Source organism: Gymnoscopelus microlampas (genome assembly GCF_963454915.1).
Source record: "Gymnoscopelus microlampas genome assembly, chromosome: 9".
NCBI lineage: Eukaryota > Metazoa > Chordata > Actinopteri > Myctophiformes > Myctophidae > Gymnoscopelus > Gymnoscopelus microlampas.
Window position 1 is genome coordinate 38362354 of NC_139946.1, and position 144179 is coordinate 38506532.

General features: G+C 41.2%; 7 protein-coding genes across 7 annotated transcripts in view; 3 read left to right on the forward strand and 4 right to left on the reverse strand.

Moving 5' to 3' along the window:
- agbl4 (AGBL carboxypeptidase 4) overlaps positions 1 to 6506 on the forward strand; it is a gene marked incomplete at both ends in the record, with an annotated part of 599805 nt that extends 593299 nt beyond the window's left edge. Inside the window, 2 exons of the mRNA XM_084066101.1 lie at positions 5888 to 5981; positions 6398 to 6506. Of these exons, the coding sequence (XP_083922227.1) occupies positions 5888 to 5981; positions 6398 to 6506 (203 nt within the window). The remainder of the gene's footprint in view (positions 1 to 5887; positions 5982 to 6397) is intronic.
- Positions 6507 to 8460: 1954 nt separating this feature from the next.
- spata6 (spermatogenesis associated 6) lies at positions 8461 to 46833 on the forward strand (the record flags this gene model as incomplete). Its single annotated transcript, XM_084067017.1, has 14 exons — positions 8461 to 8553; positions 9292 to 9429; positions 11213 to 11261; positions 11779 to 11820; positions 12176 to 12300; positions 14162 to 14242; positions 22100 to 22293; positions 22633 to 22822; positions 27161 to 27275; positions 27573 to 27613; positions 28496 to 28671; positions 31551 to 31641; positions 44519 to 44583; positions 46668 to 46833. The coding sequence occupies exons 1-14, from the start codon at positions 8491 to 8493 to the stop codon at positions 46831 to 46833; spliced, it is 1536 nt and encodes a 511-aa protein (XP_083923143.1). The 5' UTR covers positions 8461 to 8490.
- A 10173-nt stretch (positions 46834 to 57006) lies between these two features.
- Positions 57007 to 66605, reverse strand: dnttip2 (deoxynucleotidyltransferase, terminal, interacting protein 2). The gene is made up of 7 exons (XM_084067016.1): positions 66512 to 66605; positions 62306 to 64785; positions 61757 to 61895; positions 61427 to 61522; positions 60152 to 60316; positions 58953 to 59062; positions 57007 to 57224 (listed from the first exon to the last, which is right to left on the reverse strand). The coding sequence occupies exons 1-7, from the start codon at positions 66578 to 66580 to the stop codon at positions 57128 to 57130; spliced, it is 3156 nt and encodes a 1051-aa protein (XP_083923142.1). The 5' UTR covers positions 66581 to 66605; the 3' UTR covers positions 57007 to 57127.
- A 549-nt stretch (positions 66606 to 67154) lies between these two features.
- gclm (glutamate-cysteine ligase, modifier subunit) lies at positions 67155 to 75842 on the reverse strand. Its single transcript, XM_084067540.1, has 7 exons — positions 75491 to 75842; positions 73685 to 73747; positions 71438 to 71522; positions 71231 to 71287; positions 70004 to 70206; positions 69090 to 69204; positions 67155 to 68394 (listed from the first exon to the last, which is right to left on the reverse strand). Exons 1-7 carry the CDS (start codon positions 75812 to 75814, stop codon positions 68225 to 68227), a joined length of 1017 nt encoding a protein of 338 aa, XP_083923666.1. The 5' UTR covers positions 75815 to 75842; the 3' UTR covers positions 67155 to 68224.
- A 7955-nt stretch (positions 75843 to 83797) lies between these two features.
- Positions 83798 to 87338, reverse strand: ccl25b (chemokine (C-C motif) ligand 25b). Its single transcript, XM_084066732.1, has 5 exons — positions 87268 to 87338; positions 86713 to 86802; positions 85288 to 85405; positions 84673 to 84784; positions 83798 to 84485 (listed from the first exon to the last, which is right to left on the reverse strand). Exons 2-4 carry the CDS (start codon positions 86774 to 86776, stop codon positions 84673 to 84675), a joined length of 294 nt encoding a protein of 97 aa, XP_083922858.1. The 5' UTR covers positions 86777 to 86802; positions 87268 to 87338; the 3' UTR covers positions 83798 to 84485.
- Positions 87339 to 93139: 5801 nt separating this feature from the next.
- LOC311052194 (thyroglobulin-like) lies at positions 93140 to 127532 on the forward strand. The gene is made up of 14 exons (XM_084067019.1): positions 93140 to 93325; positions 94667 to 94800; positions 94940 to 95045; positions 95738 to 95865; positions 96844 to 96949; positions 97837 to 97949; positions 98355 to 98457; positions 98890 to 99005; positions 99215 to 99320; positions 100410 to 100543; positions 100979 to 101081; positions 124790 to 124917; positions 125005 to 125110; positions 127353 to 127532. Exons 1-14 carry the CDS (start codon positions 93262 to 93264, stop codon positions 127358 to 127360), a joined length of 1455 nt encoding a protein of 484 aa, XP_083923145.1. The 5' UTR covers positions 93140 to 93261; the 3' UTR covers positions 127361 to 127532.
- A 10562-nt stretch (positions 127533 to 138094) lies between these two features.
- LOC311051525 (serine/threonine-protein kinase NIM1) lies at positions 138095 to 140553 on the reverse strand (the record flags this gene model as incomplete). Its single annotated transcript, XM_084066102.1, has 3 exons — positions 138095 to 138838; positions 139166 to 139434; positions 140373 to 140553. The coding sequence occupies 3 exons, from the start codon at positions 140551 to 140553 to the stop codon at positions 138095 to 138097; spliced, it is 1194 nt and encodes a 397-aa protein (XP_083922228.1).
- Positions 140554 to 144179: the final 3626 nt, after the last annotated feature.

Genomic DNA, 144179 nt, shown 5'->3' on the forward strand with positions numbered 1-144179 from the left:
AGGTCAAAAATCGTGTCAAACCAGAAACAGGATTGTGTCAAAGGTCGTGTCCAACCTAGACACAGGATCTAAATGTCTCAGTAGAAGAGCTGGGAGACCAAATTGTATAAGTTATATTGTATTACCATACAGATAAAATAACATTTTATTCACAATTTTGTTTTACCTAATAGAGCTTTAAGTAGAATGTACATGTGTAAAAGAAGACGAAAGGCTCCACCCACTGGACTGCATATTATTAACAATATGATTCCTTACAAACTTCTAGAACTTTTGCTAATATTCCATCTCGTCAATTTGAACGGGGCCTTCGTCTGCTTAAGGAGGAAGGACGTGCGTTTTCTTTTGGGGGCTAATGCATGTCCCTCTCCTCTGTATTGCTGTTGTTGACCTGTCACTTAATTAGCATTGCTAATTAGTTCTCTGCATGTCCCCTCGGTGACAGGTCCTGTCAGTGTGGCTGTATTGATGAATCCAGTGTCCCCCTCGTTTGTCTCCTCGTTAGCTCCTGTCTGATCGGGACAAGATTCCACCGTCGCCTTGTCCTCTTTGTCATTGTCTTGTTGTCCGTCTGTCCGTCCGTCAGCTCGTCCGCTCGTCTCTCAGGGCCACGGCACCAGGGAGCATTACGCCCGAAAGCCTTTAACCCTTTGAGACCGGGAACGCACCTGTGTGTCATTCTAAGATTTCTTTGGCTATTCAAAAAAATAGCATATCTACCAGCTCATATCGCGGCACCGAGTGCCGCGCTATGAGCTGGTAGATATGCAATTTTTTTGAAAATTTGTGAACGTTTGTGCAAATCTTTTGAATATATAAATGTTTTAAACATTTTAACTCAAATCTTTGCTTCTGGGGATTCTACAAATGTCTTCTAAATCCTAACAGTTTAAAAAAAAAAACGTATCCATGTTTCTATATCAGTGGTTCACGACATTTTTCATGTCAAGGAACCCCAAAATTATATGTATTTGGCCGTGGACCCCCATCTCAAAATATGTTGTTCCAGGGACCCCCAGAAGCAAAAAAAATAATAATATATATATATATATATATTCAAATATTTGCACACATTCTCACAAAAAAAAAAAAAAAAGAATAGCAGATCTACAAGCTCATAGTGCGGCACTCTGTGCCGCGCTATGAGCTTGTATATCTGCTATTTTTGAATAGCCAAAGAAATTAAAAAAATGACACAGATGCGTTCCCGGTCTTAAAGGGTTAAATGCCGCCATCGACGGTAAACAGCTGCGGTAAACAAATCATGATGTCCATTTCTCTGTTGTCTCGTTTGTCCCTTCCCTCATCAGCACCTAGGGTGTCGTGCCCTTGAGCAGTGACAAAGGCCCCGCTATCGATTGGACACGAGCCGAGTGTGTACTGAGATATTAAAGAGTCTTACACACCTCAGTGACTGGCAGACGGGGCGCTGACGGGATGCAGTTTCCTCATCTCACATAAACAACTCCCCGTGACCTCTCTCTAGATCAGATCGTGATCAGTGGTTGTTATGCTGTTTTTGACATGATGTGAAGTCAGAGGTTCAGCATAACATCTGTGAGGTCTTACACAGTGGTGGAAAGTAACGTATACATAGCCGCGGGAAGATGTTTTAGGGTACGGGTGCTGTATGCGTGCACATGCGCGCGCGGAAATTTGCGGTTATTTGCGGTTAAAAAAGGTTTTTTAAAACCTTTTTGGGGGGGTTTTGTTACTTTAATTCGGTTGCTTCGGTTCCAGAACACATATTGCACTAAATCCCCCCCCAAATAATGACCAACAACAAACAAAAATGTTTTTAATCATTTTATTTATTTATTATTTTTATTTTTTCATTATTTTCAGGGGGTGCTGCAGCCCCCCCAGCACCCCTACTTCCCGCGGGTATGAACGTATAAGCACATCACTCAAGTAGTACTTAAGTACAATTTTGAGGTACTTTTACTTTACTTGAGTATTAAAATATTTCGATCCTATATTGAAATTGGTTTAAGGGAGGACCGGCCAGCTGGAAGCCATAACGAGCGAGACCAAATCACAGGTGTTACCAATGATACTAACGAAGGCTCTATTCCATTTAGTGTAGCACAGTGGTTCTCAGATTTTTCAATTTCCACGACCCCATAACTCTGAGAGTGTACAAATTACGGGTCCATTTGGTTCCATTTGTACACTCTCAGAGTTACACACCCGTAAGGGGCCATTTGGAAGCCCATGAGGGTCCCTGGACCCACATTTGAGATCCGCTGGTGTAGCAGAGTGTTTCCAGTGAGCCAACGTGCACAACATCAGCACCCTGACTCTGTTTGACCAGAATGGAACAGAGCCTTCATTAGTATCATTGGCAACACCTGTGAATGTCTTCACAATATGGCTGCTGTGCGGATCTTCAACACCTCAGTTCTCTACATCCTTCTCTATGGAGCAGGAACTTGGCCTATCAACAAGACCCTGGCTGACAGAATTGACGGCTTTGACACCAGAGCGCTGCACACAATAGAGGGGATAAAACGGCAAGATCGAGCCTCCAACAACACCACGCTGCGGGAACGCACCCAACAGCCCCCCCGCACCCCGTCTGGCAGCACAGCTAGCGCCGGATGCGCAGGTTTCGGCCACGTCAACAGACTCCCCCCTGAACCCACCACACACGCTATCCTCCACTTCCATCCAAAAGCCGCGGGCTGGAAATACCCGGTGCCCCCCGCACTCGTTGGATTGATGCCATGCAAGGACTGACCGATACAGAGATCTCCATATATGGGCATATCAGTCAGATAGGCTGCGCGACGTAGGTGAACCTCTAGTACTTTATACTTCTTCTCGCTTCTACTCCACTGCATCTCTGAGGCAAATGTTGCACTTTTTACTCCACAATTAATTGAAAAGTTTAGTTACAAGATACTTTGTAGATTTAGATTATTATTACAAAACATACATTAACCACTTAGCCCTATACTTCGGTTATTAGAAAATAGCTGATCTACAAGCTCACAACGTGTTGCATCGCAACACGTTGTGATATCTGCTTTGCCAATTTTTTGAACTAATGAGCACTTTTACTTTTGTTACTTTAAGTATATTTTGATGCCATTACTTTTGTATTTTCACTCATTTAACATTTTCAATACAGGAATTTTACTTGTAACAGAATATTTCTTTAAATTGCAGTATTACCACTTTACGGGGGGAAAAAATGAACACTGTGGAAAAGGATTGAACAGACTTACATCAATCTTAGTTTGGTTTATTACTGAGAAATTAATGCAGAAGCAGATTTTGTTTTCCTGGATCTCTCCACCTCCTTCCCGCTATACTGTCAACCAAGCCACAGCCCTCTGACTGTTACCTGGCTCGCCTGCAACCTCACTTCCCGCTGCAGTGGCAGCAGAGGCACGTTCGAGCCCCTCTTATTGCCCCTGGACGTGGGCCAGAACCAGCTGAACAGGGCATCCTCTGTTTCCCCCTACTGTTCGTCCCACTGATGAAGTTCTCCTTCAGAAGCCGCCCGTCTATCATGAAACTCCTGTAATAGACACTGAGTCGTGACAAGCCAAGCTGAGAGGCCATCTGCGCGCGCTGGGTTCCGGGAGCTATTTCTGTCGCTGAGCGCGGCTGGTCAGAGAGTTCAGGGCTGGCACCAGCCTCTGTTGATCACACAGAAGGGAGGGAAACACAGGAAAACTTTTCTGGAGGTCACGGCAAAGATGTCAAGGGTACATGCGAACGGCGGCGCGCGTGCGTTTGTGTGTGAGTGTGTGTTAGTTTTGAAAGCAGATTATGACCAGTTAGTGTGTATGCTTTTGCCCATTTGGTTGGGAACGAGGAGTTTACATGTCAAAGTACTGTATAAACATAACATACAGAACCACTTGACTTGCAAAGAAATGTAGCAGATTGTGAGGTTAATACACTAATACACGCATGTGTACACATGCATGCTCCTCATCTCTCTCTCTCTCTGTCTCTCTCTCTCTCTCTCTCTCTCTCTCTCTCTCTCACAGACAGGCAGATAGGCAGACAGACAGATAGATAGATTGACACACACACACACACACACGCGCGCGCACGCACGTGTGTGGCGGCTCCGGTCTGATCCAGGAGTTGCAGACAGACAGCCAGATGGGGTGTAAACACAGATTCTGGAGTCACGCAGAGAGAGTTGCCATCAGCCTGCTGAGTGAAGAATGAAGACCCACAGAGACACTCCCAACACACAAACACAAGCTCGCTCTCACAGGCCAAGGTGACAGACTGGCCACGGTGCAGAGGCTCACTCACAGGGGCTGACTTTTACAGGCAACACCCATGATGTGCACGTGTGTGTGCTGCTAGGGTTCATCGGTGCATTTGTGTGTGTGCTGTGCGAGCCATAATAAGAAACATAGAGGGCAGGTCGACGCCCAGACAGCCCATTCGGGCCCAAGGATGGATGGTGTATAAGTTAACAGCATCGGACAATAGCTTTTCACCTATACAGCAACCAAGATATATGTGGCACCGGTCAATTTTCTTTTGACCATCAGAACAAATTGGAAAAATAAAAATAAAAACCTGACTGAATCACTGCCTCATTCCCCCCCCCCCCCTGTTCCTCTGTAGGCCAGTTGTTTCAATCACAGGGGTGTGACAGACAGACAGGCCGGGCAGGGCTATACAGGCTATATCTGAGCATCAACAAGGTAATGACAGGGAAAAGGTGACAGATTATGTCTCTGTGTTGTTCCATCATATGGGATACAGCCTGGTGAAGAATGGAGGGTAGCTGTTCTGAACATCAATGCACAGCGACAGGAAAATGGCTATGTCTTTTAATGATTGAATACAGATGGATGGATGGATGGATGGATGGCTTGACAGATGGGCAGGTGGATGGGATATAATACGGATGGATGGAAGCATGAATAGGTGAGTGGATGGATAGATACCAGATGATTGAATTCATAGATAGATGTATCATGAATACAATAAGGCTTTTCCAGGTTGGATGGATGGGTGGGTGGGTGGGGTGGGTGTGGATGGATAATGTGCAAATGGAGGGAAAACGATGGATTGGAGACGGATAGGCGTTTTGTCACTTGGAGTAAAAAATGAATTCCAGTGCTACCCGGTTACACGGTCCGTCTGTATTTGTATTTTGCTAAATCCTCGATAGTGATTGGGGACATTGTTGGTATTCCGGCAGTTCTCCCTTTTTCATCATTACAGGAACCAGATTGTCATCATTACTTGGCCCGCTGGCCTAATGATCACAGGCTTAGCAACAGCACTCGCCGAGGCCCACACTGTTTTATACAAGTGAAGTTATTGATATTGTCTCTAATGCGGTGAGTGGGGATTGGGGAGGGTGATGTGTGCGACCATGCATTCACCTGTGAATTTTAATAAGGTCTCAGCAGTAAGTAATTGCTACTGTGTGATTCATGCCAGCCTCATGCATTTGGCTGACTGGACTGAAATGCAGTTGATTTAGCTTCACTTAGTGCACAACACTAGAGTGTTGTCCCCACAGGATTTACACTGCACATTTCTCCACCCCGCGCTACTACACCCATGCTTATTTACTGCAACCGACTAGGTGTGCATGAGGAAAGAAACTATGGGAGCCTTTTTGAATCAGGTTGATTCATACTTTGTCCAGCATCAAAAGATTTAGTGTTGTGAAACAACAAATGTATCTGAATATGTCATGCAAATCTAAATCACACAAATTAAAAATATGTGTATATCACTGTAGCACTCCTTCTACAGTATAGGCCTCAGACTTGAATTTCTTCCCTTTTTTGGGGGGGGGGTCATGTTTTTGAATTACGGTCGTGACAGGAGACATTGTTGAGGTGTAAGGTAAGCAAACTAGATGATCAGCCTTAACTCCCTGCCTTCTCAGACATGAAACTGGGCAGGAATGTGGCCAGAACCTTCCTCGATTACTACAAACTCAACAACCTCATCAAGGACAACAGACCGGTTCATATTCAAAGGTAATCGATACAAACAAAAATCCACATAAACACACAAAACACAGTAGATAGATATAGATAATATTATACGTGTATTTTCTGTAATGGACTTGTACACACAGTGTGTGACTGTAATTGACATGTGCATGATGCAATTTGTATGCAATGTATTGTCTTGCTGTTTGCTGAATTACACTCGACGGAAGCGTACTGCTGCCATGTCAGGAAAGGTTTTAACGAGACACGTGATACCATATCACGTTATAATGTGATATTATCACGTACGTATCTCATAAAAAAAATGTTTTTTTTTTCCTGACATGGCAGCAATATGCAATCCGTAATGCTTAATGAACAATCCTTGTGTGTGTGTGTGTGTGTGTGTGTGTGTGTGTGTGTGTGTGTGTGTGCGCGTGTGTGTGTGCGTGTGTCACCAGTCCTGAAGTGTTTTCCCATGCAGGTAATGGCAGCGGGAAGGGCAACAGGGGTGACAGAGAGAAAGCCAACACTGAGAAAGAGAGGAAGAGCGCAGGTGTCAGACAGTAGACACCCACAAAGTAACAGACACAAAGCCTGGACATTTATTAAATGCAGAGCACCAGAACGGACGCATCCTTCACAAGTCATCACCTTCAGAAGCAAGCGCTACCACTTTTTGGCTTATAAAGACAGTTTTCATAACCGTTTCTTCTTCCATTTGGTATGAGGAATGTGTTGTACAGCTTAAAGTGCTCTGTCACCAGAGAACAAGTTGGTCCAGTGTTATGTGTATATCGTGGTTATACAATTTGTACAAAGTGGAATATTACGGGCAGCCAGGGCAGGCATACCATACCAAGCCATCTAAGCTTTAGAGGCCATAGCTACAGTAAATAGATAGATAGATAGATAGATAGATAGATAGATAGGTAGGTAGGTAGGTAGGTAGGTAGGTAGGTAGGTAGGTAGGTAGATAGATAGTTAGATGAGGAGGAAATTCAGGCGCTAGAGGCAACACAGCAGTTTAAGTTAGATATACAGGGCATTAGAATTACTTTAAGATACATTTATAGGAAGAGTAACATCTTCAATATAGACGCCGTGAATTATTAATGAAGAGTATACAAACGTATACCTCCCGATACAATCTTCCTGCCTGACACGGAAACAAGACTGTTCCAGCGTTCAAGGCTTTCATTTGGCAGCTCCTCTTGCTTTCTAAACTAAAAAGTGCTTTTACGTTATAGGCCACAGCCTATAAATTCTATTGCTATTTTGGCCTTTAACATAGGTGAGGATGCAGTTGTTTTTCTGTATGCATGAGTATCTATTTGACTATTTCTGACTAGTTTCATTTTTCTTTTAGTACATGTTGTTACTTTGACGTTTTGGACGTTTAAATGTTGTAGCCTGTGTAGGACCCACCTCGCCCTCTCTCAAAGCAATACGTGATTCTTGAAGAACACTTTGATAATTGTAGGCTAGCGGTTCTCTAAGTGGGGGTCCGGCGCAGGGACCGTGACGAACCAAATCCCGTACGGTTCTGCAACTCTCTCTGAGACTGTACAAATGGAACCAAATGGACCCTTACAGGTCTGTAACTCTGAGAGTGTACAAATGGAACCATTTGTACACTCTCAGAGTTAGGGGGTCCATGGCCTAATAATGGATTAAAAAGTTTGAGAACCACTGATGTAGACTACACATTCACTTGTGTCATTAGTTTACATGGCGGCAAGGTCTTTTGTTTATTGAAAATAACACGGTGGAGTGAATGTGTGAATGCTGTGATTAAGAATGTTTTTTTGTATTATCTGGAATGAAATAAACAGATGAATGTGAAAGCTTGAAACCTGTGAAAGCTTATTTGTTTAAAAAAAAAAATACTTAATGTGCGCAGTGGTGGAAAGTAAATAAATAAATTGCATTTATACAAGTTCTTTACTCCGCTACATTTCAGAGGCAAATATTGTAGCCTACTATTTACATTTATTACATTCTACAGTTATTTGACAGCTTTAGTTACAAGTTTAGATTATCATTTCAAAATATAAATTAATCAATTATGCCCTATATACTTTGTGCATTCTAAAATAGCCGATCTGCAACCTCACAACTTGGTGAGCTTGTAGATCTGCTACTTTCAAAAGATGTTTTAAACTTGAAAAAAAGAAAGAAAAGAAAAACAGTTTCTGTATATAAATTAATAGTACTTTAAATATATTTTGATGCCAATACTTTTTAACTTCTTACTCAGGTAACATTTGAATACAGGACTATTACTTGTAAGTAACTTGTAAGTTTCTACATTGTGGTGGTCTACTTTTACTTTGAAGTAAAACATCTGAGTAGCCTACTTTTGAATGATTCAACCACTGGTTGTGCGTCGGGGGCGCGCATTCAGCATCCGGTCCGAATGCACGCGCGTTCATGGGCGTTGGTGTCAAACAAGACATTTGATTGGTCAGTTCTGGTCACGTGTCACAACATCCTCTTGCCTGGAGACTTCCTGTGTTTGGCAGCCATGACAACGAACCCAGTCTAGACAACCATGGGAGGAACGACTCCTCTACAGAAAGCTCTGAAATGTACCGTTTACCTGGATATACAGGCTGTAAGTATGATGATACTTATGTTTGGTTTCCTTTTGATTGTTGACAAAATGATCCCGTCATTCCTGTGATCCTGTAGCGTGCTGTGAGTCTTGTAATCTAATTACCTTCCTATAAGTTTCCCCCAATACTTATGTTCTTATCATCCATCATCCTTTTATAATCCCAATCTGTTCTTATCGAGCAGATAAGACCCTGTTGAGCAAGATGCTGCAGTTATCCTGGCTGAACTTTGGTTGTTTAGTTGATTTAACTTTATGTAACTCTGTCTGTGCAAAGCTGTGTTAAACGTAGCATAGTTAGCCTCTGCATTTTGAGCTTTTGATCTTCCCTAGAAATAAACAATTGTCTTAGTGGGAATACAAATACAATTTAAAAGGAGCATAATCAGCAATCAATAAACATGTAAGACACAAATAATGACCATAAAAGCAGGGGTCTTCAACGTGTTTCAGCCCAAGGACCCCCTAGCTGAAAGAGAGATGAAGCAGCCCCCCCCCCCCCCACTACATAGGCTACTGTATACATTTCTATTTTTTATAGATGTCATAGACCAACGCCAAACCTCTTTGCCGAAAATAGCAGATCTACAAGCTCACAACACCTGGCGCTGCGAGGCGTTGTGAGCTTGTAGATCTGCTATTTTTGGCTTAAGTTCTCTTCAGAATAGGGATAATAGTGGTTAATGTAAAAAAAAATCACACAATCACATACAGATTTGGCGCCGTTTGTTTGTGTAGATCACCTGCCCAGGAGTGGTGCTTCACGAGCAGGAAGACCTCTACATCAGTGTCTGCATCATGGGCCAGTACAGAAAGACTGCATGTGTGCCTCCTGTGTTCCCTCTGCGCTTCCATCACAAGATGGTCTTCATCAAGGTGAGGAAGAAAGACGTGTCTGTGCAACCATGTATCGCTACAATCTAAAATGATACAGATGCTTTCCCGGTTTTAATGGGTTAGCAATTACTGTTGAGGGAGCGAATTGTTGTTCAGACACTCTGCCCCATTGCTTCTCAAAGTGGGGTCCGGGGACCCCCAGGGGTCCTTGGGGGGTTCCAGGGGGTCCCCGGCAAAATGTGTTAAAATACAGCACCACAATACTTTTAACCACTTTAACCTTTTATACTTTGGCTATTCAAAAATAGCAGATCTACAAGCTCATAGCGTGGCACCGAGTGCCGCGCTATGAGCTTGCAGATCTGCTATTTTTGAAAAGTCGTGAAAATAATATGTGCAAACCTTTGAATATGTATTTTTTAAAGCCAACATTTGTAACTCAAGTTTTTGCTTCTGGGGGTCCCTGGAACAACATATTTCGAGATGGGGGTCCGCGGCCAAATACATATCATTTTGGGGGTCCTTGACATTAAAAAGTTTGAGAACCACTGCTCTACCCCCCCCCAGACTTTCTCTTACTCTTTCTCTGACTACTTTCCATTTTCCCTCTTTTTCATCTCTTTAACTCTTTTACAAGCGAACTCTGGCCAAGAAAGTGAACACACACATATTGCAACATAAAATACAATAAGATGCACAGCAAAAACACAAAGTATACATTGATACATACTGAAGTAAAACGGCTGCAGGCATCAGTTTTTTTTTTTATACATCTGAAGTAAACTTTTAAAATCACTCAAAGGGATTAAGTGCTCCTCCAGTTTAATGTCTTTCTGGAGCTGATTCCAGCACCATGGAGCATAAAAAGTGTCTGAACGCATAAAAACTTTGGACAGACGGACAGGGGACAGTAAAAAGTGGCAGATTTCTGGGAGCGGAAAAGTAGGTAGTATAGATGCTACTGTCCCACTGCTCCGTCTCCATACCGTTTACAGTGATACCGAGATTCTCAAACATTTTCATGTCAAGGACCCCCAAATGTACTTGGCCACGGACCCCCATCTGAAAACATTTTGTGCCAGGGAATGGACCCCAATACAAGATATGTGTTTCTAAAATGTTTCAAAAAGTGTAATTTGTATTTTAAAATAGCCAATGTATAGGGTTAAAGGTAGGGTAAGTGATTTGCTTTGGTTAAAATAAGTGTTAAATAGCTCTATATTCTGATAGTACTCATTGCTATAGAGTGTTTGTTCAGTAAAAGGAGTCTCCTTGTCTCTCCAGCTCTTTATAAAACAGAAAATGCATTTTCGTTTCAGTCTCAGTTTCATTTCCAATTTTATCCAATCAGGATAGAGAACTCAATCAGGATATAGATTAAACAAGTGAAATTGGAAGTGATGACACTAAGAAATGAGCAGGCAAAATTGGAACTGGAACACTATAAAAATGAAGCTTAAAAATGGGTACTTTCTCCTGATTGGCTGAGATTTTGACACCTACCGGAAAATGTATTTTCTGTTTATTAAAGAGCTGGAGAGACGGGGAGACTCCTGTTACTGAACAAACTCTATAGCAATGATTACTATCAGAATATAGTGCTTTAACCTTTTAACAAAATACTTTTTGTTTTAACCAAAAAAATATAATTTACCCTACCTTTAACTTAACCCTATACTAATAACTATAGGAACTTTATATTAACTTTTTTTTGCTGATCACTGCAGTAATACTGTAGTGTACACAAAAAGTAAATTGCTGAAAAAAAGACACCAGAAGTGGTCCGTCCGTGATGTTCTGCTTGTCTGTTATTCTCCACCAGACTTTCCCGGGCGTGGTTGACCCCGGTGATGTGGCTGAACTCCTGGAAGGTATAAGCGGTCTCCTGAGGTTTGATTCCTCATCGCTCATCCCTGAATCATCTGCTGTTTTTAGGCTTATAGGCTATTAGCCCATTGAGACCTGAAGCCGATTGTACATGTCTCCTAAATCTCAACAGTATTCTGAAAATCGTATGTTTCTATATCAGTGGTGCTCAATATTTTTCATGTCAAGGACCCCCAAAATTATATGTATTTGGCCGCGGACCCCCATCAAAATATGTTGTTCCAGGGACCCCCCAGAAGCAAAGATTTGAGTTACAAATGTTGGCTTTAAAAATATATATATTCAAAGATTTGCACACATTTTCACGATTTTTCAAAAATAGCAGATCTACAAGCTCGTACGAGCTTGTAGATCTGCTATTTTTGAATAGCCCAAAGTGTAAAATAATGCTTTTTAGCTCAAATCTAAAAATGACACAGTTCCAGGTCTTAATGGGTTAGTTGTGATACTGATCATTAGCTTACAGGATGTTTGTGCTTTTTCTCTCTCTCCCGCTTATAGCTGACACCACATCTTTCGAGCTGATTCAGCTGGTACCTCCAGGTATGCTTTCAGGTGCCATATGGGCATGTTCTGTTCAGCGTTGCCAGATCTGCTTATTTATAAGTTCCCCGCAAGATTTTATTTGAAAATAGCTGATGTATAATATGTTAAAGTGCTCATGTGGCCCAGAGTCGCTTCTTTTGGGCTGGTTTTATCCTAGACCTGGATGCTTGTTTCTCTCACAGAATCTGGCAACACATGTTCTGTTCTGAGTTTGTCAAAACAGTGCAAAAATAGGATCTCAACTTTACTTGTGTGTGTGTGTGTGTGTGTGTGTGTGTGTGTGTGTGTGTGTGTGTGTGTGTGTGTGTGTGTGTGTGTGTGCGTGTGCGTGTGTGTGTGTGTGCGGTTTCAGTGGGCGAGATCCTGGCCACAGTGGAGGAGTGCACCAGAGACTTCCTGTACCCCGGACCCGGGCTCGACTCCAAAGCTGGGGCTCCAGAGAGAGAAATGCTGATGAAGAGGTCCCCTTCCTTCCCTGTAGGTTTTTACAATGTTCCCTTTCGTTTTCCTTCAGTCTTTTCTGTCCATATTCTTCCCCCCCAATTCCCGGCCTGGTGTTTAACTCATTCAAACCGGAAACGCACCTGTGTAACCACTTTATCCATATTTTATACTTTGGGCTATTCAAAATTAGCAGATCTACAAGCTCATAGTGCGGCCGCACTATGAGCTTGTAGATCTGCTATTTTTTAAATCTAGATTTTTTTTTGCAAATTTTTGAATGTATATATTTTTATATTTATTTATATGTAATAAACATTTGTAACTCAAATCTTTGCTGCTGGGTGGTCCTGGAACAAAATATTTTGAGAAGGGGGTCTGCGGCGAAATACATATCATTTTGGGGCTCCTTGACATGAAAAAGTTTGGGAACCACTGATATAGCAACATATATATATATATTTTTAAACGGTTAGGATTTAGAACACATTTGTAGAATATATATACAGTATTCATAGATTTGCACAGATTTTCACGATTCTTCAAAAAATAATAGATCTACAAGCTCATAGCGCGGCATCAAGTGCCGCACTATAAGCTTGTAGATCTGCTATTTTTGAATAGCCCCAAAAGAAATCTAAAAATGACAGTGATGCGTTCCCGGTCGTAATGGGTTAAGATGTCACTCATCCTCGGAATGATAGTCCTGTCCCAAGCCCACCAGACCCTTCGTCATGATAGATGACTGGTGATTGAGCCAATGTAAAAGCACACTCGTCACTTAGATAAAGACCAGTATTTCTATCAGAGGAGTGAGTTCAAACTGACTTCTTCAGTCGTTCTCTTCCTCTCCCTCCCTCTCTCGCCTTCATTCACCTCTCTCTCTATTCGTATCTCCTAACCCCTTTCCTTCATCAATCCCTCTCTCTTTCTCTCCTTCCTGATGGACTCATCTGTCCATCTGTCCCCGCAGATTTCTTCTGAGTGCTTCAGAGTTCTCTGAAGCAGCCAACAATAATCTCGTTTAGACATCTATGAACGCTTGTCGCGTTTTCTTTTTTATGCGCGTTTGTGTTCGAGGCGTGCATTGCAATTGAGATGCCTCTATTCGCACTGTCATATCATTTAACCCATTAAGACCTGGAACGCATCTGTGTCACTTTAGATTTCTTTGGCTATTCAAAAATAGCAGATATACAAGCTCATAGCGCGGCACCGAGTGCCGCGCTATGAGCTTGTAGATCTGCTATTTTTAGAAAAATCGTGACAATGTGTGCAAATCTTTTATATACATTTTTTAACTCAAATCTTTGCTTCTGGGGGGTCCCTGGAACGAAATATTTTTAGATGGGAGGGGGTCCGCAGACAAATACATATTATTTTGGGGTCCTTGACATGAAAAAAGTTTGAAAACCATTGATAATAAAGCAACATAAGTACCGGTAAAACATTTTTTTTTTAAACTTTAGGAAAAAAAAACAGATTTAGAAGACATTTGTAAAATCCCCAGAAGCAAAGATTTGAGTTAAAAACGTTCGCTTTAAAAAAGTATATATATATTCAAACTAAAGATTTGCACACATTTTCACGATTTAAAAACAAAATTGCAGCTCTACAAGCTCGTAGCGTGGCACTCGGTGCCGCGCTATGAGCTTGTATATCTGCTATTTTTATATAGCCAAAGAAATCTTAAAATGACACAGATGCATTCCCGGCCTTAAAGGGTTAAACATCACTCAAGCCTTTCTTGTTTGTGCCTATTTGTTTTTTCTTGCGCGGACGTAGATTGCCGGTTGTAAAATCTCATCTCCCTGCTGGCCATGTTGCTTATGCGTGCTTTGGTCTCTACATCCTTGTGTAAATGCATGTTTTTGTTCCTAATTCTGTCTTCCACCAGGGAATCTCCCCCAAAGTGGAGTTTTTTACCTCGTCTGTCATCGAGGAGAGTGGCGGGAAGGACAGCGAGGCCGTCTCACCTGTAAGTGTGTCTCGTATCAGAGAGTCTGCACACGCACACACACACACACACTCATGTCAAGCAGACAAACACAGGCACTCACGTTAAACATACGTTAATTCACTTAATTTTTTAGACAAGTTTATCAATATTATAAACAGGAACGAGAGTAGTGGCCTTTAAGTTATACAGGTTGTTGAGAGGGTAACCTTTCGCGGATCGCGCGCCCCGAGCGGTTCTTGGATTTGTTTTACTGTGGTTAAGGTTAGGAATAAGGTTAGGGTTAGGCATAGTTTTACTGAGGTTCAAATTAGGCATAGTTTATCGAGGTTACGTTTAGGATTAAGGTTAGGTTTAGGCATAGTTTTACCGAGGTTACGTTTAGGATTAAGGTTAGGTTTAGGCATAGTTTATCGAGGTTACGTTTAGGATTAAGTATAGGTTTAGGCATAGTTTTACCGAGGTTACGTTTTAGGCATACCTGGTGGCGACTGTTGCCAGATTTGACCCGGGGCGAGCGTGTTTTGGGGTGAGCATTCGTTGAGAGTGCCCATCACTACAACAGTAACATTATTTTCTAGATCAGCGGTTCTCAAAATGGAGTACAGGGGTTCCAGGGGTTCCGAGCTAAGTTATATTGATAGTTAGGGACCAAATGGACCCTTAAAGTTCTGTAACACAAACAGACTACGAACCAGGGAACCAAATGGATTGACCCTTAGAGTATCTGTACCTCAGACAGTGTGCAAATAGAACCAAATGGGTCCATTTGGTTCTATTTGCACACTCCCTTAGTCATGGGGGTCCATGGAAAAAATGCATATACCAAACTGGGTGTCCTTGAAGTAAAACAAAAAAAAAGTTTGTGAGAGCCACTGTTCTAGAGCATTCCGATGAGCAGCATCACTCTCAATCATTCTGAGTCTGTTTCCCACCATATAGAAGACCTACCTTCTATTGTTACCATGGCTACACTTGCCATCCATCTATCCCTGTAGTGTTTCAAGGGTATCTGTTCTCTCCTTGTGAATGTAATTACAGAGAGACAGATCTGTGGTTCCGATAGCAGGGCCCTTGCACCGCACCCGCTCCTCCTGCTACTACACAGCAAAAAATAAAAAACCTGAGTGTTCCTTATAGTTTACCTCTGAGACTGTACTCTCAGAGTTAAAGGAACATTGTTTTGCTGTGTAGCAAAGTAGGGCTGCAACTACCAATTATTTCCTTAGCGATTATTCTATCGATTTACCGTTTTGATTCATTGGATAATCGAGAAGCGTATATTCACAAATACTTGTAATCTGTTTCAGATATCAACGAATCCATTAACCACTCTAGCGTTATTTTATACTTTGTCGGTCAACAGTGTCATGCAGTGGGCTAATAGTGAAAATAGTAGATCTGTAAGCTCACAATGCTTCGTAACGGGACTATTTAAAAAAAAAAGAGAAGAAGACGCCCAAAATTGGGATCGATTTATTAATAGATTATTTCATTAAATGATCTCTGCACCCCTAGTAACAAGGTCTTCATACAGTCAAGGAGAACCAGCCCAGGCGGTTGGTCACTCAAATTCACATCTTCCTCTCACCTGCGTCTCTTCTTGTGTCCTTTTTGTATTGAAAGGGCAACCTGTGCTCAGCTGCATAAAATCACCATTTTACCCTGCAGAGGGGGTGGATTTCATTCTCTCTCTTTTCCCCTCTCTCTCTCTCTCTCTCTCTCTCTCTATCTGGCCCGCTATCTTTATTTCTCTCCTCCAGTCTCTCTCTGGAATTTATGGCGTATAAGGCACTTCCATCTATTCTCTTCAATATAATCTGCTCAGTGGTGTGTGTGTGTGTGTGTGTGTGTGTGTGTGTGTGTGTGTGTGTGTGTGTGTGTGTGTGTGTGTGTGTGTGTGTGTGTGTGTGTGTGTGTGTGTGTGTGTGTGTGCGTGTGCGTGTGTGCATGCGTGGATTCAGTAAGAGGGTGTGCTTGGCAGAGAGACAGCAAGAGAGCTCTGTCTATTGTCTTTGAGAGAATGTAAGGCACCTTTGCTGCACCTCACCGAAAAATACATTTGTGTTTTTGTTTTTGTTTTTTTGGAGGGGCGGATACGAGGAAAGACAATCCTCGTAGCAGCTTGGCAGTCCTGTTAGTAGCTTTATGATCTATGGCATATGGGTCGGTGTGTTGGTGCCAAAACGCAGAGCCATATATTTTCTGGGGTGCACTAACATAAGCAGAGGCTGTTTGGTTAACCCTTTAAGACCGGGAAAGCATCTTGTGTCATTTTTGATTTATTTGGCTATAAAAAAAAATAGCAGATATACAAGCTCATAGTGCGGCACCGAGTGCCGCGTTACGAGCTTGTAGATCTGCTATTTATGAAAAATCTTGAAAATGTGTGCAAATCTTTGAAAAAAAATATAATTTTTTTTAAAGCGATTTTTTTTTTTTAACCAAAACCTTTGCTTCTGGGGGTCCCTGGAACAACATATTTTGAGATGGCGGTCTGCGGCCATATACATATCATTTTGGGGGTCCTTGGCATGAAACAGTTTGAGAACCACTGATATTATAGCAACATGAGTTTTTTTTGTTAGTTTGAGATTTGAGTTGAAAATGTTTGCTTTAAAAAATATATAGGCTACACAGTATGCAAAGATTTTCACAATTTTCACGATTTTTCAAAATATAGCAGATCTACAAGCGCACTCGGTGCCGCGCTACGAGCTTGTATATCTGCTATTTTTCAATAGCCCAAAGAAATCTTAAAAATGACACCGATGCGTTCCCTTCCCGGCCTTAAAGGGTTAAATGGGATGTCATTGACATCAAGGCAAAAATTGTCAATGTGTTCTCCTGGCCCCCCTCAGGGAGACATGCGGATCAGGGCCCAGACGTGTGGCTGTCACACTGTCGAATTTCTCCATTCTCATGGACCTAACGGCTCTTCAACACGGGGCGTGTGCCAATTCGTCCCGAGTGTCCTGTTTTATTATGGATTACGGAATGAAAGCACCTGCTTACGGAAAATCTCTATATCTTGTAATGGTGGGAAATATACATTCCATCTCTCACACAAAGTGTCTCTCCTCTTCCTTGCTCACTTTTTCCTTTCCTATACTCTCCCTCCCTATAGGGCTTTTCTCTCACCCCTCTAAACTGTCTTTCTGTATCTTATCTGTATCCTATTCCGTAGACATCTGTCTCTTATGCTTTCGCTCGTGTCAATCTTGCTGTTTTTCCCCCCGTCCATGTGCTTCTCGTAAAAAAAAGAAGAAAACCTCTATTTTTTAACCCAATAAGACCTGAAGCCAATTCTACAAATGTCTTCTAAATCCCAACCGTTTTCTGAAAAATGTACGTTTCTATATCAGTGTTTCTCAAACTTTTTCATGTCAAGGACCCCCAAAACGATATGTATTTGGCCGCCGACCCCCATCTCAAAATATGTTGTTCCAGGGACCCCCAGAAGCAAAGATTTGAGTTAAAAATGTTCGCTTAAAAGAATATATATATTCAAAGATGTGCACATATTTTTACGATTTTTCAAAAATAGCAGATCTACAAGCTCATAGCGCGGCACTCGGTGCCGCGCTATGAGCTTGTATATCTGCTATTTTTCAATAGCCAAATAAATCTTAAAGTGACACAGATGCGTTCCCGGTCTTAATAGGTTAAAGGCCGTCCGTCACTGTTGACTCGACATGGTTCTCTCTATTAAATGGTGTTTCTTTACACCTATCAACATCTTTTGGCATGGATGTCTAAGATAAGGAATTATTACAAGATAACATTAAAATTCTATTGATCCCTGGAGGGAAATTCAAGTGTCATAGCAGCAACAGCAGTGAGAATGAAACAAAGTATACACAGGCACAGGTTAAAAGAGTAAAAGTCAAGAACCAAACCAAGATAAGTAAGAATATAAAATGAAATAGAGATCAAATGAAGTAAAGTAAAATACTGAGCTGCTGGACCTAGATGTCGGCACTGGATCGCTGAACGAGTGAACGTAATGTACATCTATCAATAGATATAAATGTACAGTGAATATTATGAATGAATATAAATCTATTGCTATACATCCATCAACAGTGAATATATGAATGAATATAAGTGCAGTCTCTCAAAGGTTATCCTTAACCCATTAAGACCGGGAACACATCTGTGTGTCATTTTCAGATTTCTTTGGGCTATTCAAAAATAGCAGATCTACAGCGCTATGAGCTTGTAGATCTGCTATTTTTGAAAAATCGTGGAAATGTGTGCAAATCTTTGAATATATATATTTTTCAAGTGAACATTTTTAACTCAAATCTTTGCTTCTGAATCCTAAGTTTAAAAAAAAAACTTATGTCGCTAATACTCGCTATAATATTCAATAATAATGGTTCTCACTAATATGATACGTATTTGTCCGCGAACCCCCTCCATCTCAAAATATGTTCTTCCAGGGACCCCCAGAAGCAAAGATTTGAGTTGAAAATGTGTATCCATATATATATATTCAAAGATTTGCACACATTTTCACGATTTCTTTTTCAAAAATAGCAGATCTACAAGCTCATAGCGCGGCACTCGGTGCCGCGCTATGAGCTTGTATATCTGCTATTTTTGAAATGCCAAAAAAAATCATAAAATGACACATACAGATGCGATCCCGGTCTTAACGGGTTAACAGGCATCTGTCAACGTTTGGCAGTGTTACATCCTAGTATAGTCCCATGTGGAAGTGTGCCAGAGTCCATGCAGCCAGGAGTCAGTAATTCAAAAGAACAGACAGTGCCAAGAGTCAAGGCAATAAGAGTCAGTAATCCCACATGAACAAGGACACACAGTGCAAGTTTGGGGAGCCTGATGGCTACTGGCACAAAGGACTGGCCATGAAGGCACTTTGTGTGGTGCTGAGGAGGGATGAGGGATGTAGCTGAACGTGCTCCACGTTCCTTGCCAGCTCATCATCATAGAGGTGGATGAGAGAGGGGTTCTCCACGATAGCGTCCTCCAGCCGCTTTCTCATCCTCCTCTTCTCCGGGCCAGGAAGACTAGTTGTGCTTCAGGGGCACAGCTAATGGGGATCCTAACAGAATTGCCTAAAAATCCTCCTTTACTGGATGAATGAATGAATTTTCGAATACAAACACACTTGTGTGGTGGTACAAAAAAATAATCATCACAAATGTACATATCCAACCAACTTTTTTTTTAATGACTTTTTAAGGCTTTCTTAAATCTCCCCTGAGATGTACATAATTTCAACCCATCACTAAGGCTATTCCATAGTTTAACTCCCAAAATTGAATCTAGCTTTTACATTAGTTCTTACTTTTTTTCACGTGTTTTAAAAATACATAACCGTCTTCAATTATACTTTCCTTTGGTATAAAAATACGTTGAGTACACACTGGAAGGCTTTTATTCACTAAAGTCTAGTTTGTTGGCAACCCTTGTGCTGATGTCAACCCCTCCCCCACCCCACCAACATACCATAGCAAAGAAGAAGACACTCTGGTTACTACAATCTGGTAGAACATCTGGTCAGCAGCCTGTTGCACACATTGAAGGACCTGCAGCCTCCTCTGGAAAAACTGCTCTCTCTGTCCCTTCCTGTAGAGGTTCTCAAACTTTTTCATGTCAAGGACCCCCGAATTGACACTTATTAGCCCGCGGACCCCTATTTGAAAAGATAAGCCAGGGACCCCCATAAGAGAAGATTTTCACGGCTCTAGCAGTGATTCTCAACCATTTTAATTTCAAGGACCCCCAGTTTGACGTGCATTAGGCTACGGACCCCCATTTAATGCCATTTCTATCTCTGAGACCCTAATTCATATTGTAAAATAAATTAACTGTGAGAGTGTACAAATGGAACCAAATGGACCCGTTAGGGTCCATTTGGTTCCATTTGTTCCACTCTCAGAGTTCCACTCTCAGAGTTACAGACCCAAAAGGGTCCATTTGGTTCCTATCCATCATTTAGCTGGGGACCCCCTGGAACCCCCTCAAGTACCCCTGAGGGTCCCCGGACCCCACTTTGGGAACCAATGCCATAGAGGGCCTCATATTGGGTGAAGTTTGTCAGGATTTTGGACATTTTACCATTGTTCAAATCGGCACTGTCCGTGATGATTACGCTGGGGTACTTTATGTCTGTAATCCCACAAACAGGGGAGTGGATGGTGTCACCCATAGGTGCCCCGCCACAGAGAATTCGTCATGGTGTGGTCATGGTGTGGTCTCTGAGGAAAGCTTTGGGTTTCTTGTTTGATAAGCAACTTGTAGCTCACGCTTTTATTGTCTCAAGGACAGACCCTCATATTTCACAATATACCGTCAGCTGCACGGCGACTAATCACTCAGCTTTTGGACAGGAAAGAGGGGACAGACCTTCACTGGCTCTCCACCAGCAAACAAACAACAGATAGAAGACGGAACACAGAGAGGACAGAGAAGCCCTAATCTGTGCTTTGTCGTTAGCTTGTAAATCCGTTATTTTCAGTGAGCAGCACCATCATGCAATGAAGCATATGTCATGCTCGAGGCTGGTAGCGTGTGAGCAGGGAAGGAGGGAGGAGAATAAAAAAAGGGGGAAACCTGACGTTGTTTAATTCCATTAATCCATTAAGACCGGGAACATTGTTTGATTTGATCATTTCTTTGGCTATTCAAAAAATAGCAGATCTACAAGCTCATAGCACGGCACCGAGTGCCGCGCTACGAGCTTGTAGATCTGCTATTTTTGAATAATCGTGAAAACGTGTGCAAATCTTTGAATATATATATTTTTTTGTGTTTGTGTTTTTGACTCAATTCTTTGCTTCTGGGGATTCTACAAATGTCTTCTAAATCCTAACATTTTTTTGAAAAAACGTATGTTGCTATAATATCAGTGGTTGGCAAACCTTTTTCATGTCAAGGACCCCCAAAATGACATGTATTTGGTCGTGGACCCCCATCTCAAAATATGTTGTTCCAGGGACCCCCCAGAAGCAAAGATTTGAGTAAAAAATGTTCGCTTAAAAAAAACATTATATATATATATATATATATTCAAAGATTTGCACACATTTTCACGATTTTTGAATAGCCACAGAAATAAAAAAAAATGACACACAGACACGTTCCCGGTCTCAACGGGTTAAATCAATACACTCTGAAATGGCAACCTCAATCAGGATTTATTTATCATTCCCTCCCTTTAAAAAAAAATGAGTTTTAATGTCCCGTGATGTCCCTAATTAGCATTTAGATAATCTTTGTTTTACAGCCAGGTAATGCCTCTTATCTCATTAGACTGGAGACGGCCATCAAACACAATTAACATTTTTTCTTAACTTATTTATCGCGGTGCCCAGCACCGCCCGGAGGAAGCGGGATATTGCATCCGACAATGACGTTAGTGGCCATTAGGGTTATTGAAGTTATTCTGCAGAGGTGGTCTGAGCCGTGTGTGGAGCGAGGGGGACCTATTGTTGTTGTTAACACTTATGCTGCATGAATTAGCTAATGGTTTAATGGTGTCATCGAAAGAAAACAAGTCTGTGTGTAGGCTGAGAGCAATAATTGGCTTAATGGCTAAGATGGCTGACACATCTGCAGTCGACAGAAAACCGTAGACATTGTTGAGACTAAAGCTGCATATCGTTAGCCTGGAAACCAAATGAGTCTGCCAGCTCAAATTTTACTTACTCACATTTGCCTATTGGTCTGGCAATGCCAGGCTGGCATAATTGTATCCGTGCGTGCCCACAAATAACCTGAATCAAAGCATCTGTTGCCAGATCATGCTGACAAACTGGAAGAAAATAAAATGACATTATTTTGTTGTCTCGTGCCAGTATTGTTGACTCTCTATCTCTTTTTGTTCTTTTTTACTTTTCTCTTCAGTCTGACGGTCTCTCTCCAGTGAGGACATCTCCGTCCCTGCCCAGGCGGAGTTCCGAAAAATGTCCTCCATCACCCAGTCTACCATGTCAACCTCCGTTCAGCCAGCAGCATAGCAGAGAGCATGGTGGGAACTGTAGTCCCCAGGAAAGCAGGAAGGAAACCCATAATACGGAGGCTAAAAAGACGTGGTCAGGGTAGGGCTGGGAAATGTATCAATATTATATCCATATTGTGATATGAGTCTAGATGTCGTCTGGGATTTTGCATATCATAATATTGTGATATGACAAGTGTTGTTTTTTCTGCCTTATTTTCTGCTATATATTAATATGTTTTTAATATTTGTATATTATATATATATAAATCATATAAAAATGTTCAAAATGTGGGAAAGATAGCCAACCTACAAGCTACACAAACCCTAGCCGACCTACGAGCTTGTAGGTCTTATTGTCACAATATCAATATCGAGGTATTTGGTTATATATGTACTGTATATTGTGCTATTTGATTTTGTCCATATCATTGGCCAGCCCTAGGTCGGGGTCTTCTACGGACTCTGGCTACCAGCAGCCCACGGTAGCCTCCAGGACACGAGCCCTGTCACCCTACACCCACCGCAGAATGTGTGAACTGTCAGAGGACGACAGGCAGAGACTCAGACACCTCCAGCTGGGGCCTCATCGCTTCAAGAAGGAGACGGAGAGCCAGACACCATTCCTGGTTGGTATAAACGTTTAGCTCTGAATGAAAGTTTTTTTCTTTCTCCGAGCTGTACAGTGATAGCACTCTAGAACGCTTGAGTTCTTTAAAAATCCTCAAGAGAGCCTCAATATGCCAAAGGGTTTGTCACTAGAAAGGAACCCGTGGGCATTCCCCTGTATTTTCAAACGCTATAGTCCTAGTCCCTAAAGGTTCCTCGAAGCTGTGTCATTTTAAGATTTCTTTGGCTATTCAAAAAATAGCAGATACACATGCTCATTGTAGATCTGCTATTTTTTGAAAAATCGTGAAAATGTGTTGCAAATCTTTGAATATATATATTATTATTTTTAAAGCAAACATTTGTAACTCAAATCTTTGCTTCTGGGGATTCTACAAATGTTTTTTGAAAAACAAGTAACAAGTATGTTGCTATAATATCAGTGTTTCTCAAACTTTTTCATGTCAAGGTGACACGGGTGTCACACGGGTGTCACGGAAACTTGTGAACAGTTCTGGAAAATGATAGAGAATTTCAACTTTGGATCTCTTTACCCATGTATACACACTAACTGAATATCTGAAGGTTACAGATGACTCGCTAGCAACATTAGAACTCTGTCTTGACCACAGCGTCCCTGTTCTGGGGTCAACTATAAGGGTTTAATGCATGTAATCTGTGACTGCACAGATGAAATAGGTGTTCTTGTTTGGTTCACTGGCAAGCTGAGAATGTGTTGCATTTGAATGTGAATCTGACAGCAGGAGTAAGCCCTGAAATTCAATTTATATAGCAGTGGTTCTCAAACTTTATTATATTCCAAAAGACCCCATAACTCTGAGAGTGTACAAATAGATATTGTACTGTCTCAGAGTTACAGACCTGTGAGGGTCCATTTGAAACCCCCCAAAGGAACCCTCAGGGGTCCCTGAACCCTCACTTTGAGAACCACTAATCTACAGTATATGACTATGTCATAGCCATGAGATATTTTCTCTATTTTTAGCCGCATGCTGAAAGCATAGCGGCTCTATATTCAGTCTGACTCTAACCCGACACATGTCCGACATGTTTGCAACACTTTTTTTGCGTGATTGGCTGTCGTTTAAGCCAATGGGCGCCCTCGTCCTCCCAAGCTTTGGGACTAGACACGCCTCTCTCAGTGGATTCGTCTGAGCGCTAGCCGAATTTGGCTAATAGTTAGCTTGTATGCTTGTATGATGTTACTAACTGTTTTTAGCCAAACGCGGTAATGTCCACTCAGAGATGCTCGTAGGCCTGCGTCCTGCGTCGCTGACGCACCATATTGCGAAAGGATGCATTCATGACACCGTCGTTGCGTCCATGGGACGCACTAGGTAATAGCTCCGATAATATATAATATTTGTCAGCCAGCTGTGATCTGCATGGACTCTCTCGGTTAGACACCGTTGGTGGAGAAGTATAACTCGGTTAGACACCGTTGTACTGGAGAAGTATAACTCGGTTAAACAGCGTTGTGTGGCAGCAGCAGCAGCACAGCCCCTCGCTGTTAGTCTACGCTACTCACAGAGAGAGAGAGAGTCGCATGAGGAGCTGGTTGAGACCTGCTCTTAAACGTGTTAAAACGTCTTGGATAGACCACTGTCTGGAATAATAACTGATCATCATACATACAGGTCTACTACTACTAATCTTTGTTGGTGTTGTCTAAGGCTGAACGATTAATCGTTTTCAAACCAAAATCGCGATTTGAAACCACGCGATTAGCTAATCGCAAAGGCCGCGATTTTTTAATTTTTAATTTTATCATAATAAATAATTTAAATATTAATATTAATCCCAGAGCACCCGCGGGACTTGTCTCCTCCTCTCCAGAGTGGCTGCCTCTCTCTACAGGGAGCGAGAGGGCAGCGCGCCCCCCCCCCCCTCTCTCTCTCTCTGTCCCTCTCATAGAGTTAGGTCCCTCCGTCGGCTGCGAGTATTTAAAGTTTGTCGAACGGCCGTGTCGCGCGTAGCGGTAAAACATTATTTTCGGTGCAACACAAGTAGTGTAGTAGTAGTGTTGCTCCTATCTATGTTTGTTTCTGTAAGTGTAACTTATATTTTTCCCATCATTATTAAACTATTTCTGTTGGATGCTGTGATCTGATGTAAACAATACGATGCACAGGACTTCCTGCTCAGTGTTGCCAGGTTTTGTGAGAGAAATAAGCAACCCTGTCTATGAAAACAAGCCCAAAACAAAAGAAGCGACTATGAACTGTATCTTTGTCACTTATGTACAGTGGTGGAAAAAGTACTCAAATGTTGTACTTAATAAAAATATCAATACTGCAATGTAGAAGTACTCTGTTACAAGTAAAAATCCCAAATTCAAAATTGACTTGAATAAAAGTAGGCCTACAAAAGTATTGGAATCAAAATTTGTACTTCCATGTACTGTTATGTACTGTCATGTACTGTTCTCATGTCTTACTAAATAAAGTACATCAATCAATCAATCAATCAAATGTAAAGTACCAAAAGTACTTGTGTTTGAAAATAGCAGATCTACAAGCTCACAACGCGTCGCATCGCGGCGAGTTGTGAGCTTGTAGATCGGCTATTTTCAAATTACCTATGTATAAAATAGGGCTAAAGTGGTTAATGTAGGTTTTATAATATTATAATTTATATCTGCAAAGTAACTAGTCACTAAAGTTCTCAAATAATTGTAGTGGAGTAAAAGTACAATATTTGCCTCTGAGATGTAGTGGAGTTGGAGTTAAAGTATTGGAAATTAGAAATACTCAAGTGAAGTACAAATACCTCAAAATTGTACTTAAGTACAGTACTTAAGTAAATGTACTTGGTTACTTTCCACCACTGCGTTATGTATTCTGAGTTTTTCACTTCCAAGGAGTAGTAGTAATACAATGTACAGTAGGAGAGGACTTTGGCTTGTGAGACAAAAAAGTGTTACATTTTAGTTGAATGATAATCTACATAAGCTAAATACTGGATATCAGTAAATATGCTTCTGGAGCCATAAGTGAAAGACCTACTTATTTCACTGCTGTGAATTGTTTACACAAAATGGTAATGTTGTGTTGTTGACAAGATTGGAGCCAAAAAAGCCTGCCGCATGCGGCTTTATTATGACTTGTCATTCTTGTTCCCTGAACCCTCACTTTGAGAACCACTAATCTACAGTATATGACTATGTCATAGCCATGAGATATTTTCTCTATTTTTCTTCTTGTTAATTGTTCATTCAAATCTAATCAAATCTGGACTTTTGACCAATACTATCAAATATATCCACCATGATGCTCATATTAAACTAATTGTTTGAGTAAAGGTGTGAGTAGTTTGCGCTGTTATGTGATATACATGAATCCCACTTACTAGAATACAGCTGACGCTTTGATAAAGCATGTCTCTCTCTCTCTCTCTCTCTCTCTCTCTCTCTCTCTCTTTCTCTCTCTCTCTCTCGCTCTCGCTCTCGCTCTCTCTCTCTCTGGTTTTCCTCTGGGGACCCCCTAGCCACAATTAACCTTGGTAATTAAGAGTCAAGCTGCAATTAACAAATAGTTACTTAATGGAGTAATTCAGTATCTCGGCCCCGGCGTTGAAGGCATTATCAAGGTGCGTTCAAGAGCCTTGCTTGCCCCTTGTTGTGTGTGTGCCCACGGGGGAGACAATAGTACATTAACTACATTTGGAACCCAGTCTCAACATACTATTGGAAAAGTAGTTGTTTAAGCATTATTTTACACTTTGGCTATTCAAAAATAGCAGATATACAAGCTCATAGCGCGGCACTCAGTGCCGCGCTATGAGCTTGTAGATCTGCTATTTTTGAAAAATCGTGAAAATGTGTGCAAATCTTTGAATATGTATATTTTTAAAGCGAAAATGTTTAACTCAAATCGTTGCTTCTGGGGGTCCCTGGAACAAAATATTTTGAGATGGGGGTCCGCGGCCAAATACATATAATTTTGCGGGTCCTTGACATGAAAAAGATTGAACACCACTGCTATAGAAACATACGTTTTTCAGAATACTGTTGAGATTTACAGTAGGAGACATGTAGAATCGGCTTCAGGTCTCAATGGGTTAAGGGACTATTCATTATTTCAAGGGACCGTTTGACAACCGTACCACGTTATCCTGGGACTGTCCAGCTACTTCTGTCACTCTTTCTCAAACTGACTGAAGGGACTGTGTGAGATAAGTGTCGTTGCAAGCTAAATAAGATGAATGTGAATATAACGCCTTTTTTTTTTGGGGTCTCTTGTGTTAATATTTTTTTCCTGATAGATTAATCTAATTATTGGGTGTTTTGGTGTTGACTTTGAGTGATTGATTGATTACCCGCCCCCCTGCACCACCAGGTCTCTCTTTGCAGCAGTGTCTCTGCGACTCCTTCTTCCTCACAGCGTCTATCCACTCCTAAAACCAGTAGCCTGCGTCACAGTCATTCCACTGGCTTCACAGCTGAATGCACAGGTACGGCTTATCTGACACACACACACACACACACACGCACACGCACACGCACACGCACACGCACACGCACACGCACACGCACACACACACACACACACACGCACTCACACACAGCTCTCACAAGCATACACACACGGTCAGCCCATACACACTCTCTAACAAAATGCAGTTTCGTCCACAGCCCAGTTTGTACAAGAAAATGAATATTTTATAAGCAAAAAAAAAAAGAATTGTTGCACTTCACAGTTCTCCAGCGCCTCTATCTCTCTCTCTTGTCTGTCCTCTTGTCTCCCCCAGATCCCTCTCTCCTGGGGACGTACAGACCCAGAATAGCCAAAGTGAGTTACAGTATAAATATCAAGAGCCGGTCTTGTCATTTTGTTTGTCTGAAAAAATGTATTAAAACGCTATCTATAGCCTACTGTATATTTCATATGCTTTTAAAAGTAGTCTCTATGTTTTAATGCGTGGTGTTTATACGTACTATTCTAGTCGAGGAGAAAAGGGTCACATGGTACAAATAACTCTTAAATGTTAATTTTCACTGCTAGATAGTTATTTGCAGGAACATCATTATTTAAAAGAAAGTTGTTTATACTATTGTGAAAGACATTGCCTGACACTGTGTGAAATGTATTGATACTTTAAAAAATCACACCCAGTGTGAAGTGAGCTAAGTGTTATTTAAGGTCATCACAGTGATGGAAGCTCGCTTTTTAAAAAAAGTAATTTTTTTGAAGTGTGTGGTGATATTTATAGGTTATGAATTTCATCATGCGTCTCGCTAGCCAATCACAATACTGAGCAAAGGGTCTGAATACTTATCATCCAATCACAGTACAGCGAAAGACACATTTTCACGACGGATGGGTCATGGGTCCCAACCCCACTTATAGGAGCGGCTACACCGCTAAAAAAAAAACGTACCATTTGGTTCTACAATGTGGTAAAAACAGATAATATTTACTTGCAAATAACCATTTGACCTCAGACTAGGTGGCTTTATAGGGGTTCTCAAAGAGTGGTCCCCAGTTAAATGATTGATATTTAGGAACCAAAGGGACCCTTGCGGGTCTGTTACTCTCTCTTTCAAAAATAGCAGATCTACAAGCTCTTAGCGCTATGAGCTTGTAGATCTGCTATTTTTGAATAGCCAATGAAATCTCAAGATGACACAGATGCGTTCCCGGCCTTAATGGATTTTAAACCTGTTTTCCCAGCCAGGGCGAGGCTCCACGAGGACCCAGTCATCTCCGGGGACGATCATGTCATCCAAGCACAAAGCTCCTGTTAGAAGCCCAGTGAGAGACACCTCTTTGGCCCAGTCCACTCCTGGGACGTCCAGCTCCTCCAGAGGCCCTCCTCTGGTCCTCGGCAGCTCCTCTCTGAGGGAACGGTAAAGAACTCAGGGTTCTAGAACAGCGGTTCCCCAATTCCCAAACCTTTTTCTGGATCAGGACCCACTTGAAAACACTTGAGCCTCTTGTACTTTGATTTGATTGATTTAGGCCAGTGGTTTTTCAACCCTTTTCATATCAAGGGTCCATTATTTATTCTGCATTTGAGCCACGGAACCACCGTTTGATGAGATTTAGACTCTCAGACCCAAAACTATTTTGTCATCGTTGGATAAGATTTTGTCTACAATTCCATGCTGTATTGATGTTGGTACCATAGGAGAGATAACAGGCAAACGTTGAACAAAATAACAATTATTCTACATTCTCTAATTGTGTAGACTTCTTGTAAATTAAGTAATGCAGAAGTTAAACAGTAATGTAACTCTTGAGAGCGTGAAATTAACCCGTAAGGGTCCATTTGGTTTCATTTTATGCTCTCAAGGACTATCAAAATAACATTTTTCTACATTCTCTAATTGTGTAGACTTATTGTAAATTAAGCAGATGTTAACAATAATGTAACTCTTGAGAGCGTAAAATGAAACCAAATGGACCCTTACGGGTCCATTTGGTTTCATTTTACGCTCTCAAGAGTTAAACATCTAATAAGGGTCCATTGGGTTACCAACTCTCCATCATTTAGCTGGGGACCACCTGGAGCCCCCTCAAGGACCACTGGTGGTCCCCGGACCACTGGTTGAGAACCATTGATTTAGACCTCCAATCCTGCCGGGAGGGAGATTTTACTTGAGTATAAGGCTGCAACTATTGATCATTTTCTTAGCCAATACTCTATCTAATATAATAATTTATATCTGAAAAGTAACTAGTAACTAAAGTTTTCAAATAATTGTAGTGGAGTAAAAGTATCATATTTGCCTCTGAGATGTAGTGGAGTAAAAGTATTCAAGTAAAGTACAAATACCGCAACATTGTACTTAAGTACATACTGTGTATACTGTAAGTAATGAGTGTAAAGTTGGACTTCATTACACAAAACTTACTTTCATTCTCGTTTTCTTTTTAGATCAATTATTTATTTGTTTTTCTTAGCAGGAACAAAAGTTCCCGTCTTTTGTGATCTGTGCGAGGTAGTCTTCCCTCCATGCAGGTTTGATAAAAGGGAGCAACAGCAATTGCAATGCCTGTAACTGCCTGTGTTTAATCCCTGTGATCTCCTGAGAGCATCAATGGATGCGAAGATCTGAAGAAGAGCATCAGAGTTTGTTCTAGCTGTGAAATCCTCAGCTTCCATCTAAACTCAGGCCTATAAGCCAAAAAACAAACCTTTTTTTTTGTTGTTGTTGGTGGAATTCACCTGGAATTTGTCCTCATCTGGCTGGGTAAACCATTTTGTTTGCTCAAAAGATCTCCAAAGGATTGGTGTGGTTAAAAAAACATTGCCTCTCAATGATTTTCCAATTATATATTGACAAATATGGCCCTGTCATCATGAGGTGCTAGCCATGCGCTGGCGAGTGAGCGAGTGGGGTGTGCATGTGCGTACACACATACGCATACGCCTCTAATCTTTAATGTTGATCACACTCGACAGGCAGGATGAATTCCCAGCCACCTCTCAAATTATGGGAGCTGATGTCTTGTCATGTTTGTTCATTACTTAGAAAGGAGGGAAAAGAGAAGGGAAAACAAAGAGGAAAATGGTATTGATTTGTGCTGCAGTCTGAGCCCTGATGCATTTGACCCGACGCACGCTTTAATACATTCTGAGAGACCTTGTCATCGATCGCGGCAGCTGCAAGTTGAACACACCGATGGGACCGATGTTCTGTTTTGTTTGTTTGTTTGCTCTATACCCAGCCCTCCACCCCGTTCCCCCTTTTTCTCAGTCCATAAGTAAACATTAAAATCAATAGACAATTTTAAAGTGGAAAGTAAATTGTAGGAAATTAATGATACTACTTTCTCAATTGGAAACGCGACAGGAGTTGCGAGGTGGGAGATTAGAGCGACCCCCGGTAGATTCCCTCAGACGGGGAGAGGGACACGTCCCACCGTGACTCTAGGATAGGAAAAGAAAATGACAGACGCCAAACAGCAACTTTTGCCCCGTATGCCCCTCCGAAGTCTCAGTCTATTCATGTAGACCAGAATGATTTGTCTTTGATGACTATGTGAAGCAGGAAGTGAATTTATCTGATTATGGATGAAAAGCTTCCCTGTATCCCCAGACTGCAACCCCAGCTGTGGCATCAGTCAATCAATCAGTCAGCATTCCATCCACTCTGACCAAAATGGACGTGGACGAGAGGCAATCCTGGAATTTATCACTGTTTACTTCTGTCTGTCTTTCATTGCCATCTTATATTTCACGAGTGCCCGCTGGTCATCTCGCGGACAGAACACATTTATATTGTGCTGATGAAGGACGTTTCTGCCTCTAGTTCAAACACACAGCGGGGTTTTATCAATTGTGAAATTATGCTTTTGTTTCCACACTCCATTTCGCATACAAGAAGGCCAAAATTAAAAACAGATTTTAGTCGAAGTAAGCGTTCGTGTCCCAAACGGCCTACCTGTTTTCGTTTTGGGGTTTTTAATGCAGTGCATAGAAATGTGTCAAGTTGTACTTTAAGTTTGGTCGTGGCATATCCCAGCTTCCCTTAGGTCACAGCACAGACTAGTGGACATACTGTAAATAAAAGCTCTTACATCACCACCAGAGGAAGGATAGCAATGCATGAGTAGTTGTAGACTAGAGAATTCATGTAAGATTGTTCACTGGTAATTACTTTCTCCACCTTATCTTAAGCCTGCATCATTTAAGTGGCTTATAAAACAGGGGCAAAGAATGGGTCATTTGAGTTTCTTACAGGTTTTACAATGTTCTCTCTCTGTTTGTGTTGCCCTCCAGGTTCCAGACCAGTCGGTCCAGTCCCTCCCAACAGATCCACAGCCGGGTCCAGAGGATCCTTCAGACCCACAGAACCCCCCAGAAACACCAAGTAAGAAACACCTGTCCTACGGTTCCACCTGTCCTACGGTTGACACGGGCATCACGAAGGCATTTTTGCAGCCAAAACCAGTCACACTGCTACTTAATGTGCATAGTTCATTTTAGAGGGATGGACAGGAAAGGAGTAAACACTTAGTAAGTGGCATGCACTGCATTGCAGATTTTGGTACGAATGAGACACACACATGCGTGCCCGCCATATTAACCTCAAAGATGTTCTCATTCAGTGACTCAAACCGTCTCTTCAACCATGTTTATTCCTGTCATGCACTTTACATTCAAAAACCCTTCCTAAGTACCTTCTGGGGGCTCTTGTTTTGTCTTCATGTACACTTCAAAAGGCAGGGAATTGGCAGAGGTTTGTGTTCAAAAGCACAGTAGCGCCAAACCGCCGCCCACCCACCCGTCGTCGGCCTGGGCCGCTCGAAACATCCTGAATGGCGAAACGTTGTCTAATTACTCTAAAGCTGTGTGAAATCGGCTGTGGAATAAAGAGGCAGTATTGTGTGTGTCTGTGTGCGCGTGTGTGCGTGCGCGTGCGTGCGTGTGTGCGTGCACGCGTGCGGGATGGAGATGTAAGCTGCAGCTGTTGAGGACTCAGCTCTCCGACACAAAAGACAGACAACAAGGTAGCCAAGTGCCACCGTTGGGAGCCACCGGCTACAAGAGGCTGAGGCAAAAGATTCGAGAGAAAGAAAGAGAGATTAAGAAAATCTTTAATCCTGAATGAAAGAGCGGGAGAGACTGAGGGGAGTTAAGTCTGAAAGGAAATTAAGTCAATTATTGACTCCCATAGGGTTGGCCTGAAATGGCTTTAATGCAGACAATCCAAACTATTTTGTGTGTATGTGTCGGCGCACGTGAAGGACAAACGTCTTTAGGACAGAAGTGATCTATCATTCTATTGCAGAGCATACACTCTGCGAAAACAGCTCGTGGCCAGCAAGTTAAATGTGTTAAGTTATGGCTATTGGTTATTATGGCTTATTTGTACAGACAATGATGCGTAGAAAGCTCAAGGTTGAGCTGTCTTAGCATCACAAAAAAATATAAAGATATGAGACTCGGTACTGTGTTTTTCATGTGTGGAAAGAATGATCAGAAACACTCTGGATTACCTTCAACCAGTTAAACTCTATGTACTTAATTGACCTTTTCCCCTCTACACCAAAACTCTTCACAGAGAATAGCCGATCTACAAGCGCACAATGCGTTGCAACACGACATGTTGTGAGCTTGTAGATCTGCTCGCTGAATGTTCACCTATTAAGATTTAAGTGGTTGACTTGAATCCTTGAATTGATACTGGTATATACACCAGCATTACAAAGCTACTGTACTTCATCTTTTTTATAATGATAAAGTTATTTTCCTCTGTGTGGCTCAGCATAATGAGTCGTGAGACTGCTTGCTGTGGTCATTGTATCATAGCCTGAGCAAGAGGCTGCAACAGGTCAGCATATCACATGAATTTCCCACAACATACTGTAGTGTAAAATAAATGACCAAGTAGACCAACACTGCCATCTGGAGTGGACTTCCCTTTTGTCATGGAATGTTGATAAACAAGTACTATGTTTTTACCCATTCAATCTGGGGACGCATACTGTGTCATTTTAGATTTTTAGACAATATTTTATACTTTGGCTATTCAAAATGTGTGCAAATCTTTGAATATATATATATATATATATATATATATATATTTAAAGCGAAAATGTTTAACTCAAATCTTTGCTTCTGGGGATTCTACAAATGTCTTCTAAATGCTTTTTTTTTAAAACTTATGTTGCTATAATATCAGTGGTTCTCAAACTTTTTTTTCATGTCAAGGACCCCCAAAATGATATGTATTTGTCAGAGGGCCCCCTAATCTCAAAATATTTTGTTCCAGGGACCCCCAGAAATCATAATCATAATCATTGTTCCAAGGAGATGGTCCAACACCTCCTTTCCTTTGCGCTGCTGAAACATTTTCCAGGAGTTGCTCCTCTCTCCCACTGTGAGGAGGCAACGATCTCTTCCTCTATTATTATTATGCTCCCATTGTCTTCTTTAAGAATAGCATGGCAATAAGAATGAGATTTCATCTTGTTTCATTTATAAGCTTAAGTATTATATTTGTTGCAACGTCTAGGTTTTGGTTTTGCTCACAACAAATTCTCTGAATACAGATGTTTCCGAACGTGGTTTGGATAAGGACATTTTTAAAATTACATATTCTTGCTCAACATCAATTTAAACATAAGCAAAACATAGTTTTATGTAACACCAGTTAACTGATTGGGAATGTCACCAGGAATGAACCAAGCATTAAAGTACATGCTTGTTTTGGCGACTTGGAGCCGACTTGTACTTATTCCAAGGATGACGTAGACTAGAGGAAATGCCCTCACCTTGAAGGAGAGACTCCATTATTTCTTCCTCTCCTCTCTTCCACTTGATCAACCTTGATAAGTTATCTCTATCATCTCTGTAATGGCAGTTGTTTGTGGACGACATCTCTTTTATCTCGGGGAGTAACGTGATGACTTGCCTCTGTCTGTGTGATAGTGATCGCTATGGTTTTTTGGGGGGGGGGGGCGGTTCTGTACTGTCTGCAGTGGCTGTCTGACCTTAGCGCCAGCTCCTATGCTCTTTATGTCATTGGTTCTCAAAGTGGGGTCCGGGGACCCCCAGGGGTCCTTGAGGGAGTTCCAGGGGGTCACCAGCTAAATGATAGATAGTTAGGAAACCAAATTGACCCTTATGGGTCTGTAACTCAGAGAGTGTGCAAATGCAACCAAATGCCGGTCCATTTGGTTCCATTTGTGCACTCACAGAGTTAAATTAACATTGATTTTACAATACAAATTGGGGTCCGAGAGATAGAGACGCCATTAAATGGGGGTCCGTAGCCTAATGCATGTCAAACTGGGGGTCCTTGAAATTGAAATGGTTGAGAATCACTGCTAGAGCTGTAAAAATCACACCCAGTGTGAAGTGGGCGGTGTGGTCATCACAGTGGTCATCACAATGAAAAACGTTTTTTTTTTTAAGTGCATAGTCCTATTTATAGGTTATTAATTTCATCATGTGTCTCGCTAGCCAATCACAGTGCTGAATAGTCAGCCAATAGAGTCGGCCAATCACAGTACAGGTAGGGGTGTACTAATGTATGAGCCAATCACAGTACAGTGAAGGGTGTACTAATGAGGTGTCCCAACCCCACTTATAGGGGCGGCTACACCGCCCCAAAAATCTTCTCTTATGGGGTTCCTTGGCATATATTTTCAAATGGGGGGTCCCCGAGCTAATAAGTGTCAATTTGGGGGTCCTTGACATGAAAAAGTTTGAGAACCACTGCTTTATGTCCAGCAAAGTAAAGCCACATTCACATTTCAGAAACCTCTTGTTTTCTCCAGTTTTGGACAGATTAAAGTGTCATGTCCCAACAGCAGCAGCATGGTGTGTATCCAGAGTCTGTTGCCAAAGAAAAAATGTCTGACTCATAATCCTCAATTTCGTCCAGACAATATGTCTGGATCACTAGCAAAAAATGTTTGAGGCCCTGGGGGCACAAATTAACACTCTGAGTTCTAGTTGCATTGGTGTGGAGGGCAGTGGCATTTTCCATGTCCATTCTGGGGTATCTGTCCCAAACACTTCTCACTCACTATGGACAAAAACATAATGGCCGTTCCCCACCACACTTAAGCACTGTTTCCTTCCCCATCAGTGTAATCCTCAGTTATTACTGTTCAGTACATATGATCCTACCTCTCTAGTTGAGGCAGAGAGGGAAAATGTACATCCAGAAACAAAGCATAGACAGTTTATTCCAAATATGCATATGGGGAAACTGTATGCATCCTACCACTCAAACAGAGAGCGTCTCCTTCCCAAACCCCAATGGTTCTAATCAGCCCCCCGCCCACAGGAGTGGCCCAATTCACTCACAACTTGCTACAAAAATCGCACATGAAAAACTATATAATCTCCTACATTCCATTTTCCACCTTCACATCTGTCTCCTTCTCTAATAATCAAAAAGTGCTATATATTTCATCTCGCACTTTACTTCCGGATGGTTCGTTTTGCACCTTTTTTTGCCACATCGGTCACGGGAAAGAAATAAGCGCTGCCGTGGTCTATGGAAACGAGCCCAAAAGTGCACCCAAATAAGCCCACAATCGCTTATACAAACAGTCAGACCTGGCAACGCAGCCTACGCCAATCATGTGTGAGAGATCTACAAGCTATGGGGCAGTGACGCCACCGTATCTTAGCAACAACGACAGCGCTCACTCTCATTGGTCGTGTCATGCCAGGAGCAGTCTCCAGACAATGGCATCGCAGAGAGCTTGCTGTAGCCATCACATTCAGTCGCTGCAACGACGGACAGGGAGCTGTGATAGAGGCATGTAGCTAACACTAACGTCGCTGTCATGCCTGCAGCGGCTGTGCAATCACTTTGTCAACAATGCACGTTCGTGCGGCGAATGTTATTATTGCTGCTCAGTTAGTCCATCCATTGTACATGGTGTATGTATGTTGTGGGCTTGTGGAGAACTGTGTTGCTCCACACAAAAACTCCAGTAACTAACGTAATGGCAGGACCACCCCGTGCAACGCACGTTTTGGCTGCATTATGGAAATGTAGTAATTTCAAATAATTTCGGTCCAACTAGGGCAGTGGCTCTCAACCTTTTCAGGCTCCGTTCCACAAGTCAATATTACGAAAATAGCTGATCTACAAGCTCACAACGCCTCACGTTGAGAGGCGCTGTAAGCTTGTAGATCGGCTATTTTCAACATGTTTGCCTCTCTCTTATATTATTTGACAATTTGGCCAATGTTATATAGTATAGTTTGTTGACTACTTTTGATGCAGTAATGGTCTTTTCCTTTACTTTCGATTTTTTTATTGTCTCCGCCAGGCCGAAAGGCATGGCGCGAAAGTATCTTTCACCCCCTGTCCGTCCGTCCATCTGTGGATAGCTAATCTCCCGCATCGTTGGCTTGCCTTGATCGCAGCAAAACTGTGCACACACACTCCCTGGATGCCAATTCAGAACCTGCCCTATTTTTTTTCACATGGCCCTGTTATAGTGCCACCAGGAGGCCACTTTTTGCTAAACACATTTTTCCACAGTACTCCTACATATTTTGTCCAAACATCATGCACATCGGTACACAGATAGCCTAGCGCCCAAGAAGGTGGTGAGAGTCAGAGCCCGTACACAACCCTGGATGAAGGGAGACATCCTAAATGCCATCAAACTCAGAAACAAATTGTTCTCTGAGTTCAGGAAATGCAAAAATTTGCAACTACTTGAAAGATGCAGAAATCAACGAAATGTAGTAAACAAATTGGTCAAAACTGCCAAAAAGAATTTCTGAAATGAAAGCATTGAGGCAAACAAAAGCCACCCACAAAAGCTGTGGGAAGCGCTACAGAAATTGGGCTGCAACAACAAAATTCAAACCAAAACTACAAACATCTGCATTATTTCAAGTGGCGTGCTCATTACTGACAAGCAAGCGGTAGCGAACTGTTTTAACAGCTTTTTTACCACCATTGCAACCCAGTTGGTAAACAAACTTCCTCAGCATTCAGGTTTGTACGGCTCTGACCACATCCATGCTTACTATGACAAACTAGGGGCTAAAAAAGACTCATTCTCATTCAAACCAGTAAATGCTGATGATGTGCAGAAAAAACTTTTAGCCCTCCAGCCGAACAAGGCCACCGGCCTTGACAATATCCCCACCAGATTCCTCAGAGACGCAGCTACTGCTATTGCCCCCATAGTAGCCCAAATCACAAACCTATCCATCAGCCAGTGTCACGTCCCACAGGATTTCAAATTGGCAAGAGTTATCCCTCTGCATAAAAAAGGAAGCAAATTAGAACCTGGCAACTATAGGCCTGTTTCCATCCTTTGTTCCATCTCAAAGGTTGTAGAGCGAATAATTCAAGAACAAATCAACAGCTACCTCAGCGAGCATAAACTGTTGTTTGAATTCCAATCGGGCTTCAGAACCTCCCATTCCACTGACACATGCCTGCTGTATTTGACCGACTACATCAAACGTGAGGTAGATGCGGGCAAATACTGCGGCATGGTCATGTTGGACCTCCAAAAAGCGTTCGACACTGTAAACCATTCAATTTTACTTGATAAGCTGAGGGCGATTGGTTTTGACTGCACATCACTAAACTGGATAAGATCCTACCTGGAGGGAAGAGAACAAGTGGTTGACATCAACGGAACCATGTCCTCTTCCCTCCCGGTGAGCTGTGGGGTTCCTCAGGGCAGCATTCTAGGGCCGTTACTGTTCCTTTTATACATTAACGACATGAATGCTGCCTGTAACTGCAAATTGTTCCTGTTCGCTGATGACTCGGCACTCCTGATCTCGGGAGAGGACAAGCTGCAAGTTGAGGAGGCGCTCAGCTCCGAACTCTCAAAAATCCGTACTTGGCTTACTGATAACAAACTGTCACTACACCTTGGGAAAACTGAATCCATTCTCTTTGGGACCAAACATTCCCTCAGACAGATGGATGTAAATGATTTCAAGGTCAAAGTCGATGGCACAATTATCTCTAGCAAAGAAGAGATTACCTATTTGGGTTGTATTCTCGACAAATACCTGTCAGGTGAAAGCATGGGGACAAAGGTGGTCAAAATAGTAAACCAGAGAACCAAATTTATGGGCAGAGTTTCCTCTTTTGTCAACCCTCAGGCCCTCAGGACCCTCTCAGGGGCCCTGATTCAACCACATTTTGACTATGCTAGCACCTCCTGGTACTCCAACACCTCAGTGTCACTGAAGACTAAGCTTCAAACCTCCCAAAACAAACTGATTCGGCTACTCCTCGGATTGGGGCCCATGACCCACCTTTCTCCCACCCATTTTGCCAGCCTAGGCTGGCTCAGGGTGGAAGACAGGGTTAAACAACTAAAAATGGGAATGGCCTTCAAAATTGTAAATGAAAATTTGCCCGATATGCCCCCTATTCCCGCATATCTGAGTAAATACCTCCAAAAGGTTAGTGACACCCACAGTCACAATACCAGAGGGAGTGCAAACAACAATTTGGTACCACCCACCCATAAAACAAACATGGGCAAATTCTCCTTCTACAGCACTGCCACCCAGGTTTGGAATGGTCTAACCCCATCCCTCAAAAAATGCAGTTCGCTGGGCTCATTTAAAAGAGCCTTAAAAAATCACCTTTCAGGAGGCCAAAAGAGGAGGTAGTACCATTTTCCCGTTAGACAGCCGACCCCCCCCCCCCCCCCTGTTCTTGTACATATCTTTCCCCCTTTTTTTATTCCATTGGTTGTACATAGTGTTGTATATATATATATATATATATATATATATATATATATGTATATATGTGTAAATATATATATATATATATAATTTTTTGCTGTTATATTTTTTATTTCTTTGTGTAATGATATTCGAACTGTGGTGCCACTATATATGTCTATAAATTGAATACCAAGGCCCTCATTGGAAACAAGTCCGCAAGGACTTTTATGAACGGACCTGTTAGACAAAGTATTTTAAATGTAAATGTGTTGTTTTACATTCTTTTGCCTAATAAAATATTCAATCAATCAATCAAAAAAAAAAACAGTATCTCTATAGTCATTACAAAAACGGGTCCTTCATATTTTTCATATTCCATCCTGATTGGCTAAAATGGCTTACAAAGTTTGCAGGATTGCTCCGTTTTGACCAACATGTCTCAAATTATGAAGCTGGGCCCCTACTAGCCACGTTTATGTGGGACCGAGGCCGGTCCTAACTGGGTTTGCCCATGCAGGCTTTAACTGGGTTCTACCTGGGCCCTACGTGTACCCTAACCAACCAGAGTGCAGTGCCCATCGCTCCAAATGTTGTGACGTCAGGGCTCTCAATACTGCACATTGGTCGAGGAGGAGGGGCCGCAGGGCGACCGCACACATCGCTGAACCAATGGTAGCCCACGGATGTTTCCTCTGGAGATTTAAAATCTGCCCCTCTATACCACATATCATCCGCGCTACAGGGTCTTCACTGACCAAGCCACGGCCCCACTGCCCCTGATGACGCTACGCCACTTAAATGCGCTGCCGCGGGGCGCGGGCGCTATGTGGGCGTGGCCGCGGGCTAGACGCGAGGCCCCGCGTAGCGGGGCCGAGCATCTACTTTACTCAAGTACTGTAGCCTACTTATAAGCACGATTTTGAGATGTTTTTTTTTTACTTTCCTGGAGCATTTCCAGTTTTTCAGTGCTTTTACCTCTACTCCACTACATCTCAGAGGCAAATATTGCACTTTTACTCCACTGCAATTATTGGAAAACTTAGTTACTAGTTACTTTGCAGATATAAATGATTACATTATAAAACATACATTAACCACTTCAGCCGTAATTTATACCTAGGCGTGGAGAAAGTGAAAGAAGACAGAACTATCGGAATCGGAATGCTCTGTTACAAAATTAAAGTCCGGAATTAAAAATGTACAAGAGTATTGGTATCAAAGGGTACTTAAAGTACCAAAAGAAGAAAGTTCTCATTGTGCATAATGTCCCATTTAACAAGTTTTCAAATGTATAAAAATCTTTTGAAAATAGCAGATCTACAAGCTCACAATGAGTTAAACCATTATTTTATACTTTGCCTATTCACAAATAGCAAATCTACAAGCTCATAGTGCGGCACCGAGTGTTGTTCATGGATCATTGAGTAAGTGAACGGGACCTGTTGCGACCAGTGTTGCCATATTTTGTCATCTTATGTTGTTTAGGCTATGTGATAATAATATAATGCTTTTAAATGGTTAACTTATTTTGTTTAGGCTATGTGTAATCTGAGTTCCCAGAAGTTTTTCGCCTCGCATAGGCTACAAACGGGAGCAGGCTATGTGATAATAATATAGCGCTTTTGAGTTTGCGCTGCGCACCCGTACCCGTCCTTGCGTAAAGGGGATCAGATGCCGTTTAAAATCAGAATCCGGGGGGAAGGACAGCTTTCAGAATCCGAGGTCCGAATAGTTGCGCAGAGTAGGAGTTGGAGTTCCTCCTTGTGCACCGGCTGTGCACAAGGACCAGGTCCCATAGGGACTATGGTTACTTACACCACACAGCCAAACAACAACGTGCAAAATACGCACGCGGGCCACGGCGGAGCAATGTGCAGCAATGCTTGCGAATTGCGAGACACAACGTTTCATAAATAAATGACCCTGTCATGAGATGATTTCTGTAGCCTGAGCATTGATAAACGAGGGTGAAAGCTGTCTAATCTGATACAAAGTAGGCTATCTTGAAGATATTAAAAAGGTCCTCTAATCAAAAGGAGGATCTGTGCGTGTGCATTCTGCCTTTGATTTTCATCAGCAGCCCACCAAACATCACTCCACGGACTTGATTAAGATACGACTTCAGGGAAAACTGGAAATGCACCCGCAGGCAAACAAGCATCAGACCACAATATTAATGGTTCTCAAAGTGGGGTCCGCGGAGCCCCAGGGGGTCCTTGAAAATCCTGCAAAATAGCTTAATAGAACGTCAAAATCAGTTGAACCACTTTGACCCTATTTTATGCATCAGCTGTTTGAAAGTATCCAATCTAAGTGGTGGGAAAGTAACTAACTACCACGTTGTGAGCTTGTAGATCTGCTATTTTCAAACATTTCAGTACTTCAGTACTTTTGGTACTTTAAGTACATTTTGATACCAATACTTTTGTACACCAGACTTTTACTTGTAACAGAGTGCTTCTACATTGCAGTATTGATACTTTTACTTCAGTAAAACATTTTAGTACTTTAAGTCCATTTTGATGCCAATACTTTTGTACTTTTACTCAAGTACATTTTGAATTCCGGACTTTTACTTGTAACAGAGTACTTCTACATCGTAGTATTGATACTTTTTTTTAAAATGCTGGTGACGAAAAATGACGAAAAATGCTGGTGACGAAAAAAATGCTGGTGACGAAAAATGACGAAAAATGCTGGTGACGAAAAATGCTGGTGACGAAAAAATGCTGGTGAACAAAAATGACGAAAAAAGCTGGTGACGAAAAAATGCTGGTGACGAAAAAATGCTGGTGACGAAAAATGCTGGTGACGAAAAAATGCTGGTGACGAAAAATGCTGGTGACGAAAAATGACGAAAAATGCTGGTGACGAAAAAATGCTGGTGACGAAAAATGACAAAAAATGCTGGTGACGAAAAATGACGAAAAATGCTGGTGACGAAAAAATGCTGGTGACGAAAAATGACGAAAAATGCTGGTGACGAAAAAATGCTGGTGACGAAAAATGACGAAAAATGCTGGTGACGAAAAATGACGAAAAATGCTGGTGACGAAAAATGACAAAAAATGCTGGTGACGAAAAAATGCTGGTGACGAAAAAATGCTGGTGACGAAAAATGCTGGTGACGAAAAATGACGAAAAATGCTGGTGACGAAAAATGACGAAAAATGCTGGTGACGAAAAAATGCTGGTGACGAAAAATGACGAAAAATGCTGGTGACGAAAAAATGCTGGTGACGAAAAATGACGAAAAATGCTGGTGACGAAAAAATGCTGGTGACGAAAAATGACGAAAAATGCTGGTGACGAAAAAAATGCTGGTGACGAAAAAATGCTGGTGACGAAAAATGGCGAAAAATGCTGGTGACGAAAAATGACGAGAAATGCTGGTGACGAAAAAATGCTGGTGACGAAAAATGACAAAAAATGCTGGTGACGAAAAATGACGAAAAATGCTGGTGACGAAAAATGACGAAAAATGCTGGTGACGAAAAAAATGCTGGTGACGAAAAAATGCTGGTGACGAAAAATGACGAAAAAATGCTGGTGACGAAAAATGACAAAAAATGCTGGTGACGAAAAATGACGAAAAATGCTGGTGACGAAAAATGACGAAAAATGCTGGTGACGAAAAATGACAAAAAATGCTGGTGACGAAAAAATGCTGGTGACGAAAAAATGCTGGTGACGAAAAATGACAAAAAATGCTGGTGACGAAAAAATGCTGGTGACGAAAAATGCTGGTGACGAAAAAATGCTGGTGACGAAAAATGACGAAAAATGCTGGTGACGAAAAATGACGAAAAATGCTGGTGACGAAAAAATGCTGGTGACGAAAAATGACGAAAAATGCTGGTGACGAAAAATTACGAAAAATGCTGGTGACGAAAAAAATGCTGGTGACGAAAAAATGCTGGTGACGAAAAATGCTGGTGACGAATAAATGCTGGTGACGAAAAATGACGAAAAATGCTGGTGACGAAAAAATGCTGGTGACGAAAAATGACGAAAAATGCTGGTGACGAAAAAATGCTGGTGACGAAAAATGCTGGTGACGAAAAAATGCTGGTGACGAAAAATGACGAAAAATGCTGGTGACGAAAAATGACGAAAAATGCTGGTGACGAAAAAATGCTGGTGACGAAAAATGACAAAAAATGCTGGTGACGAAAAAATGCTGGTGACGAAAAATGACGAAAAATGCTGGTGATTTTTCGTCACCAGCATTTTTTGTCATTTTTCGTCACCAGCATTTTTCGTCACCAGCATTTTTCGTCATTTTTCGTCACCAGCATTTTCCGTCATTTTTCGTCACCAGCATTTTTCCGTCACCAGCATTTTTTTCGTCACCAGCATTTTTCGTCATTTTTCGTCACCAGCATTTTTTCGTCACCAGCATTTTTCGTCATTTTTCGTCACCAGCATTTTTTCGTCACCAGCATTTTTCGTCATTTTTCGTCACCAGCATTTTTTCGTTACCAGCATTTTTCGTCATTTTTCGTCACCAGCATTTTTTCGTCACCAGCATTTTTTGTCATTTTTCGTCACCAGCATTTTTTCGTCACCAGCATTTTTCGTCATTTTTCGTCACCAGCATTTTTTCGTCACCATTATTTTTCGTCATTTTTCGTCACCAGCATTTTTTCGTCATTTTTCGTCACCAGCATTTTTTTCGTCACCAGCATTTTTCGTCATTTTTCGTCACCAGCATTTTTTCGTCACCAGCATTTTTCGTCATTTTTCGTCACCAGCATTTTTTGTCATTTTTCGTCACCAGCATTTTTTCGTCACCAGCATTTTTCGTCACCAGCATTTTTTCGTCACCAGCATTTTTTTCGTCATTTTTCGTCACCAGCATTTTTTCGTCACCAGCATTTTTCGTCATTTTTCGTCACCAGCATTTTTTCGTCACCAGCATTTCTTGTCATTTTTCGTCACCAGCATTTTTTCGTCACCAGCATTTTTCGTCATTTTTCGTCACCAGCATTTTTTCGTCACCAGCATTTTTCGTCATTTTTCGTCACCAGCATTTTTCGTCATTACTAGTTCTCTCAAAACACATCAAATGGACAAAAGACCAATATATTGGTTGGGTTTGACATTTTGTTGCTGCCTGTCCATCTATTTAGTCAAAAGCATCAACCTCACCAGGTCAAATTCCTTGTACGTGCAACAAATATACTGAGTGAAAATAAAGACTTTTACACACTAGAATACATAACGATACATTTTTACTTTACAGTTTACAAGAAATTAAACTTAGAGAAGTAATAACGAGGTACACAATTTACCTTGTATATAATGAATAACAACCCTGTTTTCAGTGACACATCAAAAGCTCAAGTCTTTTGAGACCATTTGGATTCATCCTCCTCTTCCTCCCTGAATTAAATGTTTTGAGGTTTGATTTGTTCTTGAAGAGTAACTTGTGTTGCTTGGAGTGTACCCTATCTTGGGTCTCTGTCATTTGTTGCCTTCTGTGATGCTTCGTACTAGTATTGATTTCTGTTGGCACTCTGACCGTATGATGTTTGTGTCTTGTTTCACTTAAGGGTCAGGAGAAAAGTACAGCGGATCGCTGTGACATCTCCAGTGACAGCCTGGACCACTGCACCAGGTAAAATACTGTCCTATTCAACATATTGACCACCTGTAGACGATTTCTCTACTGACTTCTCAATTATTACCTGTCATATGGCCTCACATCCATCCATCATGTCTGCACTAATATACAGTATAATCAGGATGGTTAGGCCTGACTATGTAACTTAACCTAATAGCGTAAAACATAATAATAATTAATTGTTCTGGACTAAGACATACCTTTTCATTGTACAAGATGGTAGTGATTTCCAATAGTTCTTCATATTTCTTTCCCACACTAATGTTGTTAGTATGTGTTATAATCAAAAAAGAAGCACACGCGTGTGTTGTCCAAAACCAGGCTGGGATCATTGAAAATAAACAAAGAGCAAAAAAGATCTGCACACGGCAGCTCCCTTAACCAATTAAGACCGGGAACACATCTGTGTGTCATTTTTAGATTTCCTTGGGCTATTCAAAAAATAGATCTACAAGCTCGAGCTTGTAGATCTGCTATTTTTTGAGAAAAAAAAATGTGTGCAAATCTCTTACAGGGCTCTCTATATATTTTTCAAGAGAACATTTTTAACTCAAATCTTTGCTTCATGGGGGTCCCTGGAACTAAATATTTTGAGATGGGGGTCCGCTGCCAAATACATATCATTTTTGTTGCTTGGTTGCTATATCAGTGGTGCTCCAACTTTTCCCATGTCAAGGACCCCCAAAATGATATGTATTTGGCCACGGACCTCCATCTCGAAATATTTTGTTCCAGGGACGGCACTCGGTGCCACGCTATGAGCTTGTAGATCTGATATTTTTAAATAGCCAAAGAAATATATAAAAATTACACAGACGCTTCCCCCGGTCTTAATGGTTTAAGTTACATTTATTTCGGCATCCGACGTTTCAAGAAAACTACGGCTCGAAATGTCAGTGTTTTGGTGGATGCCGGGGAAAAAAATCGCTTGAGGGAGCTACAGTGTGCAGACCTTTTTTTTTTTTGCTCTTTGATCTTGGTCGGTTTTGGGTTCAGCACCTATCTTCAAAAGGTTTGTGGATGTGCGTGACTGTTTAATATTATTGAAAATAAGCAAGCCTCTACTGCAGACAGTGTGCTATATGTTGTCTGTTTAACCCCTTAATTAAGACCTGGAGGCTGGGACGCATCTGTGACATTTTTGGATTTGAGCTAAAAAAGCATTATTTTACACTTTGGCTATTCAAAAATAGCAGATCTACAAGCTCATAGCGACGAGCTTGTAGATCTGCTATTTTTGTAAAATCGAGAAAATGTGTGCAAATCTTTGAATATATATATATTTTTAAAGCGAAGATTTGTAACTCAAATCGTTGCTTCTGGCGGTCCCTGGAACAAAATATTTTCAGATGGGGGGTCCGCAGCCAAATACATATCATTTTGGGGGTCCTTGACATGAAAAAGTTTGAGCACCACTGATATAGAAACACCGATTTCAGAAAACTGTTGATTTGGAAGACATTTTGTAGAATCGGTCTCAGGTCTTAATGGGTTAACCGTCATGAACTCTACTTTCTCTATTCTGGTCTGGGGCATGTCATAATTCCATAGCACCTCTCCAAGCAGTCAAGTCCCTCAAACATGCTACACCATGGTTAAGGTCAGTGGCGTGCACAGACATTTTGAGGGGCAGGTGCTCAAGTAAATTATACTTTTTTTTGTTTACTTGGTCTGCTCTTTTTTCCCTCTACACCTATACCTCTTTGCCAAAAAATAGCCGATCTACAAGCCCAAAACGCCTCGCAGCGCGAGGCGTTGTGGGCTTGTAGATCGGCTATTTTTGGCTAAAGTTCTCCTCAGAAAAGGGATGCTATGTTTCCAGTGGTTATGGTAAAAAGAAAAATCATATCACATAAAGATTTGGCGGAACCCCCTGTAGTAACTCTGAGGACCCCCTAGGGGTCCCGGACCCTCTGTTGAAGACCCCTCCTGTAAACTGAAAAGAAAAAAAAACTTTTTTTTTTCTTTTTTTCAAAAGGGCACTTCTGGTCAAGAGGGCAAAGGGCAGGTGCTCCAGCACCACCTAGAGTCTATCTGTGCACGTCCCTGGTCAAGGTTTTGTTTTGTCTTTGTCTTAGCACTAGAGGTGGTGTGAGGGAGACGTCTCTCCAAGTGGACAACGGGTCCTACTGGAGCACCCAGGCGTCGTCCCTTTACAGCGGCAAGCCCCATAGAGCCGTGTTTGAGGACAGTCTGGGAGAAATCTACAAGGACATGTACAGGAAGGCCTCTAGCTCCAACTAACATTTTACTGTACAGCAATGGTTCTCAAAGTGGGGTCCGGGGACCCCCAGGGGTACTTGAGGGGGTTCCAGGGGGTCCCCAGCTAAATGATGGACAGGAACCAAATGGACCCTTATGGGTCTGTAACTCTGAGAGTGTACAAATGGAGCCAAATGGACACAAATGGACCCTAACGGGTCCATTTGGCTCCATTTGTACACTCTCAGAGTTAAATTAACATTGGTTTTACAATGTGAATTGGGGTCCCAGAGGTATAAATGCCATTAAATGGGGGGTCCGTAGCCTAATGCATGTCAAACTGGGGGTCCTTAAAATTAAAATGGTTGAGAATCACTGCTAGAGAGCCGTAAAAACCTTCTCTTATGGGGGTCCCTGGCTTATCTTTTCAAATGGGGGTCTGCGGGGTAATAAGTGTCAATTAGGGGGTCCTTGACATGAAAAAGTTTGAGAACCACTGCTGTACGGTGTATTGAATTGTAGTGCATTGCAAAGGGTCAACGGCAATTCATAGTTCAGGCATTAATTCACGTGGCTGTTCCTCCATTGCAGAAGGAAACCGAGTGGACCGGTGACTGTTCATCAGTGGTGGAAAGTAACTGAGTACATTTACTTAAGTACTGTACTTAAGTACAATTTTGAGGTATTTGTACTTTACTTGAGTATTTCCAATTTCCAATACTTTTACTTCTACTCCACTACATCTCAGAGGCAAATTTTGTACTTTTACTCCACTACAATTATTTGGAAACTTTAGTTAGTAGTTACTTTTCAGATATAAATTATGATATTATGAAACACACATTAACCACTTTAGCCCTATTTTATACCTAGGCTATTTGAAAATAGCAGATCTACAAGCTCACAACGCGTCGCATCGCGACGCGTTGTGAGCTTGTAGATCGGCTATTTTCAAATATTTAGTACTTTTACTTTTGGTACTTTAAGTACATTGTGATGCCAATACTTTTGTACTTTTACTCAAGTCATTTTTTTTATTCTGGACTTTTACTTGTAACAGAGTATTTTTATTTTGCAGTATTGGTACTTTTACTTAAGTAAAGAATTTGAGTACTTTTTCCACCACTGAAGTTAACAGCCCTGGCAGCAGATATGATGTATGTCTGGTTGTGCCACCATATAAAAAGAAATGTATTTTTATTAGCATTCCGTCCAGTTAAATATCCTAAAATAATCGTCGCTGTCGGGTAGAAACCTTGTATATCCAAATCTGTTACTTTTCAGGAAAACAAGAACGAAGAAGTATTTATAAAAATGAGGGGGGGGGGGGTCAAACAATGAAAATGTTTTACTTGCAAAGTAAAAACACAAAAAAAAAACCTGAAAAAAGTATCTATAAAAAATACAACCACTTTCAATTTTGTGTCCCTATTTTGGGTATGGCATTGTAGGCGAAGATTTTGAGGAGTTGTTGATCGGCTTTTCGCTACTTTTGCGCGACATGGTCATACAACAAAGTATAAAATGGTGCATTCATTTATTTAAAAACATTTCATGGACATGGGTTTCTTTCCGACAGCTAAAGATACTGTATGTAGTGTCTATGTGTGTGGCAATGAACAGCCCTGGGGGCAGGTTTGATGAATGTCAAGTTGCACCTACATATAAAAAGAAATGTATTTTTTATAAGCATTCCGTCCAGTTAAATATTCTAACATATACTAAAGTGCACTAAATATTTTACTACTGCTACAGATGTATTATTTTGTATTACCTTCATTAACTTAATGACTGTTCTGAAGAGTAAATTATAAACTAATGGGACAAACAGTCCAGTCCATCCCTCAAAAAATGCAGTTCGCTGGGCTCATTTAAAACAGCCCAAAAAACTCATTTTTCTGGAGACCAAAAGAGGAGGTAGTATCAGTTTCCCGGTAGACAGACGACCCCCCTCCCCTTTTTTTGTATATATAAGTTTTTTCATGCTTTTTGCTTTTTTTTCTTCTTTTTTGTACATGTACGTGTTATTTTTTCTCTGTATATTTTTATGTTGATATTTGAACTGTTTGTTTGCTACTATATATGTCTATGAAATGAGTACCAAGGACCCCAACGGAAACAAGTCCGCAAGGGCTTTTTTGGACGGACCTTTTAGACAAAAGTATTATAAATGTAACTGTGATGTTTTAAAAGAAAATTGCCTAATAAAAATGTCAATCAATCAATCAATCAAAGTTTAGCAGTAATGACTTTATTACTGAATACACAGACAGAATGAGTGCTATGATCTTACATGTACTGAATAAAGCAGTTTATTAAAGTGTACTATAAGTATACTTCTTTTATACAAAAAATGAGACAGTATGCTTTAAGTTGACTTTTGATATACTCAACAGATTTATACTTAAAACTAGTATACTTAAGCATACTTGGCTTATACTGAAAAGTATAAAGAAAAGTCTAAGTATACTAATTAGACTACCAAGTACTATAATTCTAAGACTTGTACGGTAGCACTTTACAATACTGACCCGTTATGAAGCATTTATAAACGTTTATAAGTAGTTTGTAAACTATTAACAAATCATTAACAACCTGTTTGTTGACATTCGTAAATGATTACTAAAACCTTTATAACTACAGTTACAAATCATTTGTAAAGTATTAGTAAGTAGTGAACTATTCATGAATAAGCCATTTATATACATCTGTAAAAGATTATTAAATCATTTGTAACGACCCATTCTAAAGCATTTATAAACGTTTATAAGCAGTTTGTAGACTATTAACAAATCATTAACAACCTGTTTATTGACATTCGTAAATGATTACTAAAACCTTTATAACTACGGTTACAAATCATCTATAAAGGTATTAGTAACTATTCATGAATAAGCCATGTATAATACATCTGTAAATGATTATTAAATCATTTGTAACTGATGTTACATAATATATACAAGCTATTGGTAGCTTGTTCATGTTTAACATATGCTTTGTTAAACATTCCTAAAGTATCTATAAATCCTTAGTACATGTTATTATGTGCCCTATAGTAAAGTGAAGACAGTTCATCATTTACAACTGTCTGTTAATGTGTTTGTTCATGTTTAACATGCTTTGTAAAACATTCCTAAAATATCTATAAATCCTTTGTACATGTTATTATGTGCCCTACAGTAAAGTGAAGACAGTTCATCATTTATGACTGTCTGTTAATGTGGACTTTCTCCTTACCTGTTGCAAACTACCTGGCTTTCATGAATGCAGACACCAAACAATTACTAGAATTATCATTCATGTTAAGCAAATGATGCGTAAGACATTCGTAAAGAGTATATCAACCATTTGTGGTGTTAGGGACCAAAAAAGTCACTACAACGTACTACCAATCAACTCTAAATTGCCTGAAACGTACTCCTAACAGGTTTTTGGGGGGACGATTTTGGCCTCCACACTTAGTGATTATTTCGGATTTAACTTTCGTTTCGGTAGTTTGATTACAAAATGTAAGTTGTGTAAAAAATAATCTGACTATACTAAGTTGTTATTTGTTTGTTTAAGTCAGGCTATACTCTACTCAGAGTCATAAGTTTACAAAATGTACTAAAGTACAGTGAACGTCTGTGCGGTTTGTCTTCATCACTGAAAATAACGTACATGTAAACTGATGTCATGTGCAGTTGGGGTGAAGAAACACAACCATTTCACTCCTAATAATACCTATTTGATTTGACATCCTGACTTGCTGCTGTAGCTGAGGCTTGAACCTGTTACCTGCGGCTCACTAGTCAGTGACTCTATCCATTCACCTACAGCTGTTTCCTTGGAATCTGCGGTTCTGAAACGTTTTGTTGTCAACCCCCCAAATTGACATGTATTTGGGCAGTGGACCCCAATGTGAAAAGATGTAGTGTCAGGGCCCCCCATGAAAAAGATTTATATTTATGCTGTAACACATTTTTTTAAAGTTATTTGTCTTGTTTGTTGTTCAAGTCAAAGCACCAGGAAGGCTGTACTTGTCAGCCATCTGTTAGCTCAATGGGTTGAGACGCAGTATTCATGATCCAGAGGCCATGAGTTCAAATCCCATTGATGTCTTTCCTATGATTCTTTCCTTTGCAGACTGGCTTCCAGAAGATCAACTGAAAACTACCAGGAAGGCTATATTTGTCATCCAACTGTTAGCTCAATGGGTTGAGACGCAGTATACATGATCCAGAGGCCATGAGTTCAAATCCCATTGATGTCTTTCCTATGATTCTTTCCTTTGCAGACTGGCTTCCAGAAGATCAACTGAAAACTACCAGGAAGGCTGTACTTGTCAGCCATCTGTTAGCTCAATGGGTTGAGACGCAGTATTCATGATTCAGAGGCCATGAGTTCAAATCCCATTGATGTCTTTCCTATGATTCTTTCCTTTGCAGACTGGCTTCCAGAAGATCAACTGAAAACTACCAGGAAGGCTGTACTTGTCAGCCATCTGTTAGCTCAATGGGTTGAGACGCAGTATTCAAGATCCAGAGGCCATGAGTTCAAATCCCATTGATGTCTTTCCTATGATTCTTTCCTTTGCAGACTGGCTTCCAGAAGATCAACTGAAAACTACCAGGAAGGCTGTACTTGTCAGCCATCTGTTAACTCAATGGGTTGAGACGCAGTATACATGATCCAGAGGCCATGAGTTCAAATCCCACTGGTGTCTTTACTGTGATGCTTCCCTTTGCAGACTAACTTCTAGAAAAACAAGTTAAAACCACCAGAAAACCTGTAACTCTCAGCCAACAGCATAGCTCAACTGGTAGAGCGTCTGTCCAATAACATGACTTGACTTGACTTGAGTGGGTTAGATTCCCACTCGAGTCAAGTGTCCCCGGTAACTTGGGGCAACGGATAAATTGACTGATATCCTTAGTGATGCTTCCCTTTGCAGACTAACTTCTAGAAAAACAAGTTAAAACCACCAGAAAACCTGTAACTCTCAGCCAACAGCATAGCTCAACTGGTAGAGCGTCTGTCCAATAACAGGACTTGACTTGACTTGAGTGGGTTCGATTCCCACTCGAGTCAAGTGTCCCCGGTACCTTGAGGCAACTGAAAATGCCCCGTTGCCCCAAATTACCTGGGACACTTGACTCGAGTGGGAATCGAACCCACTCAAGTCAAGTCAAGTCAAGTCATGTCAATTTATCCGTTGCCCCACGTTACCGGGGACACTTGACTCGAGTGGGAATCGAACCCACTCAAGTCAAGTCAAGTCAAGTCATGTCAATTTATCCGTTGCCCCACGTTACCGGGGACACTTGACTCGAGTGGGAATCGAACCCACTCAAGTCAAGTCAAGTCATGTTATTGGACAGACGCTCTACCAGTTGAGCTATGCTGTTGGCTGAGAGTTACAGGTTTTCTGGTGGTTTTAACTTGTTTTTCTAGAAGTTAGTCTGCAAAGGGAAGCATCACTAAGGATATCAGTCAATTTATCCGTTGCCCCAAGTTACCGGGGACACTTGACTCGAGTGGGAATCTAACCCACTCAAGTCAAGTCAAGTCATGTTATTGGACAGACGCTCTACCAGTTGAGCTATGCTGTTGGCTGAGAGTTACAGGTTTTCTGGTGGTTTTAACTTGTTTTTCTAGAAGTTAGTCTGCAAAGGGAAGCATCACAGTAAAGACACCAGTGGGATTTGAACTCATGGCCTCTGGATCATGTATACTGCGTCTCAACCCATTGAGTTAACAGATGGCTGACAAGTACAGCCTTCCTGGTAGTTTTCAGTTGATCTTCTGGAAGCCAGTCTGCAAAGGAAAGAATCATAGGAAAGACATCAATGGGATTTGAACTCATGGCCTCTGGATCTTGAATACTGCGTCTCAACCCATTGAGCTAACAGATGGCTGACAAGTACAGCCTTCCTGGTAGTTTTCAGTTGATCTTCTGGAAGCCAGTCTGCAAAGGAAAGAATCATAGGAAAGACATCAATGGGATTTGAACTCATGGCCTCTGAATCATGAATACTGCGTCTCAACCCATTGAGCTAACAGATGGCTGACAAGTACAGCCTTCCTGGTAGTTTTCAGTTGATCTTCTGGAAGCCAGTCTGCAAAGGAAAGAATCATAGGAAAGACATCAATGGGATTTGAACTCATGGCCTCTGGATCATGTATACTGCGTCTCAACCCATTGAGCTAACAGTTGGATGACAAATATAGCCTTCCTGGTAGTTTTCAGTTGATCTTCTGGAAGCCAGTCTGCAAAGGAAAGAATCATAGGAAAGACATCAATGGGATTTGAACTCATGGCCTCTGGATCATGAATACTGCGTCTCAACCCATTGAGCTAACAGATGGCTGACAAGTACAGCCTTCCTGGTGCTTTGACTTGAACAACAAACAAGACAAATAACTTTAAAAAAATGTGTTACAGCATAAATATAAATCTTTTTCATGGGGGGCCCTGACACTACATCTTTTCACATTGGGGTCCACTGCCCAAATACATGTCAATTTGGGGGGTTGACAACAAAACGTTTCAGAACCGCAGATTCCAAGGGAACAGCTGTAGGTGAATGGATAGAGTCACTGACTAGTGAGCCGCAGGTAATAGGTTCAAGCCTCAGCTACAGCAGCAAGTCAGGATGTCAAATCAAATAGGTATTATTAGGAGTGAAATGGTTGTGTTTCTTCACCCCAACTGCACATGACATCAGTTTACATGTACGTTATTTTCAGTGATGAAGACAAACCGCACAGACGTTCACTGTACTTTAGTACATTTTGTAAACTTATGACTCTGAGTAGAGTATAGCCTGACTTAAACAAACAAATAACAACTTAGTATAGTCAGATTATTTTTTACACAACTTACATTTTGTAATCAAACTACCGAAACGAAAGTTAAATCCGAAATAATCACTAAGTGTGGAGGCCAAAATCGTCCCCCCAAAAACCTGTTAGGAGCACCGGCTTCGAATGCTATCAATACATTGAATGGGAGATTATCACGTTTTATCAGACCATTGAATTGGCGAAGTAGGCGAGCTACTGTCTACCCCGCGATTTGTCAGACCATTCATTGGGCATAATCAGGAGCTACTGACCTACCGACGGAGGCGGAGCAGTCCCCACAACAATATTTACGATTCTGTGCGTATCGGTACATAACTCGAACGGCGCTGAGTAGGCACAGGCGAGCGTCGCACCGCTCCGGACGGCAACTCAGTCGCCTTAGCTCCTTCGGTGGCCCGTCGCGGGGCTCCAGCTCGCCTGAGACTGCGCGCCTCCGTCATGGTCCGAGACCAAAACAACCAAAACCAAAACCGAAACTGAAGTATTTAAGTCATCTCCGTCGGTAGGTCAGTAGCTCCTGATTACGCCGAATGAATGGTCTGATAAATCGCGGGGTAGACAGTAGGTCGCCTACTTCGCCCATTCAATGGTCTGATAGAACGTGATAATCTCCCATTCTATGCATTGATAGCATCCGAATCAGGTGTTAGGAGTACGTTTCAGGCAATTTAAAGTTGATTGGTAGTGACTTTTTTTTTGGTCCCTAACATTCATCGAGCTCTGGACTTAGTAATTTTTTTTCCGTTTCGGTAGTGACACAATGGTGTCACTACCGAAAGGGAAAAAAAAATGTTCCCCCAAAAACCTGTTAGGAGTACGTTTCAGGCAATTTAAAGTTGATTGGTAGTGACTTTTTTTTTGGTCCCTAACATTCATCGAGCTCTGGACTTAGTCATTTTTTTTCCGTTTCGGTAGTGACACAATGGTGTCACTACCGAAACGAAAAAAAAAATGTTCCCCCAAAAACCTGTTAGGAGTACGTTTCAGGCAATTTAAAGTTGATTGGTAGTGACTTGTAAATGTTTTTGTCAAGTGTTTCAGTTACAAAATACTTAATTTCAATATTAATTGCAAATATTGTTTGTCCTTCCAAATAAATGTATATGGAAGATGAGACCTATTGTGATTGCTTCAATAATGAATTACTATATTTTATTGATAATTTTTCATTATATTTCTAACATAAAGCAAACATATTCACTCATAACATTGTTATGAGTGAATATTTAGCTAAAAGAGTTAAGTGACTATGGCACCGCCTTGTAAACAAAATACTATGGTCACTACCGTAACAATACAGTCACTACCGAATCACCAGTTATGTTGTCAAAAATCAAAGATAGTGAGTTATCAACCAATATTTTATGATAATGATTGGTTAGGTATATGTGTTATGTCAACAATCAATGTTTAGCAAAAAGAGTTAAGTGACTATGGCACGGCCTTGTAAACAAAATACTATGGTCACTACCGTAACAATACAGTCACTACCGAAATTAGTGCAGTCACAACTGAAACACCAGTTATTTTGTCAAAAATCAAAGATAGTGAGTTATCAACCAATATTTTATGATAATGATAGGTGTATGTGTAATTTCAACTATCATTAATTCTGAAATCAATATAATCAACTTTATACATTTTACAAAGAAATATAGCATTTCATTTTTATAAATCTTAAGAATTCAATATTAAAAAATCAGTTTGAATATTCATTTTAATCTATTTAATTGTAGAAACCACCTACATTAATGTTTAGAAATAGTCTGTAAAGGGGAGGATGAAAAAATAAATTAATACATTCATATAACTATCTTTATTCTAAGGTAATTCTACATGTTTCGGTAGTGACACATTTTGGGAACAAAATCACATCAAACAAAATCCTATCATCACAAAAAGATTTGGCGGACCCCCTATAGTAGCTCTTTTGGGTCTTGAGTCGAACCAATTACTCCCGCGGAGACATCAAATTTCTCTTTTGGGCCTTGAGTCTTGGGACTCCAAGGCCCAAAAGAGAAATTTGATGTCTCCGCGGGAGTAATTTGTTCAACTCAAGACTCTTTTGGGTCTTGAGTCTTGGGACTCAAGACTCAAATCCTGGAAATGTCAAATCAGCATGTGTCTGTCTCCCTGGGGTCTAGTGCAGTAATAGGGATAGACTCCTGTGTTCTTGGCTGTTGCTGACAATAAGCCCACTTGTAAAGTGCATGAGGCTATATGTGTAGAGGGAAAAAAGAGAAGACTAGGTAAAAAAAAAACTTTAATCTGAAACACAATTTTATACAATATAGAGTAGGGGGTCCCTGCTTCATCTCTCTCTCAGCTAGGGGGTCCTTGGCCTGAAAACGTTCACAGCTAAATTGCCATGGTAACTAAGGTAGGCTTGCTTCAATTTTCTTTTGTGGAATCGAGTCATGGCTAAACTTAGCCAGGGTGAACTGGTTCAACTAATCTTCAAGATAATTCAGTTTTCATGGAACCGATTCATCCCTAATCCTGGCTAAATTAAGCCAGGATAGGTGTTAAAGCCAGGCTTTAGCTCTAATTCACCTTTCGTGGAATAGGGCCCAGGGTGCTCTGGCTAAAATAATCTGGCAAGATAATTCAGCTTTCATATAACCGATTCATCGCTAAATTAAACCAGGATAGGTGTTAAATCCAGGCTTAACCCCTAATTCTGCTTTCGGGAAATAGGCCCCTGCTCATCATAACATGTTTGTGTACAAATAACATCGAAACAGGTGTGCAATTCAGAATGTACGACAAAATTAATCTTCAACGTTTTATTTCCAAAAAAGTAATAGTTAAGCTATATCTGCTTCCGGGTGAAGCAGATACAGCTATATTTTTGGGGGAGGCATCCTGAATCCTTTGCAGCAAAATGGGATTTATCCTTAACTTTTTATAGTGGCAAAAGAACGTATATCACATGTCATATATATTTAAATATACACAGTACATATATATTTTATACTTTTCTGGTACAACAAATGACCACTTACAGTGACTTAAGGTGTAATTCATTTTAACAGTGATTATAATGCATTATTATAAGTAATTATATTATGCATTATAACAGTGATAAGGTATTACAACTATGAGAATTAACATGGGATGCATAGGAAATGTTACCAATCATTTCAAAATAAATGGTTCTTTTTGTGCTGCAAAACATTTATTGAATCAACTATTTATTTACTTAATGATATTCAATGTATTTAACTAAAAATTGTTATGCTCATGTGATCCATTTTATTGTGTTACTTAAATCCACTTCATCAGTGTGACATAATGTACAGTAGTTCTTTGTCTCACAAAAAATGTCTCATCCCGGGAAATAAACGATTTCAGCTGAACTGTTTTATATTAGCAGCACACAGCCAATACACTTTGGATGGCTCTCGCAGTTATGATTCATGACTGTACTGTCAACCACATGTCCAATATTTTAAGCATCTGTCCAAAGACTATCAAACGACTCCACAGATCACTTCTTCTGGAATTTACCCTTCCTCTTCTTCCTGCTTCCGGCTGATAGCGCCGCTTTCTCTGCTATGACCTGCTGGTACCTCTTCTTGTTAGATCTGGAAAGAGTGAAAGATTTTTTTTTTTTGTGTGGTTATAAAATAAAATAAAAACATGCACTTCTCTGTAGCTTCCCTTTCTGTGAAAAGATCTTAGATCTTGGCAGAATCTGAACTAACATGCAGACCAGCCTCAATGTTGCCTTTCTTGCAGGTAATACTTTTGTTACGTCTATTTTTACTTTGTATGTTTGCCCTCTGATGTTTGTGTGTAACCAGTGGTGTAAAGTAACTAAGTACATTTACTCAAGCACTGTACTTAAGTACAATTTTGAGGTACTTTTACTTTACTGGAGTATTTCCAATTTTCAGTACTTTTACTTCTATTCCACTACATCTCAGAGGCAAATATTGTACTTTTACTCCCCTACAATTATTTGAAAACTTTAGTTGCTAGTTACTTTGTAGGTCTGTATTATTATTACAAAACATTCATTATACCCATTTCGGTTATACCCATTTCGGCCATTTGAAAATAGCCGATCTACAAGCTCACCATGCGAGTGATGCGACGCATTGTGAGCTTGTGATATGCTTCTTCTTTTTTTAATGTTTTATCCCTTTTATACATTTTGAAAACTTGTGAAATGGGCATTCTGCATAATGAATACTTTTACCTTTGTACTTTAAAAAAGGTAGGGTAAGTGATTTGCTTTGGATAAAATAAGTGTTAAATAGCTCTATATTCTGATAGTACTCATTGCTATAGAGTGCTTGTTCAAAAAAAAAAAAAAGGAGTCTCCTTGTCTCTCCAGCTCTTTATAAAACAGAAAATGCATTTTCGTTTCAGTTTCAGTTTCATTGCCAATTTTATCTAATCAGGATAGAGAACTCAATCAGGATATAGATTAAACAAGTGAAATTGGAAGTGATGATACTAAGAAATGAGCAGGCAAAATGGGAACTGGAACACTATCAAAATGAAGCTTCAAAATGGGTACTTTCTCCTGATTGGCTGAGATTTTGACACCTACCGGAAAATGTATTTTCTGTTTATTAACACATTGCGTGCCAATCGCGTAGATCTACGCAAACCTAAATAATTGCGCAGCGTGCCAGTCGCATAGATCTACGCGAAGTGGTCTTTTTTTTTTTCTCGCAGGTTCACATTTCATTGTAGGCCTCCCTCGCACTGACACATTTCATTGTAGCCCACCCGGATATAGAAATATCCGTATCCGGAGATTTTCGTTCCCACCCGCCGTCGCTCTAAATCTTCCCCTAATCCTCCATTATCTCTGAGTTTTTTTTCTCCTCGCTGAACGCTGTTTAACACAAAATGGAATGTCGCCGATTGAAACGGTCTTCTCTGGGCCACTCACACTGTTACCCTGTGTGTCTACAAACAGTTTAACGCGTGATCTTAAGGTATTTAGCGAGGTCTGTGGCGACGTGAAAAAAAAAAAAAAAAAGAAATCGCTGGCACTGGTGAGTACATTATGATATTAAACTCTGGCGTGGAATGTGTTTAAGAGCTGGAGAGACGGGGAGACTCCTGTTACTGAACAAACACTCTATAGCAATGATTACTATCAGAATATAGTGCTTTAACCTTTTAACAAAATACTTTTTGTTTTAACCCAAAAATATCACTTACCTACCTTTAAGCACATTTTGATACCAATACTTTTGTACTTTTACCCAATTACATTTTGAATTCGGTACTACTTTTTCGGTACTTTTTCCACCCCTGTTTGTCACTAACTCCAGAACAGGCTGAAAACGTACTGTCTGAACTCGGCATCAGCCAGCAGCTCCTCCACCATGGTTCTTTTCCTCTCCTTCTTGGGAAGGCGGGAATGATAGAAGTCCACTGGGCTGTCCACCACGGTCGCCATCTACACCCCAACACATGGACCAGACAGACAGACAGACAGACAGACGGTGAGTGACCACATTCAGCTTGGTGGGTTGACGCCATTCACACAGCAGCTACTTTCCACTTACATCGGAAGTAAGAGCAAAATGGCAGCCATGTGACGATGGTCAATTAGGAGCGCTCAAGCCTCACACAGTCACTGATAGGGGTGCAACAATAAAAAAAAAAGCCATATTGGGCATGAATTGGGCCCCTTCCTTACTTCCTTCACAGGTGTTACCAATATAATACTAATTAAGGCTCCGTTCCATTTAGCGTGGCACAGTGGTTGTCTTATCTTCAAGGACCCCCATAGCTCTGAGAGTGTACAAATGGAACCAAATGGACCCTTGCGGGTCCATTTGGTTCCATTTGTACACTCTCCATTTGTACCATTTCCATTTGTACACTCTCAGAGTTACACATCACCCACCACCATAAGGGGCCATTTGGGAACTAGCGTTTCTAGTGAGCCAGCATGCACAATAATCAGCACCCTGACCAGAATGAAACAGAGCCTTCATTAGTATCATTGGTAACACCTGTGAAGGAAGTAAAAAGAAGCCCAATATCTTTCCAATATGGCTGCTGTGCATAGAGCCTATTAACCCATTTACACCGGGAAGGAATCTGTGCCATTTTTAGATTTCTTTGGCTATTCAAAAATAACAGATCTACAAGCTCATAGCGCGGCACTCGGTGCCACGCTATGAGCTTGTAGATCTGTTATTTTTTTAATAGCTAAAGATGCGTTCCTGGTCTTAATGGGTTAATGAACCTAATCACAACTTTCTTTAAAAAAAAAAAGCTTTTAATGAAGTAATCGATTTTCAAAAATACTGAAAATACCCACAAAGGTGATCTTGTAGATCAGCTATTTTTACATGTGCCGTTTTACAAAGTATAAAATATGGCTTAAGTCTTTAATCAGACTAATCAATTAAGTCAATTAGTTGAAAAGCATACTATAATTTTGAGTGAAAAAAAACACTCTTCAATTATTTGAAAAAGTAATGGATAGAATAATAGCCAAGAACATAAATGGATAGTTACAGCACAAGTCACTGACCTGGAAATACTTGGGGAAGCCATCTCTGTCATTCTTCTTGTAGAACCTCTTGGGGTCCATGGACCCCCTCATCTTCAGGACGTTCAGGTCTCCTTTCAACTCCTGAGTCAGCTCAGGGGCCTTCATGTTGAACCAACCGTCCCCTGAGGTTTTCTCCCTCTCCGTCTAGGGAACACAAAGAGACACTTTTTCATTGTACCGTAAAGCCAGCTTTTGACAGACATAAGCCATCAATTAGCAGTGGTGGGAAAAGTACTAAAATGTTTTACTGAAGTAAAAGTATCAATACTGCAATGCAAAAACACTCTGTTAGGAGCGTCAGCCATATATATATGGCTGAAGTGGTTTATGCATGTTTTGAAATAATAATCAAAATCTACAAAGTAACTAGTCACTAAAGTTTTCAAATAATTGTAGTGGAGTAAAACTACAATATTTGCCTCAGATATGTAGTGGAGTAGAAGTAAAATAACTGAAAATTGGAAATACTCCAGTAAAGTAAAGAAATACCTCAAAATTGTACTCAAGTACAGCACTTGAGTAAATGTACTTAGTTACTTTACACCACTGATAAAAACCATCAACATGACTTCCTATACCGAGGCTGGTTTGTGTCGAGATGTTTTATCCTTTCCCCTCATTTAAACATTAGGTTTACTCAAGAGATGTCATGATAGAGGCCAAGAAGTCCCTAACTAAAAGAAACCAGGAAGTTGGGTTTGCTATGGCAAAGGATTTTCTGATATAACATGTTAAAGGTGCGGTAAGTGACTTTCTTTTGTTAAAATAAGTTAAATAGCTTTATATTCTGACAGTAATCATTGCTATAGAGCGTTTGTTCAGTAACGGGGGTCTTCTCGGCTCTCCAGCTGTTCAGTAAACAGAAAATCTGTTTTTAGGTCAGGATACCAAGTTTATCCAATCAGGAGAGAGAACTCATGCATGATACAGGGTATGTAATTTAAATTAGAAGTGATGACACAGAGAAATGAGCAGACAAACTACACGATACAATTGAAGATGATAAATGGGTACCCTCTCCTGATTGGATGAAATTGATAATCCATCTGGGGGGAGAAAAAACCCTGTATTTTCTGTTTATTAAAGAGATGGAGAGATAGGGAGACCCCTTTTATTGAACATTCTACAGCAATAATTACTATCAGAATATAGAGCTTTAGGTTTTTCACAAAATAAATACCACTACCTTTAATGAGAAAATGCCATGAGAGCCATCTTTTAACCAAGCTCTCCTCTCGTTTTTTGACAACTTACTCTGCGTTTCAATTTCGAGGCCGTTTTGGAGTCACTGTACGGAGGCACTGCATCCTTCTTTTCGTAGTCTGGACCGATCACACACTTCTTCATCATCTGCGGATAGGTAGAGAAACGGCATCACGAGACTGCAGGGTTAAGAAGCACTGCAGCACACCAACTCAGAGATACTGAACCAAAGTCAAAAAAAGGATTGGAGGCAAAATGCATGAAAAACACCATCTCGGGGGGTTATTGAATTTACCCAACCTTGCATAACTATAAAATTCATTACTCATTCTGCACCATAGATCACCTTCAAAAGGGGAAAAATCAATAAAAGTTATTTACCTCGTCTTGGATCTTCTGTTCCTTCAGTTTTTTCAGCGAGCTGGAGACAGGTTTTGATTTGCTGCCATCAAAATTGATGTATAATCCCCCAAGCTCCTTCACTCTGATGCCCGGGTCAATACGGCTGGACAACTCTTTCCTGAAACAAATTGGCACACAGAGAGAGAGAGAGAGAATACCTCAGGAGATGTAGTCATGTCTCATTTCTCACGTATGCATTATAGATACTAAATATAAATGAAGATGTGTATGAAGATTCAGGGTATATTATCTCTGTGTGCCTGATGATACGATATCGGTCTAATAAAGATTCACGACACTGAAGGAGAAAAAAAGGGGATTTACATTCCTCTGAATTAGGGTTACTGACACAATGGGAGCTTCCAGAGAAAATGATTTGTCCTGCTTTCAGAGAGATCTTCACTGAAGGAATTTATACAAAGATCTGGGCCATGGTATTGCATGTTCCAGGCCTATTGGATTTGATTGTGTGTACTGTAGGCGTGCATGTAATCAAGTGTGTGAAGCGGTCACTCAATGCATACTTACGCCTGAGCATTTCTACTTAAGAAGAGGGCTTTTGAATCTTCATCGTCATCATCATCCCCTTCTTCATCCACAAACTCTCCGTCAATTTTCTCCTCCTTTTCAGCCACCTCGGCCTCATCTTTATAGTACTGTTCATCGACCTCTTCGCCAGGCCTTGTGTCAATCATAAACAATCCATCGACTGCCGCCGAAACGCCCCCAGCCTTCTTGGACGGTCCCGCTTGCTCTTCACCCTCATCTCCAGAACACGCAGCATCCTCCTCTTCCTCATCTCCAGAGCCTTTCCTCTCTTCTGAATCATCCTCATCTTCCTCCTCATCCTCACTACTGTCCAACAGGCTTATTTTCCCTTTCTTCTGTACAACGACTAAGGGTGTGGGTTCCTGTTCAGAGGCTGGCTCCACTGTTACACTCTCCACTTGACTAGAGGTCACCTGAATGGACTCATTTAAGGCCTGACTGGGCTCTGAGGGGAGATGTGCTTCACCTAGGCTAGTTGTTGAACTATTCTCCGCAGTCTCCTCATCAGCCAGTTTGTCCCCAACCACATCCACATGTGAGGGCTCATCTTCCAGGCTCGCTGGCTGTGCTGGGTGGGCATCTGTGTGGGCGCTCACTACTTCATCTACTTCCATGGCTTCGTCATTCTCTTTAGCCTCTTCTGTGACTTCAGAAGTAGCAGCCATTTCACATGTTACAGTAGATGATTGGCAAGAGGGGACATCCACCGTCTCTGTCGATGGCACCGATGGCACCGTTTCCTGCATCACTGCCATCCCAGAGTCGTCTCCATCCTTATTCTCAGCAGACAGCTCCATCTGCTGGTCCCCGACAGACACTGCAAGCTCAGTAGCCACTGAGGCTTCTTCAGTGTGAGCATCTGACACCGTTAATGAACCGACTGCAGCTTCAGAATCTGCTGTGGTACTCGTCTCCTCCTCTTCCACGGGCATAATGGCAACCTTTTCAGCCTCTGCTGTGTCAGTACATTCTTCTGGAAGAGCAGCAGAGGGTAACTCACTGTGAGATTCACTCAATTCCACATCCGAGGTCAGGGTCACACTCCCAGGATGTCCGACCTCAATGACCTCTGGTTCAACAGCATTGGATGTGGGGTCAGAACTGGTCATCTCTTCAGTTTTCTCCTCCAGGGATTCATCTAGGGTCATGGTGTTGTCTCCCACCACTGTGCAATCTGGATCAGCAATGACTGTATTTTCTAACATGGACTCATTCAACGCACTCTCCTCTGCCTCCTCCTCTTGTTCAGATAGTTTTCTTTCTTGTACTCCAGCTTTTCTACTTTCAAGAACCACGCTGATAAATTTGGCTGATAGCCTGGTTGATGGCCTGCTGCTGTTTCCAGAACTTGTCCGGCTACTGGAGGGCGTCTCTTTGCCTTGTGAGGAGCAGGGGCTGCCTAGCTGCAGGTCAGTGAGGTCAGAATCTGACTCCACAGCAGTGGAACCGGTGGTTTTGGCTCTGACTTTGCGCTGGCTGACAGTTCTTTTCTCAGGTGTCATGCTGGGTCCAGACTCGAACCCTTCAGAATCACAGGACTGAGCCTCGGTAACGACAGCAGAAGCTGCCGTCTTCCCCCTTACGGCTCTGGTTCTTCGTCTCTGAGGCGTCGCACTGGGTCCAGACTCTAACCCTTCAGAATCACAGGACTGAGACTCGGCAGCTTTGGTTCTTCTTCCCTGAGGCGTCATACTGGGTCCAGACTCCAACCCTTCAGAATCAACAGAAGTTGCCGTCTTCCCTCTTACGGCTCTGGTTCTTCGGACACTTCGCCCAGGGGACTCAGATCCCTCGGATACGTCGTCCAGGTGCATTGGAATGGGCTGCAGGGCGGCCACGCGCTGTCTGGATCTAGTGGCTCTGCCTGCGGTGGAAGTTGAACCCTCAAGTCCCAAGAGACTACAGCTGTCAGCGTCTGACACTTCTGAGTCATCGGTCCGCTGGACAGCTGATGACCTGGTGCGAGTACTCTTCCGGCGGCTTCCGGCGGCTCTCTGAGATTCCGCTTCCAACTCGATGCTAGCTTCATCTTTAAAATGTTCCGGAATGTTCTTCTTTCTTGTGCTCCTACGGGTGCCTTTCGATGCGGACACTGCTGAGGTATGGGATTCTGCCTCCGATACCTCATCCTGACTTGCTGCCGAGCGGGTCGGTCTCTTCTTCTGCTGTGTGCGTGTGACTGGCAGCACTTCAGACATGGCCGAGCAGCAGGACTCTATATCAGACACGTCTGCCTCGTCATGGGTGGACTCCACAGGGGTGGCTGCTCTGGACTGCTCTGGACTGTGGAGTCTGGCAGCCCTGCTGCATCTCTTTAGCCCGGAGCAGCCTGGGGTCTTGGGAGATACTGGGCCTTCATCATCACCCTTGGGGATTATCTCTTCTTCCTGGACCGCCTGGTCAGAAGTCTCTTCTTTTTTTGCCGCCCCCCTGGTTCTTCGACCAGTAGATGGAGTGGCCTGGGTGATAGATTAAACAAAGTAAACAATAATGATAATAATAACAAACTTTATTTGTATAGCACTTTAAACCTGAGTTAAAGATTCACACAGCATCAAAGACAAAAGCAAAGGAAAAATAGTGCGAGACACAAAAGCATACAAGGATAAGATCACACAAAGACTGTAATCGGGTAGTAAATGCAAGTCTAAAAATTGTTTTAAAACTCGATTTAAAAGAAGAAGACAATATGCTATCCTGATATCTTCAAGCAGGTTATTCCAAAGGAAATGCCAACGTAGCCGGAAGCATTTCCAGGGTCGCCAAACTCATATGCTTTCAGCCTTCAGCGTGATACACACACTTTCAGGTTCTGTCTCATGGCCCAGTGATACCATACAAAACGAAACCGCTCTCTGATAAACAACGCTACCGGTTCCTTCTTCCGCATGTGCATGCTAGTGTTTCTTCTATGGATAATTATTATAACCGTGAGAGTGACGGTCAGTACGTGGCAGTTATTGGTTATGTCAATGATGTGGTTAACATGTTTACATTGTGTGTGCCAGTTGTTCTCAAAGCGGTCCGTGGACTCCCAGGGGTCCTTGAGTTTAACCTCAAAGCCCTATTTTATACTTTAGAAAATAGCACATCTGCAAGCTCAATGTGGGGGTCCTTGGCATGCAAGTGTTTGAGAACCACTAAGTACTGTACTTAAGTACAATGTTGAGGTACTTTTACTTTACTGAAGTAGTTCCAATACTTTTACTCCACTACATCTCAGACACAAATATTGTACTTTTACTCTACTAAAATTAAAAATGTCAGTTTTGCTTCTTCCACCACTGATTAAGTCATATGGAAGTTGGCAAACCAAGCAAATAACGGCTATAAACGTGTGATATATTGATGCACGTATACATTTAGAGACAGGGCGTTTATTTTAAAACACACCATTAAGACACTACGTTGTTTATAAACTATTGGGATATCTTATTATTAGCCAGGAGCACTAGCAGCATTCTGGATAGCCACTAGCTCTGGTCCATAGCGTCAGAAGGAGTTCTCCTTAACGCTATGTTACTTTAGAACCGTTGCAGCCCCTTGTCTCTAGTAAAGAATAAAATATACACTTTCACTACTCACCAAAACAAGAACGGTTTTAAGTTGTTAAAAGCCTACTTTCCTTAGTGGGAACACTCAAAGTCTCCCAACTCACGTCTAAAATACACTTTTTGACCAGAATGTAAATTAATCCACCGGATGGGAAATTATTTATTTACTCCACTGCGCCCTCTACAGATCCAGCCAATGGAATTGTTCTAAGGAGAAGATCTGTAGAGGGCGCAGTGGAGTGACTAAGACATTTTTTTCCATCCGGTGGTTTATTTTACATTTTGGTCAAAAAGTATATTTTAGACATGAGGTGGGGGGCTCCGAGTGTTCCCACTTAGGAGAGTCGGCTTTCAACATCTTAAACCCGTCTTTGTTTTGGTGAGTAGTGAAAGTGTATTCCTTATTTTTACTAAAGACGTGAGGCTGCACAGCCTGCACTACCGGGGGTGTGCGGGCAACGACTACAAAGTAACATAGCGGACCATATGGACCAGCGCTAGATAGCCACGTGAGTAGATTAGATAGGATAACAGTCTAAAAAACGTACACGCGCTATGATGCCGTTGACTGGCCTTTAGATTCATGGATTAACTGTGAAGCTTGTGAACATGTCACTTCATAATAACTCACCGGGGTTTGTTCGGAGGATGTTTTAATGTCCGTTAAACACACGCGGGCTCCTCTCCTGGTGGCCACCATCTTGATACACTGTGTAGCCGCTTCACAAGCTTCCGGGAAACGCTTTCAGCGAGACAGCGTACGTTGCCAGTTTTGAGAGAGACAAGCAGACAAGTCTTCGAAAACAAGTCCAAAAGAAGCGACTAGGGCGCAGCATGCTTGCATGATTGAAAAATGAATTATTTGGAATGTTTGAAACATTTTAAATACACAGATCTTGTATCGGGGTCCCTGGCACAAAATCATTTCAGGTGGGGGGTCCGAGGAGGAAAAATACATAGGGGTCCCCCCCTTGAAATGAAATCAAATGTTTCAGGCTTGAGGCGGACATGGCAACACCGCCGCTAGATACACTGCTCTGGACTCGACCAGAGCCATTTGAAGAGAGTTCAACTTCTGACACTTACATGAGATAGTTCCGTTGTTTGGAACTATAGCCCATACAGGACAGTAACAGCGGAATTCATTTAATTTAAATAAACCCCATTCATGATACACACAGACATCACCGCACACGCACGCACACACACACACACACACACACACACACACACACACACACACACACACAGTACTTTATGTATAAGAAGAAAGAAGTAATCTTCAGTATATTTATTGGACCCTGTCTGGAAATATAGGCATGACATAAAAAAAATAATCATATTCAAGCACCTCCTAAAAGTATAGTTTTCCAGTGCCATCACATGCAATAAAGGACGTGCTGTCCTAGCATCCATAATGGGCAGTCAGGGAAGCTTTGGGCAACAGGTTTTGGACCGTATTTCAGTGGGTTAGGAACAAAGGGGAAAACACAATTAAAGAATGACATATCACATGTATACTTAATTGTTTTTTTTACTCTGTAACCAATAAAGTGTGTTTATACTGGGATCATAAAATATAAATATCTTGTCTGTACATTTGAATCATGCCATTTTTTCTCCAATAAGGAATGCAAATGGTATCAATAAGGAGGTCTAAGTCACACAAACCACTCAAATGTTTCAAGCCAACAAAATAAAAACATTACAACCAAATTGTAACATTAATTATTGCTAGAACAATAACAGGTCTAATTATTAGGTTGCCATTTTACCTCTCAAAAATGTCTGGACTTATTCTGACATGTACATAAAATAAAATATAAAATGAAAAATCTATTGTCAGGATTTCCTTATGTGGTTCCAATTTATACAAACTTCCCAATCATATCCCAGATGTAAACCTTGACGCATATGTATACAGCAGAAACAAAGCAGATATGAAGGGAGGAGCAGCAGAGAAAAAGAGGCACTTAACTTCACATAAAAGTCTAGCTACCGAGATCTCTGTCATTAAAACAACCACAGACAGTGGTGGTGAGTGGTCAGACTGTGAAAGCACCGGTCATGAGAGCTGCATCGGAGAAATTCAGTACATAAGGTGACATATTCTTCCCTTGATCACACACACATATACTAAATTCAATTTACTTCAAAAACTGCCACTGAGGTGAATCAAGTTTAAAATGTCTACTTGAGAATGGTAATAGCTTCCTACAACAGGAAAAATCATAGAACCTTACACATTAGAACATGTCTGAGAACAATTTTGGAGAAGTGGCATTATTACTTTGCATGTCATTGCTGTGTGAACAAAAACGGTAGTCTTCTTCATCAGGCTTTGCTAGGGGCTGTCCTTCCTTGCATGGACGAGGTAGCCCTTGGCCTTGATGATGCCCCTGCTCTTGACTATGATGGAGTAGCGAAGCACCCATTCCAGCCTCCAGTTAGCGACATTCAGGTCCTGGGTGCTCTCCTGCAGAGCCTCCTGGAATGTGGCTGCAGACATTAGCTCTAAGAGCAGAGATATGAGAGGTTAGGGATGTTTGGCAAGAAGCATTCCACAAAACCGAACAGGTATGCAAACAGATGGCGTGGCACACAACTCAAAACCAACCATTCACATAGCTTTACCGGTATCGTAGTCACACTAATATAATATGTGTGAAATCTCCCTACCTCATTAAGTAACTGTTTTTTTTAACTAGTTTTATGTTTTGGTCTTATTGTCTTATTGTTGTTTCTGTGTTTTATATCTGTATGTGTCTTAACTCTTAATTGTATATTTTTTTGTCTCATCTCGACAGCATTGCAAATGAGGGTAAACCTCAATCTCAATGCTCTTTTCGAGAATAAATAAAAGGTTTCAATGTGCCTCACAATCACGTTTTATTATAAGCATTTTGTCTTGTATAAGGTGAACCTGAGCTCTTTCTATGAAACTCGTTGGAACATAAGACTGAAGCGCTACATGTCTGGTCTTGTCACTCAGGTCAGGCACATCACATTAATCCTAGTATCCAGCGAAAATAGCAGATTTACAAGCTCATAATGCATCGCAACACGCTGTAAGCTTGTAGATCAGCCATTTCCTGCCAACATTTGTGCAGAGGAAAAAAAGGAGGGGCCTAGTAGAGACCCCTGGGGGACTCCGGTTAACTAATTACATAGGATCCTGAATAGCAGATTTTTTTGTTTGCCTTGTTTACCTTTTGAGTCATTGTGTGTCAGCAACTGAATGTCAAACTCCTTTGCAAACGCAGTGAGGTCAGGAGGCATCACACAGCATGATGCGAGGTTCACCTGGTTACTGCTGGGTTTCACCTGGACCACAGAGAAAACAGTTCAATACAGGACAACAAATTCAGACTGTGGTATAAAGTTGGTCGATGTTGAACACACTCAGATCGTCCTATCAGCTGCATGTGACTTCGCTAATGCCGATACCATTGTGTGTGTCATGTGTCATAAAGTTGTGAACACAGCAGTGCACTGTGTGTACAGTTGAGATTATTTGTCAGTGAATAATGCTCCCACTGTTAGATATGTTTCCGTGTTCTGTCAGCAGACTCGGAGATCCCATATAAGTTCACACCATGCTGTATTTGTTTTGGTTTGGTGCTTCTGGCGTGGAGATCTGTCCTCTACTATGGAACAGATCTGCAAGACAGATCTACATGCTCAGTCCCGTTTTTGCAATGCAACACACTATGAGGATGTAGATCTGTTATTTTCTGTCGTGGTACGATGGAGTACACATTAAGCACAAGCTGAACCAGGGCGGGCCGATGGCATTGGTGCCAATCGCCGATGTGTGATGTCACCCAACGCCACAATCCTACTGTGGTACAACTCCCATAATTGGTCCAGTTTAAATATATCACTGCTTATTAATTATCCCTCTAAAATCTACTTGCTTAATCCAGCACAATTTATTAAAATTCTACGCAAGATGATGCACACCTAGGTGTCCAGTGACCTTCCATCCCCCAGCAGTAACACCTGCGTATGCACTCTGGGAGTCTAGATCCACACATCCAATACGCCTGACCTAATTTGGTCCGCAAAGATACACATGGTCGAACATGCAATTCCCTCATCCACCACCAACATCCATACTCACTTCAGCCCAATTGTAGAGCTGTTCCAGCAAATCTTTGTCCAGGTCCGAGGTGCCAATGGCAGCGATTTTCTGGCTCCTGACCAGAGCCTCCAGCTTCTCCCAGGCTGGCTGCAGGTGTGCCAAGGTTTGGCTGTCTCCCTCCGGGAGCCCAGGCGGCGCTATGATCACAGAATCGAGCTGACACACCGCCAAAGTCTGGCAGGCTGACAAAGGGAGAAACAGAGGATGAAGCTCATTTTCTTAGGGGTCTGATAGAAAAGTTTCACTGTGCATGGGGGTGCCTGGTGGCACAGACCACAATGCTCCTTGTGAGTGTGAGGACCCGGGTTCAAGTCCAACCCCCATCTTGACTCGCATGGCTCTCCTCTGCCCTTGGTTTCCTGTCTCTCTACACTGACCTATCTGAAGTAAAGAATAAAATCCCCCCCAAAAACGAAAAAAAAGTTTCTGTGCATAGCCATACACCAGCCCGGGAACACCGTCACCGGCAACGCCACGCCCCTTCTCAGGGGCATGCTTTCCATTGTAACCTAATAGCATACGTTTACAATTCGGTTATTAAATCTGACGTCATTTTGTAGTCTGACGTCACTTCCCGGGTCCAAGAGGCACCAAGCGCCGTCCACTCTTCATTGTAAAAAAACATGTCAGAACCCGTAAATCTTTTTACAACAACATCCTTTTTCAGAAATGAACCATTGAGGGTTAAAAAGGGTCTTAATGCTAATATCATAGACAGTAAAAAGTAGGCTAATATATATATTTATATACATATTTATTATATATGATTATTAAGATTATTATATTATTTATTTTTTATATTTGTGTGTGTGTGGAGATGAAATGGTCATTTTATATATATATATATATATATATATATATATATATATATATATATATATATATATATATAAAATGACCATTTCCTCTTCTCTTTGTCATTGCCAGGAAAGCGGTAGAATGACACTTAAGTCGTTATTTTAGTCTCAGATCTGTTAAAACAGCGAGGGACACAGCACTGCGTATATTGGGAAAACACACACTTGGACCCGGAAGTTGTTCTGACGGGCGCATACAGTACGTCACGTCAACAATGGAGAGCATGACCCCAAGAAGGGGTGCGGCTTCGGCAGTGACACATTTGCCGGTCTGGTGTGTTCAGTTGTGTGTGATACAGCCATTAAAATACCATTATGTCTAAGCAGCTGTGATTGTAGACAGACTTACCCATCTCCACTGCATCTCTGATAGAGGATTGATCAGCTTCGCACAGGAACAGCTTCACTGCAAAACAACAATAACAAACATTATTTTCTGCTGAATATCTTCTTGGCATTTCCATGTAGCAGCTTATCACATTCTGTACAGCACTGTGTGGATATATTATGCACACATTCAATATTTGCCTTGCAGAACAGGAATTTCAACACTGACCGGAAACTTTGAGTTCCTCCCTCTCCTCAGGAGTGATGGCATCTGTTGCCTGAGGGATGGAGCAGTCCAGCGTAGCTGGGAGCCCCTACGTGACAAAACAAAGCACACTATTCAAAGATGATTATTACAACAGAACAGAACATCACTGCTACTCTGGGCCACATTATGACAAGATTCCAAAACCTCAACTCAACTTTATTGTCACACACACGTCACAGGTGTAAAAAGGCAGGGTAAAATTATACAAGCAGATACATCATTGTAGTTTCAAGCAAGGTGGAAAGAGATGGGAAGAAATAGAAAAAAACTGACGAAAATTATCAAATGATTGGAGCTTATAGTGTCTTTTTTTTTTTCCAATGACTTTACTGCGTTTTTGACTAGACTGTCTTTTGACTGTCCTAGGAGAATCATCTCCATCTTGATCTCATTCGACTGAATGTATTACTCTGCTGTGTATGGTTTAAGGTACCTTTATTGTGTTCTTTATTACTATATTATTTTTTGTCACAACCGTGGCTAGTTACATGCACTGTAGTATTTATATAAACAAATTAATTAAAAAAAGAAAAATGTAAATGTGGTGGGATATCCTTAATGGTAATCACTCACAAACTGTGGACTTTTATTATTTTAAGCTTATACAGTAAGACAAAGATTTGTATCCACTTTATTTTACACTTGTAAACCTGTGAAGTTAAGTTAACCAGTGAAGTTGAAGTTGAATAGAGCCAGTGTGAAATATATAAATAAAGGTGCATGAAATATACATAAGGTGTGTGGTTGAAAATAGCAGTAGGATGGGGCAATTAAATAGCAGCACTTGGCAGATATGTACACCCCTATTTGTAACTATACCTTTCAAGGCTATGTACAGTATATAGCATTTTTTGTAATTTTTGAATGCATATTTGTAGTTTTTCAGAAAACTTAGGTCAGGATTTAGAAGGCATTTTTAGAATCGGCCTCAGGTCTAAATGGGTTAAGGAAAATATCAATTAACCCTTTTAGACTTGAGGCCGACTATACTGTATATAGCAGCAACTACACATACAGGTGTTCCCGGGCCATATGTATAGGTGTTCCAGGTCTAAATGGGTTAACGAGGCAGTTAAAAAGCAGCACATTAAATAAGCAGCAATGGGGCTCACCTGCTGTCATATATACACAGAAACATAATCCTGTGTTTAATCCTGATGTAATCCAATATGCTTACTTAGTTAGCAATTAAGAACAAAACTTAAGCATCACTAAACTTAGCACTATTTTGACTGTGTTCACTGCATCCCCCACCCCTGTTTCAACCTAGTGGGCAACTGGGCATGGTTTCAACCTAGTGGGCATGGTGATGAAGATAAGACACATTAGATCAGATGACACTAGCAAAACAGCCACAACCCGCGTAAAGTAGGGGTGTGATCAGTTGGTTCTGTTTTTGACCATAAAATGCTGACGAGGCTGAATCTGATTTCTGATAGTTTTAAGCAATTCTCAAGGGTTGCTGACTTTAACGACATGAAACAGCTGACTGCAGCAAGCTACTGGAATACATTACATCTCATCATTTGAGAGTCAGACCTATGTACTTCGTTGTACAACGAATAGTGAAAATGACTACAACCTCACAACGAGTCGCGATGCAACGCGTGGTGAGCTCGTACATCTGCTATTTTCAGTGTTTGGTATTTATGTATGACATGCTTGAAAATAGGGATGCCAGGTGTAAAGTGGTAAAGTGCCTACTGAATGAACAACAAAACCCAGACCAAAAGTTTCTGTTCCCCCCCGCCCCCTCCCTGCCCGGCAGATACACATTTGGAATGGCGCTTTTGGCAGCCAACTCTGCATGAACATTCACCATGACAGCTCCCTTTCAGCAGATCTAGGGCCATCCTTTGATGTCAACCAACAGAGAGTTATTTTGTTTTCCCAGGCCCTGGAGTCCTGTTGTCTGCTGACGTAGTATTGAGTCTCATTGTGTGGCTCATTCGCATACTACTACTGGCTTTCAACCTAGCGTCCCTATTTTGTTATTATACTGTAGGTGAAAAAAAATCTAAAATAAATCAAAAAGATGGCAAAAGTAGTAGAACTACAAGCTCTCAATGCAGCACGATGTTACGCATTGTGAGCTTGAAGATCGGCTATTTTTGCTGTACGGTGAGCGTCTTTGGAAAAAAGACACGGCTGTGTTTACAAGAGAGTACGACAATGAAAATCTAAATCAAATTGTTTACGTCTCCTCACCTCTGCAGGTAGTTGTGTCGTGGAAGACCATTCACTCAGCGTGGCCCGAATGCAGTCCTGAAGCTGAAAAGTGAATACATATGAAACATGAATGGCATCAACATCTTAGGACCTTTGTAATAAATCAAACTCATATCTAATGGGCTCATAAAGCCAGGCATATCTATTATCATTAGGCGGTACCAAGTGACGATGCATATTGTTGCGATAAACAAGTGACCAACGACTCATGCCAAACCACATTTTGTGTAACTCAAGAGACTTGTAAGACCTGCTTTGTGAATGGACTATAATGTTATTGCCAGAGGCATTAGAGACTTCAGCAAATCCACAATGAATGTTTTTGTTTGTTTTGTTTTTGCAACACCCTGCACACACACACACACACACACACACAAAACTTGGGAGCTGACCAGTACAACCACAGTCTTATCCTGTTGGCCACTGAGGAGCTCCACTGGAGCAGTTGGTTGGAGGTTCAGTGCCTTGCTCAAGGGCACTTCAGCACCTGTCAAAGCATAGGCCTAATGGTAGAATGTAAGCCATTGGCAGTAAAGCAGGCTTGCATTGCTCATAGGACGGCCTTACACGCTGTGCAGGAACCTATTTGACCAGGAGCACGCGCAGGTACCAGGTGAATTAACATAGGAATAAGCCTAGATGCATATCAAGTGTCCATTGTGTGACCTGTAGTGTAGGTGTTAAGCGACGTGCGCGTCACGCCATTAAAATACAGTGCAACCACTTTCCAATTCAGCATTGCAACACTGCAGTAAAGTAAAGTGTCTGTAAACCATTCAGTCACCTGGGGCCCGCTCATAAATGTATGCCATAGCCATGGGCAATTCCACTACGACCAATGCAACAAGTACTAATAGCCTACTATTCCAAATTACTCATTTGGGTCTGATCTTCTCCTGGTCTGTCCTATAACGATGTTATTACTCATGTAGTAAAAGTAACGTTCAGTAATCAGTAATCAAACGCTTAGCCTGCCAGTGCCAAGCAAATGAGTATGGATACAGGATATACAGGATATACAGGATATACAGGATATCGATTGAATACTTTATTGGAAGTTTGCAGAAAAAAAGCACACATGGAAGTACAGTTCAATACAAGGTCAGCTAATAGGATTTAGAACCCAAGAAAGCCATATGGCTTGTTTCCATTGGGGTCCTACATGAGTAATAATGTCGTTATACGACAGGCCTGGGCCAGGAGAAGGTAACAGGATAGGTGGGCACTATAGGACATCTGGGCACCTCGGTGTAAAATTTTGTTTTAGGTTAAAAAATAAAATATAAGAAAAATGGTCTTAAGTAGTGTAAAGTACACATGATGTGAACATGCATAGTACATCATCAGACTTAATTGTATCCTTCAACTTCTTGTTTATGGCCCAACAATACTGGATATACAGGTTTTGTTTGTAGCAATTGTAGAAATATTAGACCTTAATTGTTGAATTATGTTCACATCAAGTATACTTTACTTTAAAACATTTTCCTCATTTTCATCTACATTTGGGACAAAATAGCCAATTTTACACCGAGGTGCCCAGATGTCCCTAGTGCCCACCTATCCTGTTACCTTCTCCTGGCCCTGGCCTGTCGTATAACGACGTTAATACTCACGTAGTAAAAGTAACGTTCAGTAGTAATCAGTAATCAGAAAGGTTTCGCCTGCAGTGCCAGCCAGACAAAATGAGTATCATATGGAAGCTAGCTATATAACCCTGCTAACATGAAGCTATGCTAATGCCCACACATTGACCACTAAAGCATGTCATAACGTTGGTCTCACCTCTTCACTGGGAGAAGAAGGGCATTTCTTCTTCAGGCGGCTCCTGCTGACCAGGTTCCCCGTGTGGAGCCTCAGGGTCTCGGCGTGGTTCAGCAGCGTCTTGGCGTTATTCATCACATTAACGTTGTGCTGCTGAGACTCCATGTGGGTTTCTGCAGGGTAGAAACTACTCAACTTAACGCGGGTTCTAAAGATCAACCACTCGGTTCTCCTGGTTCCCTGTGTGGCTCGAGTCGTAACACTAGAGCCCCGAGTCACACACACACACTGACACACACACCTGCTGGAAACCAAGTACCGTATAGTCACAATGACTTGCAGCATTCAATGTTTTGTATTGACTTGTAGGACCGGTCAGTGTTGCCAGATTGTGCGGGAGAAACAAGCAACCGGGTCAAGGGAAACAAGCCCAGAAGAAGCGACACGTACGAGCACTAAACGTCGGCTATTTGAAAATAGCAGATCTCATGATGTGACACGTTGTGAGCTTGTAGATCTGCTATTTTCAAAAGCAAATTGGGGGGAAAAGTGACACATTTTTTTATATATATTTGTTTTACATTTTAACTCAAATCTGGTAAGTGGGTCCCACTCCCCAGCTATTTTCAAAAGAATCTTGAAAAAAAGAGGACACATTTGAATATTCTTTTGAAACATTTCAACAACACAAATCTGGTACTGGGCTCCCTGGCCTGGTACAAAACAATTTCATATGATAGTTAACTAAATTAATATGTATTGGTCCCTAACCGGGTTATGGACAAATACATAATATCATTTAGGGGTCCATGACATGAAAATGTTTGAGAACCACTGGTTTAAACAACATTAGGAAACAGGCCCAAATAAGAAATTATTATTATTATGATTATATTACTACACCTTAGAAACAACTAACAAGCCCAAAAAAACGCAACCTGCAACTACCAATATTTGCAAGCAACTTAACAGAAAAACAAGCCCAAAGTCGCTTATAACAAGCGGACATGGCAACACTGCTTGTAGGACCGGTCCGGAGCGTAACGTTATGGAAGCCGCTCAACTACGCCCACATGGACGTTGGAATGCGTCATGGCCAAAACCTGCACTGGAGTTATGAATGGCGTTGGCTGGAATGGCTTCAGGCTGTGGGCAGGAGTGGACCATCACCGTGGAATGGATTTAATTACATTTATTTATGGGAAAGTCCTAGTTTACACCACTAGATGGGGGTGTAAGATATCCTATGTAGGATTACTTTTTTTAGGGAATGGACTCAATGGAGCCAGGGTGTTTATACGTTTTTAGACCCTTTTCGGGGTGCTCATAGTCATACACCCCTACATTTAATCTCAGCACCCCTAAAAAATAAAATAAAAACATAATCATAATCATATCATATCATAATCATAAGAATGTCATAATCATCATCATCGCCGCCACCATCACCACCACCACCACCATCATCATCATCATCATCATCATCATCATCATCATCATCAAAATGAAATATTGTTTAGACCAGGCTTAATATCCAGTATTCTTTATAAAGTCATGATGACGGCATAGCGAGGGCTCGGAGAACAAAGGGCGATATAGAGCGTGCCAAAATTCCTGAAAGGGGCGTCAACAAGTGTCTTTTGGTAGCGGCGGACATCTTTGAGGGGTAAAAACCAGGTTGACTTAACATTGCCCAATGCCAACGCCCCCCGTGGTGACGACGCGTTGGCACGCTCAATAGTGCCATTTTTTCAGAATTTTACAGGAGAGCTTTTCATTGCTTGAAATTATTAACACAACAGAAAATACATATTTAATACATTCATTTGAGCCTAATTTGTATGAAAGTATAGATTGCTTAAATATGTTTAACTTGTTTTTGATTAAATAATTACAATCGATAAAGAGCTCCCCTGTAAAATTCTGAAAATTTGGTTAAATGTTGATTTTCCAGCAGCGCAACCAAAGGAGAAAACAAAATAGGTCTAATGTCATGTCATGTCATCTTATCCATCTTTTTTTTTTAGGTTAAAAGCACATGAACAAGCAAACAAGCATGCACATCCACTCTATAAAGTGCCAGGTGCAGGGCATAAATCCAAATCTAACAGATAGATTAAAAGCTATGTTGATACATTAGCTAATAAAATGCATGACATAAAATGCATGACATAAAATGCTGATCCAATGTAAAACTAAATACGGTATATAGTTTGAGTGACACGCTGCATAGTGTGCAGTGCATGCACACGTTCCCAAAAGAAAAATTAAACAGCTGCCAAAGGCCCACATGGTTGTAAATCAGGAGGTCGTAATTTCATTTCCCCCCTGGATTCCTTGGATCATGACACAACTCCCCATATGTAGGCCAGATTTTTCCTATGCCTTTCAAAGTTTGCGAGAGAGGCCAGTTTTGCATACCACAAACCATGAAAACTACAGTATGCCCAATCTGGCTCAAATTTTAATCACACATTGAGGGGCCTCTAAACATTGCAGAGCCAAAAGCAATTTGGCATGGCCAGACTAATATCACTGCGTAGATATTAGTCTGGATTCTCTGGAATCTCTGTGTGGATTCTCTGGAACCTGCATCAGTCCAATCCAATCACAACTGAGCGGGGCCAGACTAATATCATTGCGTAGATATTAGTCTGGATTCTCTGGAATGCCTGTGTGGATTCTGTGGAACCTGCATCAGGGGCGGATTTAAAAAAAATGCCCCACATTTGCATACTTGGCCCTGATTGGTGCCCCACAACCTCGGGGGCAGCGAAATCCAATCACAACCGCCAGACTAATCTGCCGAGGGCTTTTTTTTGGTTGCACTGGCAGGTTTCCAGGCTAACAATGTCTTTGACACAACAACTGTTGTGACACCCCCCCATACACACGCACCAAATTAAGCACAAATGGTCTCCTGCGTCATGTGACGTCATTTAGGGTTTTGATAAGCTTGTGGGGGGCCTATTTCTTACAAACAACAGTCTAATTATCCCCAAATGGGAATGTTAACAGGCCTCTCTACACAGAACACCTCCAAAAGCACTTTCACTTCTGCCCATATATGGTTCACCACAACCACACACAGTTGCACCATCAGTCACACAAACTCTATTTCCCACCCACAGCTTCCTCGTGACCTGATGGTTGCACCCCACGGCTGACTTAGCCCTGGGGGGCACCCAGACCTGGTGGGGACACTTTGAGAAGCACACTTTTCTAGTTCATAATGCAGTCCCTAGTCTGCACACCATTGTTTGTTGTCTTCAGAAGTATGCAGAAATAATTGTATTCAGATAAATTAGATTAAAGTGATCAGAAATACACATTGATGAACATGTAAATGTGATGGGTGGGCGAACATCGCTTCCAGGGTAAAAGCTCTGTATACGCTTTTAGTACCACAAGGCAAGACCGACAGCAACAGAAAGTTCCATGCTAGAAATGAATGGTAATGCTGCCTCCTGTGGCATTGTACACATAGACAGCAAGGGACGCCTCACAGACATGAGGCTGATGAACTGCAGCGAGCCTCCCTCTCTGCGCTGATACCCCTCCGCCCCCCCTCCCACATACAAAATAAATAATTAAGAGAAAACAACTAATAAAAAGGAAAATTATCAGACACTGAAAGCAACATTCAAACAATCAGAAGAAGAAGTTAGGGGAATACAAACTTCTGAATTGACTTCACACCACTGCTCATTTTACCAGGCTACATACAGTTTGAACCTCAGTCTTTCCACATGCTGACCAGCTCTCTCATCCGTGAGTCTAATTGAGGGACAGAATGTGAATCTAATGTCATGTCACGCATTAAGGAACAGGTGGTCCAGTAGTGAAAGGTGAACCATGAGTCATGGTGTGTCAAGTTTTGTCTGTTTTTGTTCTACTAGTTAAATCAGATTCGCATGTTTCTCAATCCGTGTGCAGCAGACATCCTGTCCTTGTACTGCAATTTTGTTTCCTCAATAACCTTGATACTCTCAACGGTGTTCATCAGCATCAGCAGTGTGTAGCAATAACCAACGAATATACATAAATGAAAATGTTCCATCACAATGCAATAAGGGCTACATTTGAAGTCTGCAAATCCATAGCAAGACTATGAGAGGCAGTGTAGGACTTGTCTTAGATAATGAGACACTCTCACATATACTACTGAAACACTCACATTCACCATTGAAACACTTTCACACTCACTACTGAAATACTATCACATACATAGCCTACTCATAATTTGTGGTTTAAAATGGGCACTTTTGCTAGGTGGAAATCTGTATGTATATCTTTGTCTTGAGCATTAAGTTTAATTGACAATGAATCATACAGATTACTTTTTTTTGTGTGTGTAGGTTTTTTGATTGATTGATATTTTTATTAGGCAAAAGAATGTAAAACAACACAGTTACATTTATAATGCTTTTGTCTAAAAGGTCCGGCCAAAAAAGTCCTTGCGGGCTTGTTTCCGTTGGGGTCCTTGAATTAATTTCATAGACATATATAGTAGCAACCAAACAGTTCAAAAATCAACATAAGAATACAGAGGATACCATTATGTACAAAAAAGGCATGAGAAACTAAAAAATCACACCCTGTGTGAAGGTAGCGGCGCCTTTGATACATTTTGTCATCGATATGTGTTTATAATGTGTTTATAGCCACGTGTCATGTGAAGCTTGACCAATCACTTTGTTGACCAATCAGAACGTTTACGGACCTGACCAATCAGAACGTTGACGGACCTGACCAATCAGAACGTTGACGGACCTGACCAATCAGAACGTTGACGGACCTGACCAATCAGAACGCTGACGGACCTGACCAATCAGAACATTGACGGACCTGACCAATCAGAACGTTGACGGACACGGACAAAGTCAGGTATAGAGCAGGATCCGCTCTATACCTAAAGGTATAGCTCTATACCTAAAGGTATAGAGCGACTAGGGCCGCTAAAAATTATATACAAAAAAAGCAATAGAAAATAAAATAAAAAGTATGTACAAAAAAAAAGGGAAGGGGGGGGGGTCGTCTGTCTGGGAAACTGGTACTAGCTCCTCTTTAGTGAGTGGGAGAGAGGTGGATCATGGGCCCCAGTCCGAGAAGTAGTCGAATCAGTTTGTTTTGGGAGGTTTGAAGCTTAGTCTTCAGTGACACTGAGGTGTTGGAGTACCAAGAGGAGCTAGCATAGTCAAAAAGGGGCTGAATCAGGGCCCCTGAGAGGGTCCTGAGTGCCTGAGGGTTGACAAAAGAGGAAACTCTGCCCATAAATCTGGTTCTCTGGTTTACTCCTTTGAACACCTTTGTTGCCATGCTTTCACCTGTCAGGTATTTGTCAATAAGGTATTAGGTATCCCTGCAAGCTTAAAGCTTAGTAAATGAGAGAGCAGGGAGAGTCTCTCCCCAGGGGGACTGTAAAGCCAGATCTTAAGGGGATACTGAAATGGGGGTTGGAGTGATAAATGTTGGAATGGTGAGCACTAACAAAACCGGTGTCAGCACTGAGCACTGAGTTGCCTGCCTGAATCAGCTCGCAGGCTTTGCTCTGTATGCAGTGCCATGGCTGGACTGGGACAGAAATTCAGCCTTAGCATTTGTAAGTAGTATACAAGTAGTATTGACGTACATATGGTATTTAAGTGGTTAACAGGGTTAACACACTCCTCTCCGACGCATTTTCTGAATTTAGACACTAGAATAGTTTTTTTCATCGTGTGGAATAATACATTATATGAGAAAACGTTGTTTGCAACGTGTGCTGGGTGTACAGAGCTAGATTTACTCCATGTGGCGGTCGCGTTGCGACGTGTTCTGAGCTTATAGATATCTCCTTAGCGCAGCGTCATATTTCACATCTAAAGCCCTAACAACCAAATGGTCCCTTAGTCTTCAAAAAACTAATAGTGACCAGACTTCACAGGTGCCTACTCTTCCATTTATCCTCTCACATAGCTGATACCGCCCAAGGTTGTTACAAATGAACTTCCCTAGGAAATCAAGTAGATACAAAACATCCTGACCTAAACCCACAGAAATGGCTGGTTCCCTGGAAAGGTCTAGTGAATTCATAATCTGTGACCTGCCCTCAGGCTCAATGGCCTCTTGTGGTGCCAGAGAGCCTATATTTGACCAAAGTAACAATAAATAGAATGTGTATTTTTGTCATTGAGTATGAGAGACAAATCAGTGAGCTGATCATTCTCCACTTTGTGGCCTGGTCAACCGAGGACAAAAAAAAACGAACAAAACAACAATTCTCCCGGGCTACAGAATTGGACTGGAAAGTCTCCCGATACAACTATAGAACGGTACAAGTATATAGGCAGTGCATACTTTAATAAACATATTAATCCTTAGGCAAATTAAATATCACGTATGTGAAGGAAGCAGTAGGCTACAATTTCCATTGTGGCTAGGGAAGAACGTACAGCATGTCTCCCTTGTGGGTTTTGTTCACACAGATTTGCTGACTAACAGATGTACCAAATAATATAGTGATGATAAGTTATTTATTTAAATTCTGGATGAAAAATGTTGGTGGTTTTGTCATCTGGAGAGCCCATTTACATGGCAGACCCCCTGAACAGTGGTTTTGTGCTTGCGTGAACAATGGATGTTATTTGGTGTTTGCAGTGGGAGTGTTTTGGAGCCACACCAAAATCTTTTTTAGGGTCAGCCCTGCTGGGTTTTGACCCAGGCTTGGTTATAAAGTTCTCATCAGGATTAGGGCCTGGCGCCCTAAGCTTTTCTACTACAATTTGAAATGCTGTGTCCTGTCCTAAGTGCTTTGTGTGGCTTCCTTTGAACGTTCAGTTTGGGACTTGAGTAAGGTTCTGATGATGAGTTGCTTGATTTATTTAATTTAAATTGGCTGGGTGATGCTTCAAAGCATCTCATGGGAGTTATAGGTTGAGCTGGGTGCCAGTGACCAGTCTGACCACTGCTAAATGTTAAAGATTGTGACCCCTCTTATTTTTGAGCAAATTACATATTTTTTATATATATTATTTTTATATATTTTAATTGTGAAAAGTTACTCTGTCTTTCGTGCAAACTTCTATTTCCCCCCCTAGCTTCATTGTGTCCTGAAGGCAGCACCCCACGACTGACACAGCCCTGGCTTTTTTTTATTGCGACTGCAGATGTGATATGATGTGATATGGAATCATGGGGATATGATAAATGTAACACATTCATGTATTACAGGTCTTTCAAAAGTTGTCTATGTGTAATTTACCCATGACTGATGGGGTATGCTGAAGCATCAATGAGTTTGAGTTGGTCTGTCTGTTGGTGTGGTATTTACAACCTGTTGCAGCAATAAAAGAGGTTTTCCTTGTTGTTTTTATGGCTGCTTCTCCTAATGTATATGCCACCAAGTAGAGTACAAAGGAAGATACATTCTAAATTGTAATCAATATTAATAAAAGGTTAATCAGGGGCACCTTTGATATTAAAACAACCGCCAGAAATATAAAAGGGAATCTATGCCCCTGAATTCTGGGATGTGTGAATGACCCAGTTTAGCAGTAGTTGGTGAGGTATAGTATATAGACACATTTTTCATCATGACAGCTTCACGTCAGTTTCAAACGGATTAAGAAATAATGTTGAACCGTTATATTATGCAATATGTTAGTATATTTAGTGAAAAGTTTAACTGAAAAATAAATAAACAATAATAATAATTCTATCATTAATTCTGATTATTCAAATTACATTTTGGTGCACCATATTCAAAAATGTTCTTTGGTTTGTAAAGTATTTACAAAATATATCACATAAAATAATATATAAATACAAATATACTGATGCTAGTGCCTATTTCTCCTTTCTGAGACTGAAGCCCAACCGACTTTGTCATAGAGGATACAATGATAAGTACCGTAGCGTGCCTTTCACCAGTAATAAATCTGTTAAATCTGGTAGTAATAAGGTGCTAAGCCTAAGTGATAAACTGTGTCTAGGGGTAAAAGAGTTGTAGGGGCAGCATTTCTATAAATGACATCACCAATTCACCATAATCCAGAACTGGACATAAAAACTGCTTCGACAATCCTTTTTCTGCAGATCATGGGGAAGCTGGATTTCTGTTAATTGTGCAGTGAACTGTGCAAATCTGGTTGTATTTATGAATTTGAAAAAGGATCATCTCATTGTGGAAGAATGAACTTGACTGTTGCGTAATCCAATTGCGGAACTTTGTTTTCTTTATCTTATTAACTGTTCAAGCTCAAACCAAACAGAAGGCATATTGTGCAACACCCCAGTAGCGTCTTTCAATGTCTGTGCTTGTTTGACAAAGAATTCAACAAAAGAGTATTTCGTTCACACTTGTCCTTTATTGGATAAATGAAGGTTAACTACACATAGCAATGCTCATACAAAAATATATGGATCTGTTGTATAAAAAAACTCTCAGCCCTCTGATCTCCATCCAGTCAGGACTCTTCTTCTAACATACCATTCACACAAAGCAATACAATGAAAAGCTGCCAGTAGAGGCTCATTCCTAGCAGATTCAGGAAATTCAGTAAATTCAATAAATTCAACAGTAGCATAAAAATGTATATCTTTATATCGCTCGTAACATATAGACCTCCAAAGAACATCCTAATGTACACTTGAAAATCAAAGCGACACAGTCACATTCAACGGAGTGTAAATTAAGTTTACACAAGTGCCTTGGAACTGAAGAAAACACGCCTTTTTCTGTTAACTGTTGCTATGGTAGCAGCTAATGGGGATCCAAATAAACAACAATAAACCTAGTTTGTGTTATTTATATACAAATATTTACATTCCATCTACACTGAACCAATCAGCCTATTTTCCTACATGATAGCGTAGTGTTGCAGTGACCTATTGACATGATTTACGTTCTTCTTCAGCAACAGGAAATACCAATTCCTCAGATACAAGAGCTTGTCCATGTGGGGAAAGGGTGATATACGACCACCAAAGTGGACAAGAACCTGATACTCTCCTCTTGCACATTTGTCTTGGGGGTCTGTAAAAAAGAAAACAAAAAAGGTTAGCGTTGAAACATTGGAGAATTATGTGCATTTGAGAACATGTGCTATGCTATGTGCATGATTACGCAACTAGCATGCCTATGAGCAGAAAGTCCTAAAACTAATTCATCATCCATTTTGTCCCATGCATGGCACAGCTGCTTGTGTGTGTAACTAGCGTACCTAAATCCGATTGTCCCTCACAGTCTGCATCACAGTCTGCACCCAGGGGAGGTCGGGGTTGGCACAGATTGTGCGTGGATCCCCCTTGTGATCCTTCTTCTTCATCTGAAACCTAAAGATATTCATAACATCATTAACAAAGGCACACATTATCAAGTTTATTAGACACTGCCATATATTAGATTACAAACGTTCCTATCTCAGACCTGCTTTTTGAAGTTTAAGAAAAATGGATTAACTTTTTATCACATCACAAGAATGACATGTGATCAAGTTTTTTGTATAAATCCCTCAGGGAGTTATTCCAAATGTTTTACACTTTAGTAAACAAGACCTATTTCCATGTGTCAGTGCCAAATCACGGTAGCACGAGGCCAAATTGCACAATGTATGTGTTGTTTGGAAGAGAGGAAAATCTCCCAGAGGGGCCGAAAGTTCCAAATGTTTTACACTTTAGTAAACAAGACCTATTTCCATGTGTCAGCGCCAAATTACAGTAGCACGAAGACAAATAGAACAATGTATGTGTTGTTTGCAAGAGAGGAAATTCTCCCAGAGGTGCCGAAGGTGAGCCAACACATTTGAAAGGTGAGTGAACTGATGTTTTAAACTCACACAACAGCTCTGATGTTGCACGCGCCATCGGTTTCCTGCATCCTGAACTCCACCACGTTTTTCCTCACATTTTTTCTCATCGCCTTAACATGGCCCAGGCAGCAATTGTTATAGGAGCCTGGAGAGAGACATAATAAATATCGGAATCAGTTTGTTTATATGTATAACAGTGTTTGCTGTTCATGAACATCCACATTTCAGCAAACCATGATGAATCATGAATCTGAATCATGTTCCCTCTGTACCTTCAAGCACCAATTAGGTATAGTACATCACCAGTTAAGAACAGGTTTTTGACTAGATTGTTACCTTATCAGTACCATTAAGCAATAAGTGAGAGGGGCAGTTGTTTATGTTATAAGTTGCTCAACCGAGCAGTGAAGGTAGTTTGGATGCACCACAGTCTAGACTCTAGACAGTCTTATTTCATTTGGCATAACCACAAGAGGTTGGAAGAAATATTGACATAGCAATAAAGTTTTAAGCATATAGAGCGGATACAGGTCAGGGTACTAACTCTTTAATATTTCTGAAATGCGTGACCTCCCCCTTCCCCCTCTCAGGACTGCAGACGCACTCCCCATTTTCTTTAAACGCACTTCTTCAAACTTCACCGTACCCCCTTGCACTCCTCTTGCCTTTTATTGCTTCTTGTGAACTTTTTATATTTGTTACTTGTTCACATATCATGTTTCGCAATTTAGATTTACCTCAAACGCCAAGAATGTTATTTAGATAGCATATTGATTTAGACTAGGTTTGATGTTTAGTGTTAGGTTTGATACCATCATGACGTTTGTTGACTAAGGTTCATGCTATTTACTCTGATCTTACACGTGTAAGTTGTTCTGGATACGATCATCTAAATGCCTAAGTTGAAAATTGTAATGTGTTATATCCAATTATTGCTTGTGAGTAATTAAATTATTAAGTTATGCACATGGTGGGTAGCTTTTTCATATGCCAAACATGAAAAAGTAATAATGATGGTTTACACCTACACCAATTCTTTTCATGAACTGCAAGTCTAGACACATATCACATCAGTTTGGAGTCCTGTGGTAAATGTTTTTGAACAGCCAAATTAGTTTAGCAGAGTTGCAACATAAAAGGTATGCATACTGCTGACAAAATCCTACTTGTCACTGTTTCAGCAAATATATACTGCATATTGGTTTTACACATAATATGATTTTATCAAATGAAAGCTTTTCTTCCAAAAATGAAAAATTAAGAATACTGGGTACGTTAACAATAATGCAATTTAATAATGCAATAATGCAGTAATCATTTCCACATGGCAAATCCGAGAACAATACAGGTCTTCCTCAAATCAGTACAAAGTAACTTTAAAGTACATATTATTACTAATGCATGACTGATGTGAACTAGCTCCAGGTATAATGTGGTCTATAATGTACGTACCTTGTGCCAGGCTCAGGCACATGCAGGCCAGGATAACTACTAAGAACAGAAGTTGGGACTTCATGGCTGTTGGTGCTGCTTTCTGATCAACTACAGAATTTAAAAAAAAACACGCTGATTAATGCACAGAACAGAACAAAGTAGAATATTGTGAGTGCTTTCTCCACAACTCTCTCTTTTTAATACAGCGTGTTTCCGGTCCTGTATTTTCCAGAAGTCCCCTCCCTTTGCACTTTTGTAGAGGAAAGTGCCATGGCTTTGACCCATGTCAAACACTCTTGTTTTCAAGTGTGCAGCTGTTTCAACTTATTAACATAAAGTCATCTTTATTTAGCAAGGGGTTCAAGGACTGTTTGATACCAATTGCATTTCTGGTAAAAAGAGTTGGAAAAACAAAACACAAATCACTCCCTTGGGTAAGCATGCAGTAGACTATTTCAATCAAAACGTCAGAAAAGTAAACACATTTCTTACAAAATCAAGGTTAAGTAAACAAAACAGAAATAATGACATTGCTAAATAAATATGCAGAGCTTTGTAATCACATGTACTCACATTCTGTATTTCACAAGATGTTCCAGCAGTGCAGCTTTCAGTAGTCTTTTTTGTGGCTCTGTATTCTTTTCTTATAGTATGTGAAGCCTGGCCCCCATCATGAACGGTTTTCTCACCACTCCTCCTCTCTGCAGACACACATTTCGCAATACTGGGAAGAGGTGTAATTCGATCAGTGAACCATACAAGAGTGACTGTTTATCTTGGCACACTTCAAGAGAGAGATATAACGATTGGCAAACTGCACATACTGTAAACTGTTGATCTTGCCACGCAAGCACTTTACAAGCAGCAGTGACAAATAAGTCCTCTCGATTCTTCTTGATTCCTGTCATCCAATATCCAATACCCCCCCCCTCACACACACACACGCACGCACACACACACACACACACACACACACACACACACACACACACACACACACACACACACACACACACACACACACACACACACACACACACACACACACACACACACACACACACACACACACACACACACACACACACACACACACACAAAGGCTGTGTATGGCAATGTTACTAATTCTTACCATTACTAAAATATACCAAATAATAATAAACATTATTTGTTTAGTACCTTTTATACAAAACATGATGCAGCCCTATGTGCTCTACATAAAAAAAAACTGTAAATGATTATAACTAAAGCACATAATCGATCAATAAAAACATTAAATGGACAATTCAATGCAATAAAATGCCCCTAAATGGTGAGAAATGGTGCTTGGGTTCAGAATAAGTGTTTTAAAGTGTGGTTTAAACATTTTTTACAGAGCTTGCCTCTCTTCTCTTCTGTTCCATAATTTGGGAGCATCACCAATTTGTGAGAATGTACAAGCCTTCAGTAACATAACTGCCGGGACATAAAACAGGGTGTCTGTGAAAAATACCTTAAGGGCGCGCTCCCACCAAAACATGGTCGGCTAGCGTTAAACGCAGGTTGTGCGCGGCCACAGTTTTTTGCAGCCAGCGGATTCTAAAAAACGGGAGTGACGCGCCTGTCACTCACTTTCAGGACCCTCCCCGTAGCCCGCACCGCCTTCTGCCTTGAGCACCATGGCAAGTTGCTTCCTGAGTCTTGGGACGGTCCGCCTTCGACTCACCCGATTGGGCAGAGGGGGAAAATCAGCTCCTGCCTCCAGCAAGTCGTGTAGAGCGGATAAACCATAAAGGTAGACGCCTCCTCCGGCTCTGAGGCGTCTGCATCTCGGGCGCGCACCAGCTTCCGCCCTCAGTCGCGTGCGTCACAGAAGGGGACGTTCGGTAGGCCAATCAGAGGCCTACTGAATGCCCCCTTCTGTGACGCACGCGACTGAGGGCGGAAGCAATACAAAGGTATTGCGATACAGGTTGCTCCAATGAACTGCAGAGGCCAATGAGGTATCTAGGTTTCTATATCTATGGGATAAACGCACGGTCTGCGCAACAGGCGGGAAGATCCGCCCTTGCGTGAATCCACGCATTTACATTGACAAAGCATTGGCAGATTCTGCCCCAGAGGTAAAATAAAAGTGCGGTGGGAGCGTGCCCTAAAGCAGTACCTAAAAAAACAGCCCAATATAATCCAGGTTAATTCAAACAGACTCAATCTCGAGTGAAATTGAAACCATTGCTCTGAACTGAACTAACTGGGAACAGATGTTTTAGAGAATGTTGAAGCTTGTAACAGGAGCTGCCTTATAGCTCTGTCTAAGAATGAGGGACCTTGAGCATTAAAAGGTCATGACTGAGCGGGTCTGATAAGGACTAGAGTTCTGTGATAACATTGAAGATACATGGGGAGAGAGCATTCCATCAATAGATTTAAAATAAAGGTAATGTTACCACACCTTTCAGTCAGAGAGGCAGCGACGTGCACAGATAGACTCTAGGTGGTGCTAGAGCAACTGCCCTTTGCCCTCTTGACCAGAAGTGCCCTTTTGAAAAAAGGGCATAGCAGGGGTCTTCAACAGGGGGTCCGGGACCCCTAGGGGGTCCTCAGAGTTACTACAGGGGGTCCGCCAAATCTTTATGTGATATGATTTTTCTTTTTACCATAACCACTCGAAACCTAGCATCCCTTTTCTGAGGAGAACTTTAGCCAAAAATAGCCGATCTACAAGCCCACAACGCCTCGCAGCGCGAGGCGTTGTGGGCTTGTAGATCGGCTATTTTTGGCAAAGAGGTATAGGTGTAGAGGGAAAAAAGAGCAGACCAAGTAAACAAAAAAAAGTATAATTTACTTGAGCACCTGCCCCTCAAAATGTCTGTGCACGCCTCTGCAGAGAGGATAAGCCTGCCTTCTCATAAAGTGCACAATGGTGGTACCATATGTATATCACCAGTGATCCATCTAAGGCCAGAATGATTTTCGAGGGGTTTTTTTTGGCGAAGATTGGTGTAAACAAAAGAAAGCGGAAGTACAGAGCCAACTCTGAGTGTCCTTGGGCACAGACACGGTGGGTGTCAGTTTTTTTGCTCTGACTCTCCCTCCCTCCTCTTGCCAGATCACGCTATGTAGCAACACCTGTGATCAATTATCGATCGGGTTCAGAGGAGAGTGGGGGGAGGGAGGGAGAGATGCCAGGCTGGAGACACAATATTTTCTTCCCTGTGTTTGCTGTTTCCCCACTTCAGCTTATTTTTTTCTCTGTTCTTTTGCTATTTTAATTATGGCCACGAGGTGCCGGTATACCTAGTTTTCGGTCTTGTTTTTTGTTACGTACGTTTAAATGAAGTTTAGGTTAGGGAGAAGCATTTTTCTAAAATCACAGTTTCTTTGCAATTCCTGGTGTAGAGTTCCTTTGTATGTTGCGGTTTCTAGTGAACCTTCAGAAATCGAGAGGCCGTAACATACTGAATATGGGGGCTCGTCAAACTGATGGTCCATTATGGATTAATAGCCTATAGGCTCGCTGAAGATGGCTATAGGTTTAGGAATTGGTTATTGTGGGCTCGCTGCTGTAGCAACGAGCACATCTGTAACAACAAATGTGCAGGTTTACCAGTATGACAGATGTTAAACAGAAATGTCACAAGGCTACAAGCCAACCTTTGATCCACTCTCATCCAAGACAGTGCAGCATGAGCATGCATCCACTCAACACTACTCCTTCCATGTGGTAAATCATTAACAACATTTTAATAAAGCAATGGGCTAGACAACGTCCCTGGGGGACGCCACATTAAGGGGTCGCAATCTCTGATAATGTACCATTAAACACTACACATTGTTGCCTGTTAACCAAATAACCCTTCATGAATTCAATATAGCACTTTCTTTAAAATATACATACATATATATGTCAGCATGGTGGTGGTCGCTATCTTTAAATGGTTGATTTTTAGGCATTAGCAGCCATTTTGTTTGCTGGGCATACAGCAGATTTGGATTCAGCACCCCTAATACTCCTAAAAAACATGTATGCCATAAATTAACACAATTTGCCTTCAGCACCTTAAAAAAGGCTAATTTTCTGAAATTCTGCCTATAAGATATGAGGGGAAACAGCTTTATGAAATAGGAAAAAATATATAATTTGCTCAACAATAAGAGGGGTCACAATCTTTAACATTTAGCAGTGGTCACTGGCACCCAGCTCAACCTATAACCCCCATGAGATGCTTTGAAGCATCACCCAGACAGTTTAAATATAAATATATCAAGCAACTCATCATCAGAACCTTACTCAAAGTCCCAAACTGAACGTTCAAAGGAATCCACACAAAGCACTTAGGACAGGAGACATAATTTAAAATTGTTGTAGAAAAGCTTGATTGTAGGCCGGCCCTCACCTGCTGAGAACTTTATAACCAAGACTGGGTCAAAACCCAGCAGGGCTGACCCTAAAAAAAGATTTTGGTGTGGCTCCAAAACACCAAATAACATCCATTGTTCACGCAAGCACAAAACCACTGTTCGGGCGCGCTCCCACCGCACTTTTCTTTTACCTCTGGGGCAGAATCTGCCAATGCTTTGTCAATGCAAATGCGTGGATTCTTGGAAAAAATCCGCAAGGAATCCACGCATTTGCATTGACAAAGCATTGGCAGATTCTGCCCCAGAGGTACAATAAAAGTGCGGTGGGAGGTACATCTGTTAGTCAGCAAATCTGTGTGAACAAAGCACACAAGGGAGACATACATTCTTCCCTTGCCACAATGGAAATTGTACTGCTTCCTTACATGTGTGATATTTCATTTGCCTAAGGATTAATATGTTTATTAAAGTATGCACTGCCTAATTACTTGTACCGTTCTATACTTGTACCGGGAGACTTCCCAGTCCAATTCTGTAGGCTGGGAGAATTGTTGTTTTGTTAATAGTTTAATAGTTTTTTTGTCCTCGGTTGACCAGCCCACAAAGTGGAGAATGATCGGCTCACTCATTTGTCTCTCATACTCAAGAACAAAAATACACATTCTATTTATTGTTACTTTGGTCAAATAGCCTCTCTGGAAATGGTATGAGTCATTTCTCAAGAGTGCACCACGAGAGACCATTGAGCCTGAGGGCAGGTCACAGATTATGAATTCACTAGACCTTTCCAGAGAACCAGCCATTTCTGTGGGTTTAGGTCAGGATGTTTTGTATCTACTTGATTTCCTAGGGAAGTTCATTTGTAACAACCTTGGGCGGTATCAGCTATGTGAGAGGATAAATGGAAGAGTAGGCACCTGTGAAGTCTGGTCACTATTCGTTTTTTGAAGACTTAACACTTAACCTGCTTGAATTATTTCAGATTTTTTGCTGTTGTCTGCCAGAGATTTTTCATTGAAATTAAAAAAAGTACTCAGGAGCCGATATACAGAATTTTTAAGTTTTAAGTTAACAAGGAAGTGGATAGGAGTCTAGATCTTCGAAAAATCATATCTCCTTGGTCTTTGGGTCAAATTTAAAAAAAGAAATCCGCCACATGGAGTAAATCTAGCTTTGTACACCCAGCACACATTGCAAACAACGTTTTCTCATACAATGTATTATTCCACACGATGAAAAAAACAATTCCAGTGTCTAAATACAGAAAATGCATCGGAGAGGAGTCTGTTAAAGAGCATCCACCTCCTTTTTAAGATAGGGGTCAAAGCATGGCTTTTAGAAAATGTTGCAGAATTGTATGGTCAATTATATTAGTAATGCGATACTGTGTATTCATGCAGTAGGTAGTGTAGCTCTTGAGTGTATTATATATTGCTGTACTGTCTGTCTGTATTTTGTTGCAATGTTGTTTGTCTCAGTCCAAGGAACACAATGCAAATAAGTCGTTTAATAAGACATGTGTTTTTCCTGTATGACACACACACACACACACACACACACACACACACACACACACACACACACACACACACACACACACACACACACACACACACACACACACACACACACACACACACACACACACACACACACACACACACACACACACACACACACACACACACACACACACACACACACACACACACACACAATCTGGAAGGGCAACACCGGACAATGTCCCGACCTGATTTCTTGGACATTTTCCAGAATGTGAAAGAGGCTGTATGAACATTGTATTACTGTAAGTCATTTGTTTATCGGCTGTGTTTTCTTAACCTTGATTTTGCAAGCATTTTGTTTAGTTTTCAGAGTTTCTGATAAAAACAGAATCAGGGATTTCTGTTTGTTTACATTTCATTTTAGCAAAAGTTCAGTTGCCTAACATCAAACAATCTTTGTACCCCAACTGTTAATGAGTTGAAACAGCTGCTCACTGTGGGTGAGCAAGTAAGTAAGCAAGTATTTGTTTTGTGTGTACACTACAGTACTTTACTCTATAAAAGTGGAGAGGGAGCAGCTAGGCTTCTTTTAGGAAAATACAGGATCTGGAGCAGTATTAAAAAGAGAGAGGAGAAAGCTCAATATCCTACTTTGTTCTGTTCTGCGCTTTAATCAGCGATTTGTTTTTCTGTAGGTGATCAGAAAGCAGGACCAACAGCCATGAAGTTCCGACTTGTGTTCTTCTTACCGCTGCTCGCCTGCATGTACCTGAGCCTGGCAGAAGGTAGGTAGACTTTTAACAGACCAGAGATTATACCTGGAGAAAGTTAGAAATAACTCTTGTATATGCTCCAGAGACATAGGATCTGAATGATTAAATGATTTCCTGTCCAGGTGGACTATTGCTTAAGACCCACTGTGAGACAGTACTCCAAACACCACTTCACAAGGGTGTAGCTGGAGTCTTCATACGTCATTGAGATGATAAAAGACAGTACACAAAAAAAATCTAATCTTGGGATGATTTATAGTGAATTTACAGTAGCCTATGTACTTATAAGTAAGCTGATGGCGGTCAGAGTAAGTAGTCGTAAGGATTAAGGCATTGGTTAGGGTGTATAGACTTAGATAACCTTTATGCGTCATTGTTAAGGCTTCCAGTTTGATACTGTACCGCACGACACCTGCAAGCAACTAAGTATAAATCAGGCTTTAGAGAACAGCCAACCAGCCGTGAGGGATTCACAGTCGTCCATACGTGAAATGACTGGAGGTTGGGACAAAAGGCTTGACAGAGTCCCTGCTTTGGAAGGGTCGGAGTGGGCGGCTGCTGCTGAGTGCAAAGCCTACACCTAAACGATGCTGATACAGCTGCAACGTAGGCCTTGCACAAGCACCTTGTTTACATAACAGTCACTTTGGAGTGAACTCAGGACCGCTGAAAGGGGGGGGGGCCAGTAGAGGACTTTGCTAGAAAGTGCTAGAGAGAAAAGATAGAAAAGTTAGGGTTGAATTTGGACTGAAGCCTCAACATTGCATACATTGACATATCTTTGAGGCTCAAATTTCAGGCAGGCCTTTGTTGAGAATACAGTAGGAATTAGACAGGAAACAAAGGTGACAGAGTAGGGGAGTGACATACAGCAAATGGTCCGCATGGGCCCGGGAATTGAACCAGAGACTCGCTGTCAAGCATCATCAGAGACTATGTGGTATGCCCCTTAACCACTTGGCTGTTCCAGGGACTGCACACTTTGGATGGTCACACTGGCATGCGATTTCAAAGACAAGAGTTGTGGTTCTATAATGGTGGTCTGAATTTTGTCAATCTTTGTCTCAAACCTTCAGATAAATTCTAAGAAGAGTGAGTCATTTTATGCTTTAAACTCAGCAGAGAGTGAGACCTTGTACTCAATAGCAATGCTTCAATTGCCGTCGTGTCTGTGCTGCCTGCGTGTCTTCCTTCCCTTGAAGGACATTTACATTTCTTATACTGATATACACAATATGTCAATTGTGACCGTCGAAGTTTTAGATTATTGTGGGAGCGCGGAGGCATGTGACAATGCTGGTGTCAACTGGAAGGCGGAATGATGTTTTTTTTTTTTAATTCTTTCCTGTCCAGATGAACCAGTGAGTGCTAAGACCCACTGTGAGCGCCATAGAGACAGCATTCCGAGCAAGACTTCAACCGGTCATGCTATACTTGGAGCCTTCATACCTCAATGTGACGCTGATGGAACATACACACATCAACAGGTAAAACATATGGTAGATAGACAGACAGACAGACAGACAGACAGACAGACAGAGAGACAGACAAGACAGAGAAACAGACAAGACAGAGGGACAGACAGATTATTATATTACTTCATTATTTGTATGTTGTGTATTGCAGTGCTACCGCTTCAATGGAAATTGCTGGTGTGTGGACGGTCTTGGACAGGAGAGATTGGGAACCAGGACACCACGTGGTACACTACCCAAAGACTGTGACAACGCAGGTGAGGATGTTGTTTTTTTTCCTCAGATTTAATTACATAATGATTTTCATATCATTATATTTTCTATTCAGTCAGTGGCAGATTATTCAAAGAACAAGACTTTGGCAATATTGTACAGTGCAGTCACCACTTGATATACACAGCCAGTTAATGGAGCTCTATAAACCACAGTGATTTCTTGAACAAGCTTTTTAACTGAAAATGTCAAGTCCATTGTTTATAGATGAACATATGGGTGTAAATTAGTCCACAATCATTATTACTTATTACTTTTCCATATTTGGTAAACTAATATGAAAATGTAAGGTAATATGAAAAAGCTACAGTACCTACAACACATTTCAGAATACTTACATCAAAGTCATTAATAATAAACCATGTATATGCACCGTTAACGTCTGAATGACACGTTTTAATAATTTCCTGTCTAGATGAACCAGTGCGTCCTAAACCACGATTCTGCTTCAACAATTTATTTTATTGTTACTTTTCAATGTTTGGCAGTTGACAAATCTACCCACCCATGTGCTTAAATTAATAAAATTATGTTACTTAAAACCAATAATTATATACAACACATTTCAGAAATACTTAACAGTTGAGGGTTAGGGTCAGAATTAGTAATAATCCTTGAATACACTCCAGAAGCCCAATGAGCTCTGATCAACGTGTTTTAATTCTTTCCTGTCCAGTTGAACGTCCTAAGACACACTGTGAGCGCCATAGAGACAGCATTCCGACCACCACTTCAGAAGGTCACGCTGTACTTGGAGCTTTCATACCCCATTGTGATGCTGAAGGAACGTACACACATCAACAGGTAAAAAAAAGTGTGGTTCCTTTTGCTAGCTAGCTGAATAAATACGATTGTTGTTATCTTTGCCAGGCCGCGAAGTCCAAGGGAGGAGATTATGTTTTCGCCTCTGTCTGTGCGGCTGAAGGGACACGCCTTAAGTTAAAAGGGAGTGAGCGAGAGAGAGAGAGAGAGAGAGAGAGAGAGAGGGACAGAGAGAGAATGAGAGAGAATGAAACACTGAGCTGCAATTTCTAACTACCTGCCAACTGCAGATAGTTGGCAGGTAGTTAGACATCAGTCAAATAGGCTACTTCCCACATAATACAAACACTCAAAACGAATTTGAAAGCATGACTAATAGCGATGTTATACAGGAATAGGAAATCAAATGAAATACAACCACAATAACAATTGTCAATCATCTGTGTATTCCGCACATTCTGAACTGTGCTGATGTGCTGAACAGCTGTGTACTTGAATATTTTTAAATACATTTGAAAATTTGTTGTACTTTTTTATACATTGAATTATGTTTGTTTATCATTTATACAAAGTATTTTACAACATGCGTTTTGTACCTACTACTATGCAAAGTTGCAATGTTACACAGCTCACATTTCTTTATGTGAGCTGTGTAAGTAGGGCTAGATTTTTTTATTGTGCATACATTTGCTGTCTTTGTCTTTATTTCACACTTGCTTTGGCAATGTACTTTGGCAATGTACTACAGTATGTTTCCCATGCCAATAAAGCCCCTTTGAATTGAATTGATTTGAGAGAGAGAGAGCGACAGACAGACAGACAGAACTAACGTGATATCAGCAAAAGCGACACCTCTGTAACTTGCTAAAAGAGATCGCTCTGCTAGAAGAAGTTAAAGCACCGAATCAAGTAAGAACACAGTTAATTTACAAGCTTGTTTCAAAATCAACGGCTGGCTGAGATCTGCGCTCTACGGAGTGCACCTTTCTATGTGTTAATGTTATTTGGTGTGTATCGCAGTGCCACGGCTCCACTGGACATTGTTGGTGTGTGGACAGTCTGGGAAAGGAGAAAGCAGGAAGCAGGACATCACCTGGTACACCACCTAAAGACTGTGACACACCAGGTGAGAATGTTTTTTTGGGGCGGTGTAGCCGCCCCCTATAAGTGAGTTTTGGACACCGACCAAAAGATTTGTGTACCCCCTAACCCTTCCATTGTTAATGCAAATCGATACTTTTGCAAAGTCAGCCAATCACATTACAGCTAGTGTCATCACCACTAACTGTAATGTGATTGGCTGACTTTGCAAATTCAGGACTGTGATTGGCTAGCAAAACACATGACACATGTGCAGCCCTATGAATAGCAGTATGGACTTTAAAAAAATCATTTATCCTTAGTGAGTCATGTTGTGATGACCACACACCGCCCACTTCACACTGGGTGTGATTTTTTTTATATCTTGGGGAGATTTATGTAGTGATTTTTTGTACGTAGGTAGGTAAGATGATGGGTGGATGCAGCATAGCCAGCACTACAAGACTTACATTTCTTTTAGATATTCAAACTTCAATAATGACATTATGGTCCTACTCCTTTAACAATGATGCAGAACAGCCTAATAGATCTAATAAATCTATGGTCCATTGCTACACTCTGTAACCAGTACCTTTACCTTACGACTACTTCCCCTTTGGTAACCTTCCACACACCGTTTTCAAAATGAATAGCAGTGAATGGCATTTTACACTTATATCTACATGAAGTATGTCCTTTTATAATGGGATTATTTTGCTTAATGTTTTGTATAAAACCACATTGAATTGACTTGTTGCTGAAATGTGCTATACAAATAAACTGAGACTGGTAGCATGGTCCAGTTTGATACAAGCAGCCACAGGCAGCTTCTCAAGAATGTACATTGCACATGAAATGCTTCGTTCATACCTCAATATGGGAATTGTAAGTGAATCATCACTGATCAATTCTATTCGCTTGGTTCCTCTCCAGATGATCCAGTGAGTCCGAAGACCCACTGTCAGCATCATAGAGACAATGCTCCACGTATGCCTGGAGTCTTTTTACCTCAATGTGATGCTAATGGAGAGTACAAACCTCTACAGGTAAAACTATGGTTTACTAGATGGATGGATGAGTGCGTTGCTGGATGGATGGATGGATGGATGGATGGTTAAGTTAAGTTATATCACAGTATTTTTGGGCGGTGCAACCGCCCCTATATGTGAGGTTTGGACCCCCATTGCACCCCCCCAACCCTGCGCTGTGATTGGCCACCATTGTACCCCCCTAACCCTGCACCGTGATTGGCCACCATTGTACACTGGTTGACTCTATTCAGGACTGTGATTGGCTAGTGAAACACATGACACATGTGCAGTCCTATAAATAGGACTGTGCACTTAAAAAAAACACATTTATGTTTTTTTTGTGAATCACCCACTGTGATGACCACTGTGACCACACCGCCCACTTCACACTGGGTGTGATTTTTATGTTGTGTATTGCAGTGCCATGGCTCGACAGGACATTGCTGGTGTGTGGACGGTCTAGGAAAGGAGAGATTGGGAACCAGGTCAACACCTGGTATGCCACGCACAGGCTGTCAAACAGGTGAGAATGTTGTTTTTAGCCCTCAGCATAATCACCTGACGTTTACAATCACCGACTACATTTCATAGCAGAAACTGGCAACGTTGTCTTGAAAGCCATAACTTGTCTTAAAATCAGGAGAAATAAATATCCTTGAAGGCACTAAGCCAACACTTTATGGCAAAACATCTTTAAGTCTGCATTAAGGAGTGATAGGGGCCTGTAGTGTTTTTTGAGAAGGAAATTATAGTGTTGTAAACATCTCTCAAGAATGAACCCTCTATAGTTTGATACAAGCAGCCACTGGCAGCTTCTCAAGAAAGTGCTTTGCACATGAAATGCCTCTTTGATACCTTATTATGGGAATTGTTATCATCACCAATAGGTTATATATTTTTTTAAGAGAATGCCCTGCTATAGTGTTAACATGCTTGTTAATCCTTTCCTCTCCAGTTGAACCAGAGCGTCTTAAGACCCTCTGTGAGCATCATAGAGACAGCCTTCCAGTGAGTTATCCTGGATCCTTTGTACCTCAATGTGATGCTACAGGAGAGTACGCACATCAACAGGTAAAACTATGGTTTAGATCAGTGATTTTCAACCCTTTTCATATCAAGGTCCATTATTTATTCGGCATTTGAGCCACGGACCACCATTTGATGAGATTTTGCCTCTCAGACCCAAAACTTAGAGTATTTTGTTATTGTTGGATAAGATTTTAGAAAAGTTATTATTATAATATAATATTATTATACTATTTCTCTGTTGTGTATTGCAGTGCCATGGCTCCACTGGTCATTGCTGGTGTGTGGACAGTCTAGGAAAGGAGAAATCGGGAACCAGGACAGCACCTAGTGTGCCACAAAAAGACTGTGAAAAAACAGGTGAGAGTGTTGTTTTTTCTCCGCAGCATAATCACTTGACATATACAATCACTTGACTATTATTTCCTCCACAACTTTCTTCTTAAAATATTCATTAACCCATTGAGACCTGAAGCCGATTCTACATGTCTCCTAAATCTCAACAGTTTTCTGAAAACGTATGTTTCTGTATCAGTGGTGCTCAATCTTTTTCATGTCAAGGACCCCCAAAATTATATGTATTTGGCCGCGGACCCCAATCAAAATATTTTGTTCCAGGGACCCCCAGAAGCAAAGATTTGAGTTAAAAATGTTTGCTTTAAAAATATATATATATTGAAAGATTTGCACACATTTTCACAAATTTTCAAAAATAGCAGATCTACAAGCTCGTGTCGCGGCACTCGGTGCCGCGCTATGAGCTTGTATATCTTCTATTTTTGAATAGCGCAAAGTGTAAAATAATGCTTTTTTTTAGCTCAAATCTAAAAATGACACAGTTTTCTTAATGGGTTAAGTCAGGAGAAAAATGTATTCTCCTTGAAGGTGCAAAGTAAGCAGACACTTAATTGCAAAAAACTCTTCATTTAGGAGTGAAAGGGTAACTGGCACACTCTGTTAGTCTCTGTATTTTTGAGAAGGAAATTAAATGTTAAGATCTCTCACTGAACCCTCCATGATTGCAAACTTTATCATATCTACAAGCAACAGGACTGAAGGGCCAAAAGGCAAGGTAGAACTTGGGCAGAATTCTATCTGGGCTTAACTGAATAATCTCAAGATGTATTTGACACAAACATATTGGAGAAAAGTTTGTTGGTTTGGAGCCTCATAGCCATTAAATGACTAGGTCTATCGAAGTGGAATCAATATGTCTGTCTTGTGCCGGTAGCTGATCCTCACGTCAGAAACCGAACCGTTATTTAGTATTAACAGATTTAAAGTTCCATCTGATCTAGATGGAGGTTTCTGAACTGTCCACAGCCCTCGAGTTGAGTTCACATGCTCTGACGTCAGAGACACAGACAGAGACATCAATAATATCCCTTGTATACACTCCAGAGGCCCTTATAGGCTCTGAATGATGCGTTTGTATTCTTTCCTGTCCAGAGGAACCAGTGCGTGCTAAGACCCACTGTGAGCTTCACAGAGACAGCATTCCGAGCCTGACTTCAGAAGGTCATGCTGTACTTGGAGCCTTCATACCTCAGTGTGATGCTAATGGAACATACACACCTAAACAGGTAAAATTATGGTTTATAGATAGACAGGAGTTATTATACTATTAATAGTATATTCCTAAATCTGGGTAGAAATGTAAAAAAAAAAAAAAAAAAACAGCCCCTGCCTCTCCAAATCCCTCTGCACATCCCTGGTCCAGAATGTATTCAACAATTTTCACAATTCCTCAATATTTTTAAGAAAAATGAGCAGATCTACAAGCTGAGAGCTTGTATATCGGCTATCTTCAAATAGCCCCACTATAAAATAGAGTTAAAGTGTTCCTCATTTTTGCTGGGGACCCCCTGGAACCCCCTGGAACCCCCTCAAGGATCCCTGGGTGTCCCTGGACCCCACTTTGAGAATCAGTGGTGTTTTATTATTGGGGCATGCTTCCTGGTAGAGATTTGCAACTCAACTGGGCACGCCTTTTCTACTTTCTATCTTGTGTATTGCAGTGCCACGGCTCCACTGGACATTGCTGGTGTGTGGACAGTCTAGGAAAGGAGAGATTGGGAACCAGGACAGCACCTGGTGCCACCATAGACTGTGACAATCCTGGTGAGAATGTGGAAATAGGCAGCATTGTCTTGTGACTTGTCTTTCTGAAAATGTTCTTAAAATCAGGGGTGGGGGGCTAAAATATTTTTTCCACATGCATAACATCAGAATCAATATCTGATTTGCATATCATTATCTGTACAATTAAAGGCTTGTTTCCTAAAATAAGAACAGATTAGTTCATGTTGGGCACAATAACAACTAGACTTGATATGGACTCGCTCCCTTTGGCAAAGAACAATGGTAGGCAGACCTCAAAAATTGACGTGGTTCTTGACATTTTGCCACAGTATGTAAACCACAATGATTACTTGAAAAAGCCTTTGAACTGAAAACATTCATTGTGTTCGGAAACCTTTGAAGTCAGCTCTTATTAGGTTCATGTAATACTTACTTACACTTATCTTCAACTTATAAAAGAAAAGAAATAAAGAAAAAATGTGTTAATTTGGAAAAGTGTCATTTTGCACCAAAAGAAAAACAATTCCTTGGAGTTGTAAAATTCTATTTACGACAAGCCAAACATGTCCTGTGGTCATTGGGCCTTAAGATGGGGAGCCAGTGTTGCTATGCAACCAACCCAAAACATTATGTTTTGGTTGAATGGCACAGTGGCACCTTCAGTTATTCACCCACGATGTCATCGCTAGCATTGCATAGCATGTGTCATTTACTTTCTTGAAAAGCTGCCTGTGGCCTCTTGTATCAAACTTTGTTTTCATTATCTTATAAACTGTTGAAGCTCAAACCAAACAGAAGACATATTGTGCAACACCAGAGTAGCCTCTTTTAATGGCTTTGCTTGACAGAGAATTCAACAAAGGAGAACTTTGTTCGCTCATGTCCATTATTGGATAAGGAAGGTTAACTTTCTATTTTAATGTCTCTTTCTTCTATGGTTTACCTCTTCTCATTGGTCTGTAAAAGACAAACAAAAGAGAGAAAGCAAAAGATTAATTGTGGGTAGCTTTCTCATTTGTCAGGTAAGCAGCCATGAGGGCTGGATGGCTATTCTCTTACTAAGCATCTTATCCTACTCTCTTAGAGTGTTGCATGCTGTGTGGTTATTCAGGCACTTTCAATTATTCACTCGTGGCATTTTCACCACTGGCATTTCATGTGCCATGTTCTTTCTTGCCTGTGGCTATACATGTATGAAACAGAAAACCTTAACAATGACGCAGAAAGGCCAATACATCCAAGTCTATGGTCCATTGCTACACCTAACTCAGGGGTCCCCTGTCCCCAAACCTTTCCATGCCAAGGCCTTTGGCTGCAGCACCTCTGCGAAAAGCCTGGTACCACTGAGGTTAGGTGAGGTCAGAACTCTGTTTCAGCCTGAGCAAATCAGAACATAAGAGAAACGAAAGTGAGCAGCAAGCACAGACAGATCCACCAACCCCCCTAGTTTATGCAACGTGTCACATTGCGACACGTTGTGATGTAATGTATGTCTTTGTTAGTTTTTGTTAGAGAACTGACAGGATGACCAGATTCAGAGTCCATCATTTACTGTACTGTATCTCTTCAGTTAGCAAGCCGTAACATAACATCCCGGCACCGGTATCACGTGACTGTCTAACAACCGGTTCTCTATCAGTACGGGTAACAACATTGCTCAATGCACTACAGTGAGCTTGTAGATCTGCAATTTAAAAAAATATATATATTGGGGAAAAAGTTTTCCCAGTATTTTTTTAAACACATACTGTATCTTGTGTGGGGGACCCTGGCACAAAATATTTTCAGGGCTCCGTGGACAAATACATATTAATCTGGGGGTCCTTGACATTAAAAAATGTGGGAACCACTGATTTTAAAAAAAGCATCAGGAAGCCAGCCCAAATAAGCAACTACTCTTTAAAAACCTGGCCACGCCCACGGCCAGGTAGGAGTTGGAGTGCGCCAACACAGGAGCCAATCACGAGCAGGCTCACATTCAGTCACCACTCAGTCACCACCCACACCATCTGGTAGTCAATCAGTTCTGTTTAAGCTAGAGTGGATGGAATTCAACTGTGTAAAAACTGGACGCATTATTACAGTGCAGCATTATTACATTAATAATGTTAGATGAAACGGTGAGAAGTAGGATTCTGTCAGTAGTGTGTTTTGAAATGCAATATGAATTCCTTTTATGTAGCAACTAGTTGCCACAGAAGGTCAATTTGGCTGTTCTACCCCAGGACCTCAAATTGATGTCTTCTTCGTTCGTGTATCGTCATCGGTCGCAGCACAATTTACGGTACACTAATTTGACATAATAAGCCGTTATTACAAATAATGTGTTTCTTATTAGCAATAATGTTTTTTTATTAGAAAGAAACAAACGTTGTTATACCCTTATTTTCCACTATTATCCCTTAATTGTTTTAATTAGAAATTGAATGAAACGTAACAAAAGGCGTTATTAGAAATGGTGTTCTCTGCTATTAGACAGAAACAAACAAACACAGTTATACGCTAATTATGGAACATAATTCCTAGAGCATAATAAGCATAATAAGACCTAACAAAGCCTATTAAGATGTTATTTCCACTTACTTGACCGTCAAATTACAACCCCGCAACTACTAACTACACAATGTGATGTTAGGCTAGTGTACTATAAGGGTTTCGTTAGAACAATGGATCGGATTTAACTTTCGTTTCGGTAGTGACCCAATGGTTAAACAATAAATTGACTAAGTCCAGAGCTCGATGAATGCTAGGGACCAAAAAAAGTCACTACAAATGGTACTACCAATCAACTCTAAATTGCCTGAAACGTACTCCTAACAGGTTTTTGGGGGGACGATTTTGGCCTCCACACTTAGTGATTTTTTCAGATTTAACTTTCGTTTCGGTAGTGACCAACTTTCGTTTCGGTAGTGACCCAATGGTGAAAAAATAAATTGACTAAGTCCAGAGCTCGATGAATGTTAGGGACCAAAAAAAGTCACTACAAATGGTACTACCAATCAACTCTAAATTGCCTGAAACGTACTCCTAACAGGCTTTTGGGGGGACAATTTTGGCCTCCACACTTAGTGATTTTTTCGGATTTAACTTTCGTTTCGGTAGTGACCAACTTTCGTTTCGGTAGTGACCCAATGGTGAAAAAATAAATTGACTAAGTCCAGAGCTCGATGAATGTTAGGGACCAAAAAAAGTCGCTACAAATGGTACTACCAATCAACTCTAAATTGCCTGCATAATAAATACAGCATATGGAAATACAATTTAAAATTAATAATATTACAACCCCTAATCCAAACACATTTCTCGCGCTCATGCTCATATACGCACAATGAGCTTTTCCCCGGAGAGCTGCATTGCTGTTTGAAAATAGCTAGCCGATCTACAGATCGGCTATTCTCAAATAGGTTTGAAGTGCTATGTGGACTATAGTCGCTTCTAATCCACCATGGAAATGGAAATGCAACGCAAACCATGAGCAGGGCACCACAGGGATTTGAACCCTGTCTTAGTAAAACCAGGAGAACCAGACCAGTGCCTTTTGTGTTGTTTTGGTTTGTTGCGTTTGTTTTTTATGGCGCAACACAAGTGACCTAGTCATCGGATATTAGCTAATAGTGGGCAAGGGTGGATTTAGCATAGCTTTGACCTAACCAAATACAGTTTATCATGACATCATCAGCACTACTAAAACATGACAGGTGAACTTCTCTTAAAGGAGTAGGAGTAGTTCACCCAAAAATGACTTATTTTCTATCAATTGCACACCCCATGATTGTTTTTGTGGCATTCCTAAGCCAATAATTTGATTCCCGTCTCCTACCGGCTAATGTATCCGGTAGGAGACACAAAGTAGATTATTTGCGTCTCCTACCAGATACACACCCGGTCATCAAAGTATTGGCTTAGGAATGCCACAAAAAAATAAATCCATGAATTCAAGGCTTCATGGGGTGTGCAATTGATAGAAAATAAGTCATTTATTTGGGTGAACTCCTCCTTTAAGTAAGCCTACAATGTTGAGGTATTTTTTACTTGTGGAGTATTTCCAATTTTCAATACTTTTACTTCTATTCCCTACATCTCAGATGCAAATATTATACTTTTACTCCACTGCAATCATTTAAAATTGTTAGTTACTAGTTACTTTGTATATTTTGAATAATTGCAGTGGAGTAAAAATATAATATTTACATTTGAGATGTAGTGGAGTAGAAGAAAAAATAGTGAAAATTGGAAATGCTCCAGTAAAGTAAAAAAAATAACTCAATTTTACTTAAGGACAGTACTTGAGTAAATGTACTTAGTTACCTTACAACTGTGGTTAAATGGCCTGTCTTGGTTTAAAGCCCACTCACCACGACAAGGTGCAGGCCGAGAGTGGGGACCCCCCTCCCCCCGGGGAGGGGGGCGATCAACAATTGGGACGAGACAACATGAAACATTTATTACAAACATAGCAAACAGATATTTCATAATTGTATGAGACTTGGGCGTCTTCTTCTTTCGTGTATCATCATCAGATGTCCAGCTCAATGACGTGCAGCAACGCTCTCGTCTCAGGTCCCACATCAAAGAGACCGGCCTCCGATGGTGATCTGTAGAGGACACAGAGAGGTGATTATGTGATCAGCCGTCTGCTAAAGCATACTGTGCTGCCGGCCCAACATCTTCATGCACGTTTTGAAGTGTCGAACCCCAGTACGCAGTCGGTTCAGCTAGGTCAATTGCCGGCGTGGCAGATCTTCCTCCTTTGATGCCGTCTCCTGGGTCCCAGATCTAGCGGTGACAACGTGTGGGCCCATGCAGAAGACTCCCCACTCCTGCTTCCAGGATGCCTCCCATCCATGCCTTTGTAGACAGGTCCTCAGGGATAGAACTGAGCATCTCTTGTTGAATGGGCGGCGGGACTTGAGTCTGTTTGGAGGCAACGCTGTCATAGAGGTGTCATGCAGGATATGCCAGTCATCTTTCTGGGCTTTCCTTGGGGCGAGGATGTGAGGGCAGCAGCCTCTCGTTGGAGTCCGGTTGAGGCAATTCCTGCTAGGATTGGGAAGTAGAACATTCAGGCGGGATTCAGGCAACCAGTTATGATCTGGAGAACGTAGCTAAATGGCAGCATCAACCTTTTTTGGCATGTGGGCTCCTACACCAGGCTGAGGCACAGTGTTTGGCTGCAGCGAAGACCAGGGCTTGCGTGGGGATTCGTAGTTCCTTGGCAGAGGAATCTCAGGACGTACCAGCGAGACATCAGATTGGCGAGACCCTTGATGACACTTTGGCCTCTGGGTGTTGCTTAAAAGACAGTGTCCTATCCAGATACCTTGGGGCTTGCTGGAACTCCAGCTGGTTGTTGTCCATGAACACATCCGGTTCCCTTTCTGCTTCACTGTTGTTGAGGTGATATGCTGCCAACACCGTCTTGCCAATGCTGAGCTGCAGGCGCCACCAGCAAAAGTAGGCTGCCAAGATGTCCATGTGGACATGATGGAGGTCAATGGGGTAGAGCGGCTTAGTTGGATTTTACAGACCAGGAGTGTTAGTATAGGGAGAGGCATAGCTGAAGAGCTTTGCACGTCACTCACTTCTTGCTGATGCCGAAGTCAAAACACAGTATATACCTCATTGTGATAGCTGTATGTCTGCAGTACACCTCACTGGTGGCAATTGCCTGGTTGTGATGCGTAGATGTGATCAATCAGGGTAAGCTCTTTGGCCGTTGCAGTGGATATAAGCTAATTTGTTGTTGCATTTTTTAGAGATATTTCACTTTGAATTTCACCATTGAAATTAATGGGATTTTCCACCCATTCCATCCGTTTCTTTGACGGCAAACTAGCCCTTAATTATTTTAGCTACAAACTCTGTTCCAACTCTACAACGTTTGGCCTACTTAGGACATGTCGGCTACCATTTGAATTTTTGAAATCATTTGTACTTTTAAACCTTTTGAACCTTTCAAACCTTTACATGTTTCAAACCTTTAGAACCTCTTAAACCTTTTACATGTTTCAAACCTTTAGAACCTCTAAAACCTTTAAAACCTTAAACCTTTTAAAACCTTAAAAAACCTTAGACCTTTAAAAACCTTAGACCTTTAAAAACCTGAGACCTTTAAAAACCTGAGACCTTTTAAACCTTAGACCTTTTAAACCTTAAACCTTTTAAACCTTAAACCTTTAAAACCTTAAACCTTTTAAAACCTTAAAAAACCTTAGACCTTTAAAAACCTTAGACCTTTAAAAACCTTAAACCTTTAAAACCTTAAACCCTTTAAAACCTCACCACAGTTGAGATATTTGTTGCGGCATTTGTGGTCTTTTTAAATAATTTTGATCACATATACGCATCACAACCAGGCTTTTGCCACCAGTCAGGTGTACTGCAGACTTAGAGCTATCACAATGAGGGAAATACTGTGTTTTGACTTCGGCATCAGCAAGAAGTGAGTGATGGGCAAAGCTCTTCGGCCATGCCTCTACCTATACCAACACTCCTGGTCTGTAAAATCCAACTCAGCCGCTCTACCCCAAATGACTTCCATCATGTCCACATGGACATCTTAGGAGCCTACCTTCGTAGGTGGCTCAGCATTGGGAGGACAATGTTGGCAGCATATCACGTCAACAACAGCGAAGCAAAACGGGAACTGGACGTGTTCATGGACCACAATCACTTGGAGTTCCAGCAAGCCCCAAGGTACCTGGATAGGACACGGTCTTCTAAGCAACACCCAGAGGCCAAAGTGTCATCAAAGGTCTCGCCAATCTGATGTCTCGCTGGTACGTCCTGAGATTCCTCTGCCAAAGTACTACGAATCCCCACGCAAGCCCTGGTCTTTGCTGCAGCCAAACACTGTGCCTCAGCTTGGTGTAGAAGCCCACATGCCAAAAAAGTTGATGCTGCCATTAACAATGTTCTCCGGATCATAACTGGTTGCCTGAATCCCACCCCTATATTCTACTTCCCAATGCTAGCAGGAATTTCCTCAACCGGCCTCCAACGAGAGGCTGCTACCCTCACATCCTCGCCCCAAGGATAGCCCAGAAAGATGACTGGCATATCCTGCATGACAACACTATGACAGCATTGCCTTCAAAACAGACTCAAGTCCCGCCGCCCATTCAACAAGAGATGCTCAGTTCTATCCCTGAGGACCTGTCTACAAAAGGCATGGATGGAGGCATCCTGGAAGCAGGAGTGGGAGTCTTCTGCATGGGCACACACGTTGTCGCCACTACATCTGGGACCCAGGAGACGGCATCAAAGGAGGGAGATCTGCCATGCCGGAAATTGACCTAGCTGAACAGAATGCGTACTGGGGTTAGACACTTCAAAACATACATGAAGAAGTGGGGCCTGGTAGACAGCACAGTATGTTTGAGCAGACTGCTGATCACTTGTATAGCTATTGGATTGTATAGCTACCTTGCGATGATGTAACTCCAAAGGTGGGCGAGAAATCCAAAATACTTGCTCCATTGCTTAGACATTTATCATTCAAAATGTACATCTTGTTGACTCAGTTCAGGTATGTTGGGACACATCGACATGATGTTTTTGATCTTGTTCTTGATCTTGTTCTTCTTCGGGCAAGAAATTAAAATTGAATTAAACTTTTAAATGGAAAAACGCAGATCATCTTGATTAAAATGTAGCAGCTTCATGTGATTCTTGTTCTTCTTTCTTGTTCTTCTTTGGGCAAGAAATTAAACTTTTAAATGAAAAACGTAGATTATCTTGATTAAAATGTAGCAGCATCATGTGATTAGTGTGAACTACATAGTTCCCCCCACCCCGACTTTACACCCAAAAAAGGTCACCTTTGGGACCTACCAAAAAGTGACCTTTCAAATGATCAGGTCTTTTGGACCTTTTCAAATGACCAGGTAGGGGCCCGGATTTACAGAGGCCTATGTCTAAAAACCTGAAAAAAAAGCAGCAGGTTAGGGTTAGAACAGCATACGTCACACAAATTAGGACCGTCACAATTATTACATAATCTCAAGTATTTGAGATAATCACAATACTATTTTGGGGATAATAGTTATAATTGTCATAATCGTTTTCAAACATTTTCAAAATATTGTGGAAATAGCCGAACTACACGCTCAAAACGTTTTGAGCTTGTAGTTCGGCTTTTGTTCACAAATTCAGACAAAAGTTGTATTCAAAATGTTACTACGACGCAATTAAAATCATTAATCGCAACTATTTGAGCGACAAATAATCAAGCGTCAAGTTAAACATGATAATCGTGACAGCCCTAAAGAGGTTCCTACCTTGAGCCGTCTTCAGAGGAAACCCCCGGCGGGCCAAGGTCTTTGGCGGAGACCACCGCAAGACTTTGTAGACAGCGGATCTTCGAAAGACTTTGTATTCCTCTTAGAAAGACTTTGTAGACAGCGGATCTTCGAAAGACTTTGTATTCCTCTTAGAAAGACTTTGTAGACAGCGGATCTTCGAAAGACTTTGTAGACAGCGGCTCCTCTTAGAAAGACTTTGTAGACAGCGGATCTTCGAAAGACTTTGTAGACAGCGGATCTTCGAAAGACTTTGTAGACAGCGGCTCCTCTTAGAAAGACTTTGTAGACAGCGGATCTTCGAAAGACTTTGTAGACAGCGGCTCTTCGAAAGACTTTGTAGACAGCAGCTCCACATAGAAAGACTTTGTAGACAGCGGATCTTCGAAAGACTTTGAAGACAGCGGCTCCTCTTAGAAAGACTTTGTAGACAGCGCATCTTCGAAAGACTTTGTAGACAGCGGCTCTCTAAAGAGCCGCTGTCTACAAAGTCTCTCGAAGAGGAGCCGCTGTCTACAAAGTCTTTCGAAGAGCCACTGTCTACAAAACAGTGGCTCTTCGAAAGACTTTGTAGACAGCGGCTCTTCGAAAGACTTTGTAGACAGCGGCTCTTCGAAAGACTTTGTAGACAGTGGCGGAGGCAGGCTTAGACGAGTCACAGGAGGGTGCAGGCTGGGTAGTTTCACAGGAGGGTGAAGAACCTCTGCCAGGATGTATTCTTGAGTATCTGAAAGAAACAAAGAAACAAAGATTTATTCAAGTGACCGAGAGCCACATATAGGATACGTATACTGTATCCTCATACACAGCCTAGGATACGTATACTGTATCCTCATACACAGCCTAGTATACGTATACTGTATCCTCATACACAGCCTAGTATACGTATACTGTATGCTCATACACAGCCTAGTATACATATACTGTATCCTCATACACAGCCTAGTATACGTATACTGTATCCTCATACACAGTGTGCCTGAAAGGCATTGTATTCATATGTTCAATGTCAAAAACACAATTCATGATTCATCACAATTACTTGTATGACCACCAATCGTCAACGTACGTTTTGCAATGGTGACAAAGCCCTAAAGCCTGCCCTACACAGCATAGCAGTGACACATAACGGTGACACAGCCCTATAGCCTGTCCTACACAGCATAGCAGTGACACATAACGGTGACACAGCCCTATAGCCTGTCCTACACAGCATAGCAGTGACACATAACGGTGACACAACTCTATAGCCTGCCCTACACAGCATAGCAGTGACAGATAACGGTGACACAGCCCTATAGCCTGTCCTACACAGCATAGCAGTGACACATAACGGTGACACAGCCCTATAGCCTGTCCTACACAGCATAGCAGTGACACATAACGGTGACACAGCCCTATAGCCTGCCCTACACAGCATAGCAGTGACACATAACGGTGACACAGCCCTATAGCCTGTCCTACACAGCATAGCAGTGACACATAACGGTGACACAGCTCTATAGCCTGCCCTACACAGCATAGCAGTGACACATAACGGTGACACAGCTCTATAGCCTGTCCTACACAGCATAGCAGTGACACATAACGGTGACACAGCTCTATAGCCTGTCCTACACAGCATAGCAGTGACACATAACGGTGACACAGCCCTATAGCCTGTCCTACACAGCATAGCAGTGACACATAACGGTGACACAGCCCTATAGCCTGTCCTACACAGCATAGCAGTGGCAATAGCAGGCAGCACATTAATCCATTAAAGGGATAGTTTACCCAAAAAAATACTTTTTTTCCTATCAATTAGTCACCCCATGGAGACTTGAATTCATGGATATCTTTTAGTTTTTGTCTCATTTCTAAGACAATAATTTGATGACCAGCGGACCGGTAGGCAGCGGTTCCGGTAGGAGAAACAAAGGAGACTCTTTGCGTCTCCTACCGGAACCACTACCGGTCATCAAATGATTGGCTTAGGAATGAGACAAAACAACAAAATATCCACAAATTCAAGTCTTCAGGGGCAACTAATTGTTAGAAAATAAGTTATTTTTGGGGTGAACTATCCCTTTAAGACCGGCGTAAGCTATGCCTAGGGCTGTGACAATTAAAACATTTAAGTTGACGCCTGTCATACAAATACATGTGATTAACCATTTAGTTGTGTTTTTGGCATTGGAACATATGGACAGTGGTGTAAAGTAACTAAGTACATTTACTCAAGTACTGTACTTTAAGTACAGTTGTGAGGTATTTTTACTTTACTGGAGTATTTCAGTCCTTCTACTATTTCTATATTGCAGTATTGATACTTTTACTTAAGTAAAACATTTTATCTTTTTCCACCACTGCATATGGATTCAAATGTAATTAATGTTTGGCTTTCAGGCTTCGTAATAAAACAAATTGCACATGACAATTAACCGTAAAGGGATATTTCACTTACAAACTTGTTTGAGCAAATTTTTTTTTTAAATAATTTTTATCCCACGATTTTTGTAGCCCATTTTTTTCACCCGGTGCCAATTTCCTAAGTGATCCTGGGCGCTACACCAGCGCTCCTACCTTGAGGCGTCTTCAGAGGAAACCCCCGATGGGCCAAGGTCTTCGACGGTGGAAACCAACCGGCGTTGAGCATCGAGGTGGATCCCCCCCATGCAGACAAATCCATGGATGGAGAGAGGCGGAGGCAGGCTGAGACGAGTCACAGGAGGGTGCAGGCAGCCGGGGTCGGTTCACAGGAAGGTGCAGGCAGCCGGGGTCGGTTCACAGGAGGGTGCAGGCAGCCGGGGTCGGTTCAGAGGAGGGTGCAGGCAGCCAGGGTCGGTTCACAGGAGGGTGCAGGCAGCCTGGGTCGGTTCACAGGAGGTGTAGATCGCGGCTCTTCGAAAGACTTGTAGACAGCGGCTCTTCAAAAGACTTGTAGACAGCGGCTCTTCGAAAGACTTGTAGACAGCGGCTCTTCGAAAGACTTGTAGACAGCGGCTCTTCGAAAGACTTTGTAGACAGCGGCTCTTCGAAAGACTTGTAGACAGCGGCTCTTCGAAAGACTTGTAGACAGCGGCTCTTCGAAAGACTTGTAGACAGCGGCTCTTCAAAAGACTTTGTAGACAGCGGCTCTTCAAAAGACTTACCTAAGTGTAGACAGTGGCGGAGGCAGGCTGAGACGAGTCACAGGAGGGTGCAGGCTGGGTGTTTCACAGGAGGGTGAAGAACCTCTGCCAGGATGTATTCTTGAGTATCTGAAAGAAACAAACAAAGAAACAAAGATTTATTCAAGTGACCAAGAGCCACATATAGAATACGTATACTGTATCCTCATACACAGCCTAGTATACGTATACTGTATCCTCTTACATAGCCCTGGTTCAGAGCGTTAGTGAGTTCCCTCTAACGCCCTGGAAGACCCAGGGCTCTGTGCTTGTACAAGGAATTCCACTGCCCTGCAAGTGCTCAAGAGTAGTGAAAATAAACAAAACCATTTCGCTACTCACCGAAGGCTGTTTTGTGTTGTTGAAAGTCTATTCTCGGAGGTGGGAAGCTTTTTTGGTTAATGGTAAGTTCAAATCCTCCAGATCTGTAGAAGGCACTGTGGAGTAAATAAAAATAAGTAGTTTTGTTTATTTTCACTACTCTTGAGCACTCGCAGGGCACAGCCTAGTATACGTATACTGTATCCTCATACACAGCCTAGTATACGTATACTGTATCCTCATACACAGCCTAGTATACGTATACTGTATCCTCATACACAGTGTGCCTGAAAGGCATTGTATTATGTTCCAATGTTCAAAGCCAAAAACACAATTAATGGTTAATCACAATTAGGTGTTATTATATTATTAAGTTTTGTAACGGTGACACAGCCTGCCCTACACAGCATAGCAGTGAGAATAGCAGGCAGCACATTAATCCATTAAAGGGATAGTTCACCCCAAAAAAAAAAAAATCTATCAACATAGTCACCCCATGGAGACTTGAATTCATGAATATCTTTTTGTTTTTGTCACATTCCTAAGACAATAATTTGATGACCAGCGGACCGGTAGGCAGCGGTTCCGGTAGGAGAAACAAGGGAGACTCTTTGTGTCTCCTACCGGAACCGCTACCGGTCATCAAATTATTGGCTTAGGAATGAGACAAAACAACAAAATATCCACAAATTCAAGTCTTCAGGGGTGACAAATCGTTAGAAAATAAGTTATTTTTGGGGTGAACTATCCCTTTAAGACCGGTAACGCATCTGTGTCATTGTAAGATTTCTTTGGCTATTCAAAAATAGCAGATATACAAGCGCTATGAGCTTGTACTGTAGATCTGCCATTTTTGAAAAATCTTTGAATATATAATTTTTTTTAACATTTGTAACTCAAATCTTTGCTTCTAGGGGTCCCTGGAACAAAACATTCTGAGATGGGGGTCCGTGGCCAAATACATATCTAAAAATTACCCCTTAGCTGAGAAAGAGAGATAAAGCGGGGATCCCTTAGCTGAGAGAGATGAAGCAGGGACCCCTTAGCTGAGAGAGAGATGAAGCAGGGACCCCTTAGCTGAGAGAGAGATGAAGCAGGGACCCCTTAGTTGAGAGAAAGATGAAGCAGGGACCCCTTAGCTGAGAGAGAGAAATGAAGCGGGGACCCCTTAGTTGAGAGAGAGATGAAGCGGGGACCCCTTAGCTGAGAGAGAGAGAGAGATGAAGCGGGGACCCCTTAGCTGAGAGAGAGAGATGAAGCGGGGACCCCTTAGCTGAGAGAGAGAGAGAGATGAAGCGGGGACCCCTTAGCTGAGAGAGAGAGAGAGATGAAGCGGGGACCCATTAGCTGAGAGAGAGATGAAGCAGGGACCCCTTAGCTGAGAGAGAGATGAAGCGGGGACCCCTTAGCTGAGAGAGGGATGAAGCAGGGACCCCTCGACTACATATTGTATAACATTGTGTTGCAGATTAACCCATTAAGACCGGGAACGCGTCTGAGTGTCATGTTTTTAGATTTCTTTGGGCTATTAAAAAATAACAGATCTACAAGCTCATAGTGCGACACCGAGTGCCACGCTATGAGCTTGTATATCTTTTTTTTTTCAGAAAAATCCTGAAAATGTGTGCAAATCTTTGAATTAGATTTTTTAAAACTGCATTTTAACTCAAATATTTGCTTATGGGGGTCCCTGGAACAAAACATGTATATCAAAGACCCCCAAAATTATACGTATTTGGCTGCGGATCTCAAAATGCGTTGTTCCAGGGACCCTCAGAAGCAAAGATTTGAGTCATGTTCTGCTCCATTGACTTCCTGGTTAAGGTATTTGGGAAATATTCTATCTTGGCTCTTGTGTTCTACCATGTATTTTTGGCGAGACATGCTATTTTCAACGTATAACAAACTTTCGCGGAAGCACAGTGAAACCCTCCGTGATTAGCAACTATCAGGGGATCAATCATAGAGGAGATACATATTCTGCGACTACTTGAAAAGGTAAGAAAATCGAAAAATCACTGGCAGTGGGCAAACACCAGAAATAAGTCTAGCACTGAATGAGTTAACTTGGCAATATGGCAGCTGTGTGAATATGGTCTATTGACACAGAGAGTCAATGAATCTATGAAAAAACTTTAATCTGCAACATAATTTTACACAATATGTAGTGGGGGTCCCTGCTGTGGGGGTCCCTGCTTCATCTCTCAGCTAAGGGGTCCTTGGCCTGAAAGTTGAAGACTCTTGGTGTAAGCTATGCCTAGGGCTGTGACAATTAAAACATTTAAGTTGACGCCTGTCATACAAATACATGTGATTAACCATTTAGTTGTGTTTTTTGGCATTGGAACATATGGACAGTGGTGTAAAGTAAGTAAGTACATTTACTCAAGTAGGCAAGGCAACTTTATTTATATAGCACTTTTCATACACAGGGCAATTCAAAGTGCTTTACAGAATAAAAGTATTGTACTTAAGTACAGTTGCGAGGTATTTTCACTTTACTGGAGTATTTCCAATTTTCAGTACTTTTACTCCAGTACATCTCAGAGGCAAATATTGTACTTTAACCCCACAACAATTATGTGAAAACTTTAGTTTACTAGTTACTTTGCATGTATAAATTATTATGTCATAAAACATACATTAACTGCTTTATCCATATTTTATACCTAGGCTATCTAAAAAATAGCCGATCTACAAGCTGTATTGAGCTTGTAGACCTGCTATTTTCAAACATTTTAGTACTTTAAGTATATTTTGATGCCAATACTGTTGTACTTTTACTCAAGTACATTTTGAATTCCAGGACCTTTACTTGTAACAGAGTATTTCTATATTGCAGTATTGATACTTTTCCTTAAGTAAAACATTCAAGTACTTTTTTCCCACCACTGCATATGGATAAAAATGTCATGTTTGGCTTTCAGGCTTTGTAATAAAACAAATTGCACATGACAAATAACCGTAAGGGGATATTTCACTTACAAACTTCTTTGAGCTCATCTTAACGTCCACTCTGCTTTTGTGATTCACCCCAGACACTTTAAATTGCTTGAGCCTCAGTCTTCTAGGCATTTATGGCACAAGGACAACCTCGGCACAGTCCGTCTCCACTCTGAGAAAGAAAGAAAGAAACAAATATTAATTCAAGAGAGACGAGAGCCAGATATATACGTAGATTGTATCCTGTCACAACATACACAGCCTAGTATATGGAATCAAACTTTATTTATAGAGCACATTTAATAAACAACGGAAGCTGAGAAAAGTGCCGTACAAGGTTGAGACAAACACAGCATCAACACACATTTGTGCATAGTTAAACACATTAGAGCAGAGGTCTTCAACAGGGGGTCCGGGACCCCTAGGGAGGGTCCTCAGAGTTACTACAGGGGGTCCGCCAAATCTTTGTGATAGGATTTTTGTTTTTACATTAACCACTTCAACCCTATTCTGAGGGGAACATTAGCCGAAAATAGCCGATCTACAAGCTCACAACGAGGCGTTGTGAGCTTGTAGACCGGCTATTTTCGGCAAAGGAAGAGGGGAAAAGAGCAGACTAAGTACAGAGTGAAAGTTTACTTAGTGTTGATGGTTTAAGTTGTTAAATGTCTGAAAATACACATTAACATGAAACATCTATGAAAAGCTTTAATCTGCAACACAAGTTTATGCTATCTCTCAGAGAGGGGGTCCTTGGCCTGAAAACGTTGAAGACCCCTGCATTAGAAGATCCAGTGACATTAAAATCCAAAGATAATAGGTGGGTTTTTACCCATTAAGACCGGGAAAGCATCTGTGTCATTTTAGATTTCTTTGGCCATTCAAAAATAGCAGATATACAAGCTCATAGTGCGGCCACCCCTGGTCTTTTTGCTAGTCTTTGCCAACGCCCAGTAACGACTGAGCAGCAAGACCTCAGAGCCCTGGCTAAGGGTGTAATGGTTCCAGGAGCTCAGCGAGGTACAGCAGAGCTATTACTACTAACCTGTTTAAAGATTTAAAAGCAAATACAAAGGACCTTAAAATCAATTCTAAAATTGACAGGGAGCCAGTGAAGTGAGGCAATACGTATACTGTATCCTGTCACAACTTGGTTCTCAGCCCAGGTTGCACAAACTGGCCTCACCCAGTATCACTCTTGGGGCCTGTCCTTTCCAGCTAAACCCTCAGTCAGCTACCTTGGTTGTCAGCTAGATCGCAGGCTGGGTGGTGAAACCATGGCTCTTAAGACCATCAGTAAGGTGAATGGCAGAACCAAATTCTTAGCCAGGAAAGCGCAGTTTCTGGACTCGGCCAGTCTTGGCATATTAGCAAACTCACTGGTTTTATGTTGTTTCGACTATGCTATTGGCTCATGGTACAGTGGCCTAACCAAAGCCCCAAAAGAGAAGTTTCAGGTTTCTCAAAATAGGTTGGTCAGGCTTGTCTTGGGGCTGTCTGCAAGGGACCATGTTGGAAAACATAATTTCCACCAGTTGGGTTGGCTCCCTCTGGCAGCCAGGTCAGTTCAACTACAGCTGAACCTGGTGCATAACATCTACATAAACAGCGCCCCTTTGTACCTATGTAAGCTCTTTCAGAAGCGTAGCGAAGCCCATTCCAACCTAACCAAAGCCAGCATAGCAGACCTGACCATGCCCACGTTCACCACTGAAATGGGAAAACGCTCATTTAGATTTGGAGGAGCAGTCAACTGGAACCCTCTACCCCTGACTATAAAGAGCACCAGCAGCCATCTCCTTTTTAAGATAAGGGTCAAAGCATGGCCAATCTACAAGGTCACAACACGCTGCGTGCATTGTGAGCTTGTACTTAGTTTACACCACTGCACACTTTGTCCTTCAACGGTCAAGTGACAGGGGTTTGTACAATCATGTTTCTTCCAGCTCAGGAACGTTGCTAAAATCAAATCAAATTTGCATTCATGCCTTCATGTCATCACACTTAATGCTGCAATTAGTCCATGAGCCAGACAAGATTTAATTCGAAAGAGTGGGCAAAACCATACCTATATAAATTGTTTATAGGGTCAATATAAGTAAATACATATATGATAACCTTTCCACAGGAGCAGCTTTTTCATATTTATCACACATTTTGTTATTTTCCCCATACGTACATGACAGGTGAAAAAATGTCAACATTTAAAACATAGTTATCATAATGAAACTTCCCCAGTTGATTACTTACATGAAGACAATGATTTATCGTATTACAAGTTATGCATTTGGAAAATATGCCCGAATTTGCATAACTTTCCAGAATCAACATTGGAACATTGGACAAAGCCAGAGTCAACATTCTTATTTAATTTTGTTAAGATGTTGGAGTCAAGGTTTTTTTAACGAGGGAATATTCAATATCTGGCTACATTTTGGGGATCTGGGTCATGGACTAAATGCCCAATTCGCATATTTAAATATACAAATTCAGAAAACTTGTAGTACAATAAATCATTGTCTTCATGTAAGTAATCAACTGGGGAAGTTTCATTATTATAACCATTTTTTAAATGTTGTCATTTTATCACCTGTCATGTACAGATGGGGAAAATAACAAAATGTGTGATAAATATGAAAAAGCTGCTCCTGTGGAAAGGTTATCATATATTTATTTACTTATATTGACCCTATAAACAATTTATATAGGTATGGTTTTGCCCACTCTTTCGATAATCATTGCTCAATTTTGGGGCTCTGGCTCATGGACTAAATGTACAAGTTACAAGTAAAAGTCATTTCCAAACTTAGGACCAAGTTCTGCAAGACTGGTGAAGTCAACAAGGAAGACAACAACCAAAGACCCCTTAATTGCTTCACTGAGGAACCATAGATTTACAGGCAAGATTTGCACAACGGTACCAAAGACAGATGTCAAAGTTGCAGGACCCATGCTCAGGTGCCAGTCACACACACACACACACACACACACACACACGCACACACACACACACACACACCTGTGCCTAGCACACACCTGTGACTGGCACACACCTGTGCCTGGCACACACCTGCCTGCAAATGGTACCAGGGCTGACACCAAATAATGCGTAATCTGCATAACGGAACACCAGCATCACTTGCCCTTACACACAGCACATCTAACCAATTGAAGCCTGAGGTTCCGATTCTGCAAAATGTCAACGGTTCTCTGAAAAACATCAGTGGTTTTCCAACCTTTTCATGTGAAGGACCCCCAAAATGACATGAATTTTGCCGCAGACCCCCCCCCCCCCCGACACACACACACCTCAAAATATTTTGTTCCAGGGACAAAATATGAGCTTGTAGCAGATCTACAAGCTCATAGCGCGGCACTCGGTGCCACGCTATGAGCTTGTATATCTGCTATTTTTGAATAGCCAAAGTGTAAAATTATGCTTTTTAAGCTCAAATGAAAAAGTGACACAGATGCGTTCCAGGTCTTAATGGGTTCAAAACATCAGAAGCTGTGCAAAGTGCCGTACAAGGTTTAGGCAAACAGCATCAACAGGCATCCATCGGTGCACACATGTGTGCATATTTATAAACCCATTAGAGCAGCGGTCTTCAACAGGGGGTCCGGGACCCCTAGGGGGTCCTCAGAGTTACTACAGGGGGTCCGCCAAATCTTTGTCTGATAGGATTTTTATTTTTTTTGTACATCAACCACTTGAATATTATATCGCTATTCTGAGGGGAACATTAGCCGAAAATAGCCGATCTACAAGCTTTGTGAGCTTGTAGATATTTTCGGCAAAGAGAGGGGGAAAAGAGCACACTAAGTACAGAGTGAAAGTTTACTTAGTGTTGATGGTTTAAGTGGTTAAATGTCTGAAAATACACATTAACATGAAACCAATGAAAAGCAACACAAGTTTATGCAATATAAGGATGAATTAGCTTTTGTTGAGCGTCAAATCCAGTACCACTGGACTTGTACTTTACTTGAGTATTTCCAATACTCCACTACATCTCATATGCAAATATTGTACTTTTACTCCACAATTCCTACAATTATTTGAAAACATTAGTATAACTTTACTTTAGCTTTAATTTTGATTATTATTATTATTGCAAAACATACATCCACTTCAGCCCTATATACATTTCGGCCATTTGAAAATAGCCCATCTACAGGCTCACAATGTGTCACATCATTACGAATTGTGAGCTTGTAGATCTGCTATTTTCATATGTTATACGTTTGAGAACTTGAAATGGGACATTGTGCACAATGAGTACTTTACTTTTGGTACTTTAATGCCAATACTTTTGTACTTTTTGCATAAGTACATTTTGAATTCTGGACTTTTGTAACAGAATAAGTCTCAATACCACAATGTAGAAATACAAGTAAAAGTACTGTATTAAAAACATGCTTGAGTCAAAGTACAAAAGTATAAGCATCAAAAATATACTCAAAGTACCAAAGTAAAAGTACTCATTCTGCAGAAATGTCTCTTAAAGTTTTCAAAATGTATTCAAATATTTTGAAAATATCAAGAATGCAAGCTCACACCGTGTTGCTTTGCAACACGTTGTGAGCTTGTAGATCTGCTATTTTTACTATCTCTCTCACACACACACACACACACACACACACACACACACACACACACACACACACACACACACACACACACACACACACACACACACACACACACACACTAATGTTTAGGGCTGAAGTGGTTAGTCCATGTTTTGTAATAATCAAAAGCTACAAAATAACTACTAACTAGTGGAGTAGAAGTACAATATTTATCTCTGAGATATAGTGGAGTAGAAGTAAATGTATTGAAAATTGGATCTCCAGTTAAGTAAAAGTTTCTCAAAATTGTACTCAAGTACAGTACTTGAGTACATGTACTTAGTTACTTTACACCGTACTAGGCCTGCAAAGCTGGTGTCAGCATCACGACCGTCATGGATTAACTTCAACCTTGTGTTTGCATCTTCCCCATTTACGGCCTGTACATCTACATGAACATTCAAATTTCAAATATAAAGTGCTTACTTCATGGCCACGGATGTTATAATTATGTACGGGCCCTCCAACGTACCTGCATCTTCCGTATTGTTCATTAAAAAGCATTTTAATCCGATTGGTGGCCATTTTCCTCATAGAGTTATAATGTAGCATAGTGCAATACACCTCCCAGCCAATAGGGTAGCGTAGTTTAAAGCATATGGTGAATAGACGGAGAAAATGGCCACCAATCAGATTAAAATGCCTTTTATTGAAAAATACGGAGGATACAGGTACTTCTGAGGGCCCGTACACTAGAATAACATTCGTGGCCATGAAGTAAGCACTTTATATTTGAAATATGATCGTTAATGTAGATGTACGGATCGTAAATGGAGAAATTGCAAACACCAGGTTGAAGTTAATCCATGACTGTCATGATATGACAGTCAGTCATGTTTCAGGACTAAAACAAAGACGGTTCATATTCACTTCACACAGCAATGCTTCATCCTCACAACTTACCTGTTTGGTGGTCTGGATGGAGATGTTTTCACAGTCTGGTCACAGTGTGTTTTAACAGCTTTTTTCACCAGCCTGTTAAACACTGATAACTCTACTCGACGTCCATGTGGAGTAACGTTACTTTAGGAGTTGTTTATTTCACTATAAGAGTCTTTTCCGTTGGAAACAGAGTGGGTCCTTTTAACTCTATGAGTGGGTCACAAACATTTGTGATTGCTGGAAGGTGTGAGGGGGAGGGGCTGACAATTAAAGGACTCTAATAGCCCCGCCCCTCCCTGCTTCCTAGAGCAGTGGTTCTCAACCTGTGGGTCTGGACCCCACATGATTTTTTTTGAGGGGGGGGGGGGGTTCCCTGATAGTGAAGTGACAAATAAAGGACTTTTAAGACCTTTTTAATACCAAAAACACAAGTACTACATCAAAAGTAATCAACAAACCCAACATCAACAAAATACTATAAAAACTGGTCAAACATTGGCCAAATTGTCAAATAATATAAAATAGCCCAAAAAAATAGCCAATCTGCAAGCTCACAACGCCTCGCGTTGTGAGGCGTTGTGAGCTTTTACATCTGTTATTTTCACAATATTTATCTGTGGAGTCAAACTAAATGTAACGCCTCAACTCCTACTTTCCAAGTTCTTGTCAGGGTGGGGGGTCCCCAGTTCAAATATGATTATTTTGGGGGGTCCCCAGTTCAAATATGATTATTTTGGGGGTTCCCCAGTTCAAATATGATTATTTTGGAAGGTGACGGCCTGAAAAAGTTGAGAACCACTGTCCAAGGGCAGGGTTTCTCAAAGTAGGTGCCCCGGCCCCCGTTGCACCCTAGGGTGCCGTGACACAAGTCCAGGGCCCAGGGTGGGCGCAGAATACGTTGATAATATTTGCAAATCATCAATATATCACTTCAGTTTAACCACTTCACCTCACTGCGTTCTTTTTCCATCTACTGTACACCAAATCTCTTTGCCAAAAATAGCCGATCTACAAGCTCACAACATGTGATGTTCCCCCCACACAGTGGTGGAAAAAGTACTCAAATGTTTTAATTAAGTAAAGGTATCAATACTGTAATGTAGAAGTAGCCTACTCTGTTACAAGTAAAAGTCAGGAATTAAAAATTTTACTTGAGTAAAAGTACAAAAGTATTGGCATCAAAATATACTTAAAGTACCAAAAGTAAAAGTACTCGAATGTTTGAAAATAGCAGATCTACAAGCTCACAACGTGTCGCACCGCAACGCGTTGTGAGCTTGTAGATCGGCTATTTTCAAATAGCCTAGGTATAAAGTGGTTCATGTATGTTTTATAATGTAATAATTTATATCTGTGTTACGTCCCAGATGGTGGTCCAGGAGGAAGGGACGGTAACATATACCCAGATTATATACTTGAGACAGACATAGGATGAGGTTAAAGTAAAGTTGTTTATTAACCAACTGAAGTGAACAGAAATAAATGCCAAGTAACAAATACAGGGAGGGTCAGGTGGTGCCAAAGGAAAGAATGCAATAAACTCAAGAGAAACAAAAATCCTTCCTACTCCAACAATAAAGGGAAAATACAATGGGTGGCACTCACCTCTAGACTAGTGGGATTAAACACGGGAATTACCTACATGCAATATGTACAGGGTACCCCAGAGCTAAACTACCCCCCCCCCCCCCCCCCCGTACTAAACGTTTGGCAAAAAGGTCAACAAGTCTTTAAGAGACTGGAGGTGAATTAGTTAGGACATGTGCATGGAGCAAACAAATGATCTGGTGGAAGCATGATGGGGAAAGAGAAAGATGGCCGCCGTCACAGGTGCTTTATATCTGATGACGATGGAGGTGATTGGTGGAGTGATGAGGGGAAGGACCAACCGGTGGTGAGAGGCGGAGTTGAGTTGAGTGAATGGGCTGGACCTGAGAGTGAGTGAACAGAGAAGCAGGCAGAGTGTAGCAGGGAGAAAAACAGCATACACAGTCTCCCCATAAACATACAGTCTCTCCTTAACCATACCCTAACAATCTGCAAAGTGACTAGTAACTTCAAATAATTGTACTGGAGTAAAAGTACAATATTTGCCTCTGAGATGTAGTGAAGTAGAAGTAAAAGTATAGACAACTGGAAATACTTCGGTAAAATAAAAGTACCTCAACATTTTACTTAATTACAGTACTTGAGTAAATGTACTTAGTCACTTTACACCACTGCAAACCAGGAAGTACAAAAATAAGCTTTGGAAAATGCTAATCACCACACAGGAAGTACAGGATGCACAGGAAGTCACCATCAAGTCAAGTAATCTTTATGTACAGTATATAGCATACTTGAGCATAAAGAAACGATAGGAGTTGACCCAAAGTTCTTTCCAATCGAGGATGGCCAAATGAAACACACGATAACCATAATAAATTGTAAAATCCACAAAAGCAAGACTAAAATGTAAAACACATACCAGTAAATCACAAGACTATTAAGAGTAACTAAACAAAACAAACAACTGATTAAAACGCTGTAAGGTATTACAAATAAATTAAATTAAATACATTCGGTGGACTAGAGAAAACATCAAAGGTGGGGCAACCTCAAACTAAGCTAAAACCACGAGAAAAGGGTGGGTCTTTAGATTTGATTTAAAATCGTCAACGGGGCAGAACTTAACAGTGGTACAGAATGTTATGTTTCTCAAAACAGATTCTCAATCATAGAGCCATGGAGAAGCATGCATAAAGAGAATTAAAGAGTCCCTAAAACTGGGGGATGCCACATGGCAGAGTATGACAATGTCCCTGATGTCACAGTTTCAATCTTTAAATAAAGGCCTAATAAAGAACACATTTGTTCTAACGAAACCCTTACAGTAGACTAATAGTAGCCTTACATCACATCGTCTAGTTAGTAGTTGCGGGGTTGTAATGTGACGGTCAAGTAAGTGGAAATAACATCTTATTAGGCTTTGTTAGGTCTTATTAGGCTTTGTTAGCCTCTAGGAATTATGTTCCATAATCAGCGTATAACTGTGTTTGTTTGTTTCTGTCTAATAGCAGAGAACACCATTTCTAATAACGCCTTTTGTTACGTTTCATTTCTAATTAGAACATAATTAAGGGATAATAGTGGAAAATAAGGGTATAACAACGTTTGTTTCTTTCTAATAAAAAAACATTATTGCTAATAAGAAACACGTTGTTTGTAATAACGGCTTATTATGTCAAATTAGTGTACCATAAATTGTGCTGCGACCTCGTCATCTTATGTCCATCTCAATTGATGGTATGTGTCCAACAAAAAAACAAAAACTGCAGCAACACTTGTAGTATAGAACAACTTTATTATTGTTGGTCCAACGTGTTTTGTGGCCTTCGTCACCCTGATAAAGGCCACATGAAGGCCCCAAGTCGAAACGTGTTGGTCTAACAATTCTATATATTATATATATATATATTACAACTGTTTCTGTTGTTTATGGGCTCTGATCAACGTGTTGTAATTCTCTCCTGTCCAGTTGAACGTCCTGAGACCCACTGTGAGCAGCATAGAGACAGCATTCCGACCACCACTTCAGAAGGTCATCCTATAGTTGGAGCCTTCATACCTCAATGTGATGCTGAAGGAACGTACACACCTAAACAGGTAAAAGTGTGGTTCATTTCGCAAGCTAGTTGAATAAACACAGTTGTTGTTGTTGTTGTTGTTAATATTATTTTGTGTGTATTGCAGTGCCACGGCTCCTCTGGACATTGTTGGTGTGTGGACAGTCAGGGACACGACAAAGACATCACATCACCTGGTACGCCACCTCAAGTCTTAGTCTGTGAAAAATCAGGTGAGAATTTATTTTTCCTTTTCTTGAAATGATTTATGTAGTGAATTACTGTACTTAACTAAGCTGATGTTCGGTGGAGGCAGCGACCAACTCACCAAAGCGTAAGTAGTTGCAATGTGACGACTAAGAGAGGCACACTTTCTCTTACAGTATGTGACAACTAACGCTACTGCCACGTTTCTAGGATCTGCATTTCACAGAGATGTAAATGATTTGCTGCCCAATTGATGTACTGTAGCAACCTGGCACTTCTCTGGTTCAGGGGGCTGGCTGGTCAATACCTGATCCATCCAGAAGCATCTTTAGGAACGATCGCAGCGGGGGAGGGATTTAGGGCGGATTCAGACTGGGTCCGATTGATTCGAACCGTTCCCGAGTATGACTGGCCTCTCCCAGCTGGCCAGCATTCACATTGGCCAATATTCTTCCGTACCCGAGAACAGATCATAAACAGTAATGGTAAATATGTGCCTCATGGGGGCGCTGTTGACTATGGGGCTTTGGGAGATAGAGAATGTCATTCACAGAAGAAGAGTCACTTGTCAGAGTTTAGAGTGAATAATAAAGTTTGACTGTGTTCCTGACGTTGTCTTGAGTTATAATGATAACTGAACAACAATACACAACCAAAGCAGCGTGCGTTGGTCTTCGAAACTTCAAAATGTAATGTCGTCTCTGTTATTATCAATATGATAGTGACGTCACTGACACACCCTTGGTATTTTAGCAATGACGTCACGGACTAATCCTTGGTATATTCATCCTACTGGCAGCGTTACACTACACATGGGTTTTTTGTTTAAGTTTTTTCACGGCTCGCGCTACTCAAACACTAGCGGGATTATTATTTCTTGTCAACATTCAAGTAGAACTATGAGAAGGTATAACCCAGCTAAAATAATGTGTCATTATAAAAATATGTAAAGCATATAGGATTAGAAGTCCACTTCCTTCTGTTGATACGGATGGCTTCACAATTCACATTGCATCGTTCCGTACCCGAGTATGAGTATGCATAATCCGGATCCAAGACTACCTCCGGAGGCGGTCTCAGGTACGGTACGGTGATCCATGATCCATTCCGGGGAACGATACGTAACGTTCACACCAACCCAAGTGGTCCGGGGTGTGCACTCTGGACCATAGTCTGAATCAGCCCTTAAAATGTGCGAAATGTGCATATTTTACCCCCATTGTGAGGTTAATGAGAAAACTATTGAGTCTTTTAATCTTGGAACCTATGTAATTGGATTCCTTGACCCCAAAAATATACTCTTTGACACCAATATTATCATTATAGCTCTAACAGAAGCAAATATATTGGCTATGCTGTATTGCTATAAATGGCGACGGCCATTTTTAAAAACGCACATATTTTAGAAATGACGTCTTATCTAATTTGTGTCTTTGGATAATGTCTTTCCTATTGCCCTACTTCCAAGCCAAAAGGAAAACTAAATAAAAGTTTTAGAGGCGGAAAAATGGAAAGTTACCCTGTTAAAAAACACATTTTCTAAAACAATTAGCATATTTTACCCCAGTTTTCATAGCAATGAGAACATGATTGTTTTTTTTGCATTGAAACTTATTGAATTGGATTACTTGACCCCAAAAATGTACAATTTGACACCCATATTATTATAGCTTTAACAGAAGCAAAGATATTGGTTCTGCTACTGTATATAGCTGTAAATTGTGGCAGCCATTTAAAAAAATGTGTATATTTCAGAAATGAAGGGTGATCTAACTTGTCTCTTTGGATAAATGTTTTCCTATGGCCCTAAGGTACTTCCATACCAAAGGGGACCTTTGCATCATGACTTGAAGTTAACGGCATATTTTTGAGCCATAACACCTCTACTCACCTAACCTCAGTGGTAGCCTACCAGCCATTCCGCTGGGTCTACAGCCACTGGCTACGGCTAATATTGGGTCTTTAATTGACACAAACGTTTTGGAAACACTTGGGTTAGGGTGTAGCAAATAATGGACCAATAGACCCTTTCTGCATCATTGTTAAGGATTTCTGTTTGATACAAGTAGCCACAGGTAGCTTTTCAAGAAAGTGCATGGCACATGAAATGCCAGTGGTGAAAATGTATCATGATTGAATAATTGAAGGTGCCTGAATAACCACACAGCATGCAACACTCAACACATACTTATCACTTTTCTGTTTGACAAATGAAAAAGCTACCCACCCACGTGCTTAAATTTGTTTTCTCTTTCTCTCTTTTTACAGACCAATGAGAAGAGATGAAAGAAGAACAGGACAAGAGTGAACAAAATGCTCTTTTGTTGAATTATTTGTCAAGCACAGCTATTAAAAGAAGCTAATGGAGTGTTGCACAATATGTCTTCTGTTTGATTTCAGCTTGAGATAAGATAATGAAAACAAAGTACAGCTGTTTGTTTACGCAAATTACGCAATAATCAAGTTTAAGTTCATCCAAAATGTTATAATCCATAATAAAAATCACGACTATCAAAAGGGCTGTACAGTGACCAGATTTGCATATAATCCTAAATGTCAATTTAATTCTGAGAGAATAAAAATGGAACCAGGTCAAATGTTTATGATTTAAATTGGATTTTACAATTTAGTCCAGGGGTCTTCAACGTTTTCAGCCCAAGGACCCCCTAGCTGAGACAGAGATGAAGCAGGGACCCCCTCTATATTGTGTAGGCCTACAATTGTGTTTCAGATTAAACACGTTTTTCTTTTACCGTTATTTTTTCCCTCTACACCTATACACCTCTTTGCCAAAAATAGCTGATCTACAAGCTCACAACGCCTCGGTTGTGAGCTTGTAGATCTGCTATTTTTGGCTAAAAGTTCTCCTCAGAAAAGGGATGCTAGGGTTCAAGTGGTTAAGGTAAAAAAAAAATCGTATCTCAAAGATTTGGCGGACCCCCTGTAGTAACTCTGAGGACCCCCTAGGGGTCCCGGACCCCCTGTTGAAGACCCCTGATTTAGTCATTTAGCGGATGCTCTTATCCAGTGTGACCATCAAGTGCAAAATTGCAGTAAGAGGTAACAGCCCTAATCAATAAATGACAGGGTAAATAGTTAAGTAAATAGAGTGCAAATAAATCAATTAAATGCTACAAAGTAGCTATACAAGTAAAACTCTAACCTATCATCTGTCTAAAGTAACAATATGCTATCTAAGTGTAGCAGGGCCATGTAAAGCAATGACTACGCCACCCGCACATATAGGAGTGAGGGATCCTTTAAACACATTAACCATATACTGTATATATATAGATATATAGGACTGAACAAGGTAAGGTTCCCCAGGAAGGTACGGGTTCAGAATTAACAGAACCAGAGGCTGATGTATCAAATGTGTCAAGTTTATTCAACAGTTGGTATAAAAATAGTCAGGTTAAAATACAGAAAGGAAGAAAGCGGTTAGTATTAGAGTTCTGCAAAAGGGACTAAACTCAAGAGGCAAAGGGGCAATAAGGGTAAGGGCTTCGGGGCCTACTTGGGCCTCTAAACTAAATATACAGAAATTAAACAAATCAAATCCAAATAATGCAAAACCAAAAGAAAATAAAGTAAATAAGTAACCAAAAGCAAATCAGCAAATAAGCAAATCAAAACAAACTACAAAAAAGCAAATCAAAACAAACTACAAATAAGCAAATCAAAACAAACTACAAATAAGCAAAACCAAAATCAAAATCATGCAATGCTAATGGCCCAGTATAGCTCTGTCCTCAGTCAACCCTATTGCACTCAGTCTAAATAGTATATATATATATATGGCACGGTGGGAAAAACAGTGATGTTAGTTCAGCTCCTACAAAAATCAAATAATAAAGCATTAGACCAACCCTCCAACAATTCATCAATTCATTAGGCTCCTATAGCAAGATGACAAAATACAGCAAAATAACAAACATACCCAAATAGTCAATATACTGTATGCTCATGGCTCCAATTGATAAAGGCCTGCACAGCCACATGGTACTGCTGCTCAAAGGACCTGGAGGCTTCTGGAAGTACAGATATATATTAGTTTAATTAACAACAGGCCTAATATTGTCAGCCTATCTAAACTCTTATATATATATACTATTGTTACAATCTAACTATATAAATGCCGAGCAACTTCCGCACCCTCGGTGGTGACACCCCACAGCTCTGTTATCGGATAAACAACGCACCGCCAGACCACATGTCGCCTACTGACTCGCCACGCCGGCCGCACTGAATTTACGCCTCGCGTAGGGGACATCTCACTGTTCACTACACCTTTTCCACCGCGCAACATAATTAATTCTACTCACCAAATGTCGGACAAAACGGAAGGGGAGGCAGCTTCGTACCGTTTACCGTGCGCACGACCTCATCACCACAACACCAGGCAGCCGCTGCGGGGGTTTTTTCCTCTTTTTCCAAACTTTCTTTTTTGGTCACCATTTTCTCCAGGCACCATTTCTGGTGTAACGTCGGGTGTTTCTTTTCACCAGCCAATCACCTTTCACGTTGCCACGTCCGTTGCCACGTCGCGCTGACGTACGCTAAACAAGCGCTGCCGTGCGCACAATGCAAACGAGCCCAAAGGCGCGCAAAAATAAGCCGACCATTGCTTACACACAAAGTCAGACCTGGCAACGCAGCCTACGCCAATCATGTGTGAGAGATCTACAAGCTATGGGGCAGAGACGCCACCGTATCTTAGCAACAACTACAGCGCTCACTCTCATTGGTCGTGTCACGCTAAGAGCAGTCTCCAGACAATGGCATCGCAGACAGCTTGCTGTTACTGCTGTAGCCATCACAGGCAGTTGCAGCACGACGGACAGGGCGCTGTGATAGCTGCCATGTCGCTAACGCTAACCTGGTTGTCATGCCTGCAGCGGCTGTGCAATCACTTTGTCAACAATGCACGTTCGTGTGGTGAATGTCTATATTGCTGCTCAGTTCGTCCATTGTAGATGGTGTATGTTTGTGAGTGTCTTCTGGAGAACTATGTAGCCCCCCCCCCCCCCCCAAATACACGTACTCACAACAACACCAGGCGGCCGCCATCTTGCAGAAAGGGCTGCCATTCGCCAGCTTTCAGAAAAACAAGCAACCACCTTCATATTTTTTTTTTTTTTTTTTTTTTTTTCCTTTTGGAAATTTTCATCCCACGATTTCCGCCCGGACCACCAGGGGGTCCGCGGACCCCCTGGTGGTCCGCGAAACATACAAAATATAATTTCTTCTACTTATTTTTCATCATTTTGTAACTTTTACATTACACTTTCTTACAATTTTTTTTTTTTTCCCCTTTTTGCAAATGTTACTTAGACAATTTGTCTACCCCCATATACACACGCCCACGCGGGCCCCGTGCGCGTACATGCCTCTAACAGCCATAATCCCCATCTATACTGCCCACTCTGTGCTGCAGCTACACGGATACAGACACAGGGACACGGAGGGACCAACAAAGCAAAGCCCCGTGCGCGGCTGGGGTTGAGGGGGGCGTAGCCCCCCGAAACTCTAGTGAGTTATAAAAACCTTGTCATTTGTTTCAGATTGTCTTACCGAGAATTAGTCTGTACCCCTCATGCCTCCAGGTCTCAGGTCTCTCTCACAAACACTCAAACCAGGCTTCTGGCTAGACAGGAGGCCACAAACCTGGCCATCCCTCTTTATGCACTTTCCTTAAAGGGCCAGTGCTACATAATAACATACATTTGTGGACAAGCGAACAGTATGTCTATGTAAACTATAGCTATGTGAACTATAGCTATGTGAAGTAACCAACATACTATAAACTATAACATCTATCAAAAATAGGCAACAAGAAGTGATACAAGGACTGATGTAGATTTCTGAAGAAATTAGTTTTCAGAGACTGTAGTGGAAAATGGGCAGTGAGTCAGCAGTCCTGACTGAGGAGGGAGGTCATTCCACTTGGGAGCCAAGACGGAGAAGAAACTAGTACGCTTGGAGCACTGGCCAGGGTGTTAGTGTGAGGGAACTGGGAAGGGTGGGGTGTGTATGGTGTCCTGTAGGTTAAGGCAGTGGTTCTCAAACTTTTTCACGTCAAGGACCCCCAAAATGATATGTATTTGACCACAATGTCAAAATATTTTGTTCCAGGGACCCCCCAGAAGCAAAGATTTTAGTTACAAATAGCAGATCTACAAGCTCATAGCACGGGCTATGCCGCGCTATGAGCTTGTATATCTGTTTTTGAATAGCCAAAGGATAAAGTGGTTAAAATTGTTGTGATACTATATTAACACATTTTGCTGGGGGCCCCCTGGAAACCCCCCCAAGGACCCCTGGGGGTCCCCAACCCCACTTTGAGAACCAATGGGTTAAGGGAGGCCATGCCCTTGGTTTTGCATTGTACACATATACCACTGTTTAGTTAAGTGTCAGATTTAGGAGTTTATATAAAACAAACTATGAACAAAAAAGCTGCCGTTATCTGCATGGTGCCCTGGGGCTTTCCATCCTCAACAATGCTGTGATGCCGTTTCGCCCCTTTGAAGCGTGGCTTTGTCTGCAGGCGTCACGCTCTACATACCTGACATCTAATTCATTGCAGGATTCATTGTATGAGAGTGTGAATTGACATTCGTGAACATGCTACATCTCGTTCATTATTTCTCTCTCTTGATCTGATGCCTTTTTGTGCAGAGAGTCATTTGTATTTAATTTCTTTGGACTCATTCCCAAGCAGCACCATTACTCTTCATTAAACATGTACAGTACAGTATATTGGACTAATAACACTAATCTATATACATTTAATACACTGAAACTACGTACAATAATAATTATTACTATTATTATTATTATCAATAATAATAATTATTGATAATTTGTGGATCCAAGGCAGTATTGTATAACAGTACTTGTAGGCACATTTTAGTTGTTGTATCTACTGTGAAATGAACTAAGGCTGAGCCAGCATAAGTTCTGCTGAAATTAGATGACTAAAAGACTAGGCATCCCATCATCAATTCTGGATTAAACTAAACATGTGTCACTTGTTAACCACAAACCACAATATGGCAGTTCCCATGAGCTCTCTCCGATGAGTGTTACCATTGTAACGTTTGGAAAATATCCACAAAATAAGCTTCTACTTTTTTTATTTTTCTGATTTTCACCTAAAAAGCTGTAAAATAATTGTTGAGCCCCTAGTCCAGTGGTTCTCAGCCTGTGGGTCGGGACCCCCAGATGATTTTGGGGGGGTCCCCAGATGACAATGAAGTGTTAATTCTTAAATTAACACTTCAATGTCATCTGGTTATAGATATGACTGCGGGTTCAGCATAGTAATACAGACTTTTGTAATACCTATCAAAAGAAAGAGAAGAAAGAAAGAAAAGAAAAAGACCATTACTGCATCAAAAGTAATCAGCAAACTATAGGCTACTATAAAAACGTGTCAAACATTGGCCAAATTGTCAAATACTATAAGAAAGAGGCAAACATTTTTGAAAATAGCCCATCTAAAATCTCACTTGCTATCTACTATTTTCACAATATTTATCTGTGGAACCAGTCAAACTAAATGTAACGCCTCAACTCCTACAATTCCAAGTACTTGTCATGGTGTGGGGGTCCCCAGTTCAAATATGAATATTTTGGGGGTCACGGCCTAAAAGGGTTGAGAACCACTGCCTTATTAGTCTCGTATATTTAGTTGCAGGAAAGTGTCCATATTAGGAAACGGCAGTTAATCGTTTCATCAAGTTTTATGACCTGCACCATGTAGGCCTAGTTGCCAAATGCACTTCAGAGACGGATATGAACACGTTTCCACTGAAGCATGGGAGTCAGTTAAAGCCAGGCCATGAAATGTGAAAGTATGATTGTTGCCATGATGTCTAAGTGAATCAGGGGTGAAATCTGTTTTTTTTTGTATTGAGCAATGATTGAAAGATAGTTTCGGTTTACAGTTTGGCCAGTATTAAACACTTGAACCCCTGCATCCATATTCTGGAGGGAACATTAGCCAAAATAGCAGATCTACAAGCTCAAAACGCAACGTAATGTGACGCATTGTGAGAAAGAGATTTGGTGTAGACCTAAAAATAAAAACGGTCGAAGTACAGAGCCAACACAGGTCCAGTGTACTAATCACCACAGGTTTTAGTGGTTAGTAAGCATGGGTCTGTCAGTGGATTCATTAAAGAAAATGGTCTTTCTGTATTGCTATATTCCAATGAAATGGAGGCTGCTTCTGTTTGATTTTAGTTAGTTATTAGTTCTATAGGATCAAGCATTTGGTGTAACGATCAAAGCAGATTATTTGCCCTTTTTGCTCCAAAAATTACCAATCAAAGGTCCTGCAGATATTAAAACTGGCATTCTGATTAAAAACCAAAAGCTGAAATTAACTGTGTAAATTGTGAAATTAACTGTGCAATTGTGTAATTGACTGTGTAGAAACAGACCTCCTTTTTATTTCAACTTCACCTAAAGGCACACTTTTTCTTCTCTCTTATTCATATAAAAGGTTTAAGGAAGGTTTGTGGGTGACTGCTCAGGACCATGTGAAATATCAGTGTAGACATTGTAATAGTCTGGAGTAGACCAAGCATACCCTAAAGGTAAATTCTTCACTTTGGTAAATTATTTCACTCTGACCACAACTTTCAAAACCTTTCTTCTGATGAAGGTTTTGTTTTCCTTGTGTCTCAGTGACGCAAGGAAAGCCTTGTGCAATTGGTATGAACTGCCAATTACTTCTTGTCTTCATTATTCTGATATAAAATTGAATTACTTGAAATATTAAAATATTTCCGGAAACCACCAGAGAGATTTACACAGCAGTGCGTCATTGAGTCAAAACAGGCCCTTAACAGTAGAACTCATTCTTGGATCATTGTTGATAGAAACTTGAGTCCTCTCATTTAAATTGGTAATCTATTTCTCTGTATTCCCCCACCCCAGCTTCCCTTATTGTGTCTTGCCAACACAGGGACACATGAGGTGTGTCCACATTCCTGTCTTAAATGGTTATAGATATGACTGCGGGTTCAGCACAGTATTACAGAATGAAACAGGTGCGTGTGGAAACAGGTATAGTGTTGGCATCAGAAATTGGCACAAAAGGGGAAAGTGATCGTAAATGGCAGACACCTGTGAACACAGGCAGTTTACTCCTGGGGGAATAATATTTATAATAGGATAATACATGCCTATTTGAGTGAGATAAGTGCAGTTGGGATAAATTCAGGTGTGGGCACAGCCACTCAATCTACACCAGCTCTTTGATCTCTATTTTCAGTATATACAGTAGCACACATAATAATCAAACAAAATATAATAATACCCACATATAACATTAACAACAGCCTTATATCATGAAATTCACCACTAAAGTGATTACACAGATTTTGATGCTATATTAACTAATTTAGCTGGGGACGCCCTGGAACCCCCCTGTTATGGCCCCAGTCTAGGGGAACTGCGGTGCAACATGATGACGTGGACCCTCCTCTTAAAACCTCCCATGGAACCACCAGCAAGCAAGGCTTCAGCCATACAATGGGTTTTTTATTGTATTTCTTCAGGGTGGGTGAATTGTTATGAAACAATAATCAACAACTAAACATTACAACCCTAACTAAAACTACCCAACGTGACAAACCAAAATACAAGCACTAACTTAATGCCTACTCCTCAAAACACAAGCAAAAAGGGAGCCTAAGTGCAGGGGTATAATACAGAGGACACAAAATATGCGGTGTTGGTTGCTAGGAGTTCTCAATGGGAGTGAAGACGGGGGACACCTGGTGCTGACAAGAGCTGGCCTTTTATCCTCCTCCCACACCAGCCTGGGACCAATCACCTCCTGGTCACCACCTAGTTTCTCAATCATTCACTCACTCACTCCTCTGTCACTCCCTCAGCTCACACACCTGCCACACACCACTCTTAGCAGATCACCTCACACCAGGGAAAAGAAAGTTAGACAGACCTACATTCCTTTGTGCATATTATGGTACTAAGACCCCAGGGTCGTAACACCCCTCAAGGATGCCCTGCAACCCCCTCAAGGACCCCTGAGGGTCCCCGGACACCACTTTGAGAACCACTGGTCTACACGATGCCCTGGTCACCTAGTGTGTTTATATGCTTGCGTCCATAGTTTGTCACCTGTGTGTTTGTCACCTGTGTCGACTTTGCCAACCAATTAGAGCAGCATACTCATACAAACTACACAAACCACACTAACACACACACACACACACACACACACACACACACACACACACACACACACACACACACACACACACACACACACACACACACACACACACACACACACACACACACACACACACACACACACTGGAGTCAAGTTTAATTGCTTCTGGGATCCGAATATGCAAATAGAAAGAGTGTGAAAGAGAGAGTAAACAACAGAGGGAGGGGGCGTGTACAGTACTACTTCTGCTATTGTCAGAGAAAGCTAAGCAAAAGCGACTCAAACTAAACGATTTGATAAATATATAGATAATCATCAAATGATAATTAAATGCAATAATTGATTGATTGATCGATCGATTGATTTAAGGGGGGAGGGGTGTTAAAAACAACAACAACAACAACAGAAAAACGTGTTCATGAGACAGAGGCAGTTCTTTAACCACTTAAACCCCAGCATCCGTATTGTGGGGAAAGCTTTTGCAGAAAATAGCAGATCGACAAGCTCACAACCCATTGCGTTGCAACGGGTTGTGAGCTAGTTGATCGGCTATTTTCAGCAAAAGCTTGCCCCACAATAACAGAAAACAGAAAAGACCCTAGTATAGAGTCCCATATGGCTCAACCATATGGGGTCTAAGTCATACCTGCAAACCATGTGTTAGGCCCATCTACCTCCCCTCACTCCCCTCACTGATCGCCATGCATGCCACTTTGATTCTGGCACACACGCCCCCCCAAAAAAAACTCTTTCTGAGAGAATGGGAATGTTACTCTTTTCCTGTCGCTGTATGTATATTATGTCTGGATAAACTCCAGCCCCACATACAGTGGACACATATTTATATACACTCCATGTATCTAAGTCACAAGTGGTTGAAAATGATGATGACCTGTGGGCTGAAACGTAAATGTTGTCTCTATTATATCTTTGCTGCCAATACAATATGGTACTACCATGTGAGTAGGCCTATTTGTGCGGGTTTCTGTACTTTTTTTTACCCTGCATGGCTGTTTCTCAACCCAGTTTTAAGATGTGGGAGTGACTATTGTAAGCTTGTTACATAACATCCGAGAAGTATCCATGAACTGTAGTGCCGTTTCCACATTCCGCCAACTGACCTACTGTACAGGGAATGTTCTGTGGAAAACAACTCTGAGTTGGTTGACACGCAGCTCCAGTAATACACTTTATAAATCATGTTCCGAGCCTATAAAAAAAACTCTGGCTCGGCTTTCTGCTCTGGTTTGGAGCCAGTGTTGGACAGTGACAAAGTGCATTTGCAGTACTGTAGTTAAGTACATGTTTTGAGTATCCGTACTTTACTTGAGTATTTGTATACATTTCAAAGACAAATATAGTACTTTTGACGTCACTACATTTCTAGGAATGGAAAAAGTACATTATCCACTTAGCCGTATTTTAAACATTGTGAAAATAGCAGATCTACAAACCATTTTCACTATTATCACTATTATCTTTTTTTGAGAAACTCTACATTTCTGCTTGGAGCAGAGGTCATCATTCAAATCCTGTGACACCACGCCTCCTGCTGGAGGGATGATGCCAAAGCTGCTTGTGCTAATAAGACTTTAGGATTCAGATACATTAGAGATTAGACACATTAATGGTCTGAAAACATTTTTTATTATTTCAGGTAAGAGTACGTCATTCAACAATGTAGTGCTATTGAATGCACAGGGGTTGGGTTATTTTCTTCTGACCTAATACTGAGGAAGACCTGAGGAAGACCCTGCATGTGTGGATTGAACAATCCGTGTTATATTAAGACAACTTGACTGGAATGATAAAGTACACGACAGTTTTACTTGTCATTAACATACAGTAAGTATTAAATTAAGGCATTTTTGTGTAAAGCCACCTCTACAAACATGCCTCACACAGATAGGCCCTCAGTCACACCCCGGACACCCGTTGCTCACCACCCTCCCCCCAGGCAGTATGTGTATGTATATATGTATATATATGTTATATTTGTTTATACATTTGTATACATGTTTTTCCTGTTTTTACTTTTACTCAAGTATTCAGCTAAGTTCGGTAACTCTAATGACTAGGTAGTAAACATACACAAAATCTAAAGCCATTAACAGAAAACTGTATATATGTCTGAAGCTGTGAATATACATTATTGACAGCGGCATGGCCCTTTTAACGTGATTGCATTTGGTTGTAGGCTACTGCATTTTAACCCATCAATCAATCAATAGGCTTACTCAAATTTACTTTTGTCCAATCCCTTACTTTTAGGGAACCATTTTCACATGGTCTTCCATATATACATGTATATGATCAAAATATTTCTCCAGCATAATCAGTTATAGATATTATCTGTGGCCTGTGGAGGAAGTGTGCAATAGAAGTAATTAATGTTCTGACTAAGCGGTACAGGGAGAAACAGAGAGAGATAATTGATGAATTAATCCTTCGCATCAGTTAAGCTCATTGTGCTGAGTTAAAGCAGGTGATGTAAGCAGCCCAACACAGCAGCCAATTACAGAGATCAGCCCAGTCCTCCAAGATGAGACAGACTTAAAGGATAGAGAGGAAATGAGCTAACCCTGACATATTGCACAACAGCCGGTGAATTCTCCTCAGCACAAGATGGCGCTATGCACCACCTTTTATAAATAATGAGTGCTGACTGGGAATTCACTTGCTCACTCCAAGTCCTTAAGTGAATGCAGGTCTTGCAGGATGTATTTCAAAGTGTGTGTAAAAGAGTTTGTTTGTGTTTATGTTACAGGAGCTACTGTACAGGTAAGTAAGCACATTTCTATTGTATAACACAAACGGTAGTGCGGTTGTGTTTGTCCAAAACTGCAGAACTCTGTGTTCCATATTCATCAGAGTCGACGGCTGAGAGACCTACTTCCTCCCCTGACCTCCTCCTCTGGGCCCGGTGCAGGAGGATCCGGTAGGTCCCTGTCAGCGGGCTCCGACAGTCCAAACAAGCGTTGTTTTGTAACTGGCCCGCAGAGATGCCCAAGTTTGACAGCGAAAGCTTCGCCTCCTGCTCCTCCAAACACAGAGTCTGGGACGTCTGGATTAAGTGGGCCGGGGACTGTGACAGGGAGGCATAAGGCAGAGGGCAATCGATCCCTTTGAGCCAACTGCTACTTATGACCTGGGAAAGAGAAGCACGGTCAGCAGGCACAGGATGCAGCATGCCTTTGATGAGCAGCTGGCACTGGTCGGGCACATAGGGAGGGATGCTGTAGGCCCCTTGGAGAATGCAGCGCTTCAGCGTACTCATGCTATCTCCGTGGAAAGGCATGGTAGCCGTCACCGTGAAGAAGAGGAGGATGCCCAAGGCCCAGGTGTCTGAGTAACGGCCAATGTAGCCATTTTTCTTAAAGAGTTCCGGGGCAGAGTAGGGCGGCGAGCCACGGAAGGAGTTGAGGACCTCGGTGGGGCCGCTCTCTGTGCTGAAACCGAAGTCTCCCACCTTGATGCAGTGGCAAGTGGTATAGAAGACATTCTCTGCCTTTAGGTCTCGGTGGATGATGTTTTTGTCATGCTAGAACAAAACAATTGTAAGATGCTCGATTAGAATTCTTCATTTTATACTGTATAACCATGAGCAAATTACTACTGAGTATACTACTATTAGGTATCTGGTGGTAACAACAATGTATAATTAAATGTAATAGCTATTGACAAGAACTGTTGCTAGAGCATCTTGCTCACAGAAATTGAGAGCAAAAGTCACTTTCATTCAAAACAATGACAAAATGTATCCAACTTCCCAAAGTAAAGCCTAATTTGTAAAGTATACAGTGGTGTTGTGAAAAGGGGCAAAAGGGGGTTAACTGGAGGTGTTGTCAGCATTTTGATCAGAACTCACCATGTACTTGACAGCAGCGATGACCTGGGAAAAGATGGTCTTGGCCTCCGTGTCAGTGAGCTTCCCCTTGGTGGTGACACGTGTGTATAAGTCCCCACCGCTCCCATACTCCATCACCAAGTACAGCTTTCTGCTCGTCTCAATGACCTCGTAGAGCCGCACCACGTTGGGGTGAGACAGCTTCTCCATGCAGCTGATCTCTGAGGCGAACAAGGACTGGCACTTCTTGTCCAGGTGCATCTTGTCCATGACCTTGACGGCTACCCTCTCTGACAAAGGAGACAAGAGGAGGATTAAAGCCGAGTGTCAGAGAGGGGTTAAACAGGTCAAAATGTCTGAGGTCAACATCGGGTTACAGGGACTCACTATGAGAGAGAGTGAGGTGAGAGAGAGAGAGAGAGAGAGAGAGAGAGAGAAAGACTGTGCAAGGAAGAGAAGGCAGTAACCCATCACACATAACATCTGGTATAATCTTGTGAAGGTCTGCAGCAGTATTATTTAAGGTATGATAAAAATGTGCCTAATAGAAGAATATCCCCCCTGCATGTGAGCACAAACACGACACGCACGCACGCACGCACGCACGCTCGCTCGCTCGCACACACACATACACCGACACACATACACGTACATAAACTCCCTGTGCAGGGTGTCGTTTTCCAAGGAGCATCTCAACAGAAATTAAAGTGGATACCATGAAACATGACATTAATTCACTGCTGGGGGTGGGGGGAGGGATCTGCGCTGATCAGCGGGGCTTATCCAGGCGACCACCCCATATCCACTGGCATGTGTATTCACCTAGACCCCCTGGAGTCACTTATTATGTGGCAGAGAGAGGAGACTAGAGACCCTGGGCAGTCCAGAGTGGTCATTGAGGAATGCCAAGTATGATTATTTCAGATAGCTAGATGCATGAGTATGGGTAAACCATACAAAATGAATCAGTTTTATAGGATAAATGAATGGATGAATGGATGGATGACAGAAGGAGACATTGCACAATGTGTGAATTACAAACACGTTGACTTGTTAAATAAATATGAATATGAAACACTGCCACACGGTACAATCCCAGTGTTAATGTATCCATTTGTAACTCTGAGAGTGCGCAAATGTAACCAAATGGACCCGGAAGGGTCCATTTGGTTACATTTGCGCACTCTCAGACTTAAATTAACACTGATTTTACTGTACTGGACCTCACCTTTAGTCAAGGTGTGAACGCCCAGTCTGACATGGGAAAAGTTGCCATGTCCTATCTCCCCTCGTAACTCATAGAAGCTGATCCTCCGGCCCAGAGTTAAGTCGTTGACGACCCTCTCGTTGTGGGCCATGTCATAGATGACCTTCTCAAGTGGCGACTGCCTCATCCTCTCCCAGTACATCATCTGTGGGACGGTGCAGGCAACGGCCAGGGATGGCAGGGATTCGGTGGACTCGTCCACTGGCAGAGTCTTAGGCTTGGATTTTTGGTTCTCTTTGTATTTTGGCCATAGAATTGTTTTGATGACTTAATATAGGAAGAAAGAAGTTAAAATGGTTACAATTATGACATTGTTAAACAAATATTCCAATCTTCTGTAAATCCATTAATGAAAATATTTTTTGAATAATACAATAAAGCAATGATTTGATTTACCTACTTTCTTATGTATAGTAAGTTTCTTTGAATATTGCACAAATGATTCAGTAGTAACGTATGTAAAATATATGTGCCCTTGCTAACTCAAATGATTAGAAGCAACTAAAGATATTGGGATGCTGGTAACTAAGGCATCAGTGTAAAATAGTGTCTAGTCTGTCGACTGTCGACTATCATAAAATGTCAATGAAATCAATGGCAAGAAAAGTCAGTTATGGTCCATTATTTTATGGTTACATGTTGTTTTTCTTTCAGTATTGAATCAATGGATGTAAACAAGGACTCTTCAACTAGGTTAGTGGTGAATGTGCAGACAGCAGGGTATCTGCTCTGTCTACAAGAAAGTAATCTGAGTTCCCAGAAGTTTTCGCCAGCTCTCACAAGAAAGTGGTAATGAGATTACTAGTCTCCTCTCCATTAGAAATCAAACTCACTTCATGGTAACCAAACTCTGCATTTTGCGTCACAGGGGATTACATCGAGGGAATCTGTTCTTAGGTCAACTTTAACCACATCACTGCTTAATGTTTGGAAAAGTGCCAGTAACAAGTAAGCAGATAACAGTTGCTGAATTTACCTTTTGAGAAAACTGACACACACAGTACTAACGATCTTTCAAACACCAACACAAGAGAGTGAACCCACATAATGGTATTAAATGGGAGAGGGTGTGGAGGATCCACTTGATCAACTTCTTATCTTTTGTGATTTCACATGACACATTATGACACATTATGTCCTCTTTGGTATTTGATATGTAAAACATTTGGGATCCAATACTGTACTGTACGACAATGGTGCTCAACCTGTAGGGCGGGTCCCCACATGATTACTTTTACTGCATCAAAAGTAATCAATGCACTATACTATAAAAACTCTTCAAACATTGGCCAAATTCTCAAATAATATAAGAAAGAGGCAAATAATTGTGAAAATAGCCAATCTACATGCTCACAACGCCTCGCAATGCGAGGCGTTGTGAGCTTGTAGATCTGCAATTTTCACAATATTTACGGTTATATGGAACCGAGTCAAACTAAATGTAATGCCTCAACTCCTACAATTCCAAGTGCTTGTCAGGCTGGCGGGGTCCCCAGTTCAAATATGATCATTTTGGGGGGTCGCGGCCTAAAAAGGTTGAGAATCACTGTGACTGTTGTATGACACAAGCATAACATCCATATGATGTGAATTACTTAGAATTTGCCTTGATGTGGGCTAGTTTCAACCACACCAAGAGAGCAAATATGAACAAGTGACTAATGAGTTCAGCAAGGCAACACAACACAGGGTCAATAACGGAGTTGACCTCGATGTTGAATTTCTGTGCAGTGTCTATTGCAAGTTTGAAAATGTTCCTCCTTCTGAGTGGGTTAACAATAGCACCCGTTAGACCTTATGCAGATGATTAAAAGCACAAATCCTTTGTCAGTCAATGCGGGTCAGGATTATGGGCCTGCTACTGGGTTAGTTCATTCTAAGTGCAGCATGCTATTTATGGAACTCTGATGATTTGCTAACTGGGTGACTGACATAACATGATAAATAGAACCACCTGATGATGTGTTAAACAAACGTAAAGCATTACACTATAGACTATACTATAATGTAAGCGGGATATGAGGTCAAGAATACATACATATTGGAACTAAAGAAACAAAAGAGGAGGTACATTAAAAAACATCAGTGTCATAAATACATTTTTAAAAATGTGGTGCACTTTTCCAACACATTCCAACACAATTGTGATTATGCATACACAGTTTAAAGATCAATAAATTAGATAGGAGAGTGTTAAAGGTGAGCCAGTACAACAACAGTAGTGACAACACTAATTACAACTAATTGGCAATGACTAAATTGGGGAGAACAAGAACAACAACAGCAACACTCACTATGAATTGAGTACATGGGGACCCCATTTGAAACAAGCCATTAGGCTTTCATGGGCATTTCAATCCTATTTAGTTGACCGTGTATTTAAACTGTACTTTCATGTGCTTGTTTCTGCAAACTTCTAAATAAAATATTCAAGCAATCAATCAATCAATCAATCAACAATAATAACAAAAAGAGAGCGCTACAGTAAGTAGTAACTTGAGCATTTCAGCTCAGCAGTTAGAAACACACACACAAACACACACACACACACACACACACACACACACACACACACACACACACACACACACACACACACACACACACACACACACACACACACACACACACACACACACAGAAACATTTCTAAAATATTCAATAAGTTTCTGCCCAATGTCAAATGTCAAATGTGTGTAGCTTACATGAGAGCTGGGGATTCTTCATGTCTCTCCCTACATCTCCCCCGACAGCTATAGATGACCGGAGACCAAGTGAAAGGAGCTTCAGGAGGCTAAACAGCTCACCTCTTGGTAATCCTATTAACGAAATGTATTAATAAGCATCTATTATCTAATGAGAGTGAAACCCACCCTGGTTTGCATTCAAGGCCGATATAAGCATCAGGTTCTATGACACAGAAATAATTGCACTAATTTGTAGGATTAATTTGTGAATTTGAGGAGAATATGATGTGTAAGAAAATATAATATATTTTCTTACACATCATAGTGTTTGACCATAGTTTGAAAACCACTAGCCTATATTATATAGGCTAGTGGTTTTCAAACTATGGTCAGGGTAGCCCCCCAGGGTATGGGTTCCAGGGGGCTTTAGCTAAATTAGTGTAACCACTAATATTGTATTACCCAATGTAAAGTGCAGACTTGTAGACATTCAATATCATACTTAATAAAACATTAAAAATAATGCATCAAAACCCCTGGCATGTACAAATATCTACTGGTGTCACTGACAGTAAGGTATTTATGATATAAGTATATGTCAGGTAGGCCTACTTACTTATCATTCTAATTTCGAAATCCTTTCTTAACATCAGTGGTGTAAAGTAACTAAGTACGTCTAAGTACTGTAGGCTACTTAAGTACAATTTTGAGGTATTCTTACTTTAATGGAGTATTTCAAAATGTCAGTACTTTTACTTATACTACACTACAAATATTGTACTTTTTACTCCACTACAATTATTTGAAAACTTTAGTTACTAGTTACTTTGCAGATTTTGATTATTATTACAAAACATACAAAACATTTACCATTTCAGCCCCATTGTAGATCTGCTATTTTCAAAAGATGTTTTAATAAATTAGACATATGATATATATTATATAGACATCATTTGATGCCAATACTTTTGTACTTTTACCCAAGTAAATGTTGAATTCCGGACTGTTTCTACATTGCAGTATTGATACTTTTACTTAAGTAAAACAATTTAGTACCTTTTCCACCACTGTCCTTTCTTAA

Coding starts and splice junctions, on each gene's coding strand:
- dnttip2 (XM_084067016.1), bottom strand. CDS start 66,580: ATGGTGGCCACCAGGAGAGGAGCCCGCGTGTGTTTAACGGACATTAAA. Junction 64,786..66,511: donor CATCCTCCGAACAAACCCCG/GTGAGTTATTAT, acceptor TCTATCACCCAG/GCCACTCCATCTACTGGTCG. Junction 59,063..60,151: donor GCTTCCCCAAGTATTTCCAG/GTCAGTGACTTG, acceptor GTTGGGGTGTAG/ATGGCGACCGTGGTGGACAG.
- gclm (XM_084067540.1), bottom strand. CDS start 75,814: ATGCTGCAAGTCATTGTGACTATACGGTACTTGGTTTCCAGCAGGTGT. Junction 71,523..73,684: donor CGACACAACTACCTGCAGAG/GTGAGGAGACGT, acceptor TTTGTCACGTAG/GGGCTCCCAGCTACGCTGGA. Junction 71,288..71,437: donor GGAGGAACTCAAAGTTTCCG/GTCAGTGTTGAA, acceptor GTTGTTTTGCAG/TGAAGCTGTTCCTGTGCGAA.
- ccl25b (XM_084066732.1), bottom strand. CDS start 86,776: ATGAAGTCCCAACTTCTGTTCTTAGTAGTTATCCTGGCCTGCATGTGC. Junction 85,406..86,712: donor GTGCCTGAGCCTGGCACAAG/GTACGTACATTA, acceptor GTCTCTCTCCAG/GCTCCTATAACAATTGCTGC. Junction 84,785..85,287: donor TGCAACATCAGAGCTGTTGT/GTGAGTTTAAAA, acceptor GAATATCTTTAG/GTTTCAGATGAAGAAGAAGG.
- LOC311052194 (XM_084067019.1), top strand. CDS start 93,262: ATGAAGTTCCGACTTGTGTTCTTCTTACCGCTGCTCGCCTGCATGTAC. Junction 99,321..100,409: donor AAAAGACTGTGAAAAAACAG/GTGAGAGTGTTG, acceptor TTTCCTGTCCAG/AGGAACCAGTGCGTGCTAAG. Junction 101,082..124,789: donor CATAGACTGTGACAATCCTG/GTGAGAATGTGG, acceptor TCTCCTGTCCAG/TTGAACGTCCTGAGACCCAC.